Genomic DNA, 143,731 nt, shown 5'->3' with positions numbered 1-143,731 from the left:
AACGTGACCAGGCGTCAGTGTGAAATAGTACGATACTTCTTTATTTTCTGTTCTGGTTCAGTAGTTCAGTTCCTGACTGGACTCGACTCCATTTATTAGATTTGGATTTTTTCACTAAAATGACATGCAACGTTTTTATTGTTCATCTTTCTTTGTATTTTAGAAACTTGAGTCAACAGATTTTGATGAGAAAAAGGAGATCAACAAGAGGAAACAGCTGATCCTGGAGGGGAAGGTACGTAAACAGCTCAACACTTTCTTCTGTTTGATCAGTAAGAACTCTAAATATCATTAAAGTCAGTTTCCACTAGTTCAAGTCAAACAGCCACAACCAACTATTGAGTCATATAGATGGACAACATTTTCATATTAAACACTTTTTAAAACTTTTGTCAAATTAAATTTTTTTTGAGACAGAGTTTTAGGTCTTCCTTATATGTAAGCCATAATCATTATAATTAGAATAACACTTTTTGAATTACTGACATAAATACACTTCCCTATGATATTCTAATTTATTGAGATGCTCCTGAATTAATTAATTCAAGTTTAACGTGTGAATATCCCAGATGAAGCAACAAAACAACAAGTTCAGTTTATTTGACAGGTTCCTGATCTTTAGTGGTAAAAGTAACACTAGTTTAGAAACACTTTAGGTAAAAATCATGAATATAAAATATTAATTTTAGGATCAAAATATACTTAAAATACCAAAACATGCAGAATGGCCTGTTTTTAGAAACAAATAGTGAAGTAAAAGTGGATTTATATTTGTGTAAAGTACACCAAGTTAATGTTGAAGCTGGTAGCTAGTTTCAGTTCATTTATATACTGAACAATAGTTTAATCTACAATAATGTCATTATTCATTTAATCTGAATAAATGTATTGAAGTCAAGTTTTCCTCTGAAATGTAATGCAGTAAAATGGAAATAAAGTGAAACATCAGAATGTAAATAATTAGATTTCAAGTACAGAATTAGAGTAAATATAAACAGTGACTTTCTGCCACTTGAATGAATTAATATGTATTGTACATTAACGCTAAGGTTTCTGTAAATAAAATGTAAGAGTTGTGAAAGCAGCCTCATGTCGACCCGTTCTCAGGATCCAGACCTGGAGGCCCAGAGGAAGGCGGAGCTGCAGAAGATCCGGAGCCAGAAGAAACAGTTCAAGCAGAAGATCCAGGAGTGCATCCAGAAGCAGAAACGAGGACAGCTGAAGAAGAAACTGATGAAGAGAAAACAAATGAAAAAGAAAAAGGCGCCACAGGCAACAGCCTGAACACTATGTATATACTCAAAGTTTTATTACTGTACAATATCTAATATTTTCAGATTTGTGATCATATAGGAATAAAAATTGAACTTTGAATTTCATATCAGCAGAACAACTTCTCAAATCAACAGCCTTTATTGATTCAGTTTAACAAGGAACCACCATGTTGTGATGAAACTTCACTGCAAGACGTTTCAAATATGTATTTACACACATCGATCTCTGCCTGTCCACACACACAATCAAAGGTTTGGATGCAAATGTTCAACCACTAATGTACAACTGAATCACTGCACATGTTGCAATTCATCGTGGCTCAGAAGATGGAAAAGGAAAACACCAAAGCAATAAAACTACGTGAAGCAGCAGTTCTTAAAGCTAGAACACGTTACATTTCATTGGAACGAGTCGATATGTGAAACTAATGAAACGTTCGCACAATGTCAACAAAACAACTATTTCTAAGTCAATAAACATGGCGACGTCTACAACATGATTGTCTGCTGAATGAAGCGGGTGAAACGACAGTGAGTACATTCTTACTGTGTTCAGAAAGTTTCCTGGAAGAGTTAAAAAACTACAATCCCTCGGAGGGTTTGAGGAGAAGATACAAAACTAATGAAAGGAAACGGCGTCCGCCTCATTCCTGTTGTCAGCAAGTTGCTACAAAAACAGATTCTTTTTAGTAAAACTACACAAAATGGCTAAATAACACCCAACGGAACAAAACATGACGCACAAAGCAGCGAATCGTCTTAACTAAAGCAAATCAACTCAGGTTCAGGTTAGTTCTCCAGGAGAGGGTCAAGGGTCACATAAATATCGAGAGGAACTCTATAAGGAATACATAATGCAGGCAAACAGCTTCGCACAGAGAAAAGTCCACAGAAGGAAAAATAAACTCTACCAGCTTTCATTTTATCTCCAGAGAAGGAAGGTGGCTTTATTCCATCCGCCCATCCTAAACTCATCTTTACCTGCCTCGTTTCATTTAAAAAGAAAAATAAAAAACAAGTCTGTTTCTGAGTTCCTGGAGCCCTCTGATGCTGGTAGTTTGATTTTTAACTACATTCATGCTTGTGCTGCAGCTGTTTATCTGAAGGTGATTGGTTATAGGCACTGATTCTCTTCATTGATCTTCTCCTCTGGGTTTACGGGGTTGGTCAAGTTTAAAAACAAACTAAAGAAAGATTCAGATCACGTTGATTTTTAAATTATAGGGTTGTGTTGAAGTTGACCATTGACTTTGTGAAAGTCTTAATTCTTCAACCCTGGTTAGATTATTGTGGCAGGACAACAGCCTCAGTCTCTAACTGCTAGTTATTGATCATCATTCACTAAATATAAATGCTGTGAGGACACTGGGTTTATAAGGACATCTAGCGTGTGTCTGTGGGACTGATCAGCCCTTTAGCCACGTTTCCCTCGACATTTAACCCGACAATGACCTGAACTCATGTTCCAGATGTGGAAACTCTCCTCCTCTTCCTCAGCCACCTTCCTTTTCTCCTCTTACCTGGTGGATTGATTGCCACGGTTACTATCACCTTCTGTTGGTTCTTTCACCTCTAGCAGGGTCTGTGTGATGATGTGACAGTCCACCACCCCGGAGGAATCAATCAATCGATCAATCGATCAATCAATGCAAAGCATTCAAGCGTTTGCCAATCTAAGCGTACAGAGTGTTTTCAGAAAGACTTCTGGTCACGAAGCAGCAGGACATCAACAACCTGCGTTCAAAAGATTAAAATAAGGAAAAAGCCTTCGCTGAAACATCAAAAGACATTGAGTTGAATATTCAATGCTGGTCGTGTTTGATAGTTTCAATGACTTTTTTGCAATTTTGTGCTCTGTGATAAGAAAGGTACTTCTGAGAAGAATAAAACTGTCCCATGATGATCGCGATATCGGTGGATTCTCGCGTCACGCCTTGAAACACCAGTCTGAAACCCCTCCGAGCCCCGCCCCGCCCCGCCAGAGACCTGGTCACTGGGCCAGCGGGCCTCGAGGCAGATGGAAGGTATTTCAATTCAAGGCTCTTTAATCTCAGACTCGAGCACAGAAACCGTGTTTATTTCCTCTGAGGCGTCGACTGCTGCTTCCTTCAGAGCTGCTGAGGTTCTGGGCCCGTCTCCTCCCAAGAGAAACCAAATTAAACGATTCAGGTTGAGAAACCAACCAACTTTTAGCATGGGGGGTTTGTGTTTCCTGTTTGGTGTTTCTGTGGTGGCGCCCCCTGCAGGTTTGGAGAACAAGTTCTTCATATTCAGCGGGAACGCTCGGCTCCCACCTGAAGGAAGATGCTTCCTGTCCCAGAGGCGTCGGGTGAAGGGCGTGGCTTGATTATTTTATTGGGAGTTGAGCCTCGTTTGGATTCCACCGCTGAGGTCTCCCTCCTCTTCCTCCTCTTCCTCAGCAGCTCCACCTCATGCCGCCAACCTCTCGACTCCTCCTCCTCCTCCTCCTCCTCCTCTCCGCCGGCCTTCGTCCTCTTGTTCACTCGGCCTCTTGCGTCTCCGTCTGTTCGAGCCCTCTTCGTCTTCTTCTTCCTCTCTCTTCTCTCGCTGGTCATTGGTTTGGTTTCGCTATCCCGTCGCGTTCACTCGGTGGTGCTTCGGTTGTAGCAGAGGAAAACAGGTATCCATTTTATGTTTTTATTATTTCCCAGATTAAAAAGCTGATGAACTAAGCTCAGCTCAAGCCTAGCTCCCGTCTTCAAGTGACCTACAGACACAAAACAAGATCTTATCGTTGGTGTATTGAAACTAGACTGCAGGTGCATGTCAGACTTTCACGTCAACTTGCACCATACAAGCAGTCGTCATTGATTTTTTTGACATTTCATTTGTTTTTAAACATCATGCTCTTCTTTTTTATTTTACTCAGTTTTAAAAGGGAGATTTTTAAACTAATTTTAAGTTTCAATGATAAAAGAACACAGACTTTATCCATTTGGACATAAGGAAGCATGAGAACTGCTCTACTTTGGTGCTCTACTGCAGCTCCAAAGACACCAGAGTGTTTCTGTACTCACTCTCTAGTACTGTGACAGGCCCGTCACCCCACCATGCTGGTACGCTCGTTCTCCCTGGTATGTGGAGTCCTGGGACAGAGCCACGTCGATCTGGGACTTGAACTCATCGCCCAGGTAGCTGTCCTGCAGGACACGAAGACACAAAGTTTACTGCAGACACATTGCCAGATCTTTGCCAGGAACTTGTTTTTACTCTAAAACTTAACTGTCTCATATGCTGTATAATGTCTATATTCTCTTCAATATTAAGTCTAGTTGTATGACGAGCAAGTGATGATTCACAAACTAACAAGTATTGGTGCATTTTCTTCATTTAAGAAAGCCAATTTGAGATGTTAAAAATCCAAATGAGACCATTAATAACTGAATATCTCTTAAATATGAAATGTTTATCTGTACCTGGGACAGCTCGGGCTGCGAGAGGCCGGGCTGGCTCATCTGGGACGGCTGGCTCATGGAGATGTATCCCTGAGTCAGCGGCCCCTGGGAGAAGGGCTGGGAGGCCCCGTCCTGGCTGGCCTGGCTGTTGGGTCCGTTACCCTGACTGGCGCCCTGGTGGGCGGAGCCACGGACCCTCTGCCGCCCGCCACGCCCCGGCTTCCCCTTCATCGCTCCACGACCTGCAGGGAAACAAACAGCAGCCATCATGCTAAGGTCTCACTGTGTTCACTGCACTAGATAGAAGAGGAACCACATTCTGAATATTTAGGATATATTCTGCTTATCAGGTTGCATAATGGGCTATAATCTTATTACTTTCTCCTCTAAAAACTGGACTAAAGTTTGCGTAGTGGTTGAGGGGACCAGACTTGGTGCCGTACCTGCAGCAGGGCCGTTGGTCTGGCCCAGGTAGCTGGGTGGAGGCATGGGGGGCATCACCAGGTTGAAGGGGATGGGAATGTTCATAGCCGCCATGTGGCCCGGCCCCGCCCCGATCATCCCGATCTGGTCGTGAGTCTGAAAGTACATGTTGGACGGGCGTCCGGCTGGAAGAGAACACAACATCACTGTAACGCAGCCTGTTATTTATTATTATTATTATTATTATCATCATCTTGAGTCATGCTAATGATGCTACGTACCAGCGTTGCTGCGGTCGTAGGCGGAGCCAGGGATCAGCGCCTCGCGGGCGTCGTACATGGCGGTGCTCATAAAGCGTCCTCCCTGGGAAAAACAGAGAACTGCCGTTAGAGACGGATGATTAACAGATAAATGTTCTTATCCCTGGTTCACTATGAGGACGTGGTGCTGATGGAGCAGCTGGTTGTAGCTGATGTTGGTGCTGATGGAGCAGCTGGTTGTAGCTGATGTTGGTGCTGATGGAGCAGCTGGTTGGACTCACTGGGTTGATGGTGTTGACCAGTTTGCGCGGCTTGCTGAACTGCATCAGGCTCTCCCTCAGGTTGTTGAGCGGCCCCTCCACCAGAACCTTCTGCTCCTTGTAGTTGTTGAGCAGGTTGTTCCACAGCGGCTGCTTGGACAGAGCCTTGGGGTTCCCCACGATGATCACGCCGTACCTTCAGACAACACACACCTCAGCCATGTAACGCCTTTAATGACTCTAAAGGATGCTGTTAAGCTATTTCTAGTGGTCTGATTATGGGCATTCAATTAATACTGGCCATATTTAACCTGAAATGTGGATATTGTGTGTTAATATAATATTCAACATTTTAAAAAAAGGTATTTTTCACAGTCTAGCAGTCAATAGTATCTGATCTGCATGGTTCAAAATGAGCTTCTCCAAGGAAAATCTACATTGCTCATCATAAACTGAGCTGGTTTCATGCTGTGACATCATCATCCAGTAATAATAATAATAATAATAATAATAATAATAATATATGTACTTGGCTCTGGTCAGCGCCACGTTGAGGCGGCGAGGGTCGTTGAGGAAGCCGATGCCCTGATGCTCGTTGGCTCGGACACAAGACAAGATGATGAAGTCCTTCTCTCGGCCCTGGAAGGCGTCCACGCTGGCGATCTCCACCTGCTGCAATGGGACAGGAGGGGGGTCAGAGTGGAACCAGAGGAACCAGGACAGAACCACAGGAGGAGGAGGGGTCAGAGTGGAACCAGAGGAACCAGGACAGAACCAGGAGGAGGGGGGTCAGAGTGGAACCAGAGGAACCAGGACAGAACCAGGAGGAGGAGGGGTCATAGTGGAACCAGAGGAACCAGGACAGAACCAGGAGGAGGGGGGTCAGAGTGGAACCAGAGGAACCAGGACAGAACCACAGGAGGAGGAGGGGGGTCAGAGTGGAACCAGAGGAACCAGGACAGAACCAGGAGGAGGGGGGGGGTCAGAGTGGAACCAGAGGAACCAGGACAGAACCAGGAGGATGAGGGGGGTCAGAGTGGAACCAGAGGAACCAGGACAGAACCACAGGAGGAGGAGGGGGGTCAGAGTGGAACCAGAGGAACCAGGACAGAACCAGGAGGAGGGGGGGGGTCAGAGTGGAACCAGAGGAACCAGGACAGAACCAGGAGGAGGAGGGGGGTCAGAGTGGAACCAGAGGAACCAGGACAGCACCAGGAGGATGAGGGGGGTCAGAGTGGAACCAGAGGAACCAGGACAGAACCACAGGAGGAGGAGGGGGGTCAGAGTGGAACCAGAGGAACCAGGACAGAACCAGGAGGAGGGGGGTCATAGTGAAACCAGAGGAACCAGGACAGAACCAGGAGGAGGAGGGGGTCATAGTGGAACCAGAGGAACCAGAGGAACCAGGACAGAACCAGGAGGAGGAGGGGGGTCAGAGTGGAACCAGAGGAACCAGGACAGAACCAGGAGGAGGAGGGGGGTCAGAGTGGAACCAGAGGAACCAGGACAGAACCAGGAGGAGGAGGGGGGTCAGAGTGGAACCAGAGGAACCAGGACAGAACCACAGGAGGAGGGGGGTCAGAGTGGAACCAGGGGAACCAGGACAGAACCACAGGAGGAGGGGGGTCAGAGTGGAACCAGAGGAACCAGGACAGAACCAGGAGGAGGAGGGGGGTCAGAGTGGAACCAGAGGAACCAGGACAGAACCAGGAGGAGGAGGGGGGTCAGAGTGGAACCAGAGGAACCAGGACAGAACCAGGAGGAGGAGGGGGGTCAGAGTGGAACCAGAGGAACCAGGACAGAACCAGGAGGAGGAGGGGGGTCATAGTGGAACCAGAGGAACCAGGACAGAACCACAGGAGGAGGAGGGGTCATAGTGGAACCAGAGGAACCAGGACAGAACCAGGAGGAGGAGGGGTCATAGTGGAACCAGAGGAACCAGGACAGAACCAGGAGGAGGGGTCAGAGTGGAACCAGAGGAACCAGGACAGAACCAGGAGGAGGAGGGGTCATAGTGAAACCAGAGGAACCAGGACAGAACCAGGAGGAGGAGGGGTCATAGTGAAACCAGAGGAACCAGGACAGAACCACAGGAGGAGGGGTCATAGTGAAACCATAGGAACCAGGACAGAACCAGGAGGAGGAGGGGGGTCAGAGTGGAACCAGAGGAACCAGGACAGAACCACAGGAGGAGGAGGGGTCATAGTGGAACCAGAGGAACCAGGACAGAACCAGGAGGAGGAGGAGGGGTCAGAGTGGAACCAGAGGAACCAGGACAGAACCAGGAGGAGGAGGGGGGTCAGAGTGGAACCAGAGGAACCAGGACAGAACCAGGAGGAGGAGGAGGGGTCAGAGTGGAACCAGAGGAACCAGGACAGAACCACAGGAGGAGGAGGGGTCAGAGTGGAACCAGAGGAACCAGGACAGAACCACAGGAGGAGGAGGGGTCATAGTGAAACCAGAGGAACCAGGACAGAACCAGGAGGAGGAGGGGGGTCATAGTGAAACCAGAGGAACCAGGACAGAACCACAGGAGGAGGAGGGGTCAGAGTGGAACCAGAGGAACCAGGACAGAACCACAGGAGGAGGAGGGGTCATAGTGGAACCAGAGGAACCAGGACAGAACCAGGAGGAGAGGGGGGTCAGAGTGAAACCAGAGGAACCAGGACAGAACCACAGGAGGAGGGGGGGGGTCATAGTGAAACCAGAGGAACCAGGACAGAACCAGGAGGAGAGGGGGGTCAGAGTGGAACCAGAGGAACCAGGACAGAACCAGGAGGAGGAGAGGGGGGTCAGAGTGGAACCAGAGGAACCAGGACAGAACCAGGAGGAGGAGAGGGGGGTCAGAGTGGAACCAGAGGAACCAGGACAGAACCAGGAGGAGGGGGGTCATAGTGGAACCAGAGGAACCAGGACAACCTCACTGATGGTAATTTAAGTTGAGAATCAGTTTGAAAGTACTGTAGCCGAGGAGAACAGGAGGAAGAGTACCTGGTAGAGTTTGGTGTGCAGGGAGCCGCTGAACTGCATGTACTGGACCAGGTAGGAGCGCTGGCCCTCGTACGGCGTGATGATGCCGATCTGGTCCGGTTTGGCTCCGGCCTTCAGCAGCCGGGTGGTGATCTTCTCCACGTTAGCAGCCTCCGTCCTTTAAAACATCAGCATCAGTTAAATATCTCAGTCCTGGGACATTACAACCGACGTTAATGGGAGAATAATAATGGTGGCTAAAAAATACAATCGGGGGATGGTGCTTCAACATTATACATCTTTCAAAATGAAGAACAGAATTATTTCACTTGTTAAAGCTACAAAAACATGAACAAACACGTGTTATGGTGATGCTAACGCTATTTCTAGGTGGAAAAAAAGACCTCAAAGTGAAAACCACTGCTCCAGTTTAATCATGCTTCTCTGGGAGTTAAACCCCTTTTCAATACAGTCAATTAATAAAATAAAAAGATTATTTTTAATTATTTTTTTACTGTTTATCGTGACTGACGGAGTGTTTTTCCAACATGAAGGTATTCTTTGCAACTCTTGCAGCCTATCAAAGTGGTTTTGTCTGTGAAACCTGGATGAGACTGCCCCCTTGTGTTGAGCTTCAGCTACTGTCTCCCAACCACTGTGTCCAGGTGGTGTTACCTGTTCAGGTAGGAGGTCCCAGAGCTGGCGATCTCCTCCTGACCCTGAGTCACGTAGAAGAACATGGGCTTGTCTGGCTGCGGCCACTGGAAGTCGAAGCCTTTCTTGATGCGGTCGGCTGAGGAAACATGGAGATTCATTATCGTCTTCATTTGCTCCTCCATCAAACCAGAGAATTATTATTATTATTATTATTATTATTAATTACACTGAACCAACCAACCTGCAGTGACTCCGTTCTGCAGCGAGCCCTCGTAGAAGATGTTGGAGGGGAAGGCACTGAGCGCCGGGTGCATGCGGTACTGGACCTGCAGGCGGATCGGCCGGATCCCCAGAACCACCAGGCGCTCGAACAGGGACTGGGACAGACCGGCTTTAGCTGCTTTCTTACACATCACCACAGGACCCAGCTGGCAGTGGTCCCCCACCAGGATGAGCTGGAGGAATCACACAAGTGACCATTAGTTTAATAAAAGAAGCACAATTTAGATTAATTACGTTAAGTAATTAGGTTTTAATTTGTCCAGGACAAATCATTTTGTTACGGATACGATTCATAGTTAGTAATATAATTTACTGACACGTTGATTGATATAAAATGTAAGTAAATGCTGAAAGTAGCAGCTGTACATGTTTCATCAGTACAATTCCCTATTTTTATATTTACATGAAGCTATTCCCAGTGGTCTTTCCACAGAAATCAAGTTCCTTTAACCTTCGGAATCCCACAACCTTCCAGTGGGTTTGAAAGGCAAGTTTTCTTTAAAAATAAAAATAAAAATGCCCAAATTACCCCATTTATCACTGTGAGAAACTCAGTAATAAACTTTTTATTTCCAACTGTCCTTCCGCAAATCATGTGTGACAAATGTTTGCCTCAGGAAAAGTAAGAAAATCCAAGCTTATAATAGGGACATTACATCAAAAGCATTTTGAAATCAATCAATCAATCAATCGCTTTACCATTAACCAGATCCTTTTCTTACAGGATGATATTCTGCACGCCTTAGTGAATGATTTGTCTGACAGCAAGAGTCAGGTGACAGAAATGATCTGCAGGTTGTTTAAACAGAGCTGAGGACAGCAGAGGAAATAAAAATAAGGAGCTCATTTTCCCTGAATACTGACAACACTTGTTGCTGTATATATAGTATATATTTTTCCCATTTTGTAAATTGACGTATATATTGCAGTAAAGAACGTGGCCAGAGTGAATAAAGTGTGGCGGTGCTGGTTTTAGCTGTGGTGCTGCTGGTTTTAGCTGTGGTGCTGCTGGTTTTAGCTGTGGTGCTGCTGGTTTCAGCTGTGGTGCTGCTGGTTTTAGCTGTGGTGCTGCTGGTTTTAGATGTGGTGCTGCTGGTTTTAGCTGTGGTGCTGCTGGGTACCTGCTTGGCTCCCAGCACTACGGGGACCATGCACTCCGGCTCCGTGGCCTGCGTGCTCTCATCGATCAGGATGGAGCGGAACTGCATCTTGGCCAGACGAGGGTCTCCCGCCCCGACGCAGGTACAGCAGATCACATCAGCATTCTGGAGGACAAGGAGGAGATCATTGAGAGGAGAACAGAAGAGAACGCCAGGATACATGGTGGAACCCAGCCGGTTCTCTAGCAGGACAAACAATCATCCATCAGTCTGTTCGGATGACAACAACACGCCGTATGACATCACATTTATAAAACACAGAACAGTCCAATGAGCTGGAACTTGTTGCATTAGCAGCCTGAAGCTGCAGCCTGAAGCTGTAGCCTGAAGCTGCAGCCTGAAGCTGCAGCCTGAAGCTGGAGCCTGAAGCTATAGCCTGTAGCTGTAGCCTGAAGCTGCAGCCTGAAGCTGCAGCCTGAAGCTGTAGCAGGCCTGATGTATTTGTGTTGAGGCTGTGAAGCTCCTCTCACCATGAGCAGCTCCCTCTCAGCGGTGCGTTTCAGAGCTCTGTAGCGTTTCTCGTCAGCAGACGACAGCTCGCCGGTCTCGTCTTTCAGCTGCTGGAGCTTCTGCAGCTCTGGCATACTGGAGAGACAAAGACACATCAGGGACTCCAGACAACAAACAGCTGGAAGACACCACGGTAATCTGTGATCCAGGGCAGGAGTTAAAAAAAACACACAAAACCTAGCAGAGCCCCTTTTGGAACTACAATGTCCATAACTTTGGTCTTTGGAGAGTGAAAAGGAGAATGTTGCCACAGATTTAGTTAATTATACATTTGAGAAGTTTTCTACTGTGAAAAGTATGCACAAAACATTAAATTACTACAATACTGGAGAAAACTTAAAATATTAAAGATTCTAAGTTATGGAGATATCTAAAGCATCTTCATTGATTTTCCAATTGGATTTACAAATGGATCAGATGAGATCAGATCTTTTGCATGGAAATGACGCTTGTTAACATATAAATTATGTCTGGTGGTTCACATTAAAACAGTCACATTTAAATTGATTGTGACTCAGAAAAATAATCGTACAGTAATAAAGTACATTAACTGCCTTCATGAGCTGTGTCACAGCCAGTACAATAAAAACTAACTTTCTATTGAAAACTGTCTTCAGAACACAAATATGCACCTTTCCCTATATATATATATATATATATATATATATATATATTACACCTACAGCAGGATCTCTGCCTCACTCCTCCCCTCTACACTCACATGCCACACGGTTACTGTGCAGCGATTAGGAGTGATTTGTTTATGTCTGCAAGATTTCAGGTTCAGATCTAAACAGAAACAGGACCCATGTTCCTCAAGTCAATCAAATTTAGATCACTGAGCCGTTTTAAAATGTTCTCGTTGGCTCATGACCTCATATTTTAATCTCCTCTAGGTGTCAATGACACAATAAACAGAAAAAGTGAGTATGAGTGAGATAATTTGGTGAAATCTGAGGTCAAGCTGACCGAACAGGATGAAAATCATTAATGAGTGTCTGAACAAAGCAGCATTAAAGTATCAATAACTTTCCAGCCCAGTCACCTTCCCACTGACCTGTCCATGTTGCTGATCTGGTTGTGCAGAGCCAGGAAGGATACCGGGGACTCGATGGCCTCGCGGCTCTTGGCACACAGCCTGACGACCTTCAGTCCCGTCTTGTCAATCTTCTCCGTCAGCTGATCCACAGCGATGTTACTGGGAGCACACACCAGCACTGGTCTGCAGAGGAACACACCACAGAGGGTCAGAGCAGACATGTAGCTGCTGGAGAGAATTAGAATACATTCTGAACCATGAAATATAAAGCTTGTCTCACCCGTTGCCTTGTCGGGACAGATGGTAGACGATGGTTGCCGAGGTGACGGTCTTCCCGGTGCCAGGAGGACCCTGGATCAGGCTCAGAGGCCTCTGCAGCACCGTCTTCACAGCGTACACCTGATCACACAGGTAACAAAACAGACTTCAGCTCAGCTCAACTGTTGCAAATGCTAAAACAAAGGCTTGCTCTATTAAGTGTCATTATTGTCTTTCTAAACTATTAAAATGGCCGTGCTGTACTGATTAATCAGAGAATAAGGAGCTGCATCACCGGGACTCTGACCTGGGAGTGGTTGAGGTCGGGCAGGCCCTGGGCGGTGAAGCGCTTCGGCAGCTGGCACTTGATGGTGACGTCCTCCACCTCGTGGCCCAGCAGCTTGTGGTAGATGTAGCCAGACACGGAGGTCTCGTCTACGGCAAACGTCTTCAAGGCGCTCTGCATCCTGCAGCAACACAAACATTCATTCTCACTAATTCATCAGTGAACCTCCGTCCATACCAAGAGAGAGAATCTCCACCAACAATAGAAATAATAGAGACGTCAGGTTGACACTAAAGTACCTTTTAGAAACAATGCAAACAAAAACAATCCCATACTGTAATTTAATAATACAGCAGTGAAATAAGTTAAATGTTGCCATCCCACTAAAGGTTTGAGGGTATTCGGTCTCAGCCTACCTGTCAAACGATGTGGACTTCCACACAAAGTCCACCTGGAAGTTGTGTGGGATTTCAACAGGTGCTCCCACACTGCTCCTCAACTCAATGGCAATTTCATCCCCATAGTCTTTAAACACAGGCTGTTAAGGAAGTAAACGTTATTTTGTCTCGTGTCAGAGCCAGATTATAGGATGTAGCGGCTGTGAGGAGCCGGACTAGACTAGACTAGAGACACACCGTGTAAAGGATACTATCAGGGACCTTGATGACGTGGCCGATGCCTTTCCACAGCGGGGCCATGTCTCCTTTGTAGCGCAGGCAGATCTCGTCACCCTGCATCAGCCGCATGTCTGGAATTGATACGGGACACATGTTAGACACCCTTCTGGACTGAGAAATGACCCACAGATAAACTAAGGGGGTGGCCTGTGTTCATATGCCAAATGATACAATACCGTGCACGCACAAAAACCCACTACAAAAACAAAACCAAGCACACATGCCACCAAAAGATGCAGGGTTGGGGGAGGTAGCGTGCATTTCTCAGGACTGGAGGGGGATGGGGGGATGGGGGGGGGGCTCTATCTGCACCACAGAACCACTGGGAGGAAGTCAAGCTCAGAGAATTACCACCTGAATCCGTCTTGGGCAGTGTGAAATAGGCAATCCGCTTTTTATTCAGCCCCAGGTCCCACCTGACTGTTATATTGTCTTGGGTCTGCAAAAGGAAATGAATAAAAATACATAAATATAAAATCTGCAAATAATAAAGAGGACAAAGGTATTTGGTTGCATTGCTGTGTCATTGTTTCCCTAAAAAAAACACAAATCAGAGCTAAAGCAAGATGCCTCACACCAAAAATATGTCTAAATGTGGTTCTGATCACTGCAGGAGGCATCCTGGTGTTCATCTGGAACCACTTCATGAATAATGAATCATCCTCTGAAAACTACTCTACATATACACAACTATGGGAATTAAAAGGAAGGGAACACTGGTGTCAGGTACCTGGGACTCCTTAAGCTTCTTGTCGTAGTCAGCCTCCAGTTTGACCAGAGGGCCAAAGATGTTCTGGTACTGGTAGGCGTCCTCATAGCGCAGCAGCACATGCTGGGGCTCCTCGTCCACTCCAGGCTTCTCCAGGTCCTCCAAGGTGGCGGTGGGGTTGTCCTGAGAGAGACAAACCAGCCAGCTCAGTTCTGACTACATCACACATCTTATTACATGATGATTACATGATAACACGGTCCTCGTTTACCTTCCAGAGCTCTTCCAACTTGTTGATCTGCTGGGCGGTGATCTGCCGAGCCCGGAGCTGCTCCTGCTCCGACGGGATCTTCACCAGCCAGGACAGGAAGCAGCGGTCCTGGATCAGAGGCTGCCACTGGGAGCTGTCCCAGTTGATGTCCTTCAGGCTGCTCTGGCTAGCACAGGGCTGCCTGCACGGAGACCACGCTTCATTCAGACTGACACCTAACACGGGGCTTTACTCTTCACTCATTGAACTGTTTCATCTTCTTGTCTTAAACTGATTCTCACTGTGCTTCTTGCTGCATGTGGGAACTGAAAGGGTTTATTATTTGCAGACTAAATATCTGATTATTCATTTCTGTCTGACAGTCAAGTCACATTTTGGGGGAATCTAATAGATTGTAGAAAGACATCTGATATTAAAATATATATCTGAGGTCGTTTAGACCAGTGACACCGTTACATAGTTTAGAGCACCAAAGAAAACTGACAAATTGCTTTCAACATAATGTTCAGCTCAGTATATATTTTAGTCTTTAATAACCAGCTTGAGGGATCTAATCCGTGAGGCTTTAGTTTTTAGTCACACCACGACTACAATGTCCTTTTAAGTGTCTTTAATTACATTTGATAATTCTGTCACGTTTCATTTCAGATGATTTACCCACAGCTGTTTCGGAATAGAGCTCGGTTTATGCCTACATTAAAAAAATATTCAAGTTATGTTCATTATCTTGACTGAATTAACATGTAGTTTTGATTGTCTATCACTGATGAGGGAACTTTTTGTTGTTGCCATCGGATAGATATTTTATCTCCCTGACTATTCCTCCATTCTCTGGATCTGTTTCCTGAGCCGGAGGATGCACGACAACTCTTACAACTTAACCTGAACAAATCACAAATTTCCTGTTTCCAGCAAGAATATGCATACTTAGCTTGGAGTTCATGCACCAGCCTATAATGACACACTGCCCTCAAGGAACAGACAGAACATAGAGGATTTGTGGGTCCTGGTTCCAGGACGTCCTTCCTCTGCCACACTTACCTGCAGAGCAGCACCACCACGGAGTCGGCCTTGGCCGGGATGAAGCCCAGCAGGAAGACGTTGCGACAGCCGCAGTTGTAACACTCCAGCACCGTCTCACCAAGCGGCCCGTCTTTATGCAGCGTCACCTCTTTGCATTTGGCTCTCACCAAGTGGTTCACAATGTGACTGGGAGTTAAAGAGCACCAGTCAAATGATTGAAACACAAAATAATCAGAAACACTTTGATCTCTGTGACATTTGTCTTCATAGCTTAGCTGCAGAAATCTATTGCCAGTTAGCATAATAACACATATTGACCCACAGTACAAAAACAGGACAGACAACATTGATCCCATCAGTTTCAAACATGCGATGGTATATTCCCTGTTGCAGCGCCTGCTAATGTCAACAGCTGACAGGACATATACTACACAAGCTTCCTTTGATGCAGCTGCAGTTTAAAGGTCTGCATCATACACGTCTCTTTACAAATATTCACCATCACGTGTTTGCTGAACAACCCACATTTACACTAGTCTGGTAGTTTTACTATTACATAAACTTTAAGTAGGATGTTTACATTTTAGGTATAACTCCTGTACATAAATTCATGTGAAGGTGTTTATAAGAGAGGAAACCAGATAAAGACGAGGAGAACACACCTGCCAGACGTGTTGCCGCGTCCATTACAGAACCACTTCTTGCTGGTGTTGCAGTACACCACACATGCTGGGTCGTGGATCCCACAGTAGCTGAAAAACAACAATGTATCATAACAGCATCTGAATTACTGCAGTATTTAGACATTAACCCACATATGACTTCCCTAGTCATGCAAAACTTACACAAAGCTGAATAAAAAAGGAAGTACACGCGATATTTAGTGTCAGAGGCGTTAGCATAATGTAGGTTACATTTTACATATCCAATATTTTTCTTTAAATAATTCAACAGTAAACATGTTTGGGGAATTCTTTGCAAAAAAATTAATGGACTCATGCTCTCTCCATACATGCAGTTACACACTTCCAGTTATATTTCTAAAAGTCAATAATGGTTAATAATTTTTTTAACAAATTAAAATAGGTTTCTTCAAAATGTGTGCTTATGCTGATTAAAAGAAATTCTTTAAACAAACACTCCTAAAGTTTAGGTTCTTAATCCAAACTTGCTATCCCAAGTTATTACATTTTACCCTAATTTCTGCAAAGATCAATGCATTTCTCAATTAGTAAAGCTAAAATCATTTTCCACATGTATGTATATTATTGTACAACTCTGATAACAAATGTTGGGATGCTGTGTAAAAATTAAAATAAAAACAGATTGCATTATGTTGAGAATGAGAGTATATATTTACAAAAAAAAAAAAGTTCCCCATTTTGAGAATTAGATATCTTGTCTTTGAACTGTATTCAACTGATTGTAGGTCACAAGGGATTTGCCAGTTATTTAATTCACTTTATAATGTTTTTCAAAGCGTCCCAACTTTTTGGGAATTGGGCTTGTATATTTATTGTATTATGTGTGCTTACAAAAGCATTAATTATGTGGATCCTTCTGTTAAAATTGTTGCCTAATGTTTGTAAACAACATTCAAGCTAAGATCTTCCTTCCTTACTCAAGCAACAGAACGCATGGCCAGATTCAGATTCACTCTTATTTTGGAGGGAGCTTTGTCGGCTCGGTGTTTGGCCGTTATGGTTTTTGCACGATGTCTGCTGTTTTTTTAACGTTGTGCACTAAGGATGACGCCCAGAAATGTCACAAACAGCAAAATGACAAGCAATTAGAAAATACGGGCAGCGGCACATTCTCCGCAGACAAACACTCCATCAAGAGTCATTCATGATTATAGAGATGGATTTATTTTTTTAAGGGAAAATTCTGCATAACATACCTTTAAGCAGAATAGAACAGTACCTGTGCTGTACTTCTAATACTGATCCGAAAAAAAAGTTTCATTATAACTATGTGCCAGTTTTGAATGGCATGTAAACTTTGACAATATTAATTTTTATTTAACCAGGAAGTCCCATTGAGATTCAGAATCTCTTTTTCAAGAGAGACCTGGCCAAAATAGCAGCCAAAACTCAACCAAAGTGCCAAAAAAATAACATTTACAATAAAACAAGTGCAATATAACACAATATTAAAAACATAATGAGCATTATTAAGAAAAACAAGCACGTGTCTCTATCACCACAGTCTTTATGGTAGCTTTAAATTCAGTGATTGATAGACTTTAAGTCTAGTTTAAGCTTTTCCTGTAGATTGTTCCATTCCCAGGGTGCTGAGGAAGATAATGCAGTTTTCCCCAGTTCAGTTGAAACGCGGGGGACATTTATTTATAGTTATAGTATTATAAGAGTATTATAAGAGTATTATACTGTGCTATCAGATGAGTTGTACCTATATATGTGAGGATAGTGAACATTGATGAAACTTTGGGTTGTGTATTGCTGTGTGGTGTGTTAGATCAGGGACCAGACCAACAATAACCAGTATAAATAGACCTCAGTGATCACTTCCTAGTGGTCTATGTGTTAGATCAGGGACCAGACCAACAATAATCAGTATAAATAGACCTCAGTGATCACTTCCTAGTGGTCTATGTGTTAGATCAGGGACCAGACCAACAATAATCAGTATAAATAGACCACAGTGATCCCTTCCTAGTGGTCTATGTGTTAGATCAGGGACCAGACCAACAGTAATCAGAATAAATAGACCACAGTGATCCCTTCCTAGTGGTCTATGTGTTAGATCAGGGACCAGACCAACAATAATCAGTATAAATAGACCACAGTGATCCCTTCCTAGTGGTCTATGTGTTAGATCAGGGACCAGACCAACAGTAATCAGAATAAATAGACCACAGTGATCCCTTCCTAGTGGTCTATGTGTTAGATCAGGGACCAGACCAACAGTAATCAGAATAAATAGACCACAGTGATCCCTTCCTAGTGGTCTATGTGTTAGATCAGGGACCAGACCAACAATAATCAGTATAAATAGACCTCAGTGATCCCTTCCTAGTGGTCTATGTGTTAGATCAGGGACCAGACCAACAGTAATCAGAATAAATAGACCACAGTGATCCCTTCCTAGTGGTCTATGTGTTAGATCAGGGACCAGACCAACAATAATCAGTATAAATAGACCTCAGTGATCCCTTCCTAGTGGTCTATGTGTTAGATCAGGGACCAGACCAACAGTAATCAGAATAAATAGACCACAGTGATCCCTTCCTAGTGGTCTATGTGTTAGATCAGGGACCAGACCAACAGTAATCAGAATAAATAGACCACAGTGATCCCTTCCTAGTGGTCTATGTGTTAGATCAGGGACCAGACCAACAATAATCAGTATAAATAGACCTCAGTGATCCCTTCCTAGTGGTCTATGTGTTAGATCAGGGACCAGACCAACAGTAATCAGAATAAATAGACCACAGTGATCCCTTCCTAGTGGTCTATGTGTTAGATCAGGGACCAGACCAACAGTAACCAGTATAAATAGACCTCAGTGATCCCTTCCTAGTGGTCTATGTGTTAGATCAGGGACCAGACCAACAGTAACCAGAATAAATAGACCACAGTGATCACTTCCCAGGTGTCCAGCATGCTGTCAGTACCTGCAGGCGTGCAGCGGCAGGTCCTTGGTGTAGTATGTGTCCTCTTCATCCTCCTCGAAGTTGAGCTCTGCCAGCAGCTGGCTGGCTTTGGCCCCCGGGTCCTCCACTCCCCCGTTATGTAGCCCCTCATCAGGACCGTTCACCTGTAGCACAGCACAAGCTTTACCACCAAACTGACGGCTAACATTAGCAGCTAACGGCTAGCAGCTAACGGCTAGCAGAGACAGCGCGGAGCAGCCAGTTAATGATGAGCTGACTGGCTGTCATTGCTCCTAACTCTCATTAACTCATTATCTCATTAATCTCTGGTCAGTAGAGCAGCACTAGTGTCTCTGCTGAGCTTCCAATAGTTCAGAAACATGCTAATACACGCGGCATTACTTTAGGAGGTTAGTTAACGAGCTTCCTAGCTAGCAGCGAGCTAACGGCTCCAGCTAGCTAACATGAAGCTAGGTAACCGGATCCAGTAATAGCGGGCTAGCATGCAGAGCTAATGAGCTAGCATGCAGAGCTAATGAGCTAGCATGCAGAGCTAACTGAGCTAGCATGCTAACGGAGCTAAAGCGCTCTGCGGGTCTTCCTCTAGGACTGAAGCCTCTCACCTGGCCGTCCAGCTGGCTCTGGGTCTGGCCCTGGGTCTGGGTCTGGGTCTGGCTGGGCAGGGTGAAGTCGGTGAAGTCATACTCGGAGCCCTGCGTGTCTGCTCCCAGCAGCTCCGCTTCCTCGGTGTCCAGGAAGGTGAGGGTCTGGGAGCTCGGCCCGTACGCCTCCACGCTCATCTCTAACTAGTCCCGGCTCTGCTACAGCTGGACTCGGTCCTCACGGCGCTGGTTGGTCGGAAACTGGTTTCAGAGGCCGACGGACAAGCTCTGAATGTTTAAACACAAACAAAAATGGAACCGATCAGAACCTGGAAAGCTCCAGCAGGTCCAACAAACACGGCGGTGACGTTCACGCGCCGCTCGACGTCTGACGTCACGGCCCGCGGAGCAGATCTCCGCCAGGGACAGAGCTCTCACTCTGATAGTATTTCCAGGGACAGAGCTCTCACTCTGATAGTATTTCAGGGACAGAGCTCTCACTCTGATAGTATTTCAGGGACAGAGCTCTCACTCTGATAGTATTTCAGGGACAGAGCTCTCACTCTGATAGTATTTCCAGGGACAGAGCTCTCACTCTGATAGTATTTCCAGGGACAGAGCTCTCACTCTGATAGTATTTCAGAGCTATCAGAGCTCTCACTCTGATAGTATTTCCAGGGACAGAGCTCTCACTCTGATAGTATTTCAGGGACAGAGCTCTCACTCTGATAGTATTTCAGGGACAGAGCTCTCACTCTGATAGTATTTCCAGGGACAGAGCTCTCACTCTGATAGTATTTCAGGGACAGAGCTCTCACTCTGATAGTATTTCAGGGACAGAGCTCTCACTCTGATAGTATTTCAGGGACAGAGCTCTCACTCTGATAGTATTTCCAGGACAGAGCTCTCACTCTGATAGTATTTCCAGGACAGAGCTCTCACTCTGATAGTATTTCAGGGACAGAGCTCTCACTCTGAGAGTATTTCAGGGACAGAGCTCTCACTCTGATAGTATTTCCAGGGACAGAGCTCTCACTCTGATAGTATTTCCAGGGACAGAGCTCTCACTCTGATAGTATTTCCAGGGACAGAGCTCTCACTCTGATAGTATTTCCAGGGACAGAGCTCTCACTCTGATAGTATTTCCAGGGACAGAGCTCTCACTCTGATAGTATTTCCAGGGACAGAGCTCTCACTCTGATAGTATTTCAGGGACAGAGCTCTCACTCTGATAGTATTTCCAGGACAGAGCTCTCACTCTGATAGTATTTCCAGGACAGAGCTCTCACTCTGATAGTATTTCAGGGACAGAGCTCTCACTCTGAGAGTATTTCAGGGACAGAGCTCTCACTCTGATAGTATTTCCAGGGACAGAGCTCTCACTCTGATAGTATTTCAGGGACAGAGCTCTCACTCTGATAGTATTTCCAGGGACAGAGCTCTCACTCTGATAGTATTTCCAGGGACAGAGCTCTCACTCTGATAGTATTTCCAGGGACAGAGCTCTCACTCTGATAGTATTTCAGGGACAGAGCTCTCACTCTGATAGTATTTCCAGGGACAGAGCTCTCACTCTGATAGTATTTCAGGGACAGAGCTCTCACTCTGATAGTATTTCCAGGGACAGAGCTCTCACTCTGATAGTATTTCCAGGGACAGAGCTCTCACTCTGATAGTATTTCCAGGGACAGAGCTCTCACTCTGATAGTATTTCAGGGACAGAGCTCTCACTCTGATAGTATTTCCAGGGACAGAGCTCTCACTCTGATAGTATTTCCAGGGACAGAGCTCTCACTCTGATAGTATTCCAGGGACAGAGCTCTCACTCTGATAGTATTTCCAGGGACAGAGCTCTCACTCTGATAGTATTTCTAGGGACAGAGCTCTCACTCTGATAGTATTTCCAGGGACAGAGCTCTCACTCTGATAGTATTTCCAGGGACAGAGCTCTCACTCTGATAGTATTTCCAGGGACAGAGCTCTCACTCTGATAGTATTTACAGGGACAGAGCTCTCACTCTGATAGTATTTCCAGGGACAGAGCTCTCACTCTGATATTATTTCAGGTACCAGTACGGAATCATGGACATCTGCAGGGCAAATGGGGAAATACCAGTGGTGGAAAGTAGCCATTTCATTTATTTATGTTCCAAAATTGTGCTGTGCTATTTATTGGCAGCTAAATCAAAAGTTAAATGTGATTAGACATAATAATAGTAATAATAATAATAATACATTTTATTTGTAAAGCACTTTTCATTGTTTAAAGCAATCCCAAGGTGCTACAGAGTACAACAAGATTAAAAACAGGTTAAAAAGCCAAAGCACAACGATACATTTAATAAAAGGCCTTTTAATAAAGAAAGGGTTTTAGGCTTTTTTCAAAGAGTCTGTTTTTTGTGGAGCCTCCAGGTGGTCTGGGAGCAGAAGGCCTGGTCGCCCAGAGTACATTTAAAAGATGTGCATGTATAATTTGTATTGTATAATACTTGTATGTAATATTCCAATAGGCCTACATATTGGAGGCAACTATTGTACTTTTCACCTTGCAGAGATAGATTATGAATACAAAAACTAATTAACAAAAATAATTATGGTGTATTTTAATAGATGAAGCAACCCAACAGAATATACATTTCTTAAAATTAGCCACACCATCACCACCTGTAACATCAAAGTGATGCATACTCACTCATGCATCAATAATTATAATGCATTTATGTAATCAATGATGAAATTAGTACACAAAACTGTTTTCCCTTTTTTAAATTACTTTCCCCACTTATGTTTGATGGATTGGATCATTTTATTATATCATTTTTATTCCAACAGGTAAAAATCACTATTTAGTGGATGTGAGAAATGCGACCATCAATGTGCTTTTGATACTATTGATGCTACTTTTTGTAAGACGTCAGTGGCCAAAAAAGTTAGAATCTATTGGTTTAAACATTTGCAAAGTGCTATATTTATAAACTTGTTATATTTTTTAAGATATAAATATTCATCTTAAAAGTAACTGGGAAGTAAAGCTCTCAATTTTATGGAATGTAGGTATACATTTGACAAGTAAATTACATGCTTTTAATAATGAGAAATGAAAAAATACAAGGTTGTAATAGTAGACACAAAGATGTTACTTGTAATCCTTTATTTCACTTTATTTCAAAGTCTTTTTCTTTTAAAAGCCAAGATTACTAATTGTAACAGTGCTTTGTTAACAACAGAAGCAGATAATTCACAGAGCCGTCATGTTATTGTACAACAGAGCACACGCAGAGATAAAAAAGTCTTTTTGAGGTAGCCACACATCTGACTGGACAGCATCAGTAATATATCTTTGAACTGACCCGCTGGGTATTTTTAAGGCCTTTTTTTATAACACACATAAACAACAGCAAGGCACAGGGTCAGAGGTCACCTCATATGTAAACAGACCTTTCAGAGGCAGCTTCCCCACTTCCTGTTCACGTCTCACATCCACAGAGCCACACAGGAAAAACTCAAACCTGTCCATCATTCAACAGAGCTTTTTAAAACCAGACAAACCAAAATCTGAATGACAAAAGATTAAATTTAGGTCTGAGAATAAGTTGAGTTTTGTTCAGCTCAATGCTTCAGGATGCTACTTTGTGGTAGAAATCATGTTGCTAAAAGCAATAAAATGACACACACCAATAGAGAATAATCACTGGCATCTTACACAGCAAGAAGAGGCAAGTGACAAAAAATACTCTCTCATGTGTTTATGTTTTAAGAACAGGTGAAAAGAAATACAGAATAGTTTGATCTAAATGACTGTTTGTGTGTTGTGCTGTTTGCTCTAAATAGATCCTAATGAAACCTGTTCACACCTGTTCTGAAGTCATAAAATGGAGAGAAAACACCTTAATTAAAAATGTTTTTGGACTTGCCTCTCAGGGGATCCAGTCCGTCTTGCTTAACTCATAAAAACATTTAATCAAAAACTCAATGAAAGTCCATGAGACTACTACTGCTGCAGTGTTAGTTTCCTAAGACTAGCTAACAGTTTACAGGAAGCAGAAGACAGGCCATTCAATGCTAAAAGTTCTACTAAAAACTAATGAAACCGAAGCTGTTCTAACGACTCAGCAAAACACAAGACAATCCAATAAAAAAGCCATAAAACAAACATTTACACCTGAAGCACCATCACAAATGCTGTGAGAGATTAAAACATCAGAACAAACCAAAGCTCAGGAAAATAAAGCAAAGCTCACCTCGCATGCATAATTATATTCATTGGGGGGGCAAAAAAGTGAAAAATGGAGATGTGTTCATCTAGAACGCTAGATATTTCAAGTTAAAGTGACTGAAAATAAAAATATCCAATGCAAGTGTTCACATGGCTAAAACTGCTGTCCATATTCAAAATGACTTAAAATTGCAAAAACTAAATAAAGAAAGTGCTACAGAAATAAAATTCCAGGCCCAACTCTGACTGAAGAGAGTCCAACTTCATGAAAACAAATCTTCAGGTAAAATAAGCAGCGATGTCTGATTCAATGAAGGGAACAACAGAAAGCTTTCATCAAGGAATTAAAACTAGGACAGCACAACACAAGAGAAACTCTGCAAGTTCTGTCTTGAGAAAAAGTTTCAAGTTTTGCTATTCTACGATGTTTTAGATATAAAGTGATTTAAAAAAAAGACATTTATTTGCTTAATTAATCTTAGATTTCTGTGGTAATAATTGCAATACTTAATAGTTTCTCAGATAATTGTGCAACCATAATACAATTTTGCTAAACCTAGAACTAAATGAGTGAACTTGAGATCTGTAAAACATTGCACAGCCTGGGCCAGATCTCAGAGGGGTTCTGGGGTTTTCTGTCAGAATCGGGCCGATGAAACTGAGGGGAATGTGAGCTGGAACCAACCCGTTCCCTGATTTAAATAACCTTTGTAAAAGAAGGCAAAATTACAACTTCTTATAAAGAAAAAGGACTCAAGAAACAATTCAACATCATGTGTGAAAAACAGCAGTTAGGCTGCAGACTCCCATTTTATCTTCTCACCATCGGGAGACATTAAGACATAACTGAGTCAGGGATAAAAAAAACACCAAGCAAAAACCGAAGAAAGAGAGAAAAAACGCTGGAAACATGTGAAGTTTTCATTCTGTCTGAATAAAGACAACAATAAACCAAAAGAAGGAAAAGTTTGGCTACTTGTGGTTAAGTGCAATTTCTCTAGTGTGGTGAGCCGAGGGCTGGTTGGCTGGAGGTCAGAGGTCACTTAGTGGAAGTGCTGCTGGCAGATCTTCTCCTCCGCCTGGTCCAGAAGCTCCAGCATCTCCTGGATGACGGCCTGCAGGGCGCGGCCCAGGTCCTCCCCGCTGTACGGCTTCCCCAGAGGGGGCACATGGACGAAGGCGGAGCGGCCGCGGCTCAGGTACAGAGAGGTGTAGTAGGTGAAGTCACATAGATACCTGAGGGAAGGAGCAGAGCATCACCTGGAGGAGCATTACCACCAACAGAGCATCACCTGGAGGAGCATTACCACCAACAGAGTATCACCTGGAGGAGCATTTTCACCAACAGAGCATCACCTGGAGGAGCATTACCACCATCAGAGCATCACCTGGAGGAGCATTACCACCAACAGAGCATCACCTGTAGGAGCATTACCACCAACACATCAGAGCATCACCTGTAGGAGCATCACCTGTAGGAGCATTACCACCAACAGATCAGCAGGACACGTCAGTACATAACAACTAGAAAATTTCCTCTGGGGAAATTTTCAAAGGGCCACGGGGGCTACTGCCGGTGTGTGTGTGTGTGTGTGTGTGTGTGTGTATCTGTAACTGTAATCACATCAAAGATCAAAGCAATCAACAGAATTAACTGCCACCTGTTCCGGCTCAGTGACAGCAGCCAGAGGTGGACAGACTGGAATTTCTGGCCTCGAACAGAAAGCATTTTTGGCAAAACCATAATACCTATCATTGATCCGACTTCACTTTGAGCGTCCTGAGTTCTTCCTGAACGTCTACATATGGTTTTTTTTAAGAAAAATGAAAAAATAGCTTTGTTAGAGCGATCTAAAAAAACTGTTCCATCTTCCTTCTTCAGAAATCTCCCTGCGTTTTCAATATGGGAGCCAATGAGGCTGTTGGTGGTGTTGGTGGATCATCTGTGCGTCCTACGCCCAAACTATAACTCTGACAGCTTTACCAGAGGATTGTGAGGGAGAAGACTAATTTTCCTACGTTTCTATGTATAAATTATTTCTGTAGAGTGGAATTTGCGGCCTGGAGCGCAGTTTTCAAATTTATTTTTTGACAGTTTTTTCTCTCCCTCTACACTCTGGTGATGATGTCACACACTGTGACACGAACATTCCGTGCAATACACACCCATTATAATCTCAGAATTTCTCCAAAAATGATCATGGTCATTGAACAGGGATTGATAAAAAACTATATGACCTATCGAAACGTGGATTAATACACCGATACACAAGACTTGTGTCTACTGTTTAAAGTTTAAATGGAGTCTCTAGGTGAAATTATGCCGGAGAAGTAGACGTTTAAAAATCTCCAATAATTGTTCTTTTTCGCTCATTTTTTGTCGGCCGTCCCATTCACTTCAGTGCAAAATTTTGATATATATGAAAGTGGTTAAAACCAGAATAGAAAAGATAAGATTTGATGATATTTGTGCTGTTCACACTGCAGTCACAATGAGAACACGGAGTGGTTGGATAAATATATTAATTCATCAATTCACACTTGTTATTTTCTGCCAAAATTAATTGTGTGCCTTATTTAGAGCAACAGTATTGCTTTTAACTGCAAAAATAATTCATATTCTTCATAGAAGTGGGCGGAAAGCAATCGTTTTTATTCTGGTAGTTGAGTGAAATAACTCCTAACACCCTTTAATGTGAACACACACACACTGAAGAGGAAAGCTTCTTCACTGAGGAAGAGGAGAACCACCTTCATGATGAAGATATCCTGGTCTGTTGAACCATCCTCCTCATGAAGCAGAGAGTAAACGCTGCTCTGACTTTAACAAAGTGAGGTGGATGTGTTTTCAGATGTTGAACATGATTTACCTTCCAGCGTCTCTGGAGACGGACACGGCGACGCCCAGCCCCGCCGCCGCCACTCTCTTACACACCGACTCCATGTCGATGACGGAGGTGATGCAGTCAGGACCTCCCACAATGCAACACTGTGAGTCGGGGCAGAAGCTGCTGTTGTCCAGGCCCTTGTAGCCGTGATTCCTGCCACACTTCTCCAGAGTGACGGTGGTGGCCATCCCTGAGACTCCAACATGGACCACCAGCTGGGAAACAAACAAACAAGTCAGTGTACCCAGAAAATAATACTTCATAATAATACCAAAAATATCCTCTGCTCCTTTGAACCTGAGATCTCAAATGGAGCAGAAGAACCACTGAACCCAAGGATAAATAAATAACCCAAGGATAAATAAATAACCCACGGATAAATTAATAACCCAAGGATAAAGGTCACATGTTTAATGGAGAGCTTGCATGAAAGACAAACTCAAGCCAATTATTTGTTGCATAATATGAAAACTGTATTAATTTAATTTATCTCAGCATGTGTTGCACACATTTATTATTATCTGATTGTTCTCAGAGCCAACAGATCTTATTATAACTTGTATTTGGCCTGAAACATATAAAATAAAATCAATAAAATCAGACCGAACCTGACACAGTTTCTGTATTACACCTTTAAAACACACTATGTTTTCCTCTTACCGATGGATGATACTTCTTCCATAATGAAGGAACCAAACTCTGGACTGTCTGATACTCTACAGGAACCTCAGAGACATGCAGGTCCACTTCCCCGCCCAGACCCAGCTTCTTCAGTTCCTGTCAGACACACAAAGACAGAAAAGATCAAACACGCGTCATTCGTTTGGCGTTTTAAAGAGATATCTTTATATCTTTATCTGTTTTAAAGAGATATCTTTATATCTTTATCTGTTTTAAAGAGATATCTTTATATCTTTATATCTTTATCTACAGTCTCTCACAGTCTGAGTGGGAGCTAAAGTCTCTCATTCATTTCTTCATTCAAAATACAAAGGAAAAATGATTGTATATGAAACCCTATTTCTGATTCTGATTGATAAAACAACAATTATTCAGAGCCTAGAACGATCTATGGCCAAATGTTTATAATAATACATTATATTTTTATAGCACTTTTAAAGGTTCTCAAAGTCGCCTAACATAACAGAAATTAGACACACAAACACAAAATGCAGAAGAAAACAGAAGTAAACAGAGATGAGAGATTCAAGTTCAGGTCTTGTTTATCTTTGGTACACCAGCTAATATTGATAGTCAAATTTTGACAATCGAGCTTTTAAATGACAGACCTTTTTGCTTTTTCCTGGACGAATGTCTTTTCACTTGTTCTTTCCAAATAACATTATTTTGCACCTAAAAAATGTCTATAGTGAAAACCAAAAACATGTAACTGCAACACTCTGTCACACAGCGTCTTTATAAATAACACGAGAAAAGCAAGAAATAAAAGAAGCAATGACACAAACTATAAGTTAGATAATAAGTGTGAGTGGAGCCCCTCCCCCTCCCCCCCCCCCCTCCCCCTCCTGGACACTGACCCCGCTAGTGCTGAAGACGAGATGTTTGACCTGCGGGGACCCGCCACAAAGCTCCTTTTGTTTGCCTTTAATATCCTGATCAAGTCCGTCTAGACACCCTGACAACCAGCATCCCCCACATACAGAGCCTCCACCCACATACAGAGCCTCCACCCACATACAGAGCCTCCACCCACATACAGAGCCTCCACCCACATACAGAGCCTCCACCCACATATAGAGCCTCCACCCACATACAGAGCCTCCAACCACATACAGAGCCTCCACCCACATACAGAGCCTCCAACCACATACAGAGCCTCCACCCACATACAGAGCCTCCACCCACATACAGAGCCTCCAACCACATACAGAGCCTCCACCCACATACAGAGCCTCCAACCACATATAGAGCCTCCACCCACATAGAGCCTCCAACCACATACAGAGCCTCCACCCACATATAGAGCCTCCACCCACATATAGAGCCTCCACCCACATACAGAGCCTCCACCCACATATAGAGCCTCCACCCACATACAGAGCCTCCACCCACATATAGAGCCTCCACCCACATACAGAGCCTCCAACCACATACAGAGCCTCCACCCACATACAGAGCCTCCAACCACATACAGAGCCTCCACCCACATACAGAGCCTCCAACCACATATAGAGCCTCCACCCACATATAGAGCCTCCACCCACATACAGAGCCTCCAACCACATACAGAGCCTCCACCCACATATAGAGCCTCCACCCACATATAGAGCCTCCACCCACATATAGAGCCTCCACCCACATACAGAGCCTCCAACCACATACAGAGCCTCCACCCACATACAGAGCCTCCACCCACATACAGAGCCTCCACCCACATATAGAGCCTCCACCCACATACAGAGCCTCCAACCACATACAGAGCCTCCACCCACATACAGAGCCTCCAACCACATACAGAGCCTCCACCCACATACAGAGCCTCCACCCACATACAGAGCCTCCAACCACATATAGAGCCTCCACCCACATATAGAGCCTCCACCCACATACAGAGCCTCCAACCACATAGAGCCTCCACCCACATAGAGCCTCCAACCACATACAGAGCCTCCACCCACATATAGAGCCTCCACCCACATATAGAGCCTCCACCCACATACAGAGCCTCCAACCACATACAGAGCCTCCAACCACATACAGAGCCTCCAACCACATACAGAGCCTCCAACCACATACAGAGCCTCCACCCACATATAGAGCCTCCACCCACATACAGAGCCTCCACCCACATATAGAGCCTCCACCCACATACAGAGCCTCCAACCACATACAGAGCCTCCACCCACATACAGAGCCTCCACCCACATATAGAGCCTCCACCCACATACAGAGCCTCCACCCACATACAGAGCCTCCACCCACATACAGAGCCTCCAACCACATACAGAGCCTCCACCCACATAGAGCCTCCAACCACATACAGAGCCTCCACCCACATACAGAGCCTCCAACCACATATAGAGCCTCCACCCACATACAGAGCCTCCACCCACATAGAGCCTCCACCCACATAGAGCCTCCAACCACATACAGAGCCTCCACCCACATACAGAGCCTCCACCCACATATAGAGCCTCCACCCACATAGAGCCTCCAACCACATACAGAGCCTCCACCCACATACAGAGCCTCCACCCACATATAGAGCCTCCACCCACATACAGAGCCTCCAACCACATATAGAGCCTCCACCCACATACAGAGCCTCCAACCACATACAGAGCCTCCACCCACATACAGAGCCTCCAACCACATATAGAGCCTCCACCCACATACAGAGCCTCCAACCACATACAGAGCCTCCACCCACATATAGAGCCTCCACCCACATACAGAGCCTCCACCCACATACAGAGCCTCCAACCACATATAGAGCCTCCACCCACATATAGAGCCTCCACCCACATACAGAGCCTCCAACCACATACAGAGCCTCCAACCACATATAGAGCCTCCACCCACATACAGAGCCTCCACCCACATACAGAGCCTCCAACCACATACAGAGCCTCCAACCACATATAGAGCCTCCACCCACATATAGAGCCTCCACCCACATACAGAGCCTCCACCCACATATAGAGCCTCCAACCACATATAGAGCCTCCACCCACATACAGAGCCTCCAACCACATATAGAGCCTCCAACCACATACAGAGCCTGCACCCACATACAGAGCCTCCAACCACATACAGAGCCTGCACCCACATACAGAGCCTCCACCCACATATAGAGCCTCCAACCACATATAGAGCCTCCAACCACATATAGAGCCTCCACCCACATACAGAGCCTCCACCCACATACAGAGCCTCCAACCACATACAGAGCCTCCACCCACATACAGAGCCTCCAACCACATACAGAGCCTCCAACCACATACAGAGCCTCCAACCACATACAGAGCCTCCACCCACATACAGAGCCTCCAGCCACATATAGAGCCTCCAACCACATACAGAGCCTCCAACCACATACAGAGCCTCCAACCACATACAGAGCCTCCAACCACATATAGAGCCTCCACCCACATACAGAGCCTCCAACCACATACAGAGCCTCCACCCACATACAGAGCCTCCACCCACATATAGAGCCTCCAACCACATACAGAGCCTCCAACCACATACAGAGCCTCCAACCACATATAGAGCCTCCACCCACATACAGAGCCTCCAACCACATACAGAGCCTCCAACCACATATAGAGCCTCCAACCACATACAGAGCCTCCAACCACATACAGAGCCTCCAACCACATACAGAGCCTCCAACCACATACAGAGCCTCCAACCACATATAGAGCCTCCACCCACATACAGAGCCTCCAACCACATATAGAGCCTCCAACCACATATAGAGCCTCCAACCACATACAGAGCCTCCAACCACATACAGAGCCTCCAACCACATATAGAGCCTCCACCCACATACAGAGCCTCCAACCACATACAGAGCCTCCAACCACATATAGAGCCTCCAACCACATATAGAGCCTCCAACCACATATAGAGCCTCCACCCACATACAGAGCCTCCAACCACATATAGAGCCTCCAACCACATATAGAGCCTCCAACCACATACAGAGCCTCCAACCACATATAGAGCCTCCAACCACATATAGAGCCTCCACCCACATATAGAGCCTCCAACCACATGCAGGACTCAGATCCAAACGCTGCTGCTGCACGAACAGCAGCATGTCCCCGTACGCCACAAAAACAAGCACTTTGGGGGAAAAATGCTCTTATATTATATATAATAACAAACTATTTATGCAGACTGCTTTGTTAAGGTGGCATGACATTTTTAAGAGGTGATGTTTTGTCCAGAATGAATAGAAAGCATTTAGTAAAAGCCTGTTTAGCCTGAATAAAGAGCTGAATATGTCATGTAAATAAATTGTTTGTTAAATTGGATTTAATTACAAACACACACGTAACAACAGTCATTAGGTTATAATCTAAAAACCTGCTCATACTGATTTTTGTTTGATTTATTTTCACACCACTGTAAGGAAATAATGAATATATGCAATAAAACAAGAAAAGAGGAGAGAACACACCTGAACTGCGACCCAGCTGGCGTTGACCGTGTGCTCTCCAAAAGGCCCAAAACCTGCAAAACATGTCACGTACGTTACTTTGGTTACTGTTCTGTGTTTACTCTTGTTCTGCATATTCTTAAACAGATTTAAATGTGACTTTGTACTGTTTGTTTTTCCAGCATGAACATATTGCAATTGTATTTCTGGTGGGATCACTTAGACATACATCCATTAGTAAAAAAAAAAAAAGAGAAAACAAAGTAAATGCAAATACATTTAAATCTGGAGAAGCAGATATCAAAGTATTGTAACTTTTAAAAAAGACTATCATAAGTTACTTTGCCAAATATTGCATTTGTAATATAAACAAGCAACAATATACAGACATAAACCTTCCAAAATACTTGATTTTCAAAAAAGAGAAAACACTATAAAACAAATGTAAAGTCTACAGTGCTGCACTAATTACCAAATTAAAATCAGTCACTATCACTAAAAGTCTCTCTTCACTCCGTATGACTTAGAAAACTGCAGCAGCAGACTATAACTGATCCTCCAGCCTTGTTTATGAAGGATCTATAAGTGATCCTAGGGTCAGGGGGTCCCTGGGGGTCCCTGGGGGTCCCTGGGGGCCGGGGGGGTCAGTCTGTCTGACAGGCTGGTGAAAGGAGCAGACGAGGAGCAGACGAGGAGCAGACGAGGAGCCGGCAGCTGCCAGCCGGACTCTATTGTGAAGGATCAGTTCCCAGGAAACCTCCACATCTAGAATCAGCTGGTCTGGAGCTCCTGACCCCTTTGTGTCTGAGTCCCAGCTTCTTATCCTCCACCAGTCAATGTTCACGACTCTAGTTTGGTCATTTGGAAAATATTATATTTTCAGAGGTTCGGAGTGAAGTTGCAACGGAAAAAAATTCAATAGTTACTTGTAAAAGTTGCATTTTTTTTTTTTAAATTATCACTACAAAATACCTCCCACATCCACGTCCAAGTCCTAAAGTCTAAAACACTAAAAGTATTATTACCATATTATTATTTACAGATAGCTATCCATCTCATCTATGATTGCTGTTTATTATTTCTGGAGCACATATTTAAGTGTCAATAAATAGCTATGGTTAACTATAACCACACACTAACATTTGGGATATGGTTGTTGCAGGTTATCGGTTTTTAAATGAAACATGAATATCATGTTTATAATATACCTATGATCATATTGGGTCAATTTTATCTTTATTGCTGCTTTTGTGCAGTTTTGCTCACATTTTCTGGGCCTCCCTATATTTGTATTATGAGTGTATTTTTGCCAAATAGAGACAAAACACATAACAAACAAAGTTAAAGATTCATTTGACTGATATTTCATTTTCTTTAGATATCGCGATAATGTCGTTCTCGTGAATTATTGATGATGAACCCTAGAGAACTTTGATTTGACTTATTATTGATGATGATCTCTATCACTTACGTGCTTGGCACATAATTACACAGTTGCAAGATATTTACAGATGCAATCAAAATGAGCTATATGAAGTTAGATGTTTATTAATGCTAAGCGTCAGATGTTTACCTGTTTGTTTGCTATGGACAGACAGGAAACAACAACAACAACAACAATATTTCACCTAGCTTGTCAGCGGCTCTAAATCAGGTTTCATATCTGAATCGATAAGTGAATACCCTGACAGGCTGATATTATTATAATCAGCTGTGGATCAGCAACATGACGCCATTACCGCCAGCAGCTGTTATCTACACAACTTTTCTCCACTTCAGCTGATGTTTGTCTGCCCGGAGGAGGGTAAAAGAGGACCAACCTGTAACAACCACAGTCCGCTTACTGTTGTCCATCTCCGGCCTGTAGCAGAGGCTCCGGGGCTTTATTCTTCCGGTCTTTTATTATGAACCAGGACCGTAAAGAGCTGAAACGGTCCGCAGCTGACTGTCCGCCAGACACAAATGAAGCCGGAGGCTCCTCCCTGCTGCCGGCAGGACGCGTACGGCGTGACGTCATTACGTCATTACGTCAGCATGAGACGCTGATTCTTTGGGGGCTCAGACGTAAAAATGTTTTTTTAATGACAGACATTAGATAATAGGAAAGCTAGTAGTGTTATATTATATTTTGAATTTCTTATACTTTAACACATAAGAAATAAATATAACTAGAGAGAACCATAGACTGTATATATGTATATATATATATATATATATATATATATATATATATATATATATATATATATACATATATAGAACGCATATCGTCACCCTGTTAAAATAATCGCCTCACTCATTTTTTCTAGTTTTGCAAGAAAAACACAAAAACTTCACCAAAAGTGTAACATATGACATTTATTGATAATTTCACTCAAAAAGGATGTAACAAAGGATGCTAACCTAATTTCAGGTAAATAATTTGCAGACTTACATTACAAACACAAATAATTATTCTTTAATATTCCTAAATCTGCGTGTGGCTGATCATACTTGTACATCTGTTATAATATGCGGGTTTATAATAATAATAATAATAAATATGATAATATGTGTCATGTTGCTTTACAAATTAATTGTATAGTGATCTTGTTGTTTTTTAATAGGACTTTGTGATATTTTAAACATATACTGTATCAGTATAATATTCCTATACTATTAATAGGTTTTTGCAGTGGTATCTCTACAATAACAACATATAACAGCAGTGTCTGATAACGGCAGCAGTGGTTACTGCTGACCTCCTGATCAATAATTCAGACTCTCCGGCAGCGCTCATCAATAATTAACAACAGGTTGAGTATTGGAGGCGGAGTCTTTCTGGACAGTTGTTACGCCGCCGCTCCTGATTCGTCCAACACGCTGTCAATCTTCCCCACGGCCTCTAAACCCCGCCCACCTGTCATTTATTCAGGCTGCGTGAAGATGACGGAGTTACAGAGGGACCGGAAATTAGTTTTCCTTTCAAATTAAAGGAAAACCTTCATGAGAGAACAGCGTCGGTTGTGGCTGAAGACTACAACATTAAAAATGTAAAAAAATCTGTGAATTTGGAGTCAGAAAGAAGTGAGCTAACCAGAAAACTGTTCCCGCTCCTCATCTCTGTTTCAATCAGCAGCTCGAAGCTACATTAGCCGCTACTAGCATAACACCGTTAAATAGAGTCTCCAACTGAACTAAGGTCGAGTTGGATTGTGGGAAATGTAGGCACCAGAGGGAGACTTAAAACGCTTAAAAAGGTGTAAACAATATTTTACTCGTCCATCATGAGTCTGTAAATGATATAAAACAACTTGAATAGATGAAGTACCCTTTTTAAGATGAAATATTGTTAAGGTATGGTCATATTTTTTGTATTAATTTAGGCAATATAGACCATCATTCAAACAGTTTTTATAACACCTTTCATGCAGTTTGCCATTTCCGAGGTTTACATGTGACTGACAAGCCATTAAGCCAAGAACAAGCCAGTTCAAATAAAAACAGAGATAAAGTTAAATATTAAAAGCATTTTTTTTTATTTTTCTCAATTATATATTATTATAAATATTGCTTTAAAATCAAAGTAAATACAGTTTTTCTTTCAGGACTGTAGTACACATTGGCTGGCCGTATATTCACAATGCAACACTGTCAGTTGAAGTATCACTTTTGATTTCATTGTTATTTTTATATCCCCCAATTTTCTTTAAAATCGTTGCATTATGATTTTTTTTTCCATGCGAGCAGCTCTTTGATAACGGCATTTATTTTGTAATTCCTAACCGGATGTTGTGTCGCACACCCTTTCTGGTTGACAGTAGTGGTGTTTCTGCGGGTGCTGGACGAGGTGGATAGCAGCCGGATAGAAATCTATAAAGGTAGGATTTATGTCTTTATTAATCTATTGCACTGATATAAATATTATATTTAAATGTACTTTATTCTGCATTTATTGTTTCTGAGCGTTTATGTTTGAATATAAAGGAAAGGATTTCAGATTAAAGCTCATTTGACATAAGATGCTTGCTGTGGAACAGCTGTTTTCATTGTGAAAACCATTAAACCGTCGTAGATGAATAAAAGGCGTATTAATGCGTGTAATCTGTGAGGATCCACTGGTTTAGTGGGTCTCTGGCGGACTCGGGCCTGTCCTGCAGGAAAAGGCGTTTCACACCGTCCGATGGTTTAAATAGAGAAAATAGGTCTAAACGTGCCTGAGGCAGGAACAATGGAGCAAAACTCAAACATCTCAAATCAATTCATAGTTCAAAATAGAGAGAGAAAACCTATCACATTTTATTTTACTCTCATGTAACATTGTCAGTAATTTTCTAATATTTTAACGATTATTATCAACCTGAGGTCTCCACCAAAACACGCTATTAATGCGAATATCTGGATGATTATATGTTTTACATTATTGTAATTTAATATGTGAAACGTTGAGCCATATGGAGGAGTGTTGTGTTCCTGGGAAACATTTAAACCAATCAGATCTGGTCGGTGCCCTTATATGCATTGGTGTGTGTGTGTGTGTGTGTGTGTGTGTGTGTGTGTGTGTGTGTGTGTGTGTGTGTAATGTGTGTGTTTGTGTGTGTGTGTTTTCTATACTGCAACAGCACCTTTCACTACAGAAGGAATGGATATGTAGGAAGAAATTTGCAATGCAAATATAAAATATACTGTTTAAATGCTTCTGAATGAAACGTGTGTGTGTGTGTGTGTGTGTGTGTGTGTGTGTTTGTGTGTGTGTGTGTGTGTGTGTGTGTGTGTGTGTGTTTGTGTGTGTGTGTGTGTGTGTGTGTGTGTGTCATATCTGCCATCACCTTCTGTTTTCAAAGCTTTACAGTGTTGAAACGGTGTAATAGTTTGTACGATATAAAGTAAAGAAAGTTTTTTTATGTTATTTTTTTGGTTGTTATTTTATTGGTTATGATTATATTTGTATCTGTACTGGTTTTAATAATCCCTTATAGTTATCAGTCAGGCCCTAATTATAATGTGACTGTTGGTTCAGCAGTTTACTCATTAAAATAATCATTATTATAATTGATACACAGAGTCATGTAGACTATAAGATATAAACTCTTCTGTGGTTTTAACCTGCAGTCATTTTAAAGTTTCATGTGTTTGAATGTGAGCTGTCAGTCACATCTGCACTTCCTCTGCTGACAGACGAGTTATTGAAGGAGTGACGCAACTGCTGCTTCTCTCGGGAAAACACACACACACACACACACACACACACACACACACACACACACACACACACACACACACACACACACTCACACACACACACACACCCATCCTGCCTGTGACAGTCGCTGCTGCACCAACAGGATCAGATTCATACTTTGGGTCAATATCTTTTATTAGAGTTTAGATGTTAATCGGTCTGTCAGAGTGTCACCACAGCTGCAGAAACACAGACCAGAGTTCAGATCTGTTTCTAAATGAAGAGATGTTAAACCTCAGAGAGAGAGAACTGGTTTCTGGGGAGACTTTTATTGTCTGATGATAATCTAAATTTGCTTCAGAAGCTTTTAAACACAATAAACAAAAAGAAAAACAAAGAAGACACATGAGTATATAAGCACAACATTTCAAAAATCCTTAGAAATCTGTATCAAAACATACTTTATTATATTAGTAAGTGGAATTTACATGACAAATACAGAAAGAAAAAGGTTTAAACTTTAACCACAAGTTTTACATTTTAATCAATATATTGCTGACATTTAAAGAAACAGACTCGTTGGTTTGTAAAACAGGGACTAAATGTGTTGAATAAAGCTCAGATACATTTGGTTTTCAGTCTGAACTGTCCTGGTTTCACCTGCAGACTCTAAAGCATCAGAGCTGCTCCCGCCTCCCTCTGCTTTCTGTTTGCCGTTGATAAAAAAAACAGAAAGACGGAGAAGAAGAGAAGCTATTTTTAGCTTCCCCTCCTCTCATCTTCATCCCCACGCTTCCTAGAAAAGGAGGCACGTGATTGGAGGAAAAGGGGGAAAATGCCGTCTAAGGCAGCAGGACGGCAGCTGCAGAGAACCAGAGAGAACCAGAGAGAACCAGAGAGAACCAGAGAGAACCAGAGAACCACATCTTCTCTGTTCCAGCACGGCGGTAGTTTAGCTTTGCTCTGGTAGATTTATTTAACGTTCATTTGACAACTTTGAGTCTAAGTGGCCCAGTTTTTAGTGTCCCACTTCCCCCTGCTGAGAAAAACAGCCAAAAAAACAGTTTTTTTTTTTTAAAATAGCAATTTAGCATCAATACTTGCCACATATTTAGAAAGTAAATATGAAATATAAACACCAGTGTAAGAGTGTTACTACATCCTCACTTCTTCTGACAGATATTCTGAGTCTGAACGAAGCTTGAGTCAAACTAGTGATGGATGAATATTTGATTCTTCACAGTCCGGCTGCTTTCTCCAAGTTTTGCTTCCCAGTTCTGGTCCTGGTTGTGATTCTGGGTGTGAAAACATAATTTTCCTGTTTGGTGGAACATGTTAGATCTGTGAAAGCCTTCTTTACTCTCTCAGTCTGTTCACAGTGGTGAGTTTTTCTTCCTAAAAGTGAATTTACACCAGAGTTTGCAGCCTGTTTGTAGTGGTAGAAGAGGTGTTTTAAATAATTACTTCACCCTTGAAATGTTAATTATCATTATGTTTCAGTTCCTCGCCCCGTGTCATAATGACTTCTGGAAGAAAACGAGAAGCGGACGTGTTTTAAATAGTGTGATGTTCATCAGAATGCATGTGTTTGTAAAGCAGTGAGGATATGACTGATGAATGAGACTTTGCGTATTCATAAATGCACAAATTGTGTTTGTAAATCAGAGTTTTCTTTGGATTGCTGCAGTGAAGTTCCTCTGTGATGTCACTGTGGGCTGGTTGGTGTCATGAACTGAGCTTTTCATAGTAAACACTTTAAAAGTAGATGTTGCAAGCAAGTTTCTGACTGAAGCTGATTAAACAGATTGGAGCCCTGCTGCCAAGATATTCAGCCTCCAGTTTGGCAAGATGACTCTCCTCAAGTTCAGCAATCTGATCTTTGATTTAATACTAAAATAATAAAGTAGAAACACAAACAAACATCATATATTCAAATCAGGCTGTCCTCACCCAAAGAGCTGTGCAAGCAGCTTATTATGAGTCTTATTATTATCATTTGTTGTTACGTGAGTTATTATGAGGAACAGCTGATGCAGAAGAAGAAGTCTGGCTTGATTGGTCGAACCAACACAGAGTCACATATGAAACCCAAAGACATCGTTATTATAACTGAACTGTTGGTTACGTTACATTATATTGACAGTTATCGTTTCCTAACCCTAACTGAGTTAGGTCTAGTTTAACTTAACAGAGTAGTTCAGCTTCACAGCTGTCTTGGTCTCTGTTTGAAACTGAAACTGTGTGACCATCTGACAGCCTGAAACAGTTTGTAGTAGTTTTATCTTGTCCTGTAATAACACATCCTAAATTATTAGTCAGATATATTTAGTATTTTCTATCTGCGAAGTAGCTGAATTAAGAAATGTAATGTAGTATAAAAGAAGCAGAACATTTAATTACTCAACTCTAATACTTTAAAACTGTAATAAAGTGTTTGAGTACATTTGTTTAGTTCCTCTCCAACAATGAAGCAGTTTATAACTGTCAGACCTTTAACTCTGATAGTAAATCAGCTCAGAAACAGTCTGCAGATGTTCTGAGCTGTCTCAGTGTTTGGTGGTCTGGTGGAGCTGCAGACCAGCAGGGACTCACTAACGTCTGAGACAGGAAGGTGTTTGATCAGGATCAGCTGATCATGATGATCAGGATCAGCTGATCATGATGATCAGGATCAGCTGGCGGTCCAGGAGGCCGATCAGTCCTGATGAAATGAGCCTGACTAGCTGCAGCACTTAGCTCTGGATCAATCAGATCCTGGATCAATCAGCTCCTGGACGTCAATCAGCTTTAGGTGGCAGGTTTACAGCTGGATGATGTCATCATCCAGCAGAGCTCACGGCTCTGAGTCATGATTGAATTAAAACAACACTTGAGAGAGAGGAAGGTAAACTAGTGATGATCAGCTCCTGGACCAAGCTGCTGCAGTGGAGATGGAGAGATATGGAGGAATTAAAAAAGAAATCTTTAAAAACCTTCTCTTCTGTGATTTATTTTAACACAGGTTGTTGTTGTTGTCAGTATTTGGGTGTTTCCTCCTCACAGGAGCTGCATTTCCAGTCAATTAAAACTGAGCTTCTGTAAAAAACACTTCAAGATGAAGAATGTCAGAAACCTGTTGTGAGTGAGACGTCGACGGGCAAAACAGAATTTTTTATAATTTATTTTAATGTCAGAGTCTGCACCATTTGTTTCTTTGTGAGGCAAATTACAAATATTTGTTGAGGGGTTTGGAGGCCCTCCCCCAGGAATATGGTACTATATATATATATATATATATATATATATATATATATATATATATATATATACTATAGTAGATATTATACCATATCTTTATTGTACATTGATTTGACTTTGGTGAAGAGCCAAAGCAGCTCTGTTGCTGCGCCTATTAATTTTAGGGAAAGTCTGATTTTGAGCAATAGGATGTGGACAGAATAGTTCTGGTTTTCACCACACCTGGTAAATTATTGTATTTGTATATCACCTTCTTAGTCTTTTTTCACATTTTACTACAGGTTAATCTTCTACTTAATTCTGGAACAGAGGTGTCTCCTGAATGCACCACAGAGGGCAAAATTTCATAAAACTTCAACTGCGTGAAAGAGTTTTTAGGCTGGCTTGTGTTGGTCTGAGTTGATGTGAATAAGTGGGATAATAAGCTAACTCTGCCCAGTAAGTTCTGATGTAGACAACGTTTAGCTCACGTGACTGATGATGTCGATGATTTTCTCTGAGGATGAATTTGTCCTTCTGGACATCGTGAAGCACGGCAGATCCAGCTGACATGAAACAACTAATCAGCTCTGATAGATAGTTTAGATGGTTGTTTTGTCTCCACTTCTTCTTCTGGTTTCCTGGTGGATAACAGCTTCATTCACTCCAAACCAGATGATGGAAATGCATCTTAATTCAAATAATTCCATTTTGTGACATTTTTTTAAAATTCACTTGACCATTGAATGAACACACGGCTCTTAGCTCGATCTCACTGAACATCTCTGAGTCTTGTGACTGTTTGTCACCTTTGGCTGTAAAATGCTGATGTGCCTTTTTCTTTTACTGTTTTCTGACATTTTTCACAGATGAATCGATAATGAATGCATTGTTTGTTGCAGCCCTTGAAACATCGACCATAGCTCTAAATGTCACATAAATGTTATATAAAGTCAACTGCACAGCTTACATTTTCTGTAAATCATAACTCATAAAGCCTGTGTGTCTCAGTTCAGACACCTGACTTCAGCTTTGTTCGAAGGCGTTTTACTATCGAGGCCAACTGAAAGCAGCAGCAGCGTCCTGCACGCTGAGAGACATTTGCATAATGAGAATCTGTTAATTACTTTGAGATTAAGCACAGAGGCCTGCAGTCTGTAAGCTTCTATATCAAATTAGTGTTTAGTGAAGGTTAAGCCAACTCTCTTCTGCTCAGCTAATCTCTGAGACGCAGAGGAAAGTCTTCATCTCTCACCAGCACCAGAAGTCTGAGAGTGTTTGACCAGATCCAGACTTCCAGTTCTTCACCTCTAATCAGCTGTTAATCACTGTCACATGCTCACATTTCATCTTTAGATTAAACAAGCTTTGGTCCAGAACAATCCAGGTTTTTAGATCTCCAACACCTCAACATCTGCAGCAAATATTCCTGCAAGATTAATCAGAGAGAAATGTGCTTTGCAGGGAAAAGTGGGGAAAGAAAAGATAAGAGTATAAAGGGCGGAGGTGGAGAGCTTTTGGAAGACAGAAATGAAAGATAATCAGGAAGTTTAACAGAATCTAAAGTGGCTGTAACACCTCTAATGTCTGTTTCCAAGTTTAAAGCTTATTGCCTAATGTGCTATAACTGCAACACGCTGACTCAGCTTTAAGAAAGTCGTCGATAAAAAGCACATGGCTGAAATATCTGCTGAGCTGAGTCGACACTTTGGTGCAAGAGCAACACGAGCAGATTCATTTTTAATAAGGCCGGCCAAAGACGAACCCAACACCAAACCTGACTGTGATCAAGTGATCTGACTTCAGCAGGTTTGATTCTGTTGGAGCAAAGAAGAAGTCACATTTTAGATTTTATTTGTTTTGGTTCACAGTGAAACATAAACGTCTAACGTTAATATTTTTACATTTTCAGTATATTGTGTTGCTTTTTAAAAAATATGTTTGTGTTTATTTTAAAATCTTGACATGATTATTGTGTAGCATTTTGAGCAGATGTGTCAGTAAGTGTGTATCTACTTGAAAAGCTGAGTGGAACTGCATAAAATGTTAAATGTCTTTTAGCTCGGTTGAGGAATGTATGGATGAAAACCAGTTGCAACAAAGTGCAATAGAAACTTTGTGAATACATAGTAACCTATTTGTTAGTCAAGCTTCCTCTGAAAAATGGCTTCAAATATCTATCTCTCAAATATCTCTGGCCACATGCTCCTAAAAAACAGGGCAGCATTTCACCTTGTGCAGGAATTACATGATATATTAAATGGTGCGATAAAACTGTTAAGACATGCAAAAAACTGCAGTGTCCCCAAAAATCATGACCTACACCCAAAATATTATTCTGACTTTAAGAGCCTGTTGCAGAGCGCACAGAGACCAACAGCCGGCAGAGAGGAGGCCTGCTAGCTCCTCTGCTAGCTCCTCTGCTAGCTCCTCAGCTACGCTACCGCTATGTCTGGGTGTTTTTGTGTTAACTCAGCTCTCCATGCGATGGTCGGTAATCCAGAGTATCATGTTGTCCGTCTTGCTGACCAGAGAGCCGTGTACAGCAGGTTTATGTCTGATCTAACACGGCCACAGAGTAATCTCAGTGAATGGAGCTAGTCTACTTAATGTCAACAGTCTCTTCAATGAATCTCAGTTTGGTTGTTTGTCCTCATCTTAGTTTTAGTTTGGGCATAAAGCTGCTGTCTGCTGTTTACTGACGCTGCAGTGACTCTCTATCACCTCTTGAGGCTAAAGTGGTTTTATAGGACGGGACGGGCCGAGGCTAGCTGGTTAGCTGGTTAGCTGGTTAGCTGCACGTTTCATTATTTATCTCTGCAACAGAATCCATAAAGCTCTTTGTCATAATGTCAACACTGTCGCGTCTTCACACGCTGTTGATAACTTCATTTTAAAATGTTTTAAACTAAAACGTTGGCCATATCAGACAGATTACACCTTTTAATGCATGAAAACATCATAAATGTCTTAAATGTTTTTGTTCTATTTGGAGGTTTGAATTTACTTTTTTCTAACTCTACTACCTCATCAAACCGAATCTTCCTCTGCAATAGTTCAGTGGCAGCCACCTGCAGAATTAACACCATCAACTGTTTATCAGACACCTTGTGGGTCCAATACTTTAGGTTCATATAACATATTAATATAACAAGCCAAAAGTCAAGTCACAGGTCAGTTTTTATTTGTTTATCTGGATCTGTTTCTATCTCAAGCCAGGGTTAGTTCTCCCAGTTCTCTGTATAAAAAGGTAAAAACATTTCAGCACTTGCATGCACTATATTATCCTATATTATACACATGATTATTTAAATATCTGCACACTGACTTGTAGATCATTTCAGACTTTAACTCAAGTTCTTCTCTCTGTTTTTCCTTTTTAATCTTCAAACACAAATACATAAATATCTGTACATGAGCGTGATGTGTTTTCCTGCTCAGAGGATCCAGAAGCTCCACTAGATCCTGATCATGTGACATTAGTGGGAGGCGTGTTGGATTAATGAGTCTCTGCGTCTCCTTTGATTCAGAGAGCGTCTTTGGTTGTCAACAAGCTGAACGTCTCTTCAACCTCTGTGTTTGTTCTGGTTTCCTGTCGTCGGTGTGGATTACTCTCGCCCTCAGTGAGTCACGCTGCAGCTCGCTGCAGAGCGCCAACACTCATTCAGTCGTCCAACAGACTGGATTGGACGCCACGAAGGTCCAGCGGGTTAAAACGCTGAGTCACCGCTGAGTCCTTTACGTCCACGTCTGATGCACCATGCAGGAACTGAGAGAGACATATTAACATAAATATTAATGAAGGCTGCATAAAAAAGAAAGCAACGTGCTGAAAAAGCTAAACGGTGACTATGTTGCACAAAACAATCCGGTCTTTGACCGATTTCTGGAAAAGACAACATTCCTATGAAGCTTTTTACGTTGCTAATGAAAATTAATATTTCCATTTACAGAGTAACCACCGACTTTCATTCCTTCTGAAAAAGGTTGTTGTTGTATTAGATATTTGCATTTATCTAAAAAGCTGTTGATATCTTAGTTTTTATCATGTTTTAAAGTAGCTGATTTCATCCTTGATGACCACTAATGTGTGTTTTTCCTTTGGGCATGTAGGTAAAAAGTAAAAACCCCATTTGAGACGTTTATTCCAAATATGCTGTTTCCAAGTCCAAAGAATTCTCCTGTAATCTGAATAATATCAGCATTATCTATCTATGAATAAAGTAATCTATCTATCTATATCCCAGTTGTGTTAATCAGAAAAGTCTACATTTCTGCATTTATTGGTTAAATTCAAGGACAAACACGTCTGGAAACATCATCGTTATCATTTAATAATCCCAAGAGTGAGTTTCATAGGTTTCATATTAGCAAATACATTCAGAAATTCAGTCAATAACTGGTGTTATATTTTTTTAACTATGCTTTTAAAACAAAGCAGATTTAACTTTACAATTACTATTTAATATTTCTATTAATTATTGCAAATAATTGGTTAAAGCTGAGGCCATTTTATCAGATGACTTCCTGTTATTTTTGCCTTTTTGTGTTCCGGGTTAAAACCTTGTAATATTTATTGTAAATCATGTTTTTTAGTTTATGCAGGAGCTGCAGGCTGCAGATTATGACGTCACAGACGCAGCAGAACTCATCAACCAAATAGAAATCGACAACCGTGCTGCTGTTTTTGCTCTCAAATTAGGAACCTGGTTCTCTTCTCATGATATTATTTTCATTGCAGCTCTCTGTTTGATGCCGGCTCACAGTAATGTTGCATGTAGCAGGTTCTGTGATGGTTTTAATCTCTAACCGCCTCTCTGATAATAAGACATCAGTGAGTTGAGGAAGGGTCTTCTTCATTATTTAACAAGCATCTCCGTGTTCTTTTGTGTAAACCTATCGGCCGGAGCTGGGAGGAGGTGCAGTTGTTGTGTTTGTGCTTTATTCCCTGAGAGTTCTCGTGTTTCTCTGCAGCCGAGAGCAGATAACAGTCTAAATATAGACCAGCGACTCCGAGCCGAGGGCCACTCGTTCTTCTCTCAAGAGGTCAGGAAGGTTTCCTCATTCCTTTTAGCCTCCGTAGCCTCAACGCTGGGGGGCCGCTGGTAGCTAGCAGATGTTTCAGTCATGGAGCTGATGGTGTTTCTGCTGAGTTATAATTCAGCTGCTGGTTTGTTTCTGGTCAGATATCTGAAAACCCTCCGTCACCTGTCTGACCTGTAGCTCTCTGAAGGCTGATCGGCTTCACAGCTGTGTTTAAATCCTCTCTCCAGCTCTGTTTTTTCATTATTTGTATGTTTTTAATAAATGGTAAATGACTGCACTTATATAGCGCTTTTATCCAAAACGCTTTACACTACAGACTGACTCATTCACCCGTTCACACATTCATGCTGGTGGCAGGCGACCCTAAACACTGCCACCTGCCACCAGCAGGAATCCAATCACACGATCAATGAACGCAGCGTCAGGAGCCATCTTGGGTTCAGTATCTGACCCGAGGATACTATATACTATATATATATGACATGGAGGTCAGGGATCGAACCACCAACCAGCCGATCGGGGGACAGCCGCTCTACCAACTGAGCAACCGAGTTTAACACCAGCCGTGTTTCCATCAATTCATTTATCTGTCTAGTTTTGAAGATTGGCATGAGAAAAGCTTGCTGGAAATTCAAAAGTGCACATAAAAGTTTTTACTCTCGCTTGAGGTGGTTTGTCTTTTTTTGTAGAATAGGTAATGCGCTAACCAGGAGATGGAAACGAATAAGTTCTAACTGAGTGAACATTTACCTTATAAGTTGCCCAACTTAATCTTATTCCTGAAGACATATCTTCTCTCTTTCTTATGGATGGCCAAAGTTGTCCAATCAGTAACGTACTTTTTACTTATTTTTTCTCTCTCTTGCTCAGTCTCTTCTTCTGCTGCTTACTGACAGATTAGCCTACAGAAATACATTATTCTGCCATCTTCTGACCAAAGTACGTTAATGCAGCTTTGTTTATTCAATCGAACCAGTTGATGGAAATGTCCCTAATTCGCATTTTCTTTAATGCAACAATTCAAAATTTCGCTTCAAAATCCGACTAGACTTTAGCGGAGCATGGCTACTGTGAATGCTAACAGACAGACAAGATGTTTCTCCATATTTAACCAGTATAATATGTCTCTGCTCTCTGTGGCAGCCATGTTTACTGATAGAGTTCATCATTAGTGCTGAACAGCTCCAAGCCTTAAAGCTTCATTCAGAACGTTCACATTCACATTTGAAATCAGTGTTTGAAGCTTTTTTTATTTATTTATTTATTTATTTATTTATTTATTTGTGGTTTTGTTTATTTGTATCTGTTTATTCTCTTTAAACAGGGTATTTCTGCACAGTTGCAGATAAGGATTTGGCCACACTAATTAGTATTATACTAATAATATTACTATAACAGAGGTAGAATTATATTCCGTTGGTGGTTGTGATTGTTTTCAGAGTGTTAGGATCCAAACAGTTCCAATAAAGCTGAATGTTGTCAAGTGTTAATGTCAACATTTGTAGACAAAGATAGATGTATTCATTTCCAAAATTGACAACATTCATATTTATTTCCCAAATATTCTACTTCAGTTCGTCAAAACCAACATTTCCACTGCAGTCAAAAGAAATGTTTGCATCACACGAGACTCATTAAATAAATGACTTTCACCAGACTGGGTTTTGTTGGGAGGATTTTACTGACGACAGACATTCAGATCTTCATTCAGCACCTCAACACAAGCTTTGAATGTTCATATAAAAAACATTCAGTACAGCCAAAATGAATTTGGGTATTTGTCAACCAGAGAGCGATTCTCGTATTTGTTGATCATGATACAACACAGTTGTTGTACAGATTTAGTAACTTAAATAAGCGAGGACAGAAGCCATGTGGGGAAGCAACGTGAGGCTCTGAAATCTGAAACACTGAAGTTTGAGTCTGATCAATAATAAACACAGGAAGTAGTTCCCTGGAAGTCATGTAGCTGTTGTGAGAAGCTGCATGAACAGAAGCTCTACCTGCCACTCAGACTGAGTGTAATCTTAGGTTTCCTCTGTCATATAATCACTTCTCAGCAGCGTCCTGTCGGTGTAGATGTCCTGTAACATGTAACCTCAGCTGTAGAGTGAGACCCTGAAGGGCCTCAGCCTCTTCAGACCCTCCTGCAGTATTTCTCTTCTGTCCTATTGATGGCATCGACTCAGAGCTCCTGATGTTAAAATGTGAGTCCAGCTGGTGAAAATCCTCCAAACTGGCATCGACTTGTAGCTGCTTATGCAGAGAAATATTCCTCACACATCCTCGGCTGATTGTGACTGATTGAGCCATTTGTTTCCAACCTTTCTGCCAAATTGAGAAAACTCCGATGGGTTTTTCTGTTTTCCCCTGACGTTGCAATGTGCTGCTCTGATTAATTACCATGAAGCGAATGTGCAATGTTCAAGCCCGACTAGTTAATCACCATCATCTGTTAGCTGAGTTTACCAGCTGCTGACACGATCTCATCTTCTGTCTAAACACTCATTACATCTATCACCTTTTCTATGTGCTGTTGAAAAGCTTTCTTCACTTTTATATTATTAAAGTGTTTTTTTGCTCATGACTTCAGAGGAGACGGCCATTAATTCAGATAGAAACTCTAGAGTTAGTCCAGGAGGTGCTAATGAGCCTGGATGAAGGATTGTGGCTCTGCTGCAGTCAATACGTCTCCGCCCAGTTAGTGGGTTCATTCTCCAGTAGAGGTGGCGGTATTAAAGTATTATATATTATATATGTATATCAGCGTATTAAGAGATCCTGACGGGATGAAAAATAAAGACGATTCTTGTTCCGTCTATTTAAACTGGCACTCATGCTGTTTTTTGAGAAACATGGCGACTTACAGGACTTTTAAAACTAAATTAACTCCGTTCCTGTTTGGGTTTAATCTTGATAAAGCTGACCAAGCTGTTATTTGTCATTTGATTTTCAGTGGTCTGCCTCCGAAGAATGACAAAAACTTGTGTAGCGTTCATGTAGCGTTAGCTAACGTTAGCTAACGTTAGGCTAACGTTAGAGATGTTAAAGATAACTTTATTAACTAACATCTAAACATCTCTAGCAGAGTGACAACATGTTGCCTCAGATACGTTGTTGACTTGCCTTAGAACAGACGTAGACATCCTTGTTCATTTTATCTCGTTTAGTTGGTGTTGTGGTCTCCTGCATCACGTTATCCAGAGCAGACTCTTCTCTGGGTTGAGATCTACAGTCTATGGTTGAGATGTGTCTTGGGAAGGGTAGTAAATCCCCCCGTCACCCAGCCTCTAGGAATACATAGCATTGGAGTTGCATGTACCCCATGCACACTGTTTGACCATTTCAAACTTAAAATGTCAAGAAAAAACATATAAAAACTACTTAAAACTGACTAACTCCAATGCATTTCAATGGACGTGGAAGCAGAGAATGTCCGAGTGTATTGGGTTAGCTGTGCACTGTGATTGGCTCATTGCGTTTGGGGGCGGGGCTTAGCCATAGGTCAATTGTCCATCACCAAGGAATTTAAACTATGCAATCCATACCAGCGATGTCTCAGTACCAAGTGGATAGTGTGAAAATGTGACAGTACTCATTTTTCTATTATACTGCAGAACCATGGATGTTTCAATTCACTTTAACTTTATTTAAATAGCCTAATATCACAAATCACAAATGTGCCTCAGAGTGTGTAGGAAACCCTCCATCCTTTGACCCTTGTTTCAGAGAAGGAAAAAAACCTTTAAGATAACAGTAATAAACCTCCACAGTAGTTGGTTTCTGAGGCCACTCGGATCACTAGATTAAAGTATTCTGTTTGTGTTTGTCTTGATTAAAGTATTCTGTTTGTGTTTGTCTCGTCTCCAGATGGCCTCAGCAAACGCGACCTACGGGCAGAAGGAGTCTTCGGACCAAAACTTTGACTACATGTTCAAAATCCTCATCATCGGCAACAGCAGCGTGGGAAAAACCTCCTTCCTGTTCCGCTACGCCGACGACTCCTTCACGCCGGCCTTCGTCAGCACGGTGGGCATCGACTTCAAGGTGAAGACCATCTACAGGAACGACAAGAGGATCAAGCTACAGATCTGGGTAAGACTTCTCTTCTTCTTGGAATGGGACTGAATCACCTCAGATCTATAACTCACCTTTAGATGAATGAGAGAGTCGCCTGGTTTTCTTCACTGTCAGAAGCTCTTTAGCCAAACTTTCTTCACTTTCCCTCATTAATCAACCTGCAGCTGGTCAGAGTCTCATGATCAGCTACATTTTCATATTTAACCAACTTATTTCCTTTGCTTCCACCATGTTCCCAGTGCGTTGGTCTTTCTTTCCTCTGTGTATTTCTAACATAACTCAGTTTGAGGATTCTGCAGGCGGAGCCTCTTCAGACACAAAGTGACTTCTTCAGTCCTCAGGCGTCAGTCTGCTGGATGGTTGGAGGTCTGAACCTCCGTCACACATTAGCACAACTATTTCTGTCGCTTTGCATCCGAGCTAGCGAGGGCAACGCTATGAATGACTTCTGGAAGAATTGTCCTTAGATGCATGTCGTTATTCCAATACAGCAGAGGGACTCAAGTTACAGACAAAATAGAGCTTGTTTATTTTATTTATTTTAAAAAATGTCAGAGGAGGATCCCCAAGGCCCTCTGAGTTAAATATGGAGCCAAACTGATACTGATTTTGAGGAGAAAAATACAAAATGAACTGATATGTCGGCAATATTTTACTTTTTTGAGCTGGAATTTGAATTAACCTTTTTTTTTTAAACTTTATGATACAGTAAATGTACTACATGTATAAATGTATTACATTGTCAACCAATTCTAGAAATTATAACTGTGTGAAAATACAGAATAAATGGAAATAAAATAAATGTCTATAAAACAATATCAAAAGCTTATGTTCAGTCAGTCAATAGCTGATAATTTAAATAATGTAGCGCTTACACCATTTCTTGTTTTCTCATTATATACATAGCATATTGGACGACATATACACCGATATGCCTTTGATAGATAACGATATATTGGTTGGGTTGTGTCATCATTTGCTAATGCTTTGTGACATATATTCAAATAAAAACTGGATAAAGACAATAAAATAAATGTTCAAACTGATATATATATATATATATATACTCTAAATTCTGAATTTGATGCATTCTGTTTTTATTCATGTCAAAGATTTTTATTTTTTTTAATACCATTTCATAAGATATATGTGATAACGAGCAGCAGGCTCTGTGGTGCAGTTTTATGATGCAAACTGTCCTCAGATGGCAGTAAACACAAACAGATCCCCATGAGACGCTCCTCTCTGCAGCCTGCTCACAGCTGACCGCTGCATCAGTAGAATACAATAGAAACAATAGAAATAATGAGCAGAAACAGCTGCTAACACTGACGAGCCTTCAGAAACAACCAGCGCTGTTTGTTGCATCAGAAACTCTCCTGAGGCAGCAAACAGGATCAGAGTAAAACCCGCAGGAGCATCGCATCACTTCCTCCTTCGCTACTCTCTGAGTGTGTGTGTGTGTGTGTGTGTGTGTGTGAGTGTGTGTGTGTGTGTGTGTGTGTGTGTGTGTGTGTGTGTGTGTGTGTGTCTCTGTTGTCAGCCTTTGCCTCTGGTAGAGAGACACCGTCAGCCAATGGGAGCCTGAGAATCTGATGATGCTGCTGCTCTCCCCTCCCCCACTACTACACATCACCCTAGATACACACACACACACACACACACACACGCACGCACGCACGCACGCACGCACGCACACACACACACACACACACACACACACACACACACACACACACACACACACACACACACACACACACACACACACACACACACACACACACACACTCACACACACACACACACACACAGCCCCTCCCCCACCAGTCCAGTAAAACTGGTTTGAGTCATGAGCAAAAGTCAACATAGAGCGCGTATAGATTTATATTTCATTAAGACTGTTTATATAGATTTATGCAGACGTGTGGGCGTACATGTTGTCTCACTGGAAACTGTTTTTATTATTTTATTATTTTATTTTAAGACACGATGATGAACAGATAACACTTGACTTGATTGACACACTTTATTTTTTTCATTAAACTGGAGACATTCATATATCAATGTTTCCTGATTCTAGTCAGATGTTGGACGATGGAAATCATTGAGATAGACAGTATTATTATATTATTAGTATTATTATTGTCATTTTAAGACCATGTAATGCCACTGAAACAGTAAATAACAGCATAATAACTAGAGTGCTGTCCACTGATTCTGAGCCATTATGACTCTATGTAAGTTAATACAATTCCAAAATATAAATTAAATTACTGTACAAGCAGCAATTAACTTAATTTGTAAGAATATTATAAGAATAATAATATAAGATTTTTTTTTAATTTTTTTTTTTTAAATATCCTAAATAAAATGGACTTTCGGGCTAAAATTGCACTTAAATAAATATTAAACATTTAGCTCAGGCATGTATAGGGACTCCTTGGTTCCTCACCAGGCAGTTTAGAGCCAGCCAGCTGAATGTTTAGGACCTCAGCATCGTTTGTTCACGATTATATTCAGCTTGTTTAATACAGTTTATCTCACCTGCTGGTCACATATCATGTTTTTGCAGTGAAGCTTTTGGCTCATCTGAAACATTTGTAGCTGAATCTTTTTATCAGAGCTCTTGGTGAACATGAGGACTGTGTTGATTGTGTAACAGCACTCAGTGCTACTAACATCTATAGAGCTGCTCTCCTCCTGCAGCAGAAACAGAAACATTAGAACCAACAGTAGAAATATCAGAGCTGCAGCTCTCTAAAAATAGATCTCATAGAATATTCTTGTGACCTGATAATGATCCGTGTGATTGAGTCAATACGCACATCAACGAGTCTTAGAAATATGAAATAAAGGTCACTAACTTTACAATTATTCTGACATCACATACATGTAGAACAAAGGCTCCATATTTTAAAGACATATAAACAAAGCATGACTTCTTGGCTAGGGTCTGTATTCACTGTTTCTTTGTCTATATTAAAAGTAAAGACAGCAACCTATTTAACATCCATGAGCTGTATTTTAATAACTGATAAACAGGTTATTAGTAAGGTTAGTATTTTAATAACTGATAAACAGGTTATTAGTAAGGTTAATGCCTGCTGTCCGTTATCAGGAACAAATCGACGACTTGGAGGAAAGAACCATCCGACGAGCAGCAGATATGAAGGTTTTAACGTCCTGCAGCAGTGAGCTGCAGAGCGATCGGGATGAGAGACGATCATTATGTAAAGAACTCTTAAAGTATTTTTACCAGTGAGTTCAGATGGGCAGAGTACTCCTAGCAGCTTGACTACTTCCTGCAGTGTTCACAGGATGAACAACACTCAGAGAGAACGGTCCAACAAGAGAGAACATCCAGAGATCAGTTCTCCTGTTGATGAAGTGAGAGAATGACCAGACTGCTCAGAAAGACAGAAAGACAACAGGAACTCAGATAAACTCAGATCATTTCTGAATCCTTTCAGGTCTCCATCTGCTGATGACCAACAAAGTTTGCTTGTTTGTTTTTTTGTTGTTTTTAGATGTATCACCGTCCCTTTTAGCTTCTTTTTTTGTTTTGTTCTTTGGTCAGTTACTTTCTTTATCTCTTTGCTGATCCTGCCCCAGTATCAGCCAGAACCACAAAATATCATCAAAAAGAAAATTCTCTAGAGAAAAATCTTCCCCTGCTTCCTTTTAACTGGCTAACATGATGCTAACTGCTAACTGCTAACTGCTCACTGCTAACTGCTAGCTTAGCCTGGGGAATAAACAGACTTCTGGTCTGTTAATGTTTCATCTCACAGGAAGTCAGACATCCAGAACAACTGATAGAAATAGAAACTCTTCTGTTTCTGAAGGTCATAGAAAGGCTTCACCGCTGAATTAAGAATGTTTCATAATCATTTACAAACTGTTGTGTTGTTTTGATGTTATGATAAAATGTTATGTTGTGACGTTGTATTTTTTCTTAATCGTATCGTAAGTGCTTGTATATGTATTTTGTATATTGTACGTGTTTTTATTTTTTTGTTTCTTTGTTATTGTTTTTTTGTTTGTTTGTTTGTTTGTTTCGTAATTCTCTGCTTGTTTACATCATGGCCAGGGGACGACAGATGAAAACTAGCCTTCTGGCTAACGCTGGCTTTTTTAACCATGTGTAATCATGTCTGTCCCCTTTTAAATAAACTAATAATAATAATGATGAGATGTTTATTTAATGTAAAGTGAACCTGAAGCTGCTGAGTCAGCAGATTAACAGTGAGTGTGTGTGTCCAGGACACGGCGGGGCAGGAGCGTTACCGCACCATCACCACGGCCTACTACCGCGGCGCCATGGGCTTCATCCTCATGTATGACATCACTAACGAGGAGTCCTTCAACGCCGTGCAGGACTGGTACGTGATTGGCTGGTTAACTGACACCAGCTTTACCTTTAGAGGATCAGGTGGTTCAGATAATCAGACTGGAAACAGAAACAGAGCTTCACGTTTCTGTTTGTATTATTTCTGTCTTTGTCTTTTTGTGTCTTTTCATTTGTCCTTAAAGAGTCAAAGGTTGTTTAAAGTTGATCCTGATATCATTTTGACGTTCTCTACTCCAGTTAGTCAAACTCTGGCTCGTATTCTAACTTCTCCTTTAACCTTTTCACCACGAGGAGATGATGAGATGTTACATTTGGGATTTGTTGTGTAATATTTTCCGCCAAATGCTTGTTTTTGGAATATCTGAGATCGAGCTGATCATTTTGAGCAACAATCACTTCTTTTTCTGCATTCTGGGGAATTTATATGCACCAATTTTTAAGCATTTTCTGCATCAATTTATGTTGGAAATGAATTTATTTATGTGAAGAAAAACAAAAAGGCACCAGGGGACAATTCAAAATAAAATAGAAATAAAATGGAATATAATGCTGTAAGGCATTCTGTATGACTTTAACTTTTAATATTTGCTTCTCCTGAAGTTCAGCCTTTCTCATTTATTGTTATCTATTTATTGTTATCTCTGCTGAGTCATCACATGGAGACATGATTCTTATTTAACCTTTAAATGTGACACACGTCAATGACACATCAATTCATTTTATTTAATTTATAAACCTCTGGACTTTATGTGTTTTAGCATTTCAGCTCATGTTTCAAAACTTTCTGCACTTTCAAAGCACATTTCCAGAAATCTAAGTTCATAATATTATTTTTAAAAAGTAAGGAGGAAATTCACAGTATTTATAAATATCCACCTGCTGTTTCAGTGAGCTGCATTCATTTATTCACACACAGAGCGTCATTAGGGACGCTGTAATATAATGACAATAAAGTCTTACTGTTGAATTCTGATCTCAGATGTGAATTAAAGTCTTATAATATATATAAGACCAGTATAGAGGACTTTAGCCTGCAGGGCCATCAGTCTTTGACTTTCCTCTCTGACTGTGTGTGTGGTGTGTGTGTGTGTGTGGTGTGTGGTGTGTGTGTGTGTGTGTGTGTGTGTGTGTGTGTGTGTCCACAGGTCGACTCAGATCAAGACGTACTCGTGGGATAACGCCCAGGTGCTGCTGGTCGGGAACAAGTGTGACATGGAGGACGAGCGGGTGGTGGGCGGGGACCGAGGCCGGCAGCTGTCTGAACACCTGGGTTAGTACACACACACACACACACACACACACACACACACACACACACACACACACACACACACACACACACACACACACATTCTTGTACTTCTATCTTTGTGAGGACCCTCATTGTCACAGTGAATTCCCTTGCAAGGTTATAATAGTTTTGGATTTTTCATTAGTTTTATTTTTGTTGTGATTTTTTGTTTTCAAATTCAGTTAGTTTTTATTAGTTTATAGAGTGAGTTTGCTAGATTTAGTTTAGTATTTATCAGTTTTAGTGTTAGTTGTAGTGTTTTGTAATGGGGTATTTGTTGGGTGGGAGATTAAAAGAGGTCACAGTAAATTTTGCCTTTATTTCCTTTGTCTGATCCATCTTCATTATGTATGAAAAAAGTTGACAAAGACGAAAACGAAGGACATTTTCACTATAATTTTAGTTAGTTTTGTAACCACAAAATACAGTTTCAGTTAATTATCATTATCATGTAACCTTTAACCCTTAACACAAAGTGTGAAATCTCAAAAAAGCCTTTAAAGAAGTGAGGACCTGAAGGTCTGTTTTTATTCTTTGTATTAAAAAAGAATGGATTGTTTTTCATTTAAATATCTAGAAAAGCTCCGAAATAAAATGGTAAATGTTTGTGAGTTGATATTAATGTAACAGGTTGTGTTAAATGGGCATAAGATATCGTCTCATATCGACTCTGTGATATCAGCAAATATCATATTGTTGTCCGATGAATCGATTATATCATATCATAATGAAACCCAAGATCTACAGCCCTAGAAAGAACAGAGAGACACCAGACCAGAGGGTCTTGTTTTTGAAGTGGGGGTCCTGTAAAAGACATAAAAAAAGAACATGTGTCTTTTAATATCACCTCTTTACTCTTTACTCCTACTTGAGTTGCAGAGACAACCACGTCCTCATTAAACCTCTCTCTCTCAATTCAATTCAATTCAATTCAATTCAATTCAATTCAATTCAATTCAATTCAATTCAATTCAATTGGCTTTATTGGCATGATGTAACAATGTATATATTGCCAAAGCAAGCATCAGAGAAAAAGATAACAAGATAAGGAAAGCAATATTTGCAATAAATTATTATAATTCTGTTATTCATTTTAAAAGAAAAGAAAAACTAATAACAATAAAAGAAAGCAATATTTACAATCATTGAATTACAATCAACATATAATTTACACAATCTAACTGTCCCAGCAAAAAAAGAAGAAGAAAAAATAAAATAAAAAACAAAAACAAAACAACCAACAGCTGTGTGTAAACATAGAGTGCTGCTAATCTAATCTAGAGCTCTGTGACTCTTCAGGAGGAGGAGCGGCACTTTTTCCTCATCTGACCATTTTAAAAAAAACGTTTTGACGGATTCAAATTTTTGGAAATATGTTTCTCTAATTAGTTCATATTTTTTACATTTTCTCATTTTCTCCAGGTTTTGAGTTCTTCGAGGCCAGTGCGAAGGACAACATCAACGTGAAGCAGACGTTTGAGCGTCTGGTCGACATCATCTGTGAAAAGATGTCTGAGAGTCTGGACGCCGGAGATCCGGCCGTCACGGGGGCCAAACAGGGGCCCCAGCTGACAGAGCAGCCCGCCCCTCCTCACCAGGACTGTGCATGTTAAAGCTGACTGCTGCCCCCATAAACCCTCCTCTTCCTCCTCTTCCTCCTCCAGCTGGACCCCGGGGCCTCGGGTCACTCCTCCATCACCCTCCTCACTCACTCTCCTTCTTCTTCTCTATCAGTAAGATCGTTAGCTGAGGGCCACAAAAACCAGGTTACAAGAGTCTGAAATGCTGTGAGAGTCTAGTGGACCAGGCGTCTGGTTTCTCCTCATCAAAGAGCTGCAGGTGTTTGTTTTTTTATCAGCAGGAGTTGGTCTGATGCCAAAACTAGTTCAGTCACAGTGTTTCAGACTCTTCCAGACCAGGTTCTTGGAGGGTCCTGATCCAGCTTCTGTAGTCTCCCTGTTCCTCCGTGTGGTTTTACCAGAAGGATTTGACGGAGTGCCATTTCAATCCTTCAGTGTTTACAGTTCTTAGTTTCATGGCGGCGTGTGACCGGTGACCGCGAGGCCTCGAGGCGTTAAAGATGGAGGATCCAGCTGGAGTCCGCTCCGTTCTGATATGTTACGTTTCTTTATGATTCTGGATGCACACAGAGTCAAACATAGTTTCTTTTCTCACCTGCTGTCTAATCATAGATATCACAGGTGTTAGCAAGTGTTTTTCATTATTCATCGAAGCCTTTTCATTTGGCCTTTTTTTTTTTTTTTTTACGTTTTTGTATCCTGGTTCCCCATTTATTCTTTCATCACTGGAAAATATGAACAAGATAGAGCTACGTTTAAAAAAAAGCAAAAAATTAAGAGACACGTTTTATTTAATTATATTTATTTCAAATGTACATATAAATGTTGTGCAATATATATAATATCTACAGGTATGCATTTCTTGAAATGAGTTTAAAAAGGTATGAAGTTCTATGAGGATCGTATCAAATATCAGAGCTCCGTGTTGTTGGTTTGTGTGGATGATGTGTGGATTGTTTGTTGGCTCCATTTCTCTCCGTTTGGTCAAATGTCAGAAATTTTAACTTCCTGCTTCGAAAAAAATTCCGGTGGAATGAAGCTTTAAGTCTGGATTACAAGTTGGAAAAAGACTAATAAATGTTTGTCATCCTCCAAATCCTCTCAGTGGGATTTCCACTGCTGCTGCTGATGTGAAGCTCTAAAATGTGAAATGTTGATGCTGCAGCATTTTACAACAAGCTAATCTTGTTGAGCTGAAATGATAAAATGATTATAACAGCAACAATTTCTGACTCCAGCAGCAAACTTTTATTCTTCGTCTCCCTGATAGCTTTGGAATATCTCAGCCAGTCCTTCAAATGATTTATCATTCTCTAAAACACATAAAAAGGGTTTGGAGGATGCAAACACTGTTGGTTTGTTGGAATTTTTTATGGTATTTTGCCTTTTATCTGATCGTTTGAAACATCAGGAGAAAATCAGACTCAGTGGTTTTTATGTTTCCTTGTTAAGTGACAAACAGCCCGACAGTAAGCAGCTTCAGCATCAGTATTACAGAGTGTCTGCGTGTTTGTGTGATGATTTCTCAGTCTTCAGGTGACGAACGGACAGCACTGTTAACGAGCATCAGACATGATCTGTTAACGAGCATCAGACATGATCTGTTAACGAGCATCAGACGTGATCTGTTAACGAGCATCAGACGTGATCTGTTAACGAGCATCAGACATGATCTGTTAACGAGCATCAGACGTGATCTGTTAACGAGCATCAGACGTGATCTGTTAACGAGCATCAGACGTGATCTGTTAACGAGCATCAGACGTGATCTGTTAACGAGCATCAGACATGATCTGTTAACGAGCATCAGACATGATCTGTTAACGAGCATCAGACGTGATCTGTTAACGAGCATCAGACGTGATCTGTTAACGAGCATCAGACGTGATCTGTTAACGAGCATCAGACGTGATCTGTTAACGAGCATCAGACGTGATCTGTTAACGAGCATCAGACGTGATCTGTTAACGAGCATCAGACGTGATCTGTTAACGAGCATCAGACGTGATCTGTTAACGAGCATCAGATGTGATCTGTTAACGAGCATCAGACATGATCTGTTAACGAGCATCAGACATGATCTGTTAACGAGCATCAGACGTGATCTGTTAACGAGCATCAGACATGATCTGTTAACGAGCATCAGACGTGATCTGTTAACGAGCATCAGACGTGATCTGTTAACGAGCATCAGACATGATCTGTTAACGAGCATCAGACGTGATCTGTTAACGAGCATCAGACGTGATCTGTTAACGAGCATCAGACATGATCTGTTAACGAGCATCAGACGTGATCTGTTAACGAGCATCAGACATGATCTGTTAACGAGCATCAGACATGATCTGTTAACGAGCATCAGACGTGATCACATACCAGCTGGCTGCTCATTATAACTCTAGTTTAGAGTCAATCAAAGGATTAAATATGTTGTTCTGAGGTGCTTCTCATTTCTGCTAACAGCTGTTTTTGACTCATTGTGGGCTATTACCCCCCCCCCCCATCCCCCCCACACCAAACACTTGGTGCACTTGTTTTAATATAGTTTCCACTCCTTCTTTCCTCTTCACCAGCGATTTCTGTAGAAGCAGCTGGCTGTTAGTGATGGAGGAAGCCAGAATGAGCAGAGTGACCCAGTTTAAAACTAATAAAACAAGTGAACATTTGGGATACAGGATTTATTGCCATGTATCACCTTTTCTCAGCCACATCTCATGTCCCCAAAGGAAAACTTTAGTCAGCTTCTGTTTCACCTGATAAGTTTTCAGTCTGTTTATCTCACTGAAAAGACGACTGACACTGTTAGTATTAAGTCCACATGGTCCATGTTAATTATACTGGATCCAACATGTGTTCAGGCGTTTTGCACCATACGACTGAGACAAAGAGCCACTTCAGCAACTGACACGTTTTGAAAGTAAATTACTGTTAATCTCAATGTTGCACCTTCTAGTGGACTGAAAAGCAATGGATTTTATTATTCTACTGCCAAAAAGTACATTTGCAATATTAATAGTGAATATACTCTGCATCTGTTGTATCGATTTAATATCGCCCTGCAAAATATGGTGATAGTGTGCTGTATGGAGTTCTTCCCCACCCGTATATATATATATATATATATATATATATATATATATATATATATATTTAAAATGCTGTAAAACCGGAGAGAAGGAGGACGGATCGAGAGGGCAAAGCACCATAAAAATCATTATGGTTATCAAAACCATCCACTCCATCAGGTCAGAGATTCTGACTCAGAAAGCTTCATGTTTATAAGACTTGATGCATTAGTGAGCTGTCAAGTGTAGCAAACAGACTTGAAATCACAGAGTTTGATAAAAATGAGTCAGTCAAAGTATTGATTATGATCAGAAAGTCATGAAGATCATAAACCTGGGAGAGGACTTTGATCCTGCGTATGTTTTACTTCTTACTGGTTGTGACTGTTTCTTTTCCGGTACAATCCAAACTTTTAAAACTGTTCTCCTTTCTAATACGTCTTCCTCTCTATATAAACCACATCTGTAAATACTGTATCTTTGAGTCATATGTGTGGATTGTGTTGTATCGACTCAGGCTTGCAACAAAGAAAAAAAAGAGTTAAAAAAGACAGTAAAAACCCCCAAAAGAGCCATGTTGTACTGTACCTGCATTCATTACTAGCCTGCTTGTGAATGAATGTGTCACTCTGTTACAAAAGCAATACACACTACAGTATCTACACACAAAAGATGAAATGCCATCAAGCTCGGTAGAAGTTGCCGACTTTAGATCTTCTACTAGCAGCAGAAACGTTTCTTTGGTCTCGTTATCACTGCCTCCTCACTTCCTCAGTTTGGGCCGTTACGGTGAGAGAATATGGATGTTTTTATCTGTACTTTGTGGTAAAACAATAAAAAGTTACTAACAATCAGTTGATTCTTGTTTTTGAAGATTCTTTAACTGGATTAGATGGATACTGTTAACCAGCCTGCAACTTCTAATGAAGGTAAAGGAACACTTCACCCCAAAGATGCTCATTTTAATATGAAAATATTAATTTTTATAGAAAATGTTTTTCTTGCAGGTCTCCACAATAAACAAAGAATCCAAAAATGGAGAAAATGATCGATGAATTGAAGTAAATGGGGGTCACTTTTAACAAAAGCTAAACTAGCCGAGATCAAAACATCAACTTACAAACTGTCAATTTACAAACACGAGCAATATCAAACAAGAGGAAATAGTTTTTGTGGTTAATTTGCATAAATGCATCCAGTTCTTAAATGCAGATGTAATTGCTTTGAGTCCCACCCTAACTATTTCCCCCTAACATTAGTCAAGTGATTTATGTGTCTAAAGTAACAGCTGCTGTAAAAACTGAAGTTTATTTTGAAAAGCCACTATGCATGTAACTAGCAGAGTGACCTTTGACCCTGAAGCTGACGACTTGTGATGAGAAATGTGTTGTGAATCAAAAGCAGGAGAATGCATTTGAATGAACGAAGGTCTGTTTACTCCAGGGAGTGAATGATATGAGCCAGGAGCTAGCTGAGCAGAGAGAAGATGCTAAAGGAAGGAGGAAGGAGAACAGACTAGAGGAGAGGAGACATTAGAGGCTGATACACAAGCAACCAGGAGAGGAGCAGCTCTGGATATGGAGACTGACACAGCAGGAGCTGTGATCCAGATGATCAGGAGGATCAGGAGAATCAGGAGATCTCCGTTCTGATGGAGTCTGATTCATCAGAGTCTCCACTCAGACTGACAGAGACAGACGATGGCAGAGAGGAACTGATCTATTAATGTGTTTTCCTTTAAGAGGACAAAATGGGCAGATATTATAGCACTCACTGAAAAAAACTGCATACCAAATAATCAGTGTTTCGATGTTGTAAAGCTCAGAGTCTCCAGTAGAAGTGAAACGTTAATACTAACTATATAATAAACTATATAATACTGCTTCTTGTCCCAACAGCCTCAAGATGTCACTGTTTCACTTTTACTGTAGAAATACAGGAACAGGCTCTTTATTGGCTTTATTTAAAGTGCTCAGTAAGTGTGAGAACCGGTCCTAATGTCAAATAGACTGACTATGTAAATGCAAATCCAACACACTGCTTCACATTCTGCTCTGTCTATCAAACATCTACTGAGTCTCTGAGGGTCTGAGGGTCTGAGGGTCTGAGGGTCCGTCCCCCTTTACTGAGAATCTGCTGCAGCTACTGGTACCTTGTTTACCATGTAGCAATAAAATATACTAAACACCTGATTAATGTGGTTAGTCACATGGGACTGATATATTAAACACTACTGTATATATTATATATTATATTGAACACTACTGTACCATAATGTGCCTTATTGAGTGCAGAACATGATTTGTAATTTCTCTCTGAACCAGCAGAGGGAGAAAGACACCAGGAAGATTATTATAACACACTGACTTCACTCATCCAGTCTCAATCAGATAATCAATATAAATGTACTCCTAATAACAATAATTACTATTCTTATAATAATATTGATTGAGTTTTAGTTGTCAGTTACAGGCTCAGTCTTGTTGCCATATAACTCACTATGTCTGACAATCCTTATATCATTTATTACAGGCTGTTGTCAAATAAAAAAGCCTTTCCATGTTATTTTGAGACAAAACTGATTCTACAGTAGAATTAATGGTTATAGTGTGTTTTGAATTAGACATATATTTTCAAAGCAACATTTAAAGGCCTATACCACCAACAGCAACTATGATTTTCACAGCATGCATGTAAATATAGTTTCACCAAAATGGAGGAAACAGTGTTTATTGCTGAGCAGCATTTAATCCAGAACACAGCAGCTTACAGCTAACAGCTGTAGCCAGAGGAGACAACAGAAAGGTTACGGCTCGAACATTTAAACAAGAACACAATGTAAAAAACAGACATAAATACAGGTCTTTGTAAAGAGTTATAAACACGGATCATTGCACCCTTTGACACCCAACTGGGTCACATTCATGTATGTAAACAACATGCTATTCTTCCCTACAGATACATGTGTGTGTGTGTGTGTGTGTGTGTGTGTGTGTGTGTGTGTGTGTGTGTGTGTGTGTGTGTAGATATATATATGTGTGTATGTGTAGATTAAACTCTTACATATCAAATGTATGTGCATTTTTCTTTTTGCCAATTCATAGGATATTGAGGATATGTGCGTTATAAATAGATTAATATTCCTGTAGAAATATTGTAACATGTTTGGTTCCAGACTGTATATACACACAGCGAGTCTGTAAACATTTTTACAGTGAAAAATAACTTTAAGTGCATCTTGCTCTGATCAGCAGAGCCCAGGTCCGGATGGAAAGCTGCAGTTTAATGCTGCCTGGTTCTCCAGTAAACGTTTATACGGTAGAACAGGATCTCACACATCAAACATGTTGAAAGGCAAACGCTCTTCATTTGGGCCTGAATCTAATAAAACAACGAGCCATTATTTATATCTCAATCCCGTGATTATTCTGACCAGGAGACTGTGGAGCAATGGGGACTGCTTCATGAATTAAAATGTCTCAATAATCTGTTAGAGAAGAATCCTAACAGCCATGATCCGGATCTGTTCTACCAGATATTCTTCATTTCTCCGATGCTGAAAACACTGAAACATCCGATTATAAATGTACATTTGGTATCGGAGGCCTGAGTCCACCAGAGACCAGCACATCTGGCTCCGCTGCTACAGAGTCCTGGAGCTGATGCGGCTCGGTATCTGGATCCGTCAGTCCGGCTAGTGGACCTGGACCTCGTGTGGCAGCAGCTGGCAGCCGCTGTTGACGTGGGTCAGGACTTTCTGTTTGAGCTGGGCCACCTGGTCCCGCAGCAGGCTGGCCGTGGAGGCCAGGTCCGTGTTGTGGCTCTTCAGGGACTTGACCTTGTCCTCCAGCCGGGAGATCCGCTCCAGTTTACGCATCCGACACTTGGAGGCTGCGATCCGGTTCCTGAGCCTCTTCCTCTCGGCTTTCATGTGCTCTTGTGAGTCTATGTCGATGGGGGACAGCGGCGGACTGTCCCCGAAGCTCTGGACGTCCGGGACCGTCTGAGGCTCCTCCTTCAGCGGCTGGACCCGGGACAGCTGGTCCGGATGCTGCTGGACCCGGGACAGCTGGTCCGGATGCTGCGGGGCTGCCCCCGGGTGATGCGGAGGAGGAGGGAAGGGGACCGTGTCTGTGGAGTAGTTCACGGTGGTCTCCAGCGGTCCACTACCGTAGCTGTTCAGGTTCGTGTAGACCGGTAGGTCCGGCTGGACGGGGACCGGGATGTTAGCGCCCCCCTCCAGGCTGCCGGCGGTCTGCCCGGCGCCGCTGAGCCGGTTCTGCTTGTGCAGGTCCTCCAGCGCCTTCACGAAGCCCTCCGCGAACTCCTGCTCGTCTGAGACCGTCTTGGGGTAGAGGAACTGGGGGCTGGTCGGGCTGGTGGTCACCATCCCGTTGGACTGGATGATGAGCCGCTCCAGGTCCGGGGAGGCCAGCTTCAGCAGCCCCAGGTCCGGGGAGGCCAGCTTCAGCAGCCCCAGGTCCGGGGAGGCCAGCTTCAGCAGCCCCAGGTCCGGGGAGGCCAGCTTCAGCAGGTCCGGGGAGGCCAGGAGGCTCTCGGCGTCGCGGAGATGCGGTTTGAGGTCCGCGTCCTCCGCCATGCTCAGGTTAATATCCTTCTTCATCATTATTCTAGAAATGACACGTGGAAGTGTTTCCCTCCGTCACAGCAGCAGGCCCATAACCTCTCAGGATGAACAGAGTGTTAAATATATATAAATATCTATAAATATCAGTCAGTCTGAGACTTTGACTATAATCCGCTGTTTCTCTTCTGCTCCCGACCACGAGCTCAGCCGACTGACCGCCCGCGCGCGCCGCCTCCGGCTTTTCAAGGCTGGCACGTTCCATTATGTCACGTCACATCACGTCACGTCAGGGCGGGCGCGCGCGCGCATTGGGCAGCTTTAAATAATGGGAGGAGCCTAGCAGAGAGCAGGGTAGTCTGCCTGCTCTCTGCTTCCTGGTGTTTACTGTCTATGCTACAGAAACCAGAGGCAGAGACACAATAATTAGGCTGTACAGCATCTTATCACCTGTCACAAGTTCCACATATTGATATGATGCCCTATGTTCTGATATTTTAATAGTATCAACACCCAGCTAGTATCTGAGTGTAACCACTAGGTGTCAGGTGTCCTTTTTGCAAAAGGCAATGCCAATTTATCGATGCATTCCTACTCAAACCCAAAGATAACTGATAGCCAGGTAAGGCAACAGTAGCTAAAATATAACTACATGTAGCGTTTACCACTCTGTGTAGTGTAATGTTTGTTCCTGCCTCCAACCTTTGCGCTAAGCTGGTAACCAATATTAAAGCTAAGCTATGCTAACAGTCCCCCCCTGCTTTCAATATTTATGCTAAGCTATGCTAACAGTTCCCCCCTGCTTTCAATATTTATGCTAAGCTATGCTAATGGTTCCCCCTGGTTTCAATATTTATGCTAAGCTATGCTAACAGTGCCCCCTGCTTTCAATATTTATGCTAAGCTATGCTAACAGTTCCCCCTGCTTTCAATATTTATGCTAAGCTATGCTAACAGTTCCCCCTGCTTTCAATATTTATGCTAAGCTATGCTAACAGTCCCCCGGCTTGCAATCTCTGTGCTGAGCTACGCTAATAGATCCCTCTGTTTCCAGTCTTTGTGCTAAGCTACAATAACAGTTTACCCCTGCTCATAGTCTTTGTGCTAAGCTACATTAAGTTTACCCCTGCTTCCAGTCTTTGTGCTGAGCTATGGTAACAGTTACTACCTGCTTCTAGTCTTTGTGCTAAGCTATGCTAACAGTCACTACCTGCTTCTAGTCTTTGTGCTAAGCTACATTAAATTTACCCCTGCTTCCAGTCTTTGTGCTAAGCTATGCTAACAGTTTACCCCTGCATCTAGTCTTTGTGCTAAGCTGTGCTAACAGTTTACCCCTGCATCTAGTCTTTGTGCTAAGCTATGCTAACAGTTTACCCCTGCATCTAGTCTTTGTGCTAAGCTATGCTAACAGTTTACCCCTGCATCTAGTCTTTGTGCTAAGCTGTGCTAACAGTTTACCCCTGCATCTAGTCTTTGTGCTAAGCTATGCTAACAGTTTACCCCTGCATCTAGTCTTTGTGCTAAGCTGTGCTAACAGTTTACCCCTGCATCTAGTCTTTGTGCTAAGCTATGCTAACAGTCACTACCTGCTTCTAGTCTTTGTACTAAGCTATGCTAACAGTTTACCCCTGCATCTAGTCTTTGTGCTAAGCTATGCTAACAGTCACTACCTGCTTCTAGTCTTTGTACTAAGCTATGCTAACAGTTTACCCCTACATCTAGTCTTTGTGCTAAGCTGTGCTAACAGTTTACCCCTGCATCTAGTCTTTGTACTAAGCTATGCTAACAGTCACTACCTGCATCTAGACTTTGTGCTAAGCTATGCTAACAGTTTACCCCTGCATCTAGTCTTTGTGCTAAGCTGTGCTAACAGTTTACCCCTGCATCTAGTCTTTGTGCTAAGCTATGCTAACAGTTGCTACCTGCATCTAGTCTTTGTGCTAAGCTATGCTAACAGTTATTACCTGCATCTAGTCTTTGTGCTAAGCTATGCTAACAGTTGCTACCTGCATCTAGTCTTTGTGCTGAGCTATGCTAACAGTTATTACCTGCATCTAGTCTTTGTGCTAAGCTATGCTAACAGTTGCTACCTGCTTCTAGTCTTTGTGCTAAGCTATGCTAACAGTTGCTACCTGCTTCTAGTCTTTGTGCTAAGCTGTGCTTACAGAAATTAAAAGCGCTTAGTAACCTTTCCCACACTGTCTCACACCAACAAACTCCTTGTTCCAAGTTAGGTTTGTTGGTAATAATGTGCAGGTTGTCCCTTCCTACCAGATGTAACATAGCAACTGGATAACAGAGACATCAATCGACTGGTCTGTACATTCCCACACAGTTAAAGACAATGGGCCTCATTCATGAAACGTGAGCAGAACGAATTTGTGTGTAAACCGTTCGCAGACGGAAATTTACGTGCATCTCCGCATTCATCAATATTTTAGTAGCTCCGATCTTTTCGTAGCTACTAACAAAATCTACACATGCCGCTGACCACACGTAGTGCTTGTGTAAATTTAAGAACGCATATAAATAATGCTCGTCACTGTTGGAAATTACAATTTTAATTCATAATGCGTTCTGTTATGTACACAATACGCAGATGCCTTTGAAACATGTGATATAAACATGACAAACGATTAAAAATATAACATATTTAGTTAAATTAGTTGGCAATTGGCGGGATTAAGATTCAGATTAAACTCATAATTGTGAATTATCTATGTAAATTGACGCATCCTGCCTGCAGTTCTCAGAGGTATCATTAAATTAATGCCAGAGTATATCCAATTTCCATACGGCGCACAACGGCAGACAGAAGTAATGCAGGGGTTCAGCGCAGCTGCAAACATGCCAGGTGTTATCGGTGCCATAGACTGCACACACGTACGCATCAAGGCTCCATCCGGTGATGCATTTGCTTACATTAACCGGAAAAACTTTCATTCCGTGAATGTGCAACTGATCTGTGACGCAAAGTGTGTGTTGTTAAACGTTGTGGCACGGCGGCCCGGTGGGACGCATGACGCAGTCATCCTGCGTAATTGCGCAGTTGGCACGCGTTTGGAGGATGGAGCTGTGAGAGACGGCTGGCTCATTGGTAAGAATATAGCCTGCATAATCACATGTGTGTGTTATATATGGACTTACCTTTCTATATCCATAGGGGATAGGGGTTACCCACTGACGCCGTGGCTTATGACCCCACTGGCCAGCCCGCAGACACCACAGGAGCATACAATGAGGCGCACGCGGCTACTCGGGCCGTTGTAGAGCGCACCAACGGGGTATTTGGACTCTGAGCGTCCTCCTCCTGTGGCAGATGTACTTTTTTTGTGTGAGCTAATGCGTTTCTTTGCGTCAAGTTTAATGTCAAACCATTTACGTTTAACCTCGGACGTAGTTCTTTGCACTACAGAAACCACATTTACTGCGTCCGTCACCTCCCTCCACGCTTTCGCTTTGCCTGTCCCTGTCACACCACTACTAACAGATGAAAATAAAAAAAAATTTTTGGACTCCACTTCTCCCAAAATAACTTCAATCTCCCCTTCGGAAAAATTCTTTTTTCTTTCTCGTTCTTTTTTTCTTTGTGCCATGACTGACAGGTCGACAGGATGCCTCTACACACCTCCTTATATGGTGGTCATTAGCAATTCATGGGCGGGGTTCATGCTAATTGCTGATTATCGGGAGCGCGCTGCCACCTTACGATGGATTGGCATTCATGATCATACACACGTGTTTACGATCAGATCTGAGTTTCCCGCGGCGTTCATGAATCCGGAGTAGGTTTTTAGTAGCGTAGGCTTTTATGTGCAAATCTACGCACAAATCTACTAACGTTTCATGAATGAGGCCCAATAAGGGTAAAGAACCTGTGGGTGCACCTGAGTATGTAGGAGCTTTAGGTCAAATAGTGTGTTAGGGAATCTATGGCGGGGTTTTCTCCAACATCTCCTCAAAGACCTTGGGGTTTTCCTATATTGCAAATGTTGATTTTACCATAGAAAGGAAACTTTTTGTGTGTGTCTTTTGTGTTCTTACGGAGCCCCTAAAGGGACATGGTGAAAATAAAATAAAACTTTGGTTTCCCGTGAGCACAAGATACTTTCTGGTGAGCACAAGATACTTTCTGGTGAGCACATGAAAGTATCTCATGCTCACGAGATATTTTCTGGTGAGCATGAGATACTTTCATGTGTTTCTCTTGCTCACGGGAAACCAAAGTTTTATTTTATTTTCACCATGTCCCTTTAGGGCTCCGTAGCAACTAGCCTATACTTCACAATGGATAACAACATATTTAATAAAACATATTCAACCACTCACAGAGTGACATATATAACTAAGTTGATGTTTATGTTAGTCATTGACAGATGACACACAGTGATGTTTAACAGAGAATACAGTATATGTTTATATTTTCATCAGTTGAACAATATCAGAGACGCTCTTGGGAGAAAATGTAAATGGACTTTGTTTTTAAAAAATGTGAAACTAATTTTTGATTCCAGATCTGTTGCCATGGAGAGGAGAGATTAACTGCAAACGTTTTCAAATGAATAAAGTCTGCAATAATCTAGACTGGGAACCATGTGTTCCCCTTGTTATCATTTTTATTTCAATGCGTTTAATGTATGAATGATTGTTGCCTAACTGCAGCATAAAACAGAAATGTCAGCTTGCATAATCGTGGACATGAACAGTTGAAGCCTCCAGCAGCTGCTCAGTTCTGTTTTATGGCCTCAGCCAACACACACACTGGCTGTATTTGAGCCCAACATGATTTGGGGAAGTTGAAACTGATCTGATTTCAACACTCGCTCTGGTCACTTCATGTTGTTTTTGAGTTGGAACTCACGCACCCAACACTTCCATCCTGTGAAAAAGCCACATGATAATTTCAGTTTCCACTCAAGAGTTTCCATTTTACATCACAGATTTTCCAGTTTTACTTTCCAGTTTTAAATTTATGTCAAATTGGCATTTTTTTAAATTACATGTACCTATTTAATGTCCTTTTTAATTTTTACATTTAATGCCTCAATTAACTACAAGAGTTTAAATTTACCATCATTTGTTTTAAGCATGTATCAATTATTTTACGAAGAATTGATAAAAATGAACTCCAAAATTCCACCTCTGGACACCAAGACCTTCTGGAACAGAAAAACTATGCTGTGATTTGGACACTTTAGTGATTTCTGCAAGAGTTTCATTCTTTCTGTGTTATTGTTGATATAACATCATCTTCTTCAGTCTGGTCTGGTCCTGATGCTGTGACTGTCCTAGAGGTCACAGCTCATTTTGAACAGTCAGCTCAAGTTTAAAAAAAATTCTCCCACTGCAATGAAATGCTGCTATGGTAATTCAATAATTTAATATTGAGCTCACTGAATTCTCTCAGCTTTTGAATCAAATCAAATTCATTCAATTCCAAGACACCATTTTACAATAGGCAAAAATTTAACATTTATACTGCAAGCAAAATCTTTACGGTTTTGCCCCCAAACTTTATGGCATAATAACCATAACTGGTGTGTAAAGGGGAGAGCTCTTTGAAAATGACAGCAGGCAGAATGTTTCCTAACTTTGGAGCATTATATAACCCCCTTTCCAAAAAGATACCATGATATGGTTGGTAACTATGGATTCCTTATAGCTCCTAGCATTATATAAATATTATAATTACTATTATTATTATTATTATTATTATTATTATTATTATTATTATTATTATTATTATTATTATTGTTAATATTATTATTAATAATAATGAATATTCTTCAGTTTGGTGAGCACTTCTAATAGTGTTTGTCCACGGTTGGTACATTTTGTCAGGATTTTCCAGATTTTCCCTCCTGACACATTCAATAGGCTAATTTAGTTTCACTTAATAATCTTTATGATATATACCATAATGTATTAATTGTATTGAATCACTATTGTGTTTTAAAAATGCAAGCCACAGTAAATGAATTGAATTGTTCTTATAATGCAACAAGACTGTGTTGGTTTTCTTAATTCTCATGATTCTTTTCCTTTTTCTTTTGTTCATAATGGGCCATGAAATGCTTCCTCCCTACCAAACCGGCTCTGGGCTCTGAAGGGTTACAGAGGAGGTGTGTGCGTCACAGGTAGCCCCATCCAGCTCTGCAGCGCTCCGTGTGGGTGGATCACATGACCACCCTGTGATGATGTCAGATCCCTTAACACTGTGGCGGAAACCAACCAACAGAGGAGAGATATTTCTGTCTGAAAGCTGAGTGTCAGTGTAGAGAGTGGGGGTGCTGAGCCTGCAGACAAGAAAAAAGAGGCAGGCGGTAGCTGGAAAAGGATGTAACACACACACACACACACACACACACACACACACCACATTCTTTCATTTCCCTTTGATTTATAACACACAAGGACAATATGAGCAGAATACATGCATGCAGAAATAATTAAACATGACAAATTCTTCTCATAATTGTCGACACGGTCTACATTCTGATGAATTTGTTCTTTGCATGTAGCAGTTATCAGGAGGTGGATTATTCTTGCTTTGGTGAAACAGAATGTTGAAACACGTGAAACATGCAGATAAAGATCTGAATTTGAGTATCAGGAACATTTATTTTACCCATGAAAAAGGTGAGCAGCTGAGCATTAGACAGTGAAAGATGGTTAAATGTTCTTTTTTTTCTCCTTTGTGTATGTGCATTGTGTGTGATGAAATTAAAATAAAAAAAATGTGCTTCTGAATGCATATACAAAAACATGACTGCCAAGATAAAAATGTATTTTAATCTATTTTCAAACTGGTTTACAACATGCAACCTGAGATCATTGAACAGAGCAACAAGTACTAGGACAAAGAAATGACCTGAGAAATAAAACTTTAAACCAGACTTTTGAATTCAATTTTAAACAAGAGACATTTCACTGGAAAGAGGAGAAAAAGTTGGTATCCACAACTCAACAAGATTCATCCTCTGGGAAACCTGAATGTTGAATTTCATTCATAATATAGTTAATATCGTTGTCTGAATATTTCATTTGGACCAAAGTGCCAAACAGCTGATAACAGGCAGTGACACCACTACAATGTATTACTACTAAAATATTTCTGCTGACGGATACCTGTCTCAAAGAAGTTTCATATTTTTGGGGGCATATTTCACGCTTTATTGATAGACAGACAGACTGGAAGACATGCAGCACAGGGACCAGATTCTGATCCAGATTCTGATCCAGATTCTGATCCAGATCCTGATCCAGGTCCTCAGCTCTGGTTTGCTCTACCAGCGAGCCGCCAGGACGCAGGAATTTAATATTTCATTGATTTACACGAGCACTGACATGAATCTAAACACATCCTGCTCGCAAGTTACGAAATCAATAAAAAACCAAAAGCAAAACAAAGAAAGAATATATTAGGGCACAGTTCAGCTCCTCATGTAGATTGATACTAAAGGCTGAATCATCCTTTCCTCTCCATATACATCCACACCTACCACATATGGAAAAATGCACAAAAAATATTCTTGTAAAACACAACTTAAATATAAAATGGCTGTGAATAGACAATGGGATAAACTATATTTTTTAAATAACTAAATTCAGTATACTGTTAGGAAGAAAGTGACTGCCATATTGTGAAGTAATCTATATGACACATGTTACAGGAATTATATTGTGTCATATAATTATTCAAATGTGAGTCAACATGAGATGAGTCATATATCAGACCTCCAGCAGGAAAATCATCAGGATGATTGGCTGCTGCAGGTCCAGGCAGAGAGCTCTGAGCTCCAGCCGGAGTCACACAGAGGAATGTTTACTGTGTTGAGCAACATGTGGATGAAATATGAATCCTTCTTCTGACAGATGGAAACATTAAAGCCTTCTTCATGCCAGTTAATGTGTTGTGAACCTGTTTGTGCTGTTTCCCTGACAACTGGTTGTTTTGTTGTAATTAGATACTCCTCTACAGTAGATCTCTATAGATCCTCTACAGTAGATCTCTATAGATCCTCTACAGTAGTTCTCTATAGATCCTCTACAGTAGTTCTCTATAGATCCTCTACAGTAGATCTCTATAGATCCTCTACAGTAGATCTCTATAGATCCTCTACAGTAGTTCTCTATAGATCCTCTACAGTAGTTCTCTATAGATCCTCTACAGTAGATCTCTATAGATCCTCTACAGTAGATCTCTAGAGATCCTCTACAGTAGTTCTCTAGAGATCCTCTACAGTAGTTCTCTAGAGATCCTCTACAGTAGATCTCTAGAGATCCTCTACAGTAGTTCTCTATAGATCCTCTACAGTAGATCTCTATAGATCCTCTACAGTAGTTCTCTATAGATCCTCTACAGTAGATCTCTATAGATCCTCTACAGTAGATCTCTAGAGATCCTCTACAGTAGATCTCTATAGATCCTCTACAGTAGTTCTCTAGAGATCCTCTAGTTCTCTATAGATCCTCTACAGTAGTTCTCTAGAGATCCTCTACAGTAGATCTCTAGAGATCCTCTACAGTAGTTCTCTATAGATCCTCTAGTTCTCTAGAGATCCTCTACAGTAGTTCTCTATAGATCCTCTACAGTAGTTCTCTAGAGATCCTCTACAGTAGTTCTCTATAGATCCTCTACAGTAGTTCTCTATAGACCCTCTACAGTAGTTCTCTATAGATCCTCTACAGTAGTTCTCTATAGATCCTCTACAGTAGATCTCTATAGATCCTCTACAGTAGTTCTCTATAGATCCTCTACAGTAGATCTCTAGAGATCCTCTACAGTAGTTCTCTATAGATCCTCTACAGTAGTTCTCCTTAGATCCTCTACAGTAGATCTCTAGAGATCCTCTACAGTAGATCTCTATAGATCCTCTACAGTAGTTCTCTATAGATCCTCTACAGTAGATCTCTAGAGATCCTCTACAGTAGATCTCTATAGATCCTCTACAGTAGTTCTCTATAGATCCTCTACAGTAGATCTCTATAGATCCTCTACAGTAGTTCTCTATAGATCCTCTACAGTAGATCTCTATAGATCCTCTACAGTAGATCTCTATAGATCCTCTACAGTAGTTCTCTATAGATCCTCTACAGTAGTTCTCTATAGATCCTCTACAGTAGTTCTCTATAGATCCTCTACAGTAGTTCTCTAGAGATCCGCTACAGTAGTTCTCTAGAGATCCTCTACAGTAGATCTCTATAGAACGGGACTTTGTGTAGGCGTGTGTGCTCAAAAATAAAACACTTCAAACAGAACCTTATCTTACATCTTATTTCCTTTTGCAGCACTCTTTTTCGTTTCTTTTCTTTTTTTTTAAATTCAAATTTTTTTTTTACATATGATTGACTAAAGTGTTTGCTGTTATCCTCATATAAAGTGATATCAGATCAGCTTTATGACAGCTGGTTTATTCATCCCGTCTTCAAGTGTTGCTGCTGAACAAGAAGCAGCCTTAAAGGTTCAGTAGGTTAGATACTTATTAATAGGTAATTAATAGGTAAATACTTAATCTACTAGGTTAGATTCAGCAGCAGCCAGCAGGAGCAGGAGACTGTAGAGTAGTAGTAGAGAAGCTGCAGTGGCTGTCAGGGCAGGTAGAGATGTTAAAGGTTCTTTATAGAGTCAGAAGCCTCTTTCAGACTGTTATTAGTACTATCACTGTTATTTACACCTCTGTGGCGTTTAGAGGTGTAACGGTGACCCGGCTCTGTTCCGCCTTCAGGGGTAGAAGAGACTGGCGAGACTGTTCGAGGCGGATCAGTGTGAACTAGCAAGACGGAACATTTGGGACATTCGTTATTTGTGAAACAGGAAAAAAGAAATGAAGTGGACCAAACGTCTCTCACTGAGTCTGACAGTAATCCGATCATGTTCAGTCAGATGCAGAACATCTGAGCTTGAGTCTGAAGAATCTCACAGCTACAAACACTAATTATCTTTTTAATACTCTGCGCTGCTTATTGTCTTACTGCCGCTGCTCTGCTACACAGCACTGCTGTCTCTCTCTGACAGATTCTAATGTGAATGGATGGAGATATTACAATACTGCAGAATCAGTATGAATGTCCTAATAGTATAATATATATAAGGGGAAATGACGGCAGAACTTGTTATGGCTCTTTTTCTACAACACAGTATGAGAAGAGTAATGACAGCTGGCTGTTTCAGCCGTCTTCAGTCTGTCCATGGACAGAAGACATGAATCAGTCTTATTATATATATATATATATATATATATATATATATATATATATATATATATATATATATATATATATATGTTTTATCAGCAGCCAGCAGGGAGCCGTAGACTGAAGGGGAATACCTCTTTTCTCACCACACCTTTTCCAAATGTGTGGCTGAATTCAACAGTTCTTAGTTTCAGGTGATTATACACTAATGGAATTGTGACTAATGCGGAGTCTATGGAGATTTTAATTATAATTTTTATTACAAATCCTCCACACTGGTCCTTTACGTAACATTTAGTCACTATAAATATGTCAATAGCTACATTTTGATCAGATGATCAGAATGAAATGATAATTGTTTTGCTTTCTGCTACTTATCTATTTAAAGTCATTTCAGTTATGATTCGGTTATTCAGCACAGAGAGACTTTGAGATAGTTTTTTGTTTAGTTTAGTCTGTTCAGCACTATAAACCCAGCAGTAAATAACCAGAATATGACGGCCCACTCATGTGTTTGTCCCACTAACCTGCTCCACCAGCCCGCTGACGTAGTTTCAAAGAGTAGGAAGTTCCATGAAGGATATAAAACCCTGTGCAGCATGTCAACGTGTGTGTGCTGCGGGTTTTACACCAAACACGCCTAACCCACACACACGCTCTGTCAGTTTCACACGCTGCACCACAAAACCTCACGAGGCCTACACATCTTTATTTATTAACAGCAGCACCTGTAGAGGAACAGGCAGGAGCAACATGATGGCTGATTTATAGGTTTTTCCAGCAGAAGTTTCAGTTCTACGGAACCATTTGGACCATCACTCCCATATGAACGGTCGTCACTAAGAGATTTAATAACCAGTTGAATTATGGTTAATTATTTATATGTTTGTTTGTTTTTTATCTGTTTCCTTACTTATTTATAATTCTGTCTTTGTCCTGACTGACATTTGTTACTGGGAGTTTATACCGTCTGCTAGTCTTGCTTACAGCTTGTTATTATTTTTTTTAATATGTATTTGTTTATAATATTATTGTAATGTTTTAATATGTATGTCTTTATTCTTATTATTTTGCAGCTATAACAATTTATAACAAATTCATATTGTATCTTAACTTTTTCAGTAGAAAATAATAACTGTGGTAGAAATGTCATTTAATAACCCCAAATGGAGGTTTCCATCCATTTTCCAACCAGACTGTGAAACAGAAAAATGTAAATGACTTTTTGTGGAAAGATTTTGTAACTTTCTCATGATAATATCAACCTTAAAGCTGATTGACTGGTTATAATGCTAAATGTCACCACACGTACATACTTTTAATGTTAGAGGAATTTGATAGCCACAGATGAAGTATTGTATACGTCTGGAATGTGAAACATGATGATTGAAACTCCTGCAGTGGGTGTGGGAGGTGAATGTGGCAGTACGGTGGTTTATACAGCAGAGACGGTTTCAGTGTGGTCCCATCCAGTTTTCCTGTTGGTCCCCGTGTCAGCGAGGGTTTCCCCCGTCAGCCAGCTTTCCTCCCACAGTCCAACATGCACTTCAACTGATCTGGTTCAAGCTACAAGCTGAAGACATCACTTTCCTGTCGTGTTATAATGTGCCTCAGCAATCAATCCTCAGACCTCTATTACTGAGGGTTTGATCAAGAAATACCCAACGACATAAATATTATTGATAGTGCTTCCTGCTCCTCTGAACATGTATTATGGTGTACAGGAAGTATCTTTCCTTTATGACTTGAATCCTTCCTATGACAACTGAACCCTAAGCCATGGGCAAAGTTATTGTGTTTGTATATTGTATGTTTGTGTTATCATATATGTTCCCTATAAATATTTTTTAAAACTGATTCCCATCTATGAAAAAGAAACTAAAGCTGGATTTCCTAACAAAATGTTCTTCATGCTCTGTTCCCAGAACCGATATCTAACTGGATATTGGATTCACTGTAACACACTTTTGCTTATTGAATTTGTTTGCTTTTTACCCTCTAATTGCTTTGTAGTTTTTTAGGCATTTACTTCTTATAGCCTTTATCAGTTTGATATTGAGAAACAAACTAAGAACTAATCAGTCTGTGTTTATTTCCCTTACCGTTATCAGGAATAGTGGACACCACCTAAGCTGAATAAATGTAACTAACTAATCTAACTCAATTATTTTAACAGATTTGCTGGTTCTATTTTGTCTCCAGTGGACTTCTTTAGCAAATTTTGTCCTCAAGATTTTTGGGTGTTGTTTATTTATTATCTTCTCTTATCTAGTTTTTCTGTACACTGATAATAATGGTCCAAAATGATGTCAAATTTAATATTTTTAATTGGGAAAACCCCCCATACAAATACTTCTACTAAGTTGTTTGTTTGTTTGTTTGTTTGTTTGTTTGTTTGAACATTGTATTTCCAATACTATTCCTATAGTCTGTCTCAGATCACCTGTTGGAGTTAACAAGCGGTTTATAAGCTGCAATGAGTTACAATCAAAGTAGGCCTAATATTTTTTTAATATCTCCACTCTATGACTTGATTGTTATACTGACCTTGTTATTTTCCCACATTGTCTTGTTTTTAATATGTTCCTAGTTAGTATATCATAACATGCTCGGTTGTAACATTAGTATGCTACAATATGTACTTTAACGCTTACTCAAAAACTCAAAAGTTTGCATCGTTTCGTCAGTAATTAGTCGTGTTCAAACGGGGAATATATTTATTAATCATTGTCTCTCAGGAATTAGTCAGAGCCACAGGCTGTAGTTGAACCTGGCCGTTGGACAGAACGGTTCCAGCAGTTGACCCGGTAACTCATTTTACAGGTGTTTATTGTATTTATTAAGCATATCTGAATGTTTATTACTGACTAGCTACCTATCATACATGTATTCCATCAACAGTGTCCAGTTGCTAGCTAGCTAACTGTAGCTAGGTGCTCCCATACAGGACGTTAACTAGCTAACAAGGTAAAAGCTAAATGGTTAACAGCAAATATGCCTTGTATCTGTTTGATATGAATAAATGCTGTAGCTGGTGATATAGTGACCAGCCAACGGTGGAGAGAAATGATTAAAAGACCTGATGACACTGAAGAGAACAGAGCCATGATCAGTTTTAATAGTGTTTTACCGACTACCACACGTCAAAGCTGAGGTCACTAGTGACTACTGCATGCAGAGGCAGTATGCAGGATGTGACATACGGCAGGTGGGGTCAACCACACACACATACACACACACACACACACACACACACACACACACACACACACACATCTTTATTATTGGTTGAGAAGTTCACCACGGTTAAACTCTACAAGATGCAAAATATTTATCCGCCTCTTCGCCCATGTAGAACTGAAGTGAATGGGATTCACATTTGTGTGACTTCAGCCTGTTGAGGACAGTGAGGACAGGTGTGTAGGTGGCTGTCAGGTGACTAGTGGTGGTTCAACAACGGCAGGTGTGGGAATGAGAGGAGACATGGCCGAGCAGGAGCTGGAGACAGGAAACAGAGCCACGCTAGGCAGAAGAACCAGCTGACAAGAAAGGCCTCTAAACATCCGTCCTTTTAGAAAATCACTCATCAAGATCACCATGGTACTGTTATAAACTGGGAGACTACATAAACTACATGTAAAGTGTGATGTGATATGATAATATTCTGAAGGAGATGAATTGAACTCCAGCTTTCTGGAGTATATGCACCATGTTTATTTATCAGGCCTGTATTAGATAACACAGGAAATGTTGGTCTGCCTTGGAAAGAAGGAAAAACATCAGCAAACATCCAGCGTACAACTTTTTTCCCCCATTCACTATATTTTGTAATTCAAGACATTCTTGTGGTCGTGTGTGATAGCTTTGTATATGAATCCACTCTGTTTTCCTTTTTTCTTTGCTGTTTGAGCTGTCTTGTATTTTTCTTGGAGGAAGAATGGCCATAGAGAGAAAAACACAATTTCCTGCTTTGAGAATGACCAGTCGGAAACCTGTAGCCATGCCATGCTGACTGACTTCCCTGTTATCTGTCCCAGCTGCTGACATGAAGGGTCCTGGAGCAAAACACTGAATATCAGCCAGCTGGGGGCTGGTGCTCCTGGCTCCACTGACCTCTGACCTCTGACCTCTGACCATGTGAGTATGTGTGAGGAATATCCCTTTGGTAATAAATACAGTATCATATTTAAAGCAGTGCAGATGCTAGAAATAGATTTTTAAAAACCCTCACAAGTGCTGTCCTCTTAATTGAAGAGATGAAAATGTGCCTTTGAAGGAGCGTTCCTGTGAGATGAATGGAGAGGGAGCTGCAGAGCGTAGGGAGAGATGTTTTCTGGGATTAGATGCAGCTCCATAAATATGTTTGGCAGCCTGGTGTACTTTGTGCCCAGTGGTAAAAATAGGCCTCCTTCCCGAGGGAAGTGATGACGTGTGGCGCCTGCCTGCATCATCAGCCACAAGTCAGCTTCATCCTCGCACTGAGACAAAGTGTGGGGGGAGCATCAGTGGTCGCCATGGCAACACTTGCAGAGTGACGCAGGTAAAAGGAATAGAAAGGAAGAGAGGTAGTGATTGGCTGGCAGCTGCAGTGCTGTGTCTCTGTGTGTGGAATAGATGTGTGGGTGGCAAAGAAGAGGAGGAGGACTCAATAGCCCAGCACACACACACACACACACACTCTCTCTCACTCACACACACACACACACACACACACACACACACACAGTCCAAGCCTGTTAGCACGGTCAACAATTCGGCCTAGAAAGGAGATGATATGATTTAGCACGCTTCTTGAGCACTGACTTCAGAGGCAGAGGCAAACAGTGTTATTTTCCTCCCTAACAAATGCCATCTTGGATATTATGCATGCATGCATTTTGGGAGGAAAATATTCCTCGCCTTCCCCCCACATGAACTCAATGCATCCCGCTGTTTCATTCCAGTGCCTTTAAAATAGACCTTTTGGCAATTCAGCTGCTTTTGCAAAGCCTTAGCTCTGAATTTAATTAAATTTCAAAGGTTGTTCTGCCCCCGAGACTTCTTCTTTTTTTTTTTTACTGCAGTTATTCTTCTAATTCTATCTCTTCCAGTCGCCTTGTTTTTTTGTTTTATTGAATGATTATGTTAAAATCCAGTATTTACAGAAACAGTAAGTTGATAGCATGGTTATCTTGGACTGGTGCAAAGATTCTGGTCAATAAGAGCATGGGAAGCACTGTACTGTAGAGCTAACATTGGTGAAAAACACCATGATATCCTTAAGCACGGTGGCTTCTTCATGGTTTTAGAAGTATTCTGATCAACCTACAAAGATAGCTGTGAGATGGTTAGTGTAGACATGGTGTTCCCTGGAAAAATGGCTCCATCCATAATGAAGCTGCTGCTTTATTTCAAAACAATCCACTGCAAATAGGATTGTAATAACATTATGGATATCAGAACTTATTGGTCAACTGGGAATCACAATCTGTATGCAGAGTTGGAACCTTAACAATGCCGGCTGAATTTTATTAGATAAAAACTTTTTATTCTTTGCCAGCATCATGTCAGCAAGGCTAACAGTGGGTTGAGCTCGGGGGGAACAGGGAACAGCTTGATGTGATGGTTGAAGCATCTAGTCCTCTAGTGGCAGCTGCTGGCCAGATGAGGAACAGCAGGTTCTTCAAGACAGGAAGACTGGAGACATTGCAATGGTATACAGTCATTTCAGTGTCAGCAGCAGCAGCCTTGACTATATCATACATGTGTTATATGAGATGTACTGTTTAGTTGTGTTTGGTCAAACATGTATGTGCCTCCAGCATCATGTCATAGGTAAGAAACAGCTGAAAGACAACTACTGTACAATGGTTCTTTGGCTTCTGCTGTGGAATGTCATTCCTCTTTCATCAGCAGGTCTGGCAGCTGAAGGTACGGTGGCCCTGAAGGGCAAAACACACCAGCAACTCACACAACACACCAGCAATTCAATTGTTGTAGCTAATTGCTGGTGTGTTGTGTGAATTGCTGGTGTGGTTTGCCCTTCAGGGCCACCGTATTAAGGGGCACTGAATCTCAACCAAGTTGTAAGAAGCAGAAGTGTTGCTGGTTAGGAGAGGAGAAGGAGGAAATGCCTGCTGGCCCTGACCGCCTGCCTTCATGGCTCTTTTTATATAAGGTGGTTTCCTGGCTGCAGCCAGCCTGTGCTTGGAACCTTTAACCTTTGTACCAATCCTGGCGGGCTATGGCACACCTCTATTTGCACATGGAAGTAAGAAAACAAAGAGGTCTGAAAGACAGGACAGACTGGAGACATTGCAATGGTATACAGTCATTTCAGTGTCAGCAATATCATACACATGTTGCATGAGATGTACTGTTTAGTTGTGTTTGGTCAAACATGTATGTGCCTCCAGCCTCATGTCATAGGTAACAGTAGGTGTCAGTGGTACTTTGGCTTTATGTCATGTCATTCCTCCTTCATCAGCAGGTCTGGCAGCTGAAGGGCTCATAACACATAAATGCACACACAGACCTCTCCTCTGGGCTAGACTTTATGTATGTTTTGTATTTCTCTCAGTTGTTACTTGTTATTTTTTACAATATGCAGTAATATAAATTTACTGTAAGTATGATAGCGTAATTCTGAATATCAACTGTAAGTATATTCTTACTGCAGGCTTAAGCACAAGTACCACCTCTAACCATGTATTGGTTTTCTTATAATTATTCATGTCAGTTGTCTAATATTCTTCAGGGGTTGATTACATTTAATTGATTGCATTTAAAGCAAGTTATATAGTCAGTATGTGTGAAGTCTATGTAAAACATACATTAGAGTACATAAGTTACTTTGGAACTATCATTTGTTGTACTAGTTAATATGAGATCCTTTTTCACAATGAAAGTCTTGAATACCCAACCCACAGAAGATATTACATGCATTAAATCACCAAAAACCTTTAACATTAATAAAACAAATAAAAGCCTCTCTAGGTTTAAAGTAGTGTCTCATAAAGCAGCAATAATAAAATTCCAGTTTGACAACATGAGATGAGACTTTGACTTTATTCTTGTTAGCATATCAAGAAGTTTCGTAAACACATTATCATTAGTGCAACTCATTCCTTTTACTCACCACCAGTAAAGTTCCAGTACCAGTTACTCACTAACATTATAAAGAGATTTATTTATACTGCAACTTACAATAAGGGTGTCTTTGTGTATTAGTGCTCTATTATTGATAGTTTTTATTATGTTTACATTTGTTTCCATACTCAGAGAAAGTGCTGTGAATATATGATTGCAGACTTTTCTAACCTTCATAATAGTCAGTTCAACTGATGCCCTGCTGCAAAAAAATATATACTGTAGTTTTTATGTAAATGCTACAAATAATAATATAATGAAAATAATAACCACTTGGTGTGAGTCCATGAGAGGTGCAGCCAGATGTGGGTCAGCATCTCCACACTCCACTGATGTAAGAGAGTCAAAACAAGATATCAGTTTACTTTTGTTTCTCGGAAAGAGCCAAAGCAGCCACACCTTTTACTGTAAATGAAAGTGAAAGTAACCTGAGTCAGCTATATAAAGCCAGTCTCAGCTCAGATTTTCAGTGTTGACCATGTAAGGAACGGGAGCAACAAGGTCGGTTATCTGAACACGTTTATCATTTGTTTTGACCTCAATAATCCGTTTCATTGAGTGTGATGACTAGAATTTTCCATTGTGTTTTTGATAGTAAATCTGAAGCTAGTCATACTGGTTTTTCCTGCACTGTTTTCTTCTTCAAAGACAAACAACAGACAGAAAGGACGAAGGAAGTTAGTTATTGTACACTGTAAAAAAAAATCTGTTTCATTTACGGTAAAATACCGGCAGCTGTGGTTGCCAGAACTTCACCGTAAGAAATACAGTGGGCGTATGTAAATGTAAATATCAGCAAAAAAACTGTAATTTATACTGAATAATCCCATTACTTTCAGGATAATTGTGTCATCATGGTTTTTCTCCATTCATTTGACATGAAAATTGTTTATTTTTACAGCACAACTGTGTGTTTTCTACAGTTTATGACAGTAGAATTTAAAGTTTTATGCTATTCTTTGATTTACAGTAATTAAAAGTATCTACTATGGTGATGTACAATGTTCAATTTTACGACCTATTTCTGATACAATTTGACACTGTTTTACTGTAATTTCTACAAACATTTTTTACAGTGTATACGGAACACAGGACAGCCTAAATATTTTTGTTGTTTTACTAAAAACAAGCTTTTTGGAAAATTAGTAGACTGATTTTGTGGGAAAAGCATGAACTTGGCATAAATGCTCAACATCTCCCTCCTGTTTGGCTCAATTCTTCATGTTGTGTGTCTCAACAGGTAAATCATGTTTTGCCCTGATTGTGGGACTCCAGTGGAAACGTCGTTTAGATTCTGTCCTGGATGTGGATTCAAGTTACATGCCTTGACTCAAACCAAGACCCAAGGTAGGTTTTCTGTAAATCTTTTGTGAATTTCTTATATATTATTGGATGAAATCGTTATTAATACGAGATTGTCGTTAATTGAAATATCTATAGACATCCAAACATCCAACTAATGTTAAAAACAAATTGACTGTGAGTGAGTATTAATCACTTCTTACATTGATAACACTTGGTATTTTTATTCAGACCTAGTCAATAAATGTTTTCTCATTTGGTTTGGTTTATAGCATTTTAAACAGAATGAGAAATATTAGAACTCTACATGTAATAGTCTTCTGAAAGTGTTTTTGTAGCCAGTGTTTGTGCTGTTGTAGCTGGAAATCAGATTTGTTTTGCCTCAGAGCTGAAGTTTATAGTGTAAAGTTGTTATCCGTATGGAGGACCATAACAAACTACAACTGTCACATGAACTGTCATAAAATAGATTTTACTGATATTTTACATCACATTAATTGTTAACCAGATGTGGATACGTCAGCACGTCAACCCTCAGTCACTGCTGAGGAGAAGAAGCAGAAAGAGGATCAGGACCAGCTTCCAGAAGGAGTTAAAGACCAACCAGAAGATGCTGCCCAGCTACAGGTGAAAGGCTTAGAAACACTTGTTGTATTCTCATGGTTTTCATGCTCATTAACAGTTTATGAAGCCACCAATTCACAGTCATAACCAACATTCACTTCCTGTCTCTTCAACTAAAACCGGTTCTGCCTGCTGGCTACTCTGAGCTGTAAACAGCAACATGTTTCAACTATGGCAGGAATGTATTTATACACTACATGGAAATACCTTTCAATGTAATGCGCCCCACTACACAGGGGATGCACATTTTTGGGGGGTGCTACCCACACGTTTAGCCCCGTTGCTCATTCCATGAATGCACGATCCTTACAAGCTGTACCTCGTTGTAAAGGTGACTAATCAGGCTTTCCAACAATATACAATTCATCACCAGTTGGTATTATTAAAAGTGCAGTTTTTATTCATCATTGATTTATTTGTATAACAAATGCCTGCCACGGCCACTAGGGGGCGCTTTTGAGGTGGCCCAATATCCAGATTTGTTCGAAACATATTCACCAACACATCTACCAAATTTCATGCTTTTATCACAAAGCGAACGATTGTTGTAAAATATTGAGCTAATCCGCCCCACTACAACAGAATTAACTGACACCAACTGCCAAAGTTGTGACAGCAGCCAGAGTTGGACTGGAATTTCTGGCCTGGAACAGAAAGCATTTTTGGCAAAACCATAATACCTATCATTTAACCGACTTCACTTTGAGCGTCCTGAGTTCTTCCTGAACGTCTACATATGGGTTTTTTTTTCAGAAAAATGAAAAAATAGCTTTGTTAGAGCGATCTAAAAAAACTGTTCCATCTTCCCTTTTTCAAATATCTCCCTGCGTTTTTAATATGGGACTCAATGAGGCTGTTGGTGGTTTTGGTGCCGCATCTTTGCGTCGTACGCCCAAACTATAACTCTGACAGCTTTACCAGAGGATTGTGAGGGAGAAGACTAATTTTCCTACATTTCTATGTATAAATTATTTCTGTAGAGTGGAATTTGCGGCCTGGAGCGCAGTTTTCAAATTTATTTTTTGACAGTTTTTTCTCTCCCTCTACACTCTGGTGATGATGTCACACACTGTGACACGAACATTCCGTGCAATACACACCCATTATAATCTCAGAATTTCTCCAAAAATGATCATGGTCATTGAACAGGGATTGATAAAAAACTATGTGACCTATCGAAACGTGGATTAATACACCAATACACAAGACTTGTGTCTACTGTTTAACGTTTAAATGGAGTCTCTAGGTGAAATTATGCCGGAGAAGTAGACGTCTGAAAATCTTCAATTAATGTTCTTTTTTGCTCATTTTCTTTCGGCCGTCCCATTCATTTCAATGCAAAATTTTGGGCAGTTTTTCGCGACTTACGTCGCGAAAAATTCATATTCCGTAGAGAAAAGTAATAGCACACCGATCCTGATCAAACCGCACGTTTTGATATATAATTTGTCCTGCAACTCGAAGAGTTGTAGGACTAGTAGCGGGACGAAATTGCGTCCGGAAGAGGAAGAAGAAGAAATCCACAGTATAACAGTAGTGCAGCACTGGTCCCTACAGATATTGCTGGATGGGACCAGTGCTGGGGAGATTGCCCCGAGGCCCTAACTAGAAAATTTCCTCTGGGGACATTTTGAAAGGGCCACAGGGGCTACTGCCGGTGTGTGTGTGTGTTTGTTATGTGTGTGTGTGTGTGTGTGTGTAATTAAAATCACATAAAGTTACTGTGTGTGTGTGTGTGTGTGTGTGCGTGCATGCGTGCGTGTGCTTGAAGCATGTGTATGCATGTGTGAGGAGTGTGCGTGCTAACGCACATGTGTGTGTGTGTATCTGTAACTGTAATCACATCAAAGATCAAAGCAATCAACAGAAGTAACTGCACCTGTTAAAGTTCCGGCTCAGTGACAGCAGAGGTGGACAGACTCGAATTTCTGGCCTCGAACAGAAAGCATTTTTGTCCAAACCATAATACCTATCATTGATCCGACTTCACTTTGAGCGTCCCGAGTTCTTCCTGAATGTCTACATATGATTTTTTTTAAGAAAAATAAAAAAATAGCTTTGTTAGAGCGATCTAAAAAACTGTTCCATCTTCCTTCTTCAGAAATCTTCCTGCGTTTTTAATATGGGAGCCAATGAGGCTGTTGGTGGTGTTGGTGGATCATCTTTGCGTCGTACGCCCAAACTATAACTCTGACAGCTTTACCAGAGGATTGTGAGGGAGAAGACAAATTTTCCTACGTTTCTATGTATAAATTATTTCTGTAGAGTGGAATTTGCGGCCTGGAGCGCAGTTTTAAAATTTATTTTTTGACAGTTTTTTCTCTCCCTCTACACTCTGGTGATGATGTCACACACTCTGACACGAACATTCCGTGCAATACACACCCATTATAATCTCAGAATTTCTCCAAAAAATGATCATGGTCATTGAACAGGGATTGGTAAAAAACTATATGACCTATCGAAACGTGGATTAATACACCGATACACAAGACTTGTGTCTACTGTTTAAAGTTTAAATGGAGTCTCTAGGTGAAATTATGCCGGAGAAGTAGACGTTTAAAAATCTCTAATTATTGTTCTTTTTCGCTCATTTTTTTTCGGCCGTCCCATTCATTTCGAAAATTTTGGGCAGTTTTTCGCGACTTACGTCGCAAAACAATTGTATTCTGTAGAGAAAAGTAATAGCACACCGATCCCGATCAAACCGCACGTTTTGATATATAATTTGTCCTGCAACTCTTGAAGTTGTAGGACTAGTAGCAGGACGAAAATCATCCGGAAGAGGAAGAAGAAGAAATCCACAGTATAACAGTAGTGCAGCACTGGTCCCTACAGATATTGCTGGATGGGACTAGTGCTCGGTGCGATTGCCCCGAGGCCCTAATAAGCACTTTGTACAAGCCCTAATAGCAACACAGTTTGTGAAACTTCAAATCGACCTTAATTGTTTTAAGGGTGCGCTGCTAACCTTTCAGTTTCACAGATCTAAACATAAAGTAGTTGCATATTTTTCTTTATTTTTGTAGCATATTATTTTCTGAACATGAATGTTTTCCATTTTATTAACTTATTCACTTTTTTTAACAATGGTTTCCTGTCTTCACAGATTAGCCATTTAACTAACACCAAGGTGTTTGCTTCCAGAGAAACTTTACCCCAGAAAAAACGTATGAATCTGACATGTTTATCTGCTGAGCTAACTATTAAAACTCTTTTCAGGGGCGGCCATCTTGTCATGACTTGGAGGATGGAACATCACAGAACCAGTCAGATAACACTGCCAGTCCAGCCACGGCCTCATCCTCTCACCAGACAGTTGCTGAATCAGTCTGGACCAAGAAGAGACAGGAGGAGGAGACTCGTCAGGAGGAGGAGAGGCCTGAAAGAGACTCTCAGCCATGCGTTGAGGAAACCCCCAGGTCAGAAGTCTCTGTTTCCACGACAACAACACCCTCCACACCTGCCAGTGGTATACTGATAGAACATCAAACAGATATTAATACAGCAGACCGCTCTGAAGCAGACCAGCCTAGTGACGGTCTCTCTGGGTCGGTGTCTGAATCTCTGACATCAGTTAAAGAAACCAGCTCCGCTGCATCTCAGTCTGATCAGCAACAGTGTGAAAACCAGTCTGTCACTGAACAAGATGAAGATAAGAGAACCTCTGCTGAGACACAGACTGTCTCTGATGATCATGAACATCAAACCAACACTCAACAGGATACGTTCACCAAGAAAACTGACAGGAAGGAAGAGCGAGCAGCCAGAGAGCAGAGAACCCAAACAGAGCATTCTGCTGCTCCATGTTCAGCAGTGAAGGAAACCATCCAGAGCACTCAGGTATTTATTAGTTAAAACAGCTAATCAAAAACACATTTGATCATAATCAGTCTGACATTAACCCATTAAGGCCTAAAGCGCCTGGAAAAAAATGCCTGGAAAACCTATGATTTTCAAATGACACCCTAAAACCTGAAGTTTTTCTGGAAATTCAACACCTACTAAATAATAGATTTTTCAGCCTCTGTAGCAGATAAAAATGAAATTCAGAGAGAGCTTATACCCGTGGCTTTCGGTGCTGTTTTCATCTTCCGTCACTTCCTGCTGAGCTCCTCCGCTATAGTCGTCTTCCTCCATGATTTAAAGTTCTGGAAAAGTCCGATGTTGCATTGCGACACTCCCGCATGTATTCTGATCATGATTCTGATGCATTTCATTGGCCAGGGGACCGAAAATAGGTGGAAAAAAATACTAATACTACAAAATGACATATCCGCTGTCCCGACCTTAATGGTAGAGTGACGCAACAGCGCTCCCGGCTTTAATGGTAGAAATGCGGTAATGCCTTCCCGGCGTCAATGGGTTAAAGCCATAGTGGTTTTGGTAACAATCATGGATATGGGTTGACAGTTTAACCTGTAAATTTACAAACCATTTACAGCATTAATACGGTTAATTTATCTCTTTCCACAGCCTTTATTTAATAGTGAAGACAAATCAATTATGAGATTCGACCCACCTTACACAACTGATTCTTTATGAGTGGCAATGAGATTCATACAGTTACAGGATGTTTTATATATTATAATAATATAATATTTTGATCATCTAACACTCTTTAACCTTTTGTTTGTCTCACAGGCTGCTGAGTCAAATGAAGAAACAGCCAGCGGCCGGTCAGAGAGGCAGCAGCAGCATCCAGAGAGCAGCTCTCCTCTCACTCACAGTCAACAGAAGGAAACAAATAACACTGAAACACACTTTGAGTTCCAGGCACCTCAAACGTACGTTTATAACAAATTTAAAATAATAAATACATTCTTTTAGTCATGTGTTACACAAAAGCCTAATCTAATGCAATCACTCAAGTGTAGTCTCATTAATCTGGTAATGATATCTGCTACAACATATGTTGATATCTACTTCATTTTTCTTTTTTAGTTTTCCAAGCAGTGAGCATACGACTGTGTACTTCCACGCTGTCACTTCCAAAGATTTTCATCTGAATCCAGAAAAGGATCAGATTTTCTTAACGTCTGAAAAACTGTTTGGAGATTGGAACAAAACTCTGCAAATGTCCTTCTCTAGGTATGACTTCTTTTAAAAACACATTCTCAGTTATCCAAAACCATTGTTTTGTTAAATGTCACTAAAGTCGTGTGTGTGTGTGTGTGTGTGTGTGTGTGTGTGTGTGTGTGTGTTTAAAGTTTTCCTCTGTCTTCTGCCACTGAGCAGCAGAATAACTAAATCTAGTAGATATTTTGCTTTGAAAGTCTGGATGTTCCATCTTTGCCGGTGCTATCACTAATTATAACTGTTTGTTTCACAGGCATCTAGGGGACAAGAGATATCTTGTTGAAGGGCGAATTGTGATTCACAAAAGCAGAATTCATGAGAGCATTCCCTATAAATACGTAATTTTGAAGCACAATGAAAAGGCCAGGTATGAGACGATCTACCAGGAAGATGGAAATACATTTGTCAACAGGTGCCTGACGATCAGAGAGGACTTTTTAACACATGAAGGTAATTCAGTTTCACTTCTCTACACAGAGGCTCAGCAGCAACTCCTACTAATGTTAAAGACTAAGCAAAGAATCAGCCGAGCAGATATTGACCATAATTAGCCTATTGCAGACATATTGGTATTCACATGTACTTTGAGAATCAGTACAGAGCTCAAAAGATACATTTGACACTGGCAAGTTTATTTTAGTCCACCAAGGGAAAATATATGCTTTTATGATTTTGGAATTTATTTTTTAATTCCTAAATTGATATAATTAAAATTGTAAAATGGCTTCATAACTGTTTCAAGCAACAACAATAAGAAAAGCTAAAGCTAATAAGAAGGTGGAGAATGGGGGACTGTCAGACTTCTGTGACCTTAGCAGCTTGAATACAGCCAGCACAAACCCCAGCAGCCTCTGATTTATATATTATATATATATAGTCTATGATCCTGCACCGCTGGATCGGTTGTTGCACGCAGAGGCTGACCAGGGACGTTGGGCTGCGCTAGCTTGCTAATACTGCTGATAAGGCAGATAGGGAATGAGAACGGGGCACAGAGAGAATCAGTGTCTACAGGATATAAGATATTACCCATTCTAAATAGTAAAAGATAATATTATATTGTATCTTTTAAATTTTATTAAGTACACAACTGTTCAGAAAAGTAAACAAAAATCGAAATAGCCTGCAGTATCAAATCCCAACACTTGTAGAATCACAATCGATTTCTAGACGAGCTGAGGCACGAAGTATATTCGTCTGTTTCTCTGGACCAATTAACTGGAAAGTGCTGTCGTGTCTGCTAATATGTTTTGTATGTACTTTTTACTGAATGATTTAAATTCTGATATTCAAGGATATATGACATTTGTTTCAGTAAAAGACATTGTCAAGAAATGAGTTTGATTTGGTTAAAAGGCTCTGTACTTTGATTACTTTTACACAGAAACTGGATTCTCACAATATCAGGAGATGACAGGCTGCTATGATTGCTAATCCATCTGTCAGACTCAGAGTAACTCGTTTCAGCCTGAACAGCCTGAGGTTCGACCAAACAGAGTCGCAGCTAGGACTTTAAATCTCACTAAAATCACAAATACCTAAAGTTAGGGTGGAATGTCAAAAGTTTGTTGGTTGTAAATGGTACAATAAAGTTTGTTATTGAGAAATCATCACAAAAAACTAACAAAGTAGCACAGAGTTTCCTATTAATTTTGCTCTTTTGGACTCTTTAAGGGGAGTGGCACCAGTATGATGATGTGATCCATCCCGAGCTCAGTAACTGGACCTTTCCTTGGAATTCTTTGACGAAGAAGATAATTAAAGGCAGAGACCTAGCTGGCAGGGAGATGCTGAACATCATCTTTGAACTTCTTACAACTTGGAATGAACCAAATGTGAACAATTTCTTTTTACTGCTACGACAATTCATGTATACATACAGCGAACCTGTACTTCATGACGGCAGAAAGAGACAGTGGGGATTACCATACGGCATTGAACAGGTAGAGTTTTATTCTCACACAGCACATGATCCCCTGAAAACGGAGACAAATTAGATGGATTTCAGCAAGAATTATCATCAGAATGTAGGTTTTTAGACATTAGTTGTTACCTTCTTCTTTTGCTTTTTCTAGGTGACAAATCTGCTCAAAGTTGTTCTGGAGGAAAACATCGATGACCAAACCAGGAAGAGGAAAGAAACAACAAAACCCCACTTATCACCTTTGCATGCAGGAGTTGTTAGTTTGCTCATTTACAACAAATATCTAGGAAAGGACATAAAAGATCAACTGTCTAATCTTTGCGATCTTCTTCGCCTGCCTAACATGCCACAACACCATTTCACCTCTTTCTGGAAACACTTTGCCAGCCCTCTGTCAGATAAAAAAAGGTAACTGCTGTGTAACTTTAGTTATGAAAAAAAGAAATGACAGATACAATATCATGACACAAATTGAATTGACTTTCTTAATACTGAGTACATTTTTCCACTGTAAATAATCACTGACATCTCCACTGGTTTAGTATTGCAGACTCTGTTGAGATGCTTTACTTCAGTGCCAGAGAACACCATATTGACAAGTGGGTCTTGGTCATCCCTCTGATTCACCTGCTGAGAGGAGAAAGCAAGCCATTTGAGCCACTCCAACCTGTTCTGAACCCAGATCTCGACTCCTGGAGATGCTTAAAGATGTACAAAGGAACACGTGTCAGCGGGGATCATTATGTCAGGTATGTAGGTGTTTCTTTTCTTCTGCAATGACTCGCCCACCTCAACCTGATCACCATAACAAACTCTTACTTAAATTAGGATCATGAAGGAAAACGCGTATCTGGTGAACATTGATCGTCTCCTTGTGCACTCTTGGATGTCTCTGCTGCCAGTGGAGGATCTAAAAAGCTTCATATCCAGTATGCAAGTGGACCTACTCGACATTCTTCAGTACATAGAGTTCAGCATCAGATCCGGAAAAAAACTTTCCAACTACATGGTAGGTTCCTTAAAACAGCTACAAGTTGGATATAGTTTATAGAGTTCCAATAATGTATCTGAGAAAGTGGCTGCCTGTAGTGATAAACTTTCATAGAATGAACACCTGAATGTGCAGCTTCTTGTTGGCTGTGGTCCTGTTTCACTGCTCCAGCTGTTTTCAGTTCAGAAGTTCTAAAAACCTTTGAAGCACTACCTGCTTAGTGCCAAACTAACACAGAGACTAGCTAGTGAACATAGCGGGCATATAGTGGCTAAAGAGACAAATATTTCCCTCATGAGTTGACAGAAGCCCAAATGGAGAATTGAAGTTCTTTCAGGTGACCAGAAACACATCTCCAAAGAATGATGTCATCCTGTAACCACTGGCTATGCAAATATTTAAACACTTAACCATATCAGCTTGAAAGGTGACAGGACAGGATGTCAGTGTTGAGTTCAGAATTAGTTTTTGCTGCCCTCAAGTGGTCATTAAAATGTGTTATTGCAGGTTTGTTACCACTTGCTTGAATCTTGAACCCCATTACTATTGAACTACTGTTTGTCAACAAGTATTTCATGTGTTATGTTTTTTTATTTACAGGCTTTGAAAGAATTGGCATGTCATCTCATCAACAGAGAAAGCCACCGTAAAAGGTCAAATAAAAAGCTAAATCAGTTCATGCAATACAATATCATTGCGGTGATGTCTATGAATTTCAGTATCTATATTGTGAGCAATCTCTTTGCATATCTAACAAAAATCATGTTCCCCCTATAGCTTGGATGACAAATATGGAGAGTGTTGCTTGAGAACTGCAGTCAAGCTTCTTGGTTCTATTTGCCGTCAAACAACAGAGCCAGACCGCTGGGATGTTCCCATTTATTTCCTTCAGCTGGTCTGTCTGACGGCCAAGGTGTATGACCACAGCACTTCACAGGTGAGGCTCACTGTCTATCTGCTGGAAATGTCCCGCTAGCGTCAGTTAGCCGCTAGCTTCAGTTAGCCGCTAGCATCAGTTAGCCGCTAGCGTTCGCTAATGACCGAATTTCACCGCTTTCCCGCATTTCACAACAAAGAAATAAGAGTTAGCAGAACTATTGCTCCTTGTTGTGAACCCCAACTTAAAGATATAAGTACCAACAACTCACCAACTTGTTTTTGAGCAGACAACTGGCTTCCTTTGTTGTGCTAACAAGTTGGCTTATTTGCAGTGTAGCAGTTTACAGCAACAGATTTATTCTTTTATTTTGTCCACATTGTTTTGAGGAAAATTATTCAACCAATGCAGCCTATTAAATATTGTAATTATTGTTGTTTTTCCTTCACCAAAATTTGACTTGTTTTGGGTGATGCCAAGAAAAACTATTCAGTTGTTTCGTCATTAAAAGCTAATTATTTCTACTTTTCCCAACAGGCAAGAGAGAGAATTCATCAAGAGGTGATTTGGGAGACATTGGAAACAACGAGGGAATGGAGGAGAAAAACTTTCAGTAACAAACTGCTTAATGACTGGAGTACTCAGTTCTCGGTACCCCATGAAATTAAGGTAAGCAGAAATATGTATATATTGTTTACTGTTGTGGTTCAACATAAAAAAAATTTTTCCCAGTGTGATAGTGATATGATGTTTTATACAGTACTTATGATGTAACTGAATTATTAAAATCCAAATGTTTGTCTTTCTAGGTATGGGAAACGTTACTCTCACTGTCCTTCAGTCATGAGGAACACACTTCATTCTGGAGAACCACCCTCATGGAGGATTTTAAAGGAAAACTAAAAAAAGTAAGAATAGATTTGTGTTTGTGTAAACATGCTTTAAAGATCTTGGATTCTGTTGTTTACATGCTTTACATATGCACTTGAGAAACAAAACTGAAGAAGTGTGCTTGTTTGCTAGGAACGCCCGATGACTCAAATTGGATTATACTCCAACAAGATGGAAGAACTGAGTCGGACAAGCCCGTTGCTCTGCAGCACAGTAGAGCAATGTGCTTTGGAGGCAGTTGCAGATATTTGTCAGGTATGATTCTGATGAAGTGGCGAAGAAGCACATAATTAGTGCTCTCTTATGTTATGTCAATTGAAGTGCTTAAATCTTTTTTAATTTTTAGTCATAAACAATTGTAACCCCCGCTGTGAAGCAGTGAAGATTCATGTCAACTATTTAATGCGTGATAACAACAATTCTTTAACAGTTTATGAATACTATTATATTCTTATTATTATAATATATACTATATATACTATTATAAATCTATTACAAGGCTGTAATTATGAATACCTGTATAAAAACCCCCCAAAGACACTTAACCTTGTAGATGAAGAACAAAATATGGTCTTGACCAAAAAGCATTTAATGCATTAATTAATTAGGGCCTCGGGGCAATCTCCCCAGCACTGGTCCCATCCAGCAATATCTGTAGGGACCAGTGCTGCACTACTGTTATACTGTGGATTTCTTCTTCTTCCTCTTCCGGACGCAATTTCCTCCCGCTACTAGTCCTACAACTTGAAGAGTTGCAGGACAAATTATATATCAAAACGTGCGGTTTGATCGGGATCGGTGTGCTATTACTTTTCTCTACAGAATACGAATTTTTCGCGACATAAGTCGCGAAAAACTGCTCAAAATTTTGCATGGAAATGAATGGGACGGCTGAAAGAAAATGAGTGAAAAAGAACAATCATTGGAGATTTTTAAACGTCTACTTCGCCGGCATTATTTCACCTAGAGACTCCATTTAAACTTTAAACAGTAGACACAAGTCTTGTGTATCGGTGAATTAATCCACGTTTCGATAGGTCATATAGTTTTTTATCAATCCCTGTTCAATGACCATGATCATTTTTGGAGAAATTCTGAGATTATAATGGGTGTGTATTGCACGGAATGTTCGTGTCAGAGTGTGTGATGTCATCGCCAGAGTGTAGAGGGAGAGGTAAAACTGTCAAAAAATAAATTTTAAAACTGCGCTCCAGGCTGCAAATTCCACTCTACAGAAATAATTTATACATAGAAACGTAGGAAAATTTGTCTTCTCACTCACAATCCTCTGGTAAAGCTGTCAGAGTTATAGTTTGGGCGTACGACGCAAAGATGCGCCACCAAAATCACCAACAGCCTCATTGGGTCCCATATTAAAAACGCAGGAAGATTTCGGAAAAAGTGAGATTTAACTGTTTTTTTAGATCGCTCTAACAAAGCTATTTTTTCATTTTTCTTAAAAAAAACATATGTAGACGTTCAGGAAGAACTCAGGACGCTCAAAGTGAAGTCGGATCAATGATAGGTATTATGGTTTTGCCAAAAATGCTTTCTGTTCGAGGCCAGAAATTTCACTCTGCCCACCTCTGGCTGCTTTCATTGTGCCAGAAGATTCCACAGCTGTTAATTCCGTTGATTGCTCTGCTCTGATTGGTCGACCCCAACGCTTTGATGCTTTGATGCTTTGATGTGATTACAGTTACAGATGCACGCACACACACACACACACACACACACACACACACACACACTGGTCATTTAATGTAATAACAGTTAAAGATACACACACACACACACATATGCGCGCGTAAGCGTGCACACTCCTCCAGATACAAATGTTTCACACACACACATTTTGAGGTTAAAGGGCATAGGTTGCTGTATAAATAAATACTTGAAGAGGAATGTTTGTTGTAGGTGTGCCTTGTACCTTGTATATTATATAGTATCATAACATTACTAGTATTAATTGTTTGAAATCTCTGAATAGTGTACACACACCGGCAGTAGCCCCCGTGGCCCTTTCAAAATTTCCCCAGAGGAAATTTTCTAGTTAAATAAATACATCCCTCTTCAAGATTTTTAGCACTTAGCCTGCATGACAAATTCTGGAAGTGCATGTTTTTTCCTCTCAGTCTTCTTAACAAAACCTGACATCATGAAAGTACAACTGGTTTCACTGGCTGGAATGTACCAATGTGTGAGTACTAAATGATTGAATTTCTTCTGTTCAGGATAAATCTGGCAGAGCTGTTTCAGAACTATTGGCCAAACATGATCTCACAAAGTTTGGGAAGCTGATGTCCGTTGTTCTGCTGAAGACATGGCCCACAGATGTGAATGGAGATGACATCGAAGGGGAGGACTTGATACTGGAATACCTTCTGAACTGGCCCATGGCCAGCACAGCTTTCCAAATGACAGGTAAATACTTCACTGGAACATATAATGTTGCTGGAATAACATTGGAATGTGCTCTCTGCTATGCATGGTGTACAGTTACCTTTTTTTACATTGTGTGTGTGTGTGTGTGAGTGAGAGAGAGACTCAGTAAATGTTTTTTCTTGTGATCAATATTTTTCTTATTTTCTTTGTGTGTATAACTCATAGTCAAATGTTTTGTCGTTTATGTTTACATGCTTGTTTTCCAGAAGGAGGACTGATCAACAAATTGTCAGATGAAGCACAAATCAGGATGACTTTGGCGTGTACAGCATTCAAATCTGTATCACAGAAGTTCCTCAGTGGAGAGATCCAAATGAAAACTTTAAACCAAATCCTCAAGAAAGAACGTGAATTTGTGGACTTGCTGAAGATAGGTGACTAGAAATATCTGTCTGTCTCTTCTCCCCCAATTCCTCTTCATTTGTCTTTGTTTTCTTTGAAAAAATGTTTCAGAATGAATTCAAACTTCTCCAGTCATAAAATTAACACAATTTTTTCTTATATTTTTTAATTATAATACAATGGACCAATGTAATTTGTGGTTCTTAGATACCAGACATGGGGGCAGTAGCTCAGTGTGTAGGGACTTAGAATGGGAGAGTATATAATAAAAGGTATGTAAGGTACTTCTTTAAAGTAAAATTACCTTTTAAAATGCAACTGCAAAGTCAAGAAACCACTTTTAGCAGTTTTAGCAGTTTAGTCAGTTTTCAGTAGGAAATACTTCTATTCCTAGCAACGGTTATCATTTATAAAATCCTACAAGTACATTGCTTTTGTAGTTTGTATGTAAATGTAATACTTTACTTTTGTGTGGTTGTTTGTGCACCATTAGACTATAGCAAGAGTCTACTTTTTGTGTTTGAATTCATCATAAGTGTTTATGTTCCTCTAGATGTCCTTTGTGAAGATGGTCGTTGTAAAGATAGAAGAAACATGAAAGCGTTACTGAGACAAAGAAAAGAGGAAGCAGAAGCTGTGGATAGTGAGAAGGAGATGGTCAAATACCTTCTACAGATCTGCCAGGAGCTTCCACATCATGTCAAAGGTAGACAGTGCCGGCACACTTAAAGCAGAAATAATGTTGAAGGATCAAGTTAATATAGACTTAGTATAAAGATATGTAGGTCATTTCCAAGTTGATATTTCTTGCAAAATTATATTTGTTTGCATGCACTGAACAGTCAAATTCAAATAATAAAAATCTGAAAGGTGGAGACTCAAAAATAGGATAGATCATATTATACAGAGGAAGTAGGCTGGTCTAATGTGTCAGGTCAAAAGATACCAGCTCATTCTTTGTGGAACCAGCTCCAGATCCAGTGTGGTTATAGTCTATAGGGTTAGGGTCTGCTGGATCTCATCCTGTGAGATTCAGTTTTTCTGACAGTGTTTTAGTATCCAATCTTTTAGAATAATCGGTTAAGTAGTTCACTGCAGATTGCATAGATTATGATATTGAGCAATTAGTTCTGAAAGGACAGTTGAAGGACCTGTTGATCTATTTTATCATTCATATTTAATATATTTTTATTCCACAGCTGACTTCAAGGGGTTGGATGAAAAACTTCATAACAACATTGAGATGATGAATCTGAATCAATTCATGAAGGTTCACACTCTGGATGGACAGACAACTGGACAGGTCACTTATTTCAACCTTTGTGATATAACCCGTGAGATGGCTTCAGAGCTGTACGCCATCAAAGACAGCACCATCTTTAAAACGTGCTGGACCAACCAAGTGGAAGAGCTGTCGAGAGACCAGCCTGATCCAGATGATGCTGATGGAAATGAAGAAATCTACACTCTCCAGCTGGTCCACAGCAAAATATTCCAGAGCTGCTACAACAAGTACAAAGAGGTTTATGAGGGTCTGAAGAGTGGTGAACTGTTACTGGAGGACATAGACAACATCTTTCAGGACTACAAAGGACATTACAAAGAACTGAAGGAAGATTTAGACATCATGTGCAGAACAAATCCATCTGATGACAGAAAATGGATCAGAAGAAGGATTCAACAGATTCAACAGTATCATGATCTTCATCTTGCAATGGAATCTGCCAAAGTCATCATGGATACCAGGAACACACTATGTCCAGAAGGAGACTTCAAAGTTCTGGAAAAGTTGCTTCAAATGGTATGTGATCCAATTTAGATTCAGGAAGAGAAGCTCTGTCCTTAAAGAATAACTATTAAAAGAGCAAGACAGTACACCTATTAACATGGCTTCATTCATAAGGGGGGTCTGAGAGGAATACCATATAGAAGAATATGTATTTGTATTTAGATGTGAAGTATGTATTTTATAGATGTACATGATTATAGACATACGAGTATATTGCTTTCAATAAGCATAGTAATCATAAACTCATCAATTTGTAAAAAATCATTTCAGAATCAAGCTGACTTCAAGAAAAACAGCCTGAAGTGCATCGACGAAAGCTTCATGACAGCCCAACATGTCCTGTCGGACATTAGGGATGATCATAAGGAATGTCTCCAGAAACTCAATCAGAGCAAAGACTTTGTCCTGTGGGTTAAAGAAGAGCTTGAAGGTACAGTACATACAATTGGGTTTTTTTTATCAACTGTTAAACAATGATTTGAATCTACATAAGGAAATGTGTAATTGCAGACATCAATGAGCTGAAAGTTTTTGTTGACCTGGCGTCCATCTCTGCTGGAGAAAATGACCTGGACGTGGGTCGGGTGGCCTGTTTTCATGACGCTGTCCTTGGTTACTCGTCCATGTTGTATGGACTGAAGCACGACTCTGATTTTGAGACCTTCAGAAAGTCATTGTCAAAATTATGGAAGGCACTTGAAAATGACAGAAATATTCCAACGAAGCTGGTGAGATCCCACCTTAAAGTTCCCTCCTACCTTCCTCTGATCTTAAATGCTACTACAATCAGAAATAACTAAGTGACTAAATCTTGTTAGATCAGAAAATGAATGTTAATGACTCAGTACATGCACTACAACTACAGCAAGTGTGGTAAATCAAGGTTAAAACCAGGAGTACCCCTCAAGTCTAATTTAAAGTATCAGGTAAAGAATGTGGTTACATTCAGGCCTACTAGGATCAGGAAGATCACACCTGGGTCTTGCTTTGATGGACTCCATTGTTAAGTAGTTTCTAACTATTTGTTCACAAATTTTTTGATAAATAAATAACAAAATGTAATCATAGTCTATAGGAATGGTGGCCAAATGGAATATGAAATTACACCTTTGTTGTGTTGTAGTAAGGACAGTCTGCTATACATTTTTGAGGACATTGCAAGGTTTTAACACATCTACATAATGTTGACATGTTTGTTCGGTGTCTGTTTCAGCTGGATACAGCACGTCATCTTGAATGGTTAAAGACTGTTAAGGATTGCCATGGATCTGTTGAATTTTCATCCCTGTACCTGGCTACATCCATCAATGAAAGTGGGATATACACTATCAAGGCCCAAAACCAAGAGAAGGTTTGCCTTTTGAATTACAGGACTACTTAAAAAAACTATGTGAACACTTTGTCTCAGATAATAGACCTAAGACCTAATTCATTTTCCCAATAGTAATGTATTTATGAATCTACAAAATTAAATGGGCTTTTCTTGTCTAGTGCATGTGAGTGCACAAAGTGTAATAAACACACTGAGTCCATATTATATTGCTGTTTCCCTTTGTAGCTCTCCTTAGAGACTTCTCTGATGCTGCACATTCAGGATGGACATGAGAAAAACATGGCATGCACCTATGAGGACTTGAAAGAGTTGCAAAATAAGCTCATGCTCATGTCTGGAAGAAGAGAACAAAATCAGAGTGAAGTTGAACAGTTTGCTGAGGTGTTGTATATTTTTGCTATAATAGAGTTTTTCTACTTTCCTGTATGTTTTTTTAATTGGCTCTAATATCTCTTTATCTTCTTCATATTCAGGTGTTTGACATGGTCCAAAGACTTGCTAAAGCATTTGTAGACCTTTATGCTGCAGGGAACCCACTCTTTAGGTGTTGGGAAGCTAAGATTCATTGCAAAAGTCAGATTGACCCATGTATCATTATGGAAATCAACTTTTGCAAGACACTGCATCGCATTCAAGTATGTGGTAGTCTAGTTGAACAACTTACAATGCTATCCAAGAAGATGGAGTTGTTTCTTGATGACTGGAGAAACTTCATGGACAAACAAAGATGTGACCACTACCACTTAAACTACTTCACAGCTGAACAACTATTCTACCTGTGCAGTGTTGTGACGCCAACAGAAGTGAACGCAGAAATAGAGGAAAAAGTTTTGATGATGCTCTCTTTCATCAAACCGCACTGCAAAACATCAGATTTCTGGAGCACATGGATGAAGTTTTGTGAACAATTTGAGCCTACAAAGAGAATGAATGAAGATATTAACTTTCAAAGTCACTTTCTTCACCAGGAAGACAGCAACATGTCTTCAGCTGATGTGAGTCCTGATCCAGCAGACCAGACTGTTGGTTTGAAGGAACTGGAAGAGCTGTGGAACAGCTACATGAAGAATGAGGAAATATTTTTTCTTGGCTTTTTGGACATAAGAAGCTTAGGCGAGCTGCTGAAATTGATGACTGTCACAGACAACCAAAGCAAAGATGAATGGGAAGAACCAGTGCTCTCAGAGTCTAAAGACAGTTCACTCAGAAGAAGTCTCCCAAAAGGCCTCCTACCAAACCAGCCTAATCTCATAATCTGCCCACACGACCAGGTCCTGACTTCAAGCATCAGCTTGTACATGACCAGTGAATATCAGCCACTGCCAACTTATGATGAGGTTCTCTTGTGTACCCCTGCAACATCTTATGAGCAAGTAGAGCTTTTCCTGAGGAGATGTCTCACACCAGGTGATGTTGGCCAGAAGATTTACACAGTGCTTTGGGCAGACCAACTTAGCTACGACGTTAGCTGTGCAATGGAGAAGTGTTTTCAAAAACTGCGTTCCAGACATGATTACAACCTGGTGATCTTTTGCAGCTCTGACAGGGAACACACATACATTCCTACTGCATTCAGTCAGTTCAAAAGAGACGTTGTGCCACAAGAGCCATTGGAAAGGATTCAGAAGTACTTGTCCAGGCATTACACTGTCCCCTCCGATCACAACAGCCCTGTGTTCAAGGGAGGCCACTCTGTCGGCATTGTTTCTTCCCAACGTGCAGGAGTAGGTGAGTCCTCCACCTACAGTACTTCTTCTGTGCCACAGTTATCTATGGGAATCATGCAGATAGTTTACCGCCTTTAATTGCACAAGTCTGCATTTAATTTAAGTTTTCTGTTGTGCATTTCAGAAAGTTGTCAGCTAGATATGATGATATAACGGATATGGTCATTTTCAGTTCTTTTGTGACATGTTAAGTGAGATCACTCCTGTAAATTAGATATTTTTGGGTGTTACAGAGCAGTCTCACTTTGTACTTTGTAAATTTGCTAAAGCAATTATTCTTTTAATGAATGATGCATGCTTTTAGATGCATCACCACTTTGGATTATATGTTTGTTTACAATACAATTGGATTTTTTAAACTGTGTCAGCAGTATTTTTTTTATTTTAAACAATAATGCAATATTATGTGCCCTCAATTATTTTCAACCACATCTTTTCCACCTTTTTAGGCAAGTCATTGTACGTCCAAAGATTGTATGAAAAGCTGAAGGGAAGTGCTGATCAAAGAACTGCATTTAAAAAGTGCATTCGACTAACTGAACGTGAGGTTGATGACGACAAGGTTCTCCAGTCTTTGTATGACACACCAAGACAAAAAGATCTCAAAGTGTTTCACTTTGATGTCACATCCTCAGTAAGCAAAACCATTTGTAAAACCATGATATTTAAAGTTCCTGGATTATGTTTTTAACCATGTTGTTCTCAGACAATCTTTAATATGGTCAACATTTGCTTTACCTGATAACAAAAGATTTTTTCTAATTATCAAAATTTTAATACCCAGGTGCAAAAAGGCTTGAATGAATTCCTGTTCAAGCTTTTGTTTTTGCGGTACCTGATGGATTCAGACGGACGAATGTGGCGATGCAGCCATGAGCATTTGTACATCATCGAGTTGATGGAAACCACAAATCTGGCCAGATCTGTAAGTTGAGATTTACTGTTTGTTCAGTGTTTATTTTATGAAATTACACCACACTATTCTGACTTTTTTCTTTCATTATTAAAATTATTATTTTTCAATTGCCCAGGGAAATTTTTTGATAAGTTTCTCAAATATCTAAAGTTCACCTTTGTGTTACGCACTGTAGATACATACAACCACATCCTGTCAAAATCATGCATGTTGTTTCATCATAGGCTTTATATTAGGCTACATATAGTATAAAGTTAATTGCAATAGTTGCATTTAGCAGCTAGTAAGAAAGTGAGGTTTAACATTTCAGTTAAAATATTTTTTTTGAAGAGGATATGGTTGATTAAATTAATATAAACTTGAATGTATATATTTGTGTATTTTTTAGGTACGAAAGGATAACTTTGCATTCTCAGAGATTTTCCCAAAGGTGTTCTGTCGTCCACCAAAAGAGGTGGTGGCCTCGGAAATGAGGAGAGAGGAAAACCCTGACATACAGAGTGACGAGCCCCTCATGGATGACGAATGTTTCAGGAGTGAAGCTTTTCAAAGACCATACCAGTACCTCACACGTTTCTACAACAATGACAATCTTGACGACTTCACATACCAGGGTGTGGAAGGGACTCATGCGAAATGTCTTCAGATACTCTTAATCTACTGTGGCATAATAGATCCATCATGGGCAGAGCTGCGTAACTTTGTCTGGTTCCTTAATCTTCAGTTGAAAGACTGTGAGAATTCAGACTTCTGCAAATTTGAGTTTGTTGGCGACACTCTTCAAGGTTTCAAAAACTTTGTGGTTGAGTTCATGATCTTGATGTCCAAAGACTTTGCAACCCCCTCACTATGCATGACTGACCAGAGCCCAGGGAGGCAACAAATTGACTCCAGTGGGCTTAATGAAAGAGACTTGGCTCCATTTCTCCTTAGAAAAAGGTGGGAATCTGAGCCACATCCATATATCTTTTTCAACGATGACCACATGTCAATGACTTTCATTGGGTTTCACCTCGAGCTCAATGACCAGAGAGGGGTTGATGCCATTAATCCCTCGACAAGAGAAGTGATAAAGAAAAACATAATGACTCGAGAGCTGTACACTGGCTTAAGACTTCAGAGAGTCCCTTTTAACAGGGATTTTGAAAAGCTTTCTCGAGCTGAAAAGATTGAGCATCTGTGCCGTGTGCTTGGAATCAAGTGGCCAACAGATCCTGATGAGACATACGAACTGACCACCGATAACATTCTCAAAATGATGGCAATCCACATGAGATTTAGGTGTGGCATCCCAGTCATCATAATGGGTGAAACAGGATGTGGTAAGACAAGGCTCATAAAGTTTATGTGTGAACTGAGCAGATATGGAGCACCAGCAGAAAACATGAAACTGGTCAAGGTTCATGGAGGAACTACATCAGAACTGATACATGAGAAAGTGAAGGAAGCAGAAACTCTTGCACAGACCAATACAGAGAAACATGAATTTGACTCTGTTCTTTTCTTTGATGAGGCAAACACCACAGAAGCTGTCAGCAGCATCAAGGAGATTCTTTGTGACAACTCTGTACAGGGACAACAACTTAGCCCTCAGACAGGCCTACAGATTATTGCGGCATGTAATCCATACAGGAAGCACACAGACGAGATGATTGAAAGACTCGAGGCCTCTGGATTAGGCTACCGGGTCCGGGCTGAGGAGACAGACGACAGACTCGGCTCCATCCCTCTCCGCCAGCTTGTGTACCGTGTTCATGCGTTACCCCCCAGCATGATTCCTCTTGTTTGGGACTTTGGGCAGCTCAATGACTCAACAGAAAAAATGTACATCGAACAAATAGTACAGAGACAAGCAAAGGGCAACTCAATTGAGAAGAGTTATATTCCAATTATAACTCAGGTGTTGTCATCATCACAAAATTTCATGAGGGAGAAGAAAGATGAATGCAGCTTTGTCAGCTTGAGGGATGTTGAACGTTGCATGCACGTGTTTGTGTGGTTCCACAAAAATCACCCCATGTTTTCTTTGGAACTGACAGCTTTCCTTCGAGAGCTACGTCAAAAGAATCCACAGGTGTCACCATTTTCACCTGCCCGTGATAGAGTAATCTGGTCACTCTTGATGGCCACTGGAGTGTGCTACCAGTCCTGCTTGGAGGACAAAAGGCAGTATCAAAGAATGATTAGCCAGTTGCTTCCCTGTGACATACAGAGAGAACTCCAACTCATGCAGGGCCTCTTACTCAATGGTGTACCTATGGGTAAGACAATAGCCAGAAATGAGGCGTTGAAAGAAAACTTCTTCATGATGGTGATCTGTGTTGAGCTTCGAATTCCCTTGTTTATTGTTGGGAAACCAGGGAGCTCCAAATCACTGTCCAAAACCCTTATTGCAGATGCAATGCAGGGCCCTGCATCGCATTCTGAACTATACAAGAGGCTGAAGCAGATACATCTGGTGTCCTTCCAGTGCAGCCCTCATTCGACTCCTGAAGGCATCATCAACACCTTCAAACAGTGTGCTCGCTTTCAGGAAAGCAAGAACCTTGATGAATACATCTCAGTAGTTGTTCTTGACGAGATTGGACTGGCCGAAGATTCGCCGAAAATGCCACTGAAAACATTGCACCCATTGCTGGAAGAGGGCTGTGTTGATGATGAGCCACAACCTCATAACAGGGTCGGGTTCATTGGAATTTCCAATTGGGCACTGGACCCTGCCAAGATGAATCGTGGGATATTTGTGTCCCGTGGAGATCCAAACCAGAAGGAGCTCATCAAAAGTGCCAAAGGGATATGCTCATCTGAAAAAAAGGTTCTTGAAAAGATCAAACATCTCTTTGAGCCATTTGGAAAAGCATACATGACAGTATGCAAAGAAGGCAGAGGTTTCTTTGGTCTGCGGGATTTCTACAGTCTGATAAAGATGATATTTTCAATTACGAAAGTCACTAATGAGTGTCCAACTGCAGATCAAATCACGAAAGCAGTCCTGAGAAACTTCAGTGGAAAAGATGATGTGGATGTGAAGGGCATATTCAGCACAGAACTCAAAGAGGACTTTGCCAATGCCAGCATCAAAACCATTGAGTTGGTCGAGCAAAGCATCTCTCCAGAGTGCCAAGTGGACGAAAGTCGTTACCTTTTAATCCTCACACAAAACTATGCAGCTCTTCAGATCCTGCAACAGATCCTTTTCAGTCACCAAATCCACCCAGAGATCATATTTGGGTCTAGTTTCCAAAAAGATCAGGAGTACACGCAGATTTGTAGGAACATCAACCGTGTCAAGGTTTGCATGGAGACCGGACAGACAGTTGTGCTTCTGAACCTTCAGAATCTGTATGAAAGTCTGTATGATGCTCTCAACCAATACTATGTGACCCTCGGGGGTCAGAAGTATGTTGATCTTGGATTAGGAACACATCGTGTGAAATGCAGAGTTCACAAAAACTTCAGGCTCATTGTCATTGAAGAGAAAGAGGTGGTCTACAAGCAGTTTCCCATCCCACTGATCAACAGATTGGAAAAGCATTACCTTGACATCAATACTGTTCTCAGACATGAGCAGAAGGACATTGTCAGACAGCTACAGAAATGGGTGGAGGATTTTGTCTCCTTAAGTGGTCAACACTACACGAAAAAGCAATATGTTCCAAGTGATGTCTTCATCGGCTACCATTCAGACACATGCTCCTCTGTGGTCCTGCAAGCAACAGAGAATCAAAGTGTTGAAACAGACGCTCAGACCATTCTGAACAAAGCCAAGGACATTCTGCTCAACTGTGCCACTCCAGACTCGGTTGTTCGTTTGGAAAAATCCAGACTACCTGATGAAGAAAGAGAAGATTTCATGAAAAAATATGTTCAAGAGGAGATGCACAGTTCATTGGGAGACTACATCATCTACCACACACAGCTGTTGGAACAGTCTCACTTCTTCTTCACTGAGGTATTTAAAAAAAACCTTTCTATCTAATTTTACTAGTAAAATTCCATCCCGAAACACTGTAGCACTCTGAACAGCTTTTAGAACTATGCCTTGATTTCTGGGTACATTAACGTACTTTTCATTCTCAGTTTAACAGTCTGGTATAATGTCTATGCCATCTCTACCTACATTTAAACTTTTGCTAAGTTAGCTTTAGATTGGTTCCAGCTTTAAATAGCTTCATGTGAAGTGAAAGTTGCAGATAGATGTTATTTCAGGTTTTACAGTAGAGCGCAGTTCTTGTTTCATATTGGAAAAGGGGCTTGATATTGCAGTGTGCATTACAGTAATACTTGAGAAAACATCGTAACAGTAATGTATATATGGTTGGCCTTCTCTGTGTGAAGAAGCAACTGAAAAATCAATTACATCATTTTTGTTTTTGTTTTGCTTTCTTGAAGGTCACAACATTTTCCAGGCTACTGACGGCAGCAGACACTCAAGACCTGCAGAATGTGATAAAGCTTGAAGATATTAAGCTGCTATCGCTGCAACAGTTTGACACAGAGTACTCTTTCCTCAAGGAAATCAGGTAAACACTTAATTAAGACCATGTTACATCTGCTTACATTTCTGTCTAACTAAACAATGGCCTTTTCCCCACACCCTCTCCGCTTAGTTATAAAACAGACAATATTGTGCATTTTACTGAGTATGTTTGAATAAATATAAGGGCCTGCATCTTACTGTGAAGTGATCACTGGGTGTATTGTAATTCATGTGTTTGTATTAGGGAATTCCTTGGATCAACACCTGCAGACAAAGTGCTCATCATCCAATCAGACTATGATGAAGAGTCCCACGGGAGGAATATTCTCTCCTCAGCCAAGTGAGTCAGAAGAACATTGCATATTTCTTTTATAACCACATCTTTCATTAACATTGTTGCAAAGCTAACATTTTTCCACATTTTTCTTTTACTTATGCTTAATCGTGGATTTCACAGGTATTCGTGCATCAACGAAATGAACAAGTCGGTAACTACTGGCGACACAAAGACATTTGTGTACTTTATCACCAAACTTCCACGAATCGAGGGTGGGACCTCCTATGTTGGCTTTCAAGGCGGTTAGTTGTGCTGTTACACACACACACACACACATACACAACACACACACACACACACACACACAACACAAGTAGCATATTGGTCTTTTTAATGTCAGTGACTGCCACAATATGCTTTATTAGTAAAATAACAACAATAGTAAATGTTTATAGGATTCATTCATTTAGCACCTTTCATACACACATTAGGAGTGGAAAGTTACACATTGAGAGTGACAATTAAAAACAAATCAAAAGAAAAAGCAGACAATTTAAATACAAGGTAAAACTTACTGTACGTACCGTGTTTTCATTGAAATTACTTTTATTTATTTATTATTTATTAATTAAATTATTTAATTGTTTTTTTCAGGTCCTTGGAAGTCTGTCCACATTGATGCTCTCAGAAGATCAAAAGAGTTTGTGTCTGATGTTCATTCCCTGAAAAATCTGCGCATAAGTGAACTTTTCAAAGATCCACCTGAGGGTAATTCATCAAAATCCTGTATTTCTAAAGAATATAACATATTTTAAGTTAATTAATTAATTTGCCTATAACTATCTTTCTTTTCAAGTCATGGAGACAGAAGACCCCACCAGTGTGGCAGAAAATGATGATGACTCCAATGTAAGTGTATTTTACCATTCATGTTCATAAATCTGGATGACAATCCTGATTGCCAGGGAGGCGACATAACTAAAATAAAATTTAATAAATCAATTGTTAAGTACAAACTAATTGTATAAGGTTAACATTTGTCGACACTTTCAACATTTCAGATGCTGTTTTTTTGTTCTAAATGTATTTTTGTATATATTTGTAGGTCTTGGGAGGTTTGTCTGATATATCAGATGTGATGAGAAGCTGTGTGCAGAGTGCTGTGAGCATGCTCAGAGACGCAGCAGATGGTGGACAACTCAGCACCAAGAGAGTGGAGAACCTGCTCACACTTCTGGATGAAAGTCAGACACAAGGTCAGAACATGAGTCATTCTAGGCCATTGTTTCATATCAGGTCATTGTTATACATGTGTACCTAATGTGTATTGAAATTGCGTGTGACTTAACTTAATTTTGTTTTAAGGTCTGTTTGCAAACATTGTGAGGAAGCGTCTCCACTGGCTCTTAGAGGACTATGAGGCCAACATCCCCAATCCAAAGAGCTGGGTCCTGACAGAGGCATTCAACATCAACGCTCTCCAAGAGGGGGGAACATTCCTGTAGGTCTATCTTTACATCCAACCAGTCTACACATCACACACACATATATATATATATATGTATACACACACAGTATGTATAGATATATTCAGAAACAAAGCTTATCTATTATTTATTCTTCGCTTATTTAAATCTATTTGTGGTGTAAAATGCTAACTACTCTACTGCAACCGTCAGCTAATCAAGCTATTAAGCTGTTTATCACTGCACTGCCAATTTATTAATCATAATAATAATAATAATAATAATAATAATAATAATAATGCATTTTATTTGTAATGCACTTTACATTTTAAACAAAATGTTAATGTGCTACAATGCCAAGAGTGAGATAAAAACAACAACAACAACAATGAAAATATGGAATATAAACAATTCAGCTAATGACAATTAGATATTTATAGTTTAAAAATGATTCTGTCAACATTTTTAACATTTTAACATATATGCAAATTTGAGGTTGATTTTAAGAAAATCATGTGAATATTTCTCACAGACACACACTGTGGAGGAAAATCCAAGCAGTTGTCACTCCACTTCTTGCCAACTTGGTCTCAGTCATTGACAGAGACTGCAACATGGACCTTCTGCTGAATGAGTGCGATGAAATCAGAAATCTATGGCTGGAGATATTTGGGAGCAGAGACATGCTCCATGTACCATATGTGAAGGACAAGTAAGTGACTTTGGTTGTATGATCATGCTATCCATTCAGCACACTTGCTCTTATTGAGATAAATTTACATATTTGCTCTTCTAAAAATAATTGACAATATACCACAATCATAGTAGTCTTGTTATTTAACATTTACTAACTATAGTTTTATGAAAAAGTATTGTGACTTCCATCCTCTCCTACAGCTCCAGTGTCTTAATGGTACAGAGCCATATCATCGGTGGCTATACCATGCGCTGCTGCTTACCGTTCAGTTGGTGGATCAAAGACTTCCTTGATGGGCTCATGATGCAAACATCCAGACATGAAAGTAAATGTCATACTTTATAACTAACATATTCTGTCATTAGGGCCACGGGGCAATCGCACCGAGCACTACTGTTATACTGTGGATTTCTTCTTCTTCCTCTTCCGGACGCAATTTCGTCCCACTACTAGTCCTGCAACTTGAAGAGTTGCAGGACAAATTATATATCAAAACCTGCGGTTTGATCGGGATCGGTGTGCTATTACTTTTCTCGTGAAAACTGCCCAAAATTTTGCATTGAAATGAATGGGACGGCCAAAAAAAAAAGAGCGAAAAAGAACAATAATTGCTGATTTTTAAACGTCTACTCCTCCGGCATAATTTCACCTAGAGACTCCATTTAAAACTTTAAACAGTAGACACAAGTCTTGTGTATCGGTGTATTAATCCACGGAAAATGAGTCTTCTCCCTCACAATCCTCTGGTAAAGCTGTCAGAGTTATAGTTTGGGCGTAGGACGCACAGATGATCCACCAACACGCACAAACAGCCTCATTGACTCCCATATTAAAAACGCAGGGAGATTTCTAAAAAAGGGAGATGTAACAGTTTTATAGATCGCTTGATCGCTCTAAAAAAACATATGTAGACGTTCAGGAAGAACTCAGGACGCTCAAAGTGAAGTCGGATCAATGATAGGTATTATGGTTTGGACAAAAATGCTTTCTGTTCGAGGCCAGAAATTCCAGCCTCTCTGCCTCTGCTGTCACTGTCTAGGAACAGGTGTCAGTTAATTCTATTGATTGCTTTGATCTTTGATGTGATTACAGTTACAGATACACACACACACATGTGCATAAGCCCTCCACACTCCTGCACACTCCTCCAGATACACATGCTTCAAACACACACACACACACACACACACACACACACACACACACACATATGTTGAGGTTAAAGGTCATAGGTTGAAATACTTGTAAATGAATGCTTGTTGTAGGTGTGCTCCTTGTATATTATATAGTATCATAACATTACTAGTATTAATTGTTTGAAATCTGAAGAATCTCATCATAGTGTACACACACCGGCAGTAGCCCCCGTGGCCCTTTCGGATTTTACCCAGAGGACATTTTCTGGTTTAATTGTGCTGTACTAATAAGTACTAGCTTTGTAACTGAAAGATTGAACACTGACTTACCAGTTGCATTCTCCACTTTCTTTGCAGCCCATTCACCTGGTCATTTGCAAAAGTTGTTCTCAAACACTCCACTTGGCAGTTACATGGCTAAAAATGTGAATGAAAAAATGAAGAAAGAATTCTTCGAAAGGTACTTGCAGGATTTTGTTTCCATGACAATGAAAGTGGCATCGGAAGAAGAATTGCAGGTGAGGGTTAAAACTAACTCATAAAACTTTTAAATGCTTCAGTCAAACCTCCCTCAGTGTGGTTCCTTGTTCCTCCGACTGTAGTTAAAACCAAATACTGTATTGTTGATCTACTCGTGTTTTTACTCCTCAGCTCTTGTGTCAGTCCCTGGCCAGCTGCGTTGAGGAAATACAGAGACGAAAAAGAGTTGAAGAAGAGCTTTCTCTTCCTCACATCCACATCGCCTACCACTTCTACCAAAGCCGTCTCCAGAACCTCTCACGGATGATATCTCTGCAGCCTGAGGTTGTCACTCTACTGCAAAGGAACAAGGACATTAGAAAATGTCCAGAGATGGTAAAAACATTTTCTGAGACTTTGAAAAATGATGTTATGATGATGCAAATAATTTATGTTGTCATTGAATATTTTCAAGAAACATTCAAACATACCTAAACAAGGTAAATCATCCCATAATCATAAGTGTTCTCATCAAGGTGCTTAGTGGTTAGAAATGATATGATGTTCTGCAGGGTACAGAATACTAAAATATTAGTACAGTACGGAAAGTAAATCTGCTTCCAAAATCAATCAAAATTTGAATTGCAAGAATGCCTTAAAACCGTATAAATTAAAATTATTCCAGACCAGAAAAGACCTTTCACTTTTTATCATGAAGACCCAATATTAACTGAAAGGCATTTATTTGGATATTTTTTTCAATTTTATTTTGTGTTGTTTCATCAAAATGTTAAAATCTAAATAAAAACACAATGAAATAAAGAACTATTTTCCTGTCTTGTAGGTTTTGGATGTGTATGCAGCCATGGCATGTGTTGAACGACTAGAGCCTGCTCATTTAGACACTGATGCTCAGAGCCAGAACTGGCTGAAGCAGGTGAAGAGGTTGCAAGCTTCTTTGGAGATGATTTGTTCTCCACATAACCAACAATATGGAGAGCGATGTAAGGAAAGACTCCGTGATGTCAGGTAATGTTCTGATGCAATGGTGTGAAATACCAAATGGCATGTGTCTGCATGGATTTAGTCTGGATGCTCTCGTTCCCCCACATTATAATAAAATACTGTATTAAACCTGTTAAGCTCCATGGAAATCCAGTATTGGGGCTGTTCCACATTGCACAGGCAAGATATTTAATGGGTGAATGTTTGTGTTTACCATCTCTGATTACCAATTACCTGGGAAAACCCTGCACTGATTTAAAAATACGGCCTTGGAGAATGGTGAATATATTTCTACAACACACTAACTGATTGTGGTCTGTTATATCTGATAGTAACGGCTGGAAGCGCATCTACATCCTCTCATTGTTTGTGGAACACATGCTGCTGGGTTTTCATCATGATGACAATCAGCTCAGAGTTCTGGTCCTGGAGAACATTAAAGCCTTAAGCAAGGTGAATATATTCTTCAAATAAAGACACAAGCAGTATGAGCTACACCAAATGTGACAGACATTGTGTTTTTAACCCATCAACCTACATCTTCATGCTTGTGTCACCACATTACTGTTTACATCTTACATGATGATCAGCCAACAAAAAGAAGTGAGAAATCGGTCAAAATCACCCTAATGGCTTTTGTTTTGATTAAATACAACATTTTTCACTGATTTCTAAGGTTCTGGAGAGAAACTCTGATGTAAAATCAGTGGTGGCTTTTCAAGCTGTGATTAAAGTACTGAAGAGCTGTAAGCAGGGCGCTAGTGATCAGCTGTTCCGGTAAGAGCTTGTTACTTTCACACTTCACTTATTTTAATGGCCACGAGTGAAGACAGTTCTCCTGCTGCCCTTCAGTGAATCTGATTGTTGGTTTCATTTTGATAAAGGTTTGGACTCCAGTGTAGGGTGTGCATGCGGGAGCCTCAGGAACCTGTTGGGCTGCCGTGCCATCACATCTACTGCTCAACATGCATCACAGCGAGCCTCGATGCAGGAGCCACTTCCTGTCCCACCTGCAGGGAGCCGTTACCAGACGGCTTCCAGCCACATGTCTCTGAAGATATCAGGTGAGATATTTAAATATGGTCACTTCCATTTAACACCTATAACAATCTGCAGAGCTTCAAGGGTTTGACTGGTAATATGATGTGAACTGTTATGAACTTGATGTTTGGCCTTTGCTCTCTCCACCACTGAGCCTCTTCTTCACTGATCAATGCTGAGCTGTCTTTAGTGAGCTGTCTGCCATGTAACAGTATGTGTGAGCAGTGTGGTAGATATGGCTCAGTGACTTTCTGTTGTGCATGCACCTATCCTGTTGTCGTAGGATATCATACACTTGTTACCTATGTGGTGAATTGGATGTTACTGTGAAACACAGTATCATTTAGAAGACTGACAGAGTTTAATATTAAGGGAATCTGTTGGCTAAGTTTAGCCATATTTGGAGATTTTCTAATTTTAATTCAATTTTAATTTGTTTCTGTGACTGCAGGATTTCTATCAAGAAAAATGCAGAATTCCGGCGGCGGTGCAATGGTTTCTTTATTGATGTGCTCTCCACTGTGTGCTTCAAGGACAACACACCACCAGAGAAACACGTCATCACCCACCTGCTGTCCTACCTGAGGGTTGAGACAGGTACCACCTACTGCAGAGCTGAGATAAACATCAGACTAAAGATTCTGTCATATAGATCCTCCTCTTTGTTCTTTTCACCTTCTTTTCTTTTTTCTAAATTCACTTTTTATTGAGGAGCATTTTATAGAGAAGAGGAACAGTTGGGGTGGGGGTTCCTATATCACACAGCTTCTTTTCTAATAAACCTGGATTTTACATTGTGTGGGAAAGGTTTGACCATTTTAAACATAAATTCCTATTATTGGGGATCTTTAATTCAGAGTTTTTATTTTTTAAAGCAATTAAATAATGTTTTTCCCTTTTCTTTCATATGGCCCCACTAATATTGATTCTAAATCGTCTTTCAATCCAGAACATAAAGAGATTTACACCAAAGATCTGTCACCTTTTGACGAGTCTCCAGATAAAAACCCAGTGGTGCGATCTGTGATCCTGAAGCTGCTTCTGAAGTTCAGGTAAGCACCAAAAGTGAAGAATGTTAAATTCAATATCTGAATGTAAATGATCATGATCTGTCTCGCAGGTTTAAATGGCAGCTCTGCATTATGTTTAATCACATTAATCTTCACCTTCAGTGTTTTTCTGCATTGTATCAAATGAATGATGAACTTCACTGTGTTTCAGCTTTGCTGAAGTCCAGGAATATCTGCAGCTGCATTTATCATCTGTTGAAGAATGCCAGTTTGTGGATGAGGGAGATAAAGCAGAGCTTTATGCCTTATACATCAACTGCTTGGAGGTAAACATATTTAAACAAATAAATGAATGTATTGTTTATATTAAGTTTAATAGTGTTAAATGAACGAGTAAAAGATCGAAAGAATATTTCACCAAAGATTGTATTATTATAATATCATAGATTTCTACATGTCTACTATCTATCATCTCCCAAAACTAAATTATTTCTCTGGCAAGATATTTAACATCCCACTTATTACTATTTGGTCTTCAAACTTTTTACAGGGAATTTGTGTGCCAGAAAACAGACTTTAAAAAACCCACATACACACAAAAAAAACGCCTTTGAGTGCAAACAAGGTGTTTTTATTTAAAACAGCAGAGATCAGCCATTATCTTCAACCACGGACAGAGTTTACAGGATTGTTGTACAGGGGTTGTTTAAATGTTATATTATATATATAATATATTATGTAATATTGTATTGTTTTATAGCTTGTTCTTCTCATGGGGTTGCAGCACTAGATGGAAGAAAGTCCAATTTAGGATTTACTTGATGTGAAAAAGTATACAATATTAAACTATATATAATTTGATATCAGCTGTGAAAGTGAAAAGCTCTCCTTTGTCAGGGGGGCAGAAGGCCAGATTTGGCCCAAGGGTTCCTCCTTCCCTACTGCACCACAGGATCTGAATGGGAACAAAGGGTTCTGGAGGGTTCTGGAGGGTTCTGAAGGGTTCTGAAGGCTTCTGAAGAGTTCTGAGGGGTTCTGAAGGGTTCTGAGGGGTTCTGAAGGATTCTGAAGGGTTCTGGAGGGTTCTGAGGGGTTCTTGAGGGTTCTGAAGGGTTCTGAAGGGTTCTGAGGTGTTCTGGAGGGTTCTGGAGGGTTCTGAAGGGTTCTGAAGGGTTTTGTTGCTTCAGTTTTTGGCTCACTTTAACAATCTTTCTTTTCAGGACTCCATGTGGGAGAAAATACCTCAGGAAGGCAACAAGGCCAAAGAGCTGAAGACATTTTACGATGATGAAACACGATTTCTGGATGAAGTGAGTTCAGTTCCAGCAGCAGTGTCTATTCAACATCTGCAGCACATTGCACGGCTGCGTCTGTGCCTCAGCATGGCCGCCCAGCTCGTCAGTGACAGGCTGTCTGGTAAGAGATCACCTTGTTACTGCTGACAGTTTGTTTAGCAATAATAATAAAAAAGACCTATTGGACTGTGTTGCTGTTGCAGAAAACAATGTCCCAGAGGGAGCTGAGGACTTCTTAAACAAAGTGATGAAGTTCTGTGAGGACAGTGGGAATGACTGGTACCGTGTTTACCTGATCCGTAAGCTCAGTGAGTGGCAGGGAGTGGAGTCTGTCCAGACGCTGGTCAAACAGACAAACTTCAGCTGGCTTTTCCCTGCAGAGATCCAGCAACAGGTACATCCATACTCATAGTTTACTAAAAACTAAATAAATATATATATATATGTATATGTATATATATATATATATATATATATATATATATATATATATATATATATATATATATATATATATATATATATATATATATATATATATATATATATATATATATATATATATACATATATATATGTATATATATATATATATATATATATACATATATATATGTATATATATATATATATATATATATATATATATATACATACATATATATATATATATATATATATATATATATATATATATATATATATACATACATATATATATATATATATATATATATATATATATATATATATATATATATATATATATACATATATATATGTATATATATATATATATATATATATATATATATATATATATATATATATACATATATATATGTATATATATATATATATATATATATATATATATATATATATATATGTATATATGTATATATATATGTATATATATATATATATATGTATATATGTATATATGTATATATGTATATATATATATATATATATATATATATATATATATATATATATATATATATATATATATATGTATATATGTATATATGTATATATGTATATATGTATATATATATATATATATATATATATATACATATATATATGTGTGTGTGGTGTGAGCAGAATGCAGATGGAGGCCAGATGGACCAGTTTCTGGTGTATGGAGAGGAGTACAAGGCGGTCAGAGATGCAGTTGCTAAGGCGGTCGTGGACGGAGCTGTAGAGCAGATTGAAGAAGTTTGCGAGGTATTCCAATTTAATTGACCAAAATCTTCAGTAATGTTCCTTACACTCTCTTTCATTTCTTCCACAGTGAGGCTTTATAACAGCTGCTCACTAATTAATTACTTTTTTTCCCCCATTGATTTAGAAATGCACCGCAACACCAAGGAACCGTACAATGTTCATCCTCTTGGCACTTTTCAGAGAAGTTACGACTCTGTACAGATCTGCAAATACAGCTCTCCATCCTACCCCTGAGGTACACAGACTGATCAAATATACCTTTGTAGAAACTGAATAATATACGAGGTTGTATTTGCTACTTACAGCATGGTAATGCTTTGGACTGTAAACTGTATGATGAATTAAAAAAGTTTTAGAATTGATTGACCTTGGTGGGAAGTGCATGATGCTAACAAATCCCTCCAGTTTTCTACAGGATGAACATATTCTGGAGGTAATCTGTCCAGAAGTCTTGTTGAGTGTGTCCTCTGGAAACACTTTCAGGCAGCATTGCTTCTAGCTTGGCACAGAATATTTTTGTTGTTCAAAGTGTTGAAACTGGTGAATGATTGGGCCTCGTGGCTGCCAAAGGGTCTTAGACCTGTCAGTATGGGGGAAGTGGAGGAAAGTGAGATCAGGGTGAATAACTTCAGCAGCCTTACCTGCACATTAGAGGAATTTGTAATTTCATCCATTCCATTTCATTATTTTATATTTGACGTTTAAAGTCCAGAGCCACAACAGTTTTCACGAGCTAAGGTGTTTATTGTTTTTCTTATTGCCGCTGTCTTCTTATGTCTTCACTGTAGCGATGCCAAGCGTTCGGGGAGCTCATCCAGGGCTCCAGATATCTCCCTCAAAGAGAAGTGAGGGACTTTGCCTCAGCCTTGGTTCTCAACAGGTTGGGAGGCCTGGCCATGAAGCCTGACCATACTACTGTGGACAACACTGTTATCGAGCTGACTGTCCATCTGACAGCTGTGCTGCTGACGGGGACTCACCTCCTGCTGATGCCACTCAAGAATCTCGGTCTGTTTCCTGAAAATATGCAGGTAAACATGTCGTATCTGCTGCAAGCCCCGTCCTCCATCCTCAAACACAGATCCCTGTATAGGAGCAGTTGTAACAGAAACCTCTTTAAATTACTCATAGCTTATAACCAACGATTATTTTTCATGCAAACTTTTACATTTTATTGTATCTAACAGGCAGCCTTTATACCCACAATGCCTGATGACATGTTAGCTGTTGCCCAGGCAACCATACAACAAGACTATGGGCAGCTCACCTGGTATGGTAAGTATGATTCATTTATCTATAAACTACCATTTCATTTAGGAACAGAATGTCCTTGAAACATCTGTTTTGCTCTGTGTTTTCATCATCCAATGCTAAAGGACTCGCATGAACCCAGTTCTTAGTACAGTTTATCTTCTGTCTCAGTAGTTTTTTAATTGGTTAATTTTTTTCACAGTGTGTCCAAATAATCATCCATGCTTTGTTGATGAGGTAAGCTATTTATATGCATCTACATCATTCATTAATTTACCTTCATTTGTTTGTACAGTGATTACAGACAAAGTGAAAATGATCTGCTCTGTTCCTCTGCAGTGCGGCCTGCCCATGGAGATCCTCGAATGTTGGGAGTGCGGCGAAAAGGTTGGAGGGGAAAATCACCGCGCCACAGAGGGATTCAAACCAATTCAGCTGCAGCAGTGAGTCTCATTAAATAAGATTATTGGGTGGGACAAAACACCTGGAGGCATCAATCAAAACTATTGACTATAGATATTTTGTGGGCGGAAAAAAGGAAGTATTACTTAAAGTGCTGGCAAAGTACACGCAAATTTAAAAAGTTCAGTATTTTTATGTTTATGGTGTTTCAGTGGAAAAGTCTGTCTCAATCTGGCAAATATATATAATATAACAATATCCAAAGCGCTTTACACTACAGACTGACTCATTCACCCGTTCACACACACATTCATACTGGTGGCAGAGGCTACAACGGTGCCACCTGCCACCACTGGGAATTCATTCATTCACTGATGAACGCAGCACCGTCCACCCTTTTCCATTAGAGAACCGTGGCCGCAGACTCTCATTTATATCGAACAAAATCAAATTATTATAATTAATTTAAGACCAGCAACACTAGGATGATAATTTGCAACATCCTTGTTTAACCAATTTTATATATAGTTGTAAAAACAAATGTCATGTACAGCTACATTTAAGCAACTACTTCTGAGCGCTACCTGGACTAACGGCTGTCCTCTGTTGCTCTAGGGATAGCACCAGGCCTGGCCACATTCTAGGAGACCCTGAGCGCAGAAACAACCCGGACGCTCTGGACACCAAAAACATGTCTCTGAGTCCGTTCATCCTGGTCAGACTAGTGACACACCTGGCTCTGATGTCTGGAGCCTCAGAGAAGTCTCAGGTGAGCACATGAAGAGTTACTCTCTGAACTCTCGCTGACTTTGTTGGATTGAAAGTACGAACATTATCTCAGTGTTGTGTCTAGCTGAGATGTCAAATAGATCTGATAACAATCTCTGCAGAGTAGATATAACAAACTGTTCTTTTGAAACAGACTATAACATTATTTCTTTTAGTTTGTCCAGCACATCATCCAGCCACCTGTGGAGGATGTGGGTTTGTTTCTCAAATTTCACATCATAAAGGATCTGGATCAGCTGGGAGAGGCACTGGGACGAGGAGCTGACGACACGATTACCACTGTCCATTCGGTGCTCAGGTCCCTGCAAGGGCTCGTCCCAGCTAGTCCCTGTAAGCTAGTCCCTGTAAGCTAGTCCCTGTAAGCTAGTCCCTGTAAGCTAGTCCCTGTAAGCTAGTCCCTGTAAGCTAGTCCCTGTAAGCTAGTCCCTGTAAGCTAGTCCCTGTAAGCTAGTCCCTGTAAGCTAGTCCCTGTAAACTAGTCACTGTAAACTAGTCACTGTAAGATAGTCCCTGTAAGCTAGTCCCTGTAAGCTAGTCACAGTAAGCTAGTCACAGTAAGCTAGTCACAGTAAGATAGTCCCTGTAAGCTAGTCCCTGTAAACTAGTCCCTGTAAACTAGTCCCAGTAAGCTAGTCCCTGTCACTCATTGGTTGGAATAACTGTTGGTTGGAGCTGCACATTACCACGTGTAATATTTTTTAAATCAAGAAAGATAGGTCCACCCTCACTAATTAAGACTAGAGAGAATGTATTTGACCAAATAAAATGTTCACAATCGGTCACTGATAAGAACAAACAATCCTTAAGGTAAACAAGGTCGTATGATCGGTTAAGGCACATGTTGTTTTATTCTGATCCTTTCCAAGCTCAATAAACCTTATCTATGAAGCTAGAGTGCTGTTTGCACAGAAAGTCTAGCATATATTATTATTATTAATAATAATAATAATAATAATAATAATAATAATATTGGAGCTTCCTTTTTATCATTTATTATTGCTTGTTCAGTAAATCAAGGATTTTTGTCAGTCCTCTGTCAATATTTACATATTTTGTTAAGTGAGTCATGGAGGACACAGAATGATAGAAACTCTGTCCTTAATGAAGAGATAAACACACCATCTACACATGTTGCAATCCTTTTGAGCTTTGAATTTTCTGAATTTGTAAGGAAAGATCTGAACATTTCTAAATGATTATTTTTACATATTTTTCAGTGGTAGAGAACTGCACATGCTGTATTTTATAATATACCTTCTGTTTGACTTTGACCAGCTGGTATCGATCCCCTCCTAACAACCAAAGCCTCCAGAAACACCTGGGAGACCACAGTGGCTGCAGATATCATCACACCTCAGCTGAAGGTAAAGCCTTTTACCTTTTGACTTTGTTTTTTTTCCTACGAGTGATCATCAATGTCAATAAGACAATACTATTATTAAAATGGTTTTAAATAATGATATAAATATTATGGTTTTCTCCAGAACAATTCCAATATTTTTCATTTCTAAATGGTAAATTGAGTGCACTTATGTAGCACTTTTATCCAAATCGCTTTACATCACACACACGCCCATTCACCCGTTCACACACACATTCATACTGGTGGCAGAGCTGCCACCTGCCACCATTGGGAATTCATTCTCACACCGATGAACGCAGCATCGGGAGCAGTCTGGGGTTCAGTGTCTTGCTCAAGGACACTTCAACATGTAGCTGCCATGGTCGGGGTTAGAACCACCAACCCTCCGATCAGTAGGCGACCGCTCTACCAACTGAGCCCCAGTCGCCCTTATTTCTGCAATAATTCTTTGACTGCTACCAATATCTTGTGTCTAGGATCTTGATCAGACGCTGCAAGAAGCGAAAGGCAGCATCAGGACCGACTCCCGTGTTTCCTCCAACTTCATCATGAGGACCACGTTTGGAGATGATTGCAGCTTCCTGGCGTCGCTGCCTCAGGACTCGCAGCTGCACAGCTCGGCCGTGTGGAGCTGCCGGGAGAGGCTCTCACTGCGCAGCCTCGTTCACATGGTGGAGCAGCACGGCCAGAAGGAGGAGCTGCCTCTTCTCTGGAGGTTCCTGCAGAAGGTAAATGTAAAACGTTGTTATTAAACGGCTTCAAATCCATTTCTCCATCTAACAGGTTGGTCCAGATTCAGTCTAATCACCTGCCAGACTTATCAAATGTGCTTCATATAACATTTCCAAAGGATGATTTGTATATTTTTCACCTCCTGACCTTTGATCAAGGATCACCAGCTGTTCAGAAGTTTTAGGAGTTTCCACTTCTAAGCAACATTGAAATTTAATTGGTGGATTAATTTTGGTAACTGTGCATATTTAGTGGATAAATTCTTTGCATTTAGGACATTTGGGGCATTTCTTTTATGCAACCTTTAGACCAAATGTCAGCCATGTTGACAAGATAGCTTAAAATCTCTAAATAATCACTTAATACCCCGTTCACCTCCAAGAGGAAAAAAATATACATATGTAGCCCCATTGCTCTTCCAAAGCACTGTTGAGAAGTAATCAACAATACTTTTATATTTATTTTATCATATGTGTGATGGTAATGGGTGAGTCAAGAAAAAGTCCCAGAAATTAGAATTAAAACGTCTCTTAACTTTTAGTAAAAGAAAAATAAATACTTTTCCATCTCCACAGCTAGTCATTAGTTTTGATATAAATATGCCAGGGTTCCATTATGGTAATTTATCTTAATGACTTTCTACATGCAGCATATGTTGTGGAGCATGCTGATCAGATGTTTAATTAGTTTTTGTTGTTTTTCAGGAGAGAGAATTTCAGCAGATTAAGTTCCTTCCAGACATCTTAATCCTGCAGAAACGCTTGGTTAGAAGATTCCAGAATGCGTCTGACCAGATAGTGGGCTCCATCGCAGAGTTCATTGAGAAACAAACAGGTACAGCAACAGTAACGAGACAAAAACCCTTTTTCTTCTTTAAATGTTGACATTTAATTGACTTGACTGACTCTTAATTGATTGAAGTGGAGACACAAAACAACATGTTTGACATCTTACACGTGCATTTTTTTCTCCTCATCCTATTGTCATACAAACTGGGTAAATATTTTCATCATTTCTTGTTTCAGGAATGAGGACATGGTTTGAGAAACACATTGATATCTTTCTGAAAACGTGGAATCTGCTCAGAGTGTCAGTAACCAGCAGTAAGTAACAATCATTTCATCTACATCGTCCCTTGTCCTCTCCTTTATTGGGTTTGTCTTTGTCTCTGTGCTGGATAACACTTTGGCTCAACTCTGTTGTGTTAAAATTCATATAAATACAGTTGAGCTTAGTTTTTAATTAACTTTGTAACCAGAGCAAAGCCATTCTGCAGGTATTTGACATTTACACTCTCTACTACAATTGGAGTATATCTACTGTAACCTTATTATTAGAGCTCCAATCATTTAAATTCCTATTTTCAAATGAACAGAATAACTAGTTAACACTCAGATTTGTGATTCTGCCCACACACTACAAACAATAAATAAATAAATAATAGAAATATCACACTGAATACTTAATAATGTATGTGTCCATTCCAACTTACAGGTGAGTTGAAGATCCCAGATGAGTTTTGCAGTGAGGACCTGAACCAGGACAGCGAGCTGCAGTACCTGTTGCCGCGGCGACAGGGTCCAGGCCTGTGTGCCACGGGGCTGCTCAGCCACTTGGTGGCGCTACACAATGAGCTAGTGAACGCTGTGGACAGACACACCGGAGAGGACAGCAGGTACAAACACGTTTAAACAAACAAAGACCTAAATGTGTTTCAGGTTCATGATGCACTGCTTCTCTCTGCCATTGGACCTTAAAGGACATATTTAAATATATATATATATATTTAAAAAGCTGCAGTGAACAAGCTAAAAACACTTGAATGATCCTCACTTTCGTCATTGTTAAACTCAAAATGTATAAATATATTGCAGTTTATTGATAGATATATTACTGCTGTGTTACAGACATCTGGAACAACTATAAAACAAAATAAAAGTGGATTAAAGCTTTTTTTGGTTTGGAGGATTAAAAAGTGAATCTATTGTTTGTGATGTCTGCAGCAGTTACAAGGTGAGTGTGTCAGAAGTCACGGAGCAGCATGTGATCCGCTACGAGCTGGAGAAGGACCTGCTTCCTCTGGTTCTGTCCAACTGCCAGTACAGCCTGGAGCACGGCCACGAGACCATGTCCCAGTACGACCTGCCCCGGATCCAGCACCAGATCCTCACGCGCTTCCTGCAGGGGAAACCTCTCATCAGCCGCACGGTGAGTCCACACAGGAAACACACACACATATACAGACATCACAGTCTGGACTCTGTCCTGGGCTGGACTGGGATCAGGACTAGATCCTTAGATTCAGGACTAGATCCTTAGATCCAGGACTAGATCCAGTCTTCATCGTGTCTTGTGCTCCACCTTAGATTCAGGACTAGATTCAGGACTAGATCCAGGACTAGATCCAGTCTTCATGGAGCCTTGTGCTCCACAGAGACATGGAGATACTTATTATGTCTTTTTGTTGACTTTGTTTGTTCTGGGCTGTAATATTAGTTTGTTCTCATTACTAAGAAAACATTGTAAGACATTTTCAGCAAATAATTTGTAGCACTGTAGTTGACCATTTTTATTCTTCCATTATTTTAATAGGTTTTGTAAAATACAGCCCTCGGGCCGCTAATTTCTTCAGTAATTAGTTTTTATGGACTCTGTCACCCAGCAGGGTAATTCTTGGTTCGGATGGTTATTTACTGACAGTTTGTCAGTATTGTATCTGCTCTGTGTTGCCCTACTTACAACTCTGATTCCCAAAAAATGGTGATGCTGTAAAAATTTGATAAAATGGTGTTTGTTGTGCTGTCTTACTGGTAGAGCTAAGCTAAAATAAGCTAAGCTAAGCTAAGCTAAGCTAAGCTAACTCAGGCTGAGTGCTGATTGTCGAGTCCACTCTCTATCACGATCAAAATAAAGAATGAAAAGGCCAAAAATATATTTTTGTAAATATACTTGATGTATTGTGGGTTTTTGTTTACGTTTTACACGGCGTCCTAACTTTTTTGGAGTCTGGTTGTATTTTACATTATAATTTCCCTATTTCACTAAACTGACTTTATTGAATGCTTTATTTCAGGGAATGCCCACTCTGGTCAACACACAAGAGAGAGACTTTGAAACCACCTTCAAAGCTGTTGAAGGAAAAGTGCCTCAGGTAAACTTTTACATTATATAATTAAATTTAGTAAACGGCTAAATAACTGACTTTGACCTAAATGATATGCATCATTTGATTACATTACACTTTCATTTACTTTCAGTTTTATCTCTGGCATTTCACAGATAAAACCCAGTAGATTAGAGTTTCATTCATACTGTTTCTGTCCTCCAGGTCCTTCTGTCGTCTCTGACGCGGAACGCCGTGTCCAGAGAGCTGGACGCCTACAGCGAGGTGTGTGAGGCGCTGCGGCTGGTGGAGCTGCTGCTGGGCTTCCTCTCCATGACTGGAGGAGATCCCAGCATGTCCCTGGTCACTTACCTGCAGGACATCCTGAAGATGGCTGACCACATAGATCACCACATACTGCAGGTCAATGCATATTAAACTAGTGAGAATATAAGAACAGGGTTGAAATCCTTAAATGCCTGAATTTAAATGTTGTATTTTCAAGGATTTTGGATAAAGTGCTTGTAAATGCTTCCTGTATTTCTCTTCAATCTGACTCTATCCATCTATAGACATCTATAGATCTATACATCTATAGATAATAATCACATGTTCAATGTAAAAATAATGTGTATCTATCTGAAATGAAGAGCGTTCCTCCTGAAAGTGTAACACCATCTCTGTTCAGTGAAATCTCCCCTTTTAGTATGTAAGAACTCATCTAAAACAGGTGTCAGATACTGGAAAAGCTTTGAAATTTACCTTGAAAAGTCCTTGTAAAATGCTTGATTTTGACCACTGCTAAAGTGTACCAACCCTGTAATAATGACCCTTAATTAAATTACATCAAAATAATAAAGCTCCCCAAAAATAAATATCATCTTAATTATATTCTCAAAATCCAAAGAAGACCTCCAGATGTAGACTCTTGACTCTGACTTGTTGTTTCTTCAGGCTTTGGGCCGCTGCAGCCTCAGACACTGTGTTTCTCTGTGGCAGCTCCTCTCCTCTCTCAAGTCTGAAAACATGCTGCAGCTCAAGAGGGTGAGTCTGATTAAATATAAAATAAGAGCACTGAATACAAAAATCACTAAAACAAAACCCTGGACATTAGAAACATGCACAATACTTAAATTGATTCATGTTTTTATTTCATTGCTTATCTAAAAGAAAACATGTTACTATAAATAAATATCCGCTGTAATTGAACATTCTCCATCCTGTGTCTGTGAAGGAGCCCTTCTCAGAGTTTCCAGCTGAGTTCCTGCAGCCGCTGACAGAAGACAACCAGCTGGAGCTGAAAGGCTTCGTGTCCAGAGGAAACGTGGACCAGTGGCTGCTGGAGATGCACGAGTTCCTCCTGGTGAACCTGGGCCGCCTCAGGGCCTCGGACCACTACAGACCGTCCTGGAGGTAAAAAACCTGCTGACAGATCTCTGATCATACAGTCCAACAGGCCAAACAGGCTGTGGATTATTCCCTAACCTCACTGTCACTACAAACACTTTATTATTAACATATGGCCACAGTTACTTTTAGCATTATTTTTATAAAAGGCAATAATATGAAATCCATGTTTTACTGTTTGGTTCAGAGAAAGGGGGAAAGTTAAAGTAATGACATACAGAAGGACTCCCAAAGCTAATTCTATATTTAGGCAAAAATAATTTATGAATAACAAAAAAAATACTATCCAGGGTAGGTTAACTTTTTATCATTAAAGCCAGTTTAGATGTGATTCATATTTAGTAAAAGGGAAAGATTAATTTGCACCATATGGCAACTATATGTGAATATGGAAGTAACTGACTGGTTTAAAACTTTCTTTTTTCTTTACCTTTCATAATGTCATACACTTTGTAACGATACAGGATTATCTTGATTAAAAATGACACCACTGGACATGAGAGGGAATTGAGATATTCATTTTTATACATTTTTATTCTAAAAGATATTTAAGTGAACTCCTGCTTCTGCATGGAAAACCAGGTAGAATTTGGTCATAATGGAGAATATATATTGTATTAAAAACATGTAGATGAGCACTTGATAAGATGAATAATAATGATATTAATCAATAAAAGTTAAAGGGAAAGTTAATAATTTAATTAAATATTTCCCGTACTTCTAAAAATGTATTAACTTTTATTATTTGTGGGCTGTTGATGGAGATCGAATGCTAAATGTTTCCAGTTCTGCTCTGTAACTGAAAGCAACATTCTGTGTTCTGTCAGTGTGAAAGCGACGGTGTGCGGCTACATGGACCGTAAAGAGCTGGAGGTTCCTCTCTACGTGGAGGAGAACTTCCCTGGAGATCTGCTGCTGTCTCAGATTGTAGAAGCCTGGAAATGTGCCGTCAGAGCCAAACACGACTGGATGATGGAGGGATGAGAGACGCTTCAAAGAGTTCAGCACATCATTTATTTCTCTTTGTCTTTCATTTGTTTCTGTGTTTATTATGTATGAAAGATGATTTAAAAACGATGAAGACTATCAAACAGATTGAAGCTGATTAACAGTGAATATACAGTCATTTACTGCCTTTTATCAATATATATCTATATATATCTATAATCAATATATCAGAAATCATTTGATCAATCACATTCGGAGCCTCATATGAAGAAAATGTCTGGATCTGCTCAGGAAATACTCTGCAACTGTTTCATAATTACTCTTTGTGAGCTATAATGTGTTTTATTATTATTATTTTACCATTTACTCATTTATTTTCCTATCATACTCTACTTTGTTAACCCTACCGTAAGGGTTATTGATCTGCATGCTTGTGCAGTAAACTAATATGGAAAAACATGATTTTATTATTTTTCTTTTTACTAGTATTATTCCTTTATTACGATTTTTTTTATTATTTACTATCTTACAAGTTAAAGTACATTTAGCTGATAATTTGCGTGGAATTGATTCAAGAGTATTTGTTCTATATCTTTTCTTTTTTGGGATTATACTCCAGAAAACCATGATCACAGTTTGTGACATCATCCATGAGTCATAATAGAAATGTTTTTCCTGAAACCAAATTAGTTCCATTTTTTTGTTTTTATTGTTTTTTTCTGGGTTTATTTTGTATGAAAGATGAAGAAATTGCGTCATGGCTCTCTTAAATATTATGTAGAATATCTGATATATATATATATATATATATATATATATATGTGTGTGTAATATATCTGCTCAGGAAAATATTGTATGACTTTCACAAACAAATACTGTGCAACTGTTTTATGTTTTGGTTTTTTAATTATTGTTATTATTATACTCTACTTTGTTAACCCTACCATTAGGATAATTGATCTGCATGGTGGTGCAGTAAACTGATACCATTTTCTTTTTACTAGTATTTTTTTTCTTCTTGCATATTTCAGTACATGTAGCTGATAGTTTGCATGGAACTGATTGAAGGGTATTTCTTTGATATATCTATATATATTTTTTTATTTCATTCTATTTTTTTGTTTGTTTGTGCAGTCTGGTCATGTTTGGAATGAATCACAAATATTTGTGACATCATCCATGAGTGATGACAGTTCACTTCACTGATATTTTCCAGTTTAAGAAAATCCAAATCAAGAAACTGAAAGCAAAACATCTCTGAACTCAACTGTCTAAAGTCTTTAAATGTATCAATCAACTTCAAGAATGTAAAATAATAAATGTCTCGTGATCCAATCTCTGCTTACAGACATTTATGTAAAACTGGGAACGTTTATACCACATTTATACTTCTGGAAGCAGCATGTCTTCATATGTAATACCCATTGACTTCATCAGACATCAACATCATTCCTTAAGAGAAAGTTTCACAAGCTTTTTTTTTTTTTTTTGCTTTGGAAAGTGATGTGCTCACTTTATTTAGAGTTACATAATGTCACTGTTTCTAAAGTTCTTACAGACTTTTCTGATGACATCTCTTCATTTTAAGATGGTGTTTACTATAATAAAAGAGTTTTAATCAACTGAGGCTCCGAATTCCTCTTTCAGCAGATTAGCATGGTTAAGAACATTTGGTGCATTGTGCTGCTGTCAGTTAGCCTGGCTAGCTAACACCACACTAACTGTCTGTTAGCCTGGCTAGCTAACACCACACTAACTGTCTGTTAGCCTGGCTAGCTAACAGCACACTAACTGTCTGTTAGCCTGGCTAGCTAACACCACACTAGCTGTCTGTTAGCCTGGCTAGCTAACACCACACTAACTGTCTGTTAGCCTGGCTAGCTAACACCACACTAACTGTCTGTTAGCCTGGCTAGCTAACACCACACTAGATGTCTGTTAGCCTGGCTAGCTAACACCACACTAACTGTCTGTTAGCCTGGCTAGCTAACACCAGACTAGCTGTCTGTTAGCCTGGCTAACACCAGGCTAACTGTCTGTTAGCCTGGCTAACACCACACTAACTGTCTGTTAGCCTGGCTAACACCAGACTAGCTGTCTGTTAGCCTGGCTAATACCACACTAGCTGTCTGTTAGCCTGGCTAACACCAGACTCACTGTCTGTTAGCCTGGCTAGCTAACACCACACTAACTGTCTGTTAGCCTGGCTAACACCAGACTAACTGTCTGTTAGCCAGGCTAACACCACACTAGCTGTCTGTTAGCCTGGCTAACAGACAGTTAGTGTGCTGTTAGCCTGGCTAGCTAACAGCACACTAACTGTCTGTTAGCCAGGCTAACAGACAGCTAGTGTGGTGTTAGCCTGGCTAACACCAGACTAACTGTCTGTTAGCCAGGCTAACACCACACTAGCTGTCTGTTAGCCTGGCTAACAGACAGCTAGTGTGGTGTTAGCCAGGCTAACACCACACTAGCTGTCTGTTAGCCTGGCTAACAGACAGTTAGTGTGCTGTTAGCCTGGCTAGCTAACAGCACACTAACTGTCTGTTAGCCTGGCTAACAGACAGTTAGTGTGCTGTTAGCCTGGCTAGCTAACAGCACACTAACTGTCTGTTAGCCTGGCTAACACCAGACTAACTGTTTGTTAGCCTGGCTGGCTAACACCAGACTAACTGGCTGTGTCCCAATGTCAAGGATCCTTCCTTGGTAGGATCCTTCCTTCAGAGTCGGGTCCTCCGAAGGCATGGCCAGAGTCCTTCCTTTGACTGGTGTAATGCACACATGGGACAGCCTTCGGAGTGTGCAGCTGTGCGTCATTGCGTAATTGGACGTCCTGCTTAACTTCAACGCCGCTCTCGGACCTTTGGCTAAGATCAAGTGTAGTATCTGTTCTTATCAGTTTCATAAAAAATAAATAAATAAATTCAGCGCCGCAATTTCAAAATCAGTTCACGACATGAATGTGTCTCTGGCATCAGCACTCTGACACATATTTGTGAAAATGGAAGAAGATGCTTTAAGGTTGAATCTCCACGATTTATCAAGTAAAAACCATAAAGTGGATTAAACCTGAATATTTAACTGATCCTGGCTGAATTCGGCCGCTACTTAGTGTCATGAATGCAGCGGCGCATAATTCATCATGGAAATATATTCTGTGATTTTTTATTTTTTATTTTACAGTAGGCTACAGTAGCCTACAATAACAGTTATTTATAAAAAAAACAATAACGGATAATGGCGGACTTTCGGTCCCTGTAAACACAATAAAGAAATGTATAACTTTCTGAATGGCATAGTTGCACATAGTACATCATCATCGGACGCATATTTTTAACAATAACTTTAGCGACTGAGACGGCATTAATTAACTTAACCGGCAATGTATCAAGATGACGTTTATTATCTTTAAGCTTAATATTCTGGCATATGCTTATTCATATGTTTTTGCTTGACTTTGAACACAGGTTTTGTAAGTTATGTGATAACATTCAGTGTAAACTGAATATATCTACATATTTAAATGTATATTGTGCCGCCGGCGTCGCTGTTTCTACGCTCGCCATTTTTAAATCTCCCGGTAGACCGGTGTGCGCAATGCTTTATGGGTAGTCGGAGCGCACGGAGGATACACACATGCATCCTCGGAATTTGGGCAAAAGAAGGACTCTGTCCTCCGGAGCATCCTCGACATTGGGACAGTCCTTCGGCGGATGTTGATGACGTAGTGTCCTTCAAATCCAGCCGTTTGAGCATCCTTCCTTGACTTTGGGACACAGCCACTGTCTGTTAGCTTGGCTAACACCAGGCTAACTGTCTGTAGCAGAGATCAGATGCTTGTTGGTGTAAACAGCCTCCATGATATTTTAACATTTGCTCTCACAGAGTAAATAACTCTTTATTCATGAAGGGTCTGCTTCTTGGCTTAGTTATGAACTTAACCCTAGCATTAGCTCATCCTAGACATAAATCAAGAAGTATAATCTTAATTTAAATTCAGACATTTTCATCAAAGCACAGTGAACCAGTGTAGTAGTAAAATAAATGATTTGACTCCAGATAGTTTTGACTAGCAGAACAAAAAGCAGGAAAAAGAACAACCACTTTAACAAAAGTTGTTTTATTCTCATGTTGTCATGTAAATAAATTACAACATCGTCTTTAGTTACAAAAATAAAATGAAACCCAACCAACATGACACATTGGACTTATCTATTTCAGACTTAAGAATATGAGGATTTTTTCCTGGAAATCCTGATGATCATAATGTGTCATCTTACAAATGCTTTCAACAAAAGTGTTAATTTTCAGGGACTGAATCCTCGTCCACCCTACCGCTCGGTGCAGCAGACAAACCACACAACGTTACACACAACACAGAAATAAAGAGCAATTAAAAAAAATAAATCAGGCAACAGAAGTTGGGGCTGGGTAATTTCTTTACCATGAAAACTACACCTGAGACCAGTTGACAAAGAAAAACTAAAAACCTCAGACAGTACCAACTGGCTGTCATCTGTTTTTGGATAACAATGTGATTTATGATACAAAATGTTCTTTCAGAGTGACTGACACACTGATATATGGGCATACTAAAAAAAAATGTTAATATCAACTTACAGATGCTAAAAAAACAAAATTCAGTGCAAAAGCACAGCTTCTCTTTATTCTCCTGGTGATTGGTGCAGCGGTCAGTCCTGACTAACAGAGAGAGGAGATGGTAACAGGTGTGTTGGTGGTGTTGTGGTCAGTGCTGGTTCATCTTCATCCCCGGAGCTTTGCCTGCTTTCTTATCCTGCTGCTGCTGCTGCTGCTGCTGCTGCTGCTGCTGCTGGCCCCGACCAGGACCGCTCATCCCCCGGCCACGCCCGCCAAACAGACCTACAGACAGGGAAACACATTATATACAGGCATTAGACCATTTCTTTTTCATTTTAATGCCTGGTACAACTAAAGGTAAAGGTTGATAATAACTAAATTCATAATCAAGAACACCATGGACAATGACAAGATATCAGCTCTTTAATTTGACTCTTTTAAGCCTGTTACGGCGTCTCTTGCTTTAAAAAAAAAGGTAGAAAACATCAGAGTAGTCTGTGAGGAGGAGGTCTACCACTCACTAAATAATAAACAGTTTCAGTTTCAACCAAAGGTGAAACGGAAAAAAATATATACATACTCCAGGTTGACTTCCAACAATAAGCAAAAATAACAAATGTAATTCAGTGGTTGATAAATTGTTTCTCTCCTTCAACAAAAAACAGACTAAAAACACCAGCGGTCCTGACTCCCTGATCACAGGAGGAGGAGGAGGAGGAGGAGGAGGAGGAGGAGGAGGAGGAGGAGGAGGAGGAGGAGGAGGAGGAGGAGGAGGTCTGGCTGGGAGGAAAACATTTCTCTTATTATATCTGTCCAAACAAATGTACCTTTAGTTGGAACAGGCATTAAAATGACAGGAAACTGAAGAAAACAAGGTGGTCTAATCATTTTTTCCATGACTGTATATTTTTAGACTATACTCTGATATACTATATATATTTCTCAATACTTTCAAATAACATGAGTAGTCGTGTTTCCATCAACAATTTCTTTAAAAATTTGCATTAGAAAAAGCTTGATGGAAACACCAAAATCTGAAAAAGCTTTCAAAAATGTGCATACAATTTTTACGTCGCTTGAGGTGTTTTTTGTTGTTCCCCGAAAAACAAACAAACAACAGAAGATGGAAACACTTTTTCAGAAGAAGTTCTGACATCGTGAACATTTAATTCATGAGTGATCAGCTGTGTCCCTCTGCATGAAAGAACTATTAGAAGTTGAAGCGAACTCTGCTGGTGGCCAAAGATTAGTAACATCTTTCTGTTTTTTTCTTTCCTCCTCCTGCTAACTGATGAATTATCCTACAGCAATAACCACACTGCCATCTTCTGACCAAAGTATGTTCCTGCAGCTTTGTTTAATCAAACCAGTTGATGGAAATGTCTCTTATTCACATTTACTTTAATACGACGTTTGAAAATGTTGTTTCAAAATTAAATTCAGCTTTAATGGACGGACGGCGATTGTTGGATCAACCCACCTCGACCTCCTCCTCCTCTCCCTTTGCCCTGCTGTTTGTTCTGCTGGGCTCCTCCACGTCCACGGCCCTTTGACACCACCTCCTCCTTCACCATGTCGATGATCTCATCGGGGATTCGCAGGTACTTGATGGTGCTTCCTCTGATGTAGCACTCAGGCATCCTCCAGAACTTATCTCCATCCTGTTGGGTGGAGTAGAGCGTCACTATCTTTAATAACAGCTTGTGTTTCAGTGTTTCAGTCTACAGATTTTGGTCTGTAGTAGATCTGTACGCTAGGTTATTTATTGTCCAAAACATATTTTAAATGTGTATTATTGTTAAAAGCCACATGGCCACAAAACGTCAGCTTCTTGCCTGTTAAATGTTCAGAGAGATGCACTAATAACTAATAACTACACTGTAATTTCCCAGCTTGGGATAAATAAAGTATATCTATCTATCTATCTATCTATCTATCTATCTACAGAGCTGGAGCTTCATGTAACCACACAGACGTCTCGTCAGCACGGTTTCTACAGTTTTATTGGCAGCAGAGACATGAGAGCGGAGCTCAGCTTTACCCTGGAGGTACAGATGACTTCTCTCAGGTTGATGTTCATCCAGTTGTCACAGCTGACCAGGTGACCGTTGTACGTCTCCCCGTTCTTCAGCTCCACCAGCTGGAGAGAGAAGGACACAATGAGCTGCTTTACAGCCTTAAACATATAATGCAGACAGAAGACATTATAGATACATACATTAATAGACGACACAGACCAAAACAACAGCACAAGCAAACACCAAACACATTGATCTTCAGCCAACTCAACTTGAAAGTTCAGAAGTTAGCAGAGATTGGGGGTAATTTATCAAATGAAAATGAAAATTTTGCATCCCACAGAACATGATATACAATATATAGTAAGATCCTAAAAATATAAATCAAGCCAAAGGAGAGAGCTATACCCGAGGAACTGCTTAAAGATTGTTCTTAACCTATAAACTGATTGAATGACAGATTAAAACAACAAACGTGATATTTAGATGTACCTACAATCATGAAAGGTGGTTAGCCTTTTACAGTTTTACATAAAACCAGATACCATGGCGGATTGTCACCTTGAAATAAACTTTGCTTTTATATATATAAATATAATATCTTGTAGAGAGCAGGAATAGTTGAGTGTTTCCTCACCATAGGATGGTTCTGGGCAGTCTTCAGTAGAGATAGTGGAAGCTGCAAAATGAAAGAAAACAGATCACACGTAGGAATTCACACACAAGATATAATATTTAGTAACCTGAGTAAACTTAACTAGCAGGACTACAACAGTCACCTTTATCCAGAGCTACTAGAGATGATCCTAACAGTACAGGACCTACAGGTCATGCAGTGTGTTGAGCTAGTGTTCTAGTGTAATGAATTAGTGAAAAGACAACATGTCTCTGTTCTGATATGTTATATATATTCATATAGTCACGCTAACAACCTACCTGTCTAAAATTAAATAAACCTTACAGTGTAATATGGTGTTTCTGTGGTTGTGTTAAGTCTTCAACATTATAAACAACATTGTGCTTTAATTATGTTTCATTTAGCTACAGTAGCTACATTAGCTTAGCTAGCACTCCGAGCATTCGGCGCTTAAAGTGCTGCTAAAACAATTAGCTGAGTAGCAAGAGAGCTACTGGAAATCTAAAAGACAACTATCAACGTTTTATCTGCACGCCACAGTTAAATACATACCATTGTGAAAGTATTTCTTGATGTTTCTGTGTCTTTTTGGCTGTCTTGGCCCTTCACTCACACGATTCTACCACCTCCCGTTTCTTCTTCTACGGAGTTTCCGGCGCTGCGCTGTGTGACCATGGCGCTATTAAAGGCTGCTGCCCTCTAGTGGCGAGCGAGGTACTGCAGCCTGGCGGCGAGCCCATTCTCTTTCTCTTTCTGTTTCTTTTGTTTTATGGCGGTTGGCAAACAACTTTTCTGTGCATTACCATATACATATATACACACATATATATATATATATATATATATATATATATATATATATATATATATATATATATATATATATATATATATATATATATATATATACATATATATATATACATATATATATATATATATATATATATAATATATATATATATATATATATATATATATATATATATATATATATATATATATATAGGAAAACTAATTTCCGGTCCCTCTGTAACTCCGTCATCTTCACGCAGCCTGGATAAATGACAGGTGGGCGGGGTTTAGAGGCCGTGGGGAAGATTGACAGCGTGTTTGACGAATCAGGAGCGGCGGCGTACCAACTGTCCAGAAAGACTCCGCCTCCAATACTCAACCTGTTGTTAATTATTGATGAGCGCTGCCGGAGAGTCTGAATTATTGATCAGGAGGTCAGCAGTAACCACTGCTGCCGTTTCCACCCGTTATCAGACACTGCTGTTATATGTTGTTATTGTAGAGATACCACTGCAAAAACCTATTAATAGTATAGGAATATTATACTGATACAGTATATGTTTAAAATATAACACAAAGTCCTATTAAAAAACATTAAGATCACTATACAATTAATTTGTAAAGCAACATGACACATATTATTATTAGTATTATTATTATTATGAACCCGCATATTACAACAGATGTACAAGTATGATCAGCCACACGCAGATTTAGGAATATTAAAGAATAATTATGGTAATATTTGTGTTTGTAATGTATTTATATGTGTGCTGAAAATGGATGTAAAAAAAGTATAACACTAGAAGATTTTAGAATAAAATAAAAAGGTTGACCAAGTGTAGTAACATGATTTTATTTTATTTCTAATTTGCAATGCGCATTCAGCATTTTTAATGCAATCTTTTGTGTTAACTGTTTTTTGTGTGTTTTTTGTAATTTCTATGTTTTTTCTGTGTTCTTTGTAATTTCTTTGTGTGTTTTTATGTGTCTTATGTGTGTTTTTTGAATTTTTGTGTGTGTTTTTTGTGTTCAAAATGTTGATCCAGTAAGTCAAAATGAGAAAAACAAATCAGGCCATATAGCTAAAGACAATGATACTGTTAATGATAATGAGACTTTAAGTGGTTTATTCAGGCAGAATGAAAACAAAACAGCCCCACACTAAAGGGTTAAACTGGGATCTGTATAAAATAGGTTAAACTGGGATCTGTGTATTTCCTGGAGCTGTTCTGCCTGTTGCTCCTCCAGACCGACAGGTGGCGCTCCAACATTTACCGTGTTCCGGTAAAACCGTTAAACCGGTGTGATGCTGAAGTCCATTCTGCCGGTTGTGTTCAGGTGTGTTTCCCTCCGGTAGGACTCGTGTTTAACCTCCGTGATTCGGGTTCAGGTGAGGTCGAGTTCAGCACATTTAACTGGTTTCAGGTTCAGAGACAAGAAGGTTTATTACCGGGAACACCGGTCGCTGAGCGGCACGTGGCGTTTAACGGGAATCAGTAACTATAGAACTGTGTTTTTAGACATAATGTTAATGTGATTGTTGGTTCTGTTCCCGGTAGTAACGGTTCATCTACCGGCTGCTCCTGCCTCTCAGCCCGGGCAGCCAGGCGGTAAATCCCATAGATATATATAAGAAAGGCTGTGTTTATATATATATATATATATCTATGGTAAACCTGCTCTACTCCAGCTGAGCTAACCGTTAGCTAGCGGCTAACGGCTAACGGCTAAGGACAACCTGCTTGACCTTTGAACCCTGAAACTGTCACCTGCAGAATTACCACAAACACAAATAGATTTACTCCTTCAGGAACAGGCGGGACTGTGCATTAAAAAGCTTCATATCTTATTCATATGATCAACAGTCCTTGCATTAAATTATATATTTGCATATTTAAAGTATGTTTATTAACCTTCTGGAGTCCATGAAACCACCTGCACATTACTTCATGACGTGAAGAAATACAAATGAAGCACCGTGGAGTCTTCTGCCAACAGCTTCCAAATAAAGTTCTGGCTTGAGATAATGTCAAATATATTTAGTATAAAAATATAGAACTAGATATTAACCTCATTTTGCCTCTTATTATGTCATATTTGCAACCTGTGTTCATATTTGCAACATGTACATTTCTGTGTGTGAAACATAATTTTCAAGATCAGATTTTATGTTTTCCTTTGTTTCTTTTGGGTTCAAAATTTTGATCAAGTAAGTCAAAATTAAAAATTATTATCAGGACATAAAGGTGAGGTAACACTGGAAAAAACTGATACCAACATGGCATGGTAAAAAAAAAAATTAACAGATTTTTTTAACACACATAATAGCTTTCAGATTTCAGAGGGTTAAAGACAGAAACACACAACAGACATACAGTTCAATTCTTTAATGGCACAAGCGTGGTTTTATTTCATGCTTTGCTACATTTTCATGGTTTTAGGCTGATTTTATTCCAGAGAAAACATTGCAAGTGCACATTATGGGCCCGTTTGCTGTAGATTTATCATAAATTAATTTGCCCTATTTGCATATTTAAACATACAATTTCACAAATCTTGTTATACGAAATGCATTGTTGTAATGTAAGTAATCAAACAGGATCTAGTATGGTGATATCTGTTAGTTAATGGACCATACTCATACTTCAGCAGCACTTAATACACTGAATGTGTCTCATCTTTAGTTGTGTTGAAAGTCGATTTTCTAGCAAGGAAACAAAAATAAACTTCCGAGATTTACAAGTTTAGGAGATATTTACAGTCAAATATTAATGATGAAGATTATAGCATCAGAGTCTTACCGTGTTTTTTTTATTTTTTACAATTATTTGATAAAGTTTGTTTTTACTGTATTAGCAGATTAAATACTCAGCCAGGTTGTAAATGATTATTTTCTTTTTGTGATGATCTTGTTTGTGAGTTTTTGCTGTTTACTCTAGTTAACACTGACCAGCTGAGTCTCTCATTAGAGAACTAACTCGTCTTGGAGAGTATTTACAGCCAGGCTGTGTGTTTGTGTTTTTACATTAGGTAGATGACCTGATGAAGCTCTGAGCTGAAACCACCATCAGATCCCTCCAGCTGATCATCGTCCCTCAGAGAGAGACTCGGTAGATGACCCTCTCTCTGCCGCCATGCTTCCCCGGGTGGGGAACTTCCTGGTGCGGATCCGGTTCAGCTGGCAGCCGTTGTTCCAGGGCCGGGCGCTGCTGCTCACCAACACGCTGAGCGGAGGAGTGCTGCTGGGGCTGGGAGACGTCCTGCAGCAGAGCCGCGAGATCCTAAAGAAACCAGACAAGGTCCGAGACTGGAGGAGGACAGGTGAGACCGAGAGGACCTGGAAACCATCACACCTGCCTTCAGAATAACAGACAACACATGCTCTTTGAGTAATATTTATATCAATATCCTTGACTTGCACTAAATCTACGCACGACACTTTGCTATGTTATTAATATTATTATATTATTATTATTATTATTATATATACTGTTGCTGCCATTACTATTATTACTATATACTGTAATATACTACTATTATTATTATACCGGTCTTACCGGCCTTATTTATTATTATTATTATTTCAATTATTATTATATATTATATATCATATTATTTTACTTAAAATTACTTTATTTGTATTTTTTATTTTATTTTTATATTGTTAATTATCTATTATTACATATTATATTATATATATTATATACTGTACTATTATTATTATTATACACCGTCTAGTCACTATAGCATTGTTGCATCATATCACCAGTTTAATTATTACCTTCATCATCTTGTCAACCATCCTACCAAATGATCTGCTTTTTTTTAACTTCTTAAGTGTCCTTGTTCTATTCTGTGTTTTTTTCTATTGTTGTTTTTATTTATGCTACCTCAGTATTTTATTCTATTGTATTTTATTGTACTTGAATACCGGACTGCTGTGACAACCGAATTACCCTTCAGGGATGAATAAAATAATCTATCCATCTATCCATCTATCTATCTATCTATCTATCTATCTATCTATCTATCTATCTATCTATCTATCTATCTATCTATCTATCTATCTATCTATCTATCTATCTATCCATCTATCCATCTATCTATCTATCCATCCATCCATCCTCTCCCCTGAAGGCTGCATGTTCTCGGTGGGCTGCTCCATGGGGCCCATGCTGCAGTACTGGTACATGTGGCTGGACAAACTGTTTGTAGGAAACGCTCTGAAAACAGTCGGCAAGAAGGTTCTGGTGGACCAGCTGGTGGCCTCGCCGTTTCTAGGGATGTGGTACTTCTTAGGTGAGAAGGATTTCAGATTTATTGGAACAAAGCTTTGCTCTCTGTCCTCCTCAGAGCTCATACAGGTGTTCCTCTATGACACACACAGGTAAGACAGAGTCAGAGGCTGGTGAAGACAAAGATAACGTGTCAGTATCAGGTGGAAGAAGTTCAAAGGTCGTCTGTGATAAACAGTTTGATCTGTTCCTCCGCTCTGTGACCTGAATCTGATCTGAACCTGGTTCTGATGACTCACATCTGACAGAAAGTCTCTTTATTGCAGGTATGGGTGTCATGGAGGGACGAGGTTTATCAGAAGGATGGAAGGAGTTCAGAGACAAGTTCTGGGAATTTTATATGGCAAGTACACCTGTCAGAGTCTCACCTGTAGATTATCAATGCCAATGTGATCACGTGGGATTTAAGAGAGAATTAGAGTTAATATAATATGACACATACAACATCAACATCTTCCAGGCTGACAGAACACTGCAGGAGCATTTAAGGTGCAGTTACATCTGCGAACATAATAAAACACACTTTTATGGCTAAAAGGATGTTGTTTTCACCTGCAACCAGTTTTTAGGCCAATGCTAAGTTAGTAACTTTTCCAGTGTAGAGGCTGTCCTCTGCCTTCTTTGTTGCTGAGCAACACATGAGCACTGACACAGTCGCAGGATCGGATCAGTTCCAAATGGCTAAAAACTTGACTTTGATCATGGTAATAGTATGGCAGCAGGGAAAAAACCTGAAAACCTGTTGGTTTTTTTGAGGCAAAAAATGGAACATGAAATACCTTAACAGATTGCTTATTTAAAAACTTAATTACATAAGTTATTACTTGAAAACATAATTGATCAGAAGAGAGCAGCAGGCTGAGTTGTTGATGTGAACGCTGCATATAAACCAGTGTGAACCGTGTACCATGTCCTGGTTGGTGCTCCTCCTGCAGGTGGACTGCTGCGTTTGGCCTCCGGCTCAGATGATCAACTTCTATTTCCTCTCACCTAAGTTCCGGGTGGTGTACATCAACTTCGTCACCTTGGGCTGGGACACCTACCTGTCCTACCTGAAACACAGAGTGAGTCGCCACACACTGTTTAAACACTACATATAGTTTTAGATCTAACTGTATTCAGTTAGTTACTCAATTAAGCAATTAACCAAATGTAATGAATAACTGTGTTCAGTTAGAGACACAATCAGCTGATCACTGTTGAATCTAACAATCACTCCAACAGAATCTCTGCAGCAATGTGAAGTTGGCTTAATGATCTCAGCAAGCAACAACTTACAGCATGATTTAAAAAAAAAAAGATCCCGATCAGATGTTCATTCTTTTATCTTTTCTTTTCTTTTTATTTTTTGATTTGATGAAATGGATCAGTCCCAACCGGTCGACAGAAGTTGCTTGCAAGTTTCATGGGTGATTTAAAACCAAAAGCCATTTTCAGACCATTAAATGTAGATTTTTCAACATTGTCGATATCTGCACCAGCATTGATGTGTTCCATGGCAGCTCACTTCAGTCATTTAGTTCACAACTCAACCAACATGTTTAAATGTGTGCTATCACTTCACATTCTTCCTTTAAGTTCTATTTACTATATTTACTTATTAATTCCTGCCCAAACTTTCCAATGTGGCTGAAAGAAAAAGATAGTGGGCAGAAATCCCTCCACAGAGAAACGGAAGACTTATGTTAAAACATTTTTGAGGATCTAAAACAATCAATTATGAAAAATCTGCAAAAATAGAAGCAATCAAGAAGATGGGAAATGATTATATCTGAGCTCTGAATATACAGTTTATATTTAACAACCCTAATCCACCATTCATCTGCTCATGTTGTTCATTGTTTTATACTTGCTCAGTAGTAAAAAGTGAAGTAATATTGATGATCTGTGTGTATTTGTGTGTATTTGTGTGTGAAGAAGGAGGAGCCGCCATCAGACAGCAGCAGCTCTGAGGAGGAACATCTCCCTCCGTCCAAACGTCTGGAGGAGGAAACTCAGAGATGAAGTTCATCACCGGCTGAATAACATGTTGCTGTTTTTATCTGGTAAAACTTATTTTCTGCCTTTGCAGAAAGTTGTGAGACTGATATAAAAGAGGTATTTTTCCTCTGACAAACTGTTCCCACTCAAGTTTAAAAGAACAGTTTAGTTAAGAACTGTTTCTTTAAGAACCGTTTCTTTAAGAACTGTTTCTTTAAGAACTGTTTCTTTAAGAACGGTTTCTTTAAGAACGGTTTCTTTAAGAACTGTTTCTTTAAGAACCGTTTCTCTAAGAACTGTTTCTATAAGAACTGTTTCTTTAAGAACTGTTTCTATAAGAACTGTTTCTATAAGAACTGTTTCTATAAGAACTGTTTCTTTAAGAACTGTTTCTATAAGAACTGTTTCTATAAGAACTGTTTCTTTAAGAACTGTTTCTATAAGAACTGTTTCTTTAAGAACTGTTTCTTTAAGAACTGTTTCTTTAAGAACCGTTTCTTTAAGAACCGTTTCTTTAAGAACCGTTTCTTTAAGAACTGTTTCTTTAAGAACTGTTTCTTTGAGAACTGTTTCTTTAAGAACTGTTGTGGCTGTAAGTTGAATGCTGTAGAGTTTCATTGTGTCTGTGTCCAGTCTGTCTGTTTATTATGTGAATGATGTGACTTCTGTTGGACATTCAGGGATAAAAGCTGTTTCTCTGCCAGTCATATATATTATATATTATATAATAATATAATATAACTACTATAACTGCTGCCTGATCGTACGGTGAGTTCAGTTCCTGTGATGTTAATAATAATGTCTGGAGGTGAAGTGGAGGCGACACATCAAACAGAATCACTTCCTGTCCATCACACTCCTGAGGTCAGATCCAGAGTTCCTTCATTAAAGGGATCAAACATATAAAGAGACATTGGCTATCCTTTATTCTAATGAGGGCGAAGTGCTAGATTCCTGTTTCTAACACGTTTTGAGGACAGAAATCCATCAGTGACCGTATTAATTTATATTTACACTGACCTGTTATGATTCCTGTCCTGCCCACTCCACTTTAATCAGATTGTTCTGTGAAACAGCAGATCCCCAAATCAGCCTCTAGTGAGAAACTCACATTGTCACCCAAAGATTTGAATTATCGAACATCCAATAGAGATTAGTTCCTCCGTTTGACTGGTTTGTTATGAAAGAATCATTAGTGATGTAAAACAGATATTATGTTTTTGTTTCTGTGACATTGAACCGTATAAACTTTGCCTTAATATCTAGACCTTTGCTCTGTTTTCATGCCAATAACTTCATCTTCAGGTTGTCCTTCTGTGATGTTGATTTAAATTAACTGCATGATTGTGATAATGTGCTTAAAGGAAATCTATATTATTAAATATAAACTCTATTTTTATCATATCAAACTGAATCCTCAGCGAGACGTAAACCTGATTAACAGACTGAAGAAGTGAAATTCATTTTTTTTTATTAGGAATGCTAATAAGTGTGGTACGTAGGTATACGGTCCTGTATATCTCCTTTATAATAAATTATTTCCTTTATAAGATCAACATGTGAATTTGTGAAGCAGCTGATTATACGTGTTTGTGTTCATGTAACATATTACCATCAATCTGAACTGTCTCCAGATAAAATGTACAATTAGTGTAATGTCTGTAAAGAACTTTAAAACTAACATGCTTCAGATAAGCCTTTCATTCTGAATTTGTTTCTTATTTTTTTTATTGATTTTTCTTATTTTTATTGTTGAATGACATGAAATTGTGTAAGAAAGATGACTTTCTTATATTATCTAGGTCTTAGTTATACATTTTGCAGATGAAAAACATACAGCAGTTTATATTTTTCTCCAGAATAGTAAAGTTTTGAAAATCAAATGCATCATTATGAACTTTTTTTTTTTTATCTTAATGAACTGTGTACATATGTACAAATGTACTTTTAACATATGAGCTGTTATAAATTATAAAGCAATAAAGAACTGATCAGAAAAGATGGGAACCTTACAAAAAGCTTTTTTATATACTATTAAGTTTCATATTTGTACAATTTTCTTACTGTTATACAGGAAATTTAGTTTTGTGTGCTAATAACATTTATTGCTCTTCAATATGAAACAAGAAAATAACAATTAACATTCGATGGCTAAGATTTTGTGTTAATATTGATAGCTTTGGTAAGTATTTCTATCAGTTCATTTTCTTGTATTTGCAATAATGGTTGCATGTAAATATGTAAATGGTAACTATACATAATGTGTCATTTTAGTTTTCAGACCAAAAAAAAATCAGGAAAAGCTTTTGTGTGGCAAACTGAAACAACCTGGTGGGAATCATCGGCATAACAGCGGTTTTAGACCAGTTTTACTGTGGGGGCCAAGCAGGGGCCAATGTTAATCAGAGGGGCACATTAAAAAACGGCAAAAAAATATATATTTAAGCATCCAAAACCTTTATTTTTAGCACATTTAAAAATCTCATTTAAATATATTTGGAAGATACAAATACACTGATTGAAACAATGATACTTACCAACAATAAATATTTTTGCATGACAATGACATTTCTCATTTTTGTGCACAATTACTTTTTTTATTTATTTTGAAAGTGCAGTATAGTGAGAATGATCTTTTTTTTTAAATATACACAAGCTTTTATTGCACAATTAAACTATTATACAATGTTCACATTTTGGGTTCATTTTGTGCACAATGAGATATTGTTTGAACAAAAAATAGATAAGCATTGTTCTATCGTTCATCGTTATAAATTGATCATTTTAGTATTAATTTGACACAGGGGCCACAGCAGGGGCCAAGGGCTTCTTCACAGGGCAGTGGCCCCTGGAGGCCCCTGTGTAGAACCGCCACTGATCATCGGCATAACAACGGCGTGAGAAGCCATGATGGAGGAGGATTGAGCCCAGTGAGGTGGTGTAAACTGAGAAGAGAAGGGGAGCTAGCACTGATCCCTGAGGCACCCCAGTGGAAAGGTTTGTAGTTTGGACACTTCTCGCTTTCAAGATACTCTAAAGATCTCCCTGCTAGGAAGGACTAGAACCTGAAATCCCAAGTTGTGGTAGTGAAGAGAGGAGGATCTGGTGGTAACCAGAGCTGCAGCAGGCCCAGCAGCAGTAGAGCTGATGATTGACAGCTGATGATTGACAGCTGATTCTGGTCCAGACAGGATCCGTCTCTAGAGGGACCCTGTTTGAAGCCAGACTGATTTGGATCGTGCAGGTTGTTCTCAGAAAGGAACCCGGAGACTTGGTTCAAGACTTTACGCTCCAGTATTGTTGAAGGGAACAGTAGGAGAGAGACAGGTGTAGTTCCCACCTGTCGGTCCAGTGATGGTTTCTGAGTCACCTGGACCTGTTGGACCTGTTGGAAGCTGGTGGGAGGATATTCATGGTCTCCAGAGGAGGATTTCTTCTTTAA

At 40.1% G+C, this 143,731-nt stretch overlaps 9 protein-coding genes, 1 long non-coding RNA gene and 1 other non-coding gene across 14 annotated transcripts in view; 7 read left to right on the top strand and 4 right to left on the bottom strand.

Moving 5' to 3' along the window:
* ddx49 (DEAD (Asp-Glu-Ala-Asp) box polypeptide 49) overlaps nt 1-1,769 on the top strand; it is an 8,335-nt gene extending 6,566 nt beyond the window's left edge. Inside the window, exons 11-13 of the mRNA XM_059340921.1 lie at nt 1-27; nt 164-235; nt 1,108-1,769. The exon at nt 1-27 is cut by the window's left edge and continues 62 nt beyond it. Coding sequence (XP_059196904.1) covers nt 1-27; nt 164-235; nt 1,108-1,284 — 276 coding nt within the window. The 3' untranslated portion in view covers nt 1,285-1,769. The remainder of the gene's footprint in view (nt 28-163; nt 236-1,107) is intronic.
* Nucleotides 1,770-2,228: 459 nt separating this feature from the next.
* LOC131977546 (regulator of nonsense transcripts 1-like) lies at nt 2,229-20,086 on the bottom strand. Of its 2 annotated transcripts, none has more exons than XM_059340919.1 (24): nt 19,715-20,086; nt 19,113-19,255; nt 16,138-16,227; nt 15,494-15,661; nt 14,453-14,633; nt 14,203-14,364; nt 13,824-13,911; nt 13,431-13,543; nt 13,212-13,333; nt 12,817-12,976; nt 12,532-12,650; nt 12,270-12,434; nt 11,173-11,287; nt 10,664-10,807; nt 9,502-9,715; nt 9,279-9,396; nt 8,625-8,781; nt 6,163-6,305; nt 5,655-5,829; nt 5,395-5,476; nt 5,134-5,298; nt 4,712-4,932; nt 4,313-4,435; nt 2,229-4,002 (listed from the first exon to the last, which is right to left on the bottom strand). In XM_059340919.1, the coding sequence occupies exons 1-23, from the start codon at nt 19,889-19,891 to the stop codon at nt 4,316-4,318; spliced, it is 3,342 nt and encodes a 1,113-aa protein (XP_059196902.1). In that variant the 5' UTR covers nt 19,892-20,086; the 3' UTR covers nt 2,229-4,002; nt 4,313-4,315. The 2 variants fall into 2 exon arrangements, with proteins under 2 accessions (XP_059196902.1, XP_059196903.1); XM_059340920.1 differs by having other exon boundaries at nt 13,212-13,320; nt 13,445-13,543.
* Nucleotides 20,087-22,806: 2,720 nt separating this feature from the next.
* Nucleotides 22,807-33,884, bottom strand: LOC131978253 (pyroglutamyl-peptidase 1-like). The gene is made up of 5 exons (XM_059341828.1): nt 33,746-33,884; nt 31,947-31,999; nt 27,458-27,574; nt 26,780-27,012; nt 22,807-25,145 (listed from the first exon to the last, which is right to left on the bottom strand). Exons 1-5 carry the CDS (start codon nt 33,777-33,779, stop codon nt 24,953-24,955), a joined length of 630 nt encoding a protein of 209 aa, XP_059197811.1. The 5' UTR covers nt 33,780-33,884; the 3' UTR covers nt 22,807-24,952.
* A 1,847-nt stretch (nt 33,885-35,731) lies between these two features.
* rab3ab (RAB3A, member RAS oncogene family, b) lies at nt 35,732-59,760 on the top strand. The gene is made up of 5 exons (XM_059341585.1): nt 35,732-35,785; nt 49,219-49,443; nt 53,695-53,813; nt 54,928-55,052; nt 56,496-59,760. The coding sequence occupies exons 2-5, from the start codon at nt 49,219-49,221 to the stop codon at nt 56,684-56,686; spliced, it is 660 nt and encodes a 219-aa protein (XP_059197568.1). The 5' UTR covers nt 35,732-35,785; the 3' UTR covers nt 56,687-59,760.
* Nucleotides 59,761-62,733: 2,973 nt separating this feature from the next.
* LOC131977733 (transcription factor JunD-like) lies at nt 62,734-64,445 on the bottom strand. Of its 2 annotated transcripts, XM_059341160.1 has the most exons (2): nt 64,229-64,445; nt 62,734-64,168 (listed from the first exon to the last, which is right to left on the bottom strand). In XM_059341160.1, the coding sequence occupies exons 1-2, from the start codon at nt 64,343-64,345 to the stop codon at nt 63,413-63,415; spliced, it is 873 nt and encodes a 290-aa protein (XP_059197143.1). In that variant the 5' UTR covers nt 64,346-64,445; the 3' UTR covers nt 62,734-63,412. The 2 variants fall into 2 exon arrangements, with proteins under 2 accessions (XP_059197143.1, XP_059197142.1); XM_059341159.1 differs by having other exon boundaries at nt 62,734-64,445.
* Nucleotides 64,446-82,106: 17,661 nt separating this feature from the next.
* LOC131977630 (uncharacterized) lies at nt 82,107-83,543 on the top strand. Its single transcript, XR_009394903.1, has 3 exons — nt 82,107-82,129; nt 82,869-82,975; nt 83,439-83,543. It is a non-coding gene; the product is annotated as an uncharacterized LOC131977630 (long non-coding RNA).
* Nucleotides 83,544-83,751: 208 nt separating this feature from the next.
* LOC131977210 (uncharacterized) lies at nt 83,752-89,147 on the top strand. Its single transcript, XM_059340410.1, has 4 exons — nt 83,752-83,769; nt 86,777-87,397; nt 88,199-88,341; nt 89,111-89,147. Exons 1-4 carry the CDS (start codon nt 83,752-83,754, stop codon nt 89,145-89,147), a joined length of 819 nt encoding a protein of 272 aa, XP_059196393.1.
* A 1,769-nt stretch (nt 89,148-90,916) lies between these two features.
* LOC131977629 (E3 ubiquitin-protein ligase rnf213-alpha-like) lies at nt 90,917-127,584 on the top strand. The gene is made up of 58 exons (XM_059341026.1): nt 90,917-91,306; nt 91,386-91,566; nt 92,149-92,201; nt 92,326-92,485; nt 92,963-93,094; nt 93,235-93,333; nt 93,449-93,571; nt 95,551-95,740; nt 95,968-96,135; nt 96,657-96,809; nt 97,303-97,904; nt 98,163-98,322; nt 98,403-98,620; nt 99,106-99,243; nt 99,451-99,606; nt 99,699-100,953; nt 101,402-101,586; nt 101,737-101,877; nt 102,257-105,820; nt 106,261-106,391; nt 106,593-106,688; nt 106,806-106,927; nt 107,280-107,393; nt 107,482-107,534; nt 107,731-107,881; nt 107,991-108,126; nt 108,624-108,803; nt 108,989-109,113; nt 110,282-110,442; nt 110,576-110,779; nt 111,228-111,412; nt 111,721-111,841; nt 112,065-112,165; nt 112,273-112,452; nt 112,881-113,026; nt 113,379-113,481; nt 113,651-113,765; nt 114,660-114,855; nt 114,938-115,128; nt 115,845-115,967; nt 116,092-116,202; nt 116,756-116,998; nt 117,155-117,242; nt 117,421-117,455; nt 117,558-117,661; nt 118,236-118,389; nt 118,565-118,739; nt 119,685-119,773; nt 120,249-120,500; nt 121,209-121,338; nt 121,530-121,607; nt 121,999-122,179; nt 122,508-122,712; nt 123,578-123,655; nt 123,833-124,030; nt 124,562-124,651; nt 124,842-125,020; nt 125,842-127,584. The coding sequence occupies exons 1-58, from the start codon at nt 91,119-91,121 to the stop codon at nt 125,996-125,998; spliced, it is 13,347 nt and encodes a 4,448-aa protein (XP_059197009.1). The 5' UTR covers nt 90,917-91,118; the 3' UTR covers nt 125,999-127,584.
* Nucleotides 127,585-128,808: 1,224 nt separating this feature from the next.
* LOC131978450 (U2 spliceosomal RNA) lies at nt 128,809-128,994 on the top strand. The gene has a single exon (XR_009394966.1). It is a non-coding gene; the product is annotated as a U2 spliceosomal RNA (small nuclear RNA).
* Nucleotides 128,995-130,066: 1,072 nt separating this feature from the next.
* Nucleotides 130,067-133,873, bottom strand: lsm4 (LSM4 homolog, U6 small nuclear RNA and mRNA degradation associated). The gene is made up of 5 exons (XM_059341356.1): nt 133,769-133,873; nt 133,217-133,258; nt 132,603-132,701; nt 132,042-132,222; nt 130,067-130,843 (listed from the first exon to the last, which is right to left on the bottom strand). Exons 1-5 carry the CDS (start codon nt 133,769-133,771, stop codon nt 130,710-130,712), a joined length of 459 nt encoding a protein of 152 aa, XP_059197339.1. The 5' UTR covers nt 133,772-133,873; the 3' UTR covers nt 130,067-130,709.
* Nucleotides 133,874-135,210: 1,337 nt separating this feature from the next.
* mpv17l2 (MPV17 mitochondrial inner membrane protein like 2) lies at nt 135,211-141,970 on the top strand. 2 transcript variants are annotated; one of them, XM_059341199.1, is made up of 6 exons: nt 135,211-135,352; nt 137,045-137,335; nt 138,152-138,313; nt 138,576-138,652; nt 139,245-139,373; nt 140,227-141,970. In XM_059341199.1, the coding sequence occupies exons 2-6, from the start codon at nt 137,149-137,151 to the stop codon at nt 140,311-140,313; spliced, it is 642 nt and encodes a 213-aa protein (XP_059197182.1). In that variant the 5' UTR covers nt 135,211-135,352; nt 137,045-137,148; the 3' UTR covers nt 140,314-141,970. The 2 variants fall into 2 exon arrangements, with proteins under 2 accessions (XP_059197182.1, XP_059197181.1); XM_059341198.1 differs by having other exon boundaries at nt 135,212-135,404.
* The last annotated feature ends 1,761 nt before the right edge of the window (nt 141,971-143,731 follow it).

This window comes from Centropristis striata, chromosome 9 (assembly GCF_030273125.1).
Source record: "Centropristis striata isolate RG_2023a ecotype Rhode Island chromosome 9, C.striata_1.0, whole genome shotgun sequence".
Classification (NCBI taxonomy): Eukaryota; Metazoa; Chordata; class Actinopteri; order Perciformes; family Serranidae; genus Centropristis; species Centropristis striata.
This window is presented reverse-complemented; position numbering and strand designations above follow the sequence as displayed.

Excerpts from the sequence above, each read along its gene's own strand:
- LOC131977546 (XM_059340919.1), bottom strand. The coding sequence starts at position 19,891 with ATGAGCGTGGAGGCGTACGGGCCGAGCTCCCAGACCCTCACCTTCCTG. Across the intron at positions 5,830-6,162 it reads GTGGCGCTGACCAGAGCCAA|GTACGGCGTGATCATCGTGG; the intron begins GTACATATATTA and ends TGTTGTCTGAAG. Across the intron at positions 5,477-5,654 it reads TGGTCAACACCATCAACCCA|GGAGGACGCTTTATGAGCAC; the intron begins GTGAGTCCAACC and ends TGTTTTTCCCAG.
- LOC131978253 (XM_059341828.1), bottom strand. The coding sequence starts at position 33,779 with ATGGACAACAGTAAGCGGACTGTGGTTGTTACAG. Across the intron at positions 27,013-27,457 it reads GGAAGAAGTATCATCCATCG|CTGGTGGTCCATGTTGGAGT; the intron begins GTAAGAGGAAAA and ends TTTGTTTCCCAG. Across the intron at positions 25,146-26,779 it reads GTCTCCAGAGACGCTGGAAG|GTATCTATGTGACTTCACCT; the intron begins GTAAATCATGTT and ends TCCTTCCCTCAG.
- rab3ab (XM_059341585.1), top strand. The coding sequence starts at position 49,219 with ATGGCCTCAGCAAACGCGACCTACGGGCAGAAGGAGTCTTCGGACCAA. Across the intron at positions 49,444-53,694 it reads GGATCAAGCTACAGATCTGG|GACACGGCGGGGCAGGAGCG; the intron begins GTAAGACTTCTC and ends GTGTGTGTCCAG. Across the intron at positions 53,814-54,927 it reads TTCAACGCCGTGCAGGACTG|GTCGACTCAGATCAAGACGT; the intron begins GTACGTGATTGG and ends GTGTGTCCACAG.
- LOC131977733 (XM_059341159.1), bottom strand. The coding sequence starts at position 64,345 with ATGATGAAGAAGGATATTAACCTGAGCATGGCGGAGGACGCGGACCTC.
- LOC131977210 (XM_059340410.1), top strand. Across the intron at positions 87,398-88,198 it reads AAACCATCCAGAGCACTCAG|GCTGCTGAGTCAAATGAAGA; the intron begins GTATTTATTAGT and ends TTTGTCTCACAG. Across the intron at positions 88,342-89,110 it reads GAGTTCCAGGCACCTCAAAC|AGGCTCAGCAGCAACTCCTA; the intron begins GTACGTTTATAA and ends TTCTCTACACAG.
- LOC131977629 (XM_059341026.1), top strand. The coding sequence starts at position 91,119 with ATGCTTTACTTCAGTGCCAGAGAACACCATATTGACAAGTGGGTCTTG. Across the intron at positions 107,535-107,730 it reads AAAATGATGATGACTCCAAT|GTCTTGGGAGGTTTGTCTGA; the intron begins GTAAGTGTATTT and ends ATATATTTGTAG. Across the intron at positions 116,999-117,154 it reads TGTTTCCTGAAAATATGCAG|GCAGCCTTTATACCCACAAT; the intron begins GTAAACATGTCG and ends TGTATCTAACAG.
- lsm4 (XM_059341356.1), bottom strand. Across the intron at positions 132,702-133,216 it reads CTGCCCAGAACCATCCTATG|CTGGTGGAGCTGAAGAACGG; the intron begins GTGAGGAAACAC and ends TTCTCTCTCCAG. Across the intron at positions 132,223-132,602 it reads AAGTCATCTGTACCTCCAGG|GATGGAGATAAGTTCTGGAG; the intron begins GTAAAGCTGAGC and ends TCCACCCAACAG.
- mpv17l2 (XM_059341199.1), top strand. The coding sequence starts at position 137,149 with ATGCTTCCCCGGGTGGGGAACTTCCTGGTGCGGATCCGGTTCAGCTGG. Across the intron at positions 137,336-138,151 it reads CCGAGACTGGAGGAGGACAG|GCTGCATGTTCTCGGTGGGC; the intron begins GTGAGACCGAGA and ends TCTCCCCTGAAG. Across the intron at positions 139,374-140,226 it reads TGTCCTACCTGAAACACAGA|AAGGAGGAGCCGCCATCAGA; the intron begins GTGAGTCGCCAC and ends TTGTGTGTGAAG.